We start from the raw sequence: 114599 nt of genomic DNA, 5'->3' as shown, positions 1-114599 counted from the left end.
TCAGCCTTCCGAGTAGCTAGGACTACAGGTGCCCGCTACCAGGCCCGGCTAATTTGTGTGTGTGTGTGTGTGTGTGTGTATTTTTTAGTAGCGACGGGGTTTCACCGTGTTAGCCAAGATGGTCTTGATCTCCTGACCTCATCATCTGCCCACCTCCGCCTCCCAAAGTGATGGGATTACAGGCGTGAGCCACTGCGCCCGGCCTACTTGGCTAATTTTTAAATTTTTTTTTTGTGGATACAGAGTTTTGCTCTGTTGCCTAGGCTAGTCTCAAACTCCTGAGCTCAAGCAATCCTCCCACTTCAGCCTCCCAAAGTGATGGGATTACAGGTATGAGCCACCACATCTGCCTCTGCTCTTTGGTCTCCTCATTTCTCTCCTTCTTTCTAAGGTAACATCCTCCCTGATTCAGAAAAAGGCCACCGGCCGGGCGCAGTGGCTCGTGCCTGTAATCTCAATACCTTGGGAGGCCAAGGTGGGTGGATCACCTAAGGTCAGGAGTTGAAGACCAGCCTGACCAACATGGTGAAACCCCGTCTCTACTAAAAATACAAAATTAGCTGGGTGTGGTAGCATGTGCCTATAATCCCAGCTACTCGGGAGGCTGAGGCAGGAGAATTGCTTGAATCTGGGAAGCAGAGGTTACAGTGAGCAGAGATAGTGCCATTATTGCACTCCAGCTTGGGCAACAGAGCAAGACTCCGTCTCAAAAAAAAGAAAAATGCCACAGACGCTGCCTTAACCAAGTGATCGAATTTAAGAGTGCCAAAAATGGGACAAACCGCTATCATATGCCCCCAATGTGAGGCACTGGGAAGGACACAACATCACCTATGTAGCTTTCTTTTTTTTTTTTTTTTTTTTTTTTTTTTTTTTTTTTTTTTTTTTTTTTGAGACGGAGTCTCGCTCTGTCACCCAGGCTGGAGTGCAGTGGCCAGGTCTCAGCTCACTGCAAGCTCCGCCTCCCGGGTTCACGCCATTCTCCTGCCTCAGCCTCCGGAGTAGCTGGGACTACAGGCGCCCGCCACCTCGCCCGGCTAGTTTTTTGTATTTTTAGTAGAGACGGGGTTTCACCATGTTAGCCAGGATGGTCTCGATCTCCTGACCTTGTGATCCGCCCGTCTCGGCCTCCCAAAGTGCTGGGATTACAGGCTTGAGCCACCGCGCCCGGCCTGTAGCTTTCTTTTTAAGACAGAGTCCTGGCCGGGCGCGGTGGCTCAAGCCTGTAATCCCAGCACTTTGGGAGGCCGAGGCGGGTGGATCACGAGGTCAGGAGATCGAGACTATCCTGGCTAACATGGTGAAACCCCGTCTCTACTAAAAATACAAAAAACTAGCCGGGCGTGGTGGCGGGCGCCTGTAGTCTCAGCTACTTGGGAGGCTGAGGCGGGAGAATGGCGTGAACCCGGGAGGCGGAGTTTGCAGTGAGCCGAGATCAGGCCACTGCACTCCAGCCTGGGAGACACAGCGAGACTCCGTCTCAAAAAAAAAAAAAAAAAAGACAGAGTCCTGCCCTGTCACCCACGCTGGAGTGTGGTGGCGTGACCATAGCTCACTGCAACCTTTGCCTCCCAAGTTCAAGCAATTCTCCTTCCTGGGCCTCGCAAGTAGCTGAGATTATAGGTGCGCACCACTACACCTGGCTAATTTTTTGTATTTTTAGTAGAGACTGGGTTTCACCATGTTGGTCAGGCTGGTCTTGAACTCCTGACCTTGGGTGATCTGCCCACCTCGGTCTTCCAAAGTTCTGAGATTACAGGCATGAGCCACCTCACCCGGCCACCTATGTGGTATTCTTACCAAGAATGTTTAACTTGAGTCTAATCATGAGGAAACCAATTGAGAGATACCTCTAAGACAATTAGCCTGCATTCTTTGAAAATATCAAAGTTATGGAAGAAAAAAATTGGGAAACTTTAATACGACTAGAGAGACATAATTAAATACAATACATGATGCTTTATCAGAGCCCAGATTAAAAAAAAAAAAAAAAAAAACTATAAGGACATTATTGGGACAGTTGGGGAAATGTAGATTAGATAACGGTATATCACTGTTAGATTTCCTGAGTGTGATAATTCTCTTGTGGTTATGTAGAAATGCCCCTGTTCTTGGTAAATACCGAATGCAGTCTTTAGGAAGGAAGTTAATGTCTGCAACTAACTCTCACATAGTTCAGCAAAAACACACACCTACATAGTGATAAAGCAAATGTGGGATAATGTTAACAACCAGTGAATCTAAGTGAAAGGTTTATGTGTTCATTGTATTAGTCTTGCAACCTTTCTGTAGGTTTTAAAATGTTCATGGCTAGGCACCATGTAATCCCAGCACTTTGGGAGGCTGGGGCGGGCAGATGGCTTGAGCTCAGGAGTTCCAAACCAGCCTGGGAAATAAGGCGAGACCCCGTCTCTTTTTTGAAAAAAATTAAAAATTAAAAAAAAATATTCAAGGCCAGGCACAGTGATTCATGCCTTTAATCCCAGCACTTTGGGAGGCCAAGGCAGACAGATTACTTGAGGTCAGGAGTTCGAAACCAGCCTGGCCAACATGGTGAAACACTATCTCTACCAAAAATACAAAAATTAAAAAAAATTAACTGAGTGTAGTGGCACATGCCCATAGTCCCAACTACTCAGGAGGCTGAGGCAGGAGAACCGCTTGAACCCAGGAAGTGGAGGCTGCAGTGAGCCGAGATCAGACCACTGCACTCCAGCCTGGGCAACAGAGTGAGACTCTGTCTCAAAAAAATTTTTTTTAATTAATTAATTAAATGTTTAAAATGTTCAAGATAAAAAGTTAGGGAGATGCCAAGCATTCACAGTTTTTATGCCAGCACAAAAGTACTCCAAATGAGGAAATTAACAGTGTATTGTGATTCCTCTACATTTCATGTTTCCCATGGAGGTGGGTATGGGGTACAAGAGTGAGTGTCTACCTAATAGGCACCCTGAGTGTTAAGTGCCAGCAAAGCAGGGGCACTGAGTAATATTTATTTAGAAATAATGTGATACTTGACATTTTCCCCAAAATGTCAAATTTGTCCTGGAAATTTTCAGAACATTTTTAGCATTCTTAAATTTTTTTTACAGTTGAATTAAATTGTTTTCAACTGCATGGGGATCATCATAGTCTCTTGAGTTCTTAGCGCATCTAAAAGTCTTTAGCCAGGCATGGTGACACACACCTGTAGTCCCAGCTACTCAGGAGGCTGAGGCAGGAAGATCACCTGAGCTCAGGAGCTTGAGGCTGCAGTGAGCTATGATTGCACCACCGTACTCCAGCCAGAGTGACAGAGCGAGACCCTGCCTCAAAATAAATGTTTTTAAAAATAAATAAAAGTCTTAATGTATTCCCATACCCGTCCTGGCAAACAGGCTGGGAGCTGGGAGGCAGGGAAACTAGGAGACTGGAAAATTGTAAAAAGCCCTTTGGAATTGGGCAGCAGTTATCTAGGAGGCAAGACACACAAAGGACCTAAGTCTGAGAGTCCAGGGAGTGAGAATGGAAACTTTACACTTCAGTCAACGCTGAGCTGTTTTAGAGTTCATGTATTTTCATTGTTTATTTTCTTTTTGTGTTTCCTTAGTATTAGGTAAAGTTTTTTGCTCACTTGTTTAAAGTGAGCCTCTCTCGGTATGTTGAGAAGGACCAAGACAAGAGGACTATGCCCACTTTGGGGCAGAATTCCCAGGGGAAAAGAGAGCCTTCTGAGCTGCCCCCTTGGCCAACGGTGTTTTATGGAAAAGCCATTTCCGCCCTCCTCTCCTCCTCTCTGGCTGTCACTCCTCCTGCTGTCTCCCTTCTCTGGGCTCTGTTCTCATCCAACCCCTGACACACACCTTTCTTCCTTCCCAGTGTGGTGTAATGAACAGATCAGTCTAGCTGTCAAGTCAAGGAGACCTGGATTCCAAAAATTGGAATGTGACAAGGACAAACTTCAAAACTTTTTTTTTTTTTTTTTTTAATGGAGTCTTGTTCTGTCACCCAGGCTGGAGTGCAGTGGCATAATCTCTGCTCATTGCAACCTCCGCCTCCCGGTTTCAAGCGATTCTCCTGCCTCAGTCTCCTAAGTAACTGGAATCACAGGCACCTGCCACCATGCCCGGCTAATTTTTGTATTTTTAGTAGAGATGGGGTTTCACCATGTTGGCCAGGCTGGTCTTGAACTCCTGACCTCAGGTGATCCACCCACCTCAGCCCCGCAAAGTGCTGAGATCACAGGCGCGAACCACTGTGCCCAGCCAGAAACATTCTTCCTTTCAACATTCATTAATGCTTACTAGGTGGCAGGCACAATTCTAGGCACTGGAGATACAGTGGTAAGTAAAGAAGACAAAGTTCCTGCCCTCATGCAACTTACAGTCTCATCCAGGGAGGCAGGTAATAAACAAGCAGACAAAGGAATGAGATTATAGAGCCTGAAAAGTGTGTTGCAGAATCTGGTTAACATACTGCATGATGGCCAGGCTTGGTGGCTCACGCCTATAATCCCAGCACTTTGGGAGGCCGAGGCGGGCGGATCATGAGGTCAGGAGATCGAGACCATCCTGGCTAACACGGTGAAAACCCGTCTCTACTAAAAATACAAAAAATTAGCCGGGCACGATGGCAGACGCCTGTAGTCCCAGCAACTCGGAAGGCTGAGGCAGGAGAATGGCGTGAACCCGGGAGGCGGAGCTTGCAGTGAGCTGAGATCGTGCCACTGCACTCCAGCCTGGGCGACAGAGTGAGACTCCATCTAAAAAAAAAAAAAAAAAAACCACCATACTGCATGACTCCAACTATAGGACTTTCTGAAAAACACAAACACTGGAAGCAGTAAAAACATCAATGGTTGCCAAGAGTTAGGCATAGGGAGGGATGAAGAGGAAGAGCACAGAGGATTTTTAGGGCAGTGTGAAACTATTCTGTGTGATACTATAATGGTGGATACATGTCATTTAGACATTTATCCAAACCCACAGAATGTACAACACCAAGAGTGAACCCTAGTATAACTGTAGCACTTGCGGTTCAGTGGTAGAACTCTCCCCTGCCTAGTGTAAACTGTGGACTTGTGACAATGATGTGTCAATGTAGATTCATTTTAACAAATTTACCACTCTGCTGTGGGATGTTAATAGGGGGTAGGCTATGCACGTGTTGGGGCAGGGAGTTTGTGGGAACTCTGGACTTTCTGCTCAATTTTGCTGTGAATTTAAAACTTCTAGGTCAGGCATGGTGGCTCATGCCTGTAATCCCAGCACTTTGGGAGGCCAAGGCAAGCAGATCACGAGGTCAGGAGTTCGAGACCAGCCTGACCAACATAGTAAAATCCCGTCTGTACTAAAAATACAAAAATTAGCCAGGTATGTTGGCGTGCGCCTGCAGTCCCAGCTACTCGGGAGGCTGAGGCAGGAAAATCGCTTGAACTGGGGGGGCGGAGGTTATGGTGAGCTGATATCATACCACTGCACTCCAGCCTGGGTGACAGAGCGAGACTTTGTTTCAAAAAAAAAAAAAGGAACAGGTGTGGTGGCTCATGCCTGTAATCTCAGCACTTTGGGAGGCCGAGGCAGGTGGATCACCTGAGGTCAGGAGTTTGAGACCAGCCTGACCAAAATGGTGAAACCCTGTCTGTACTAAAAATACAAAAAAATTAGCTGGGCATGATGGTGGGCACCTGTAATCCCAGCTACTTGGGAGGCTGAGGCAGGAGAATCCCTTGAACCTGGGAGGCGGATGTTGCAGTGAGCCGAGGTTGCACCATTGCACTCCAGCCTGGGCAACAAGAGCAAACTCCATCTCAAAAACAAAAACAAAACTTCTAGGCTGGTCAGGTGCGGTGGCACACGCCTTTAATCCCAGCATTTTGAGAGGCCAAGGCAGGTGGATCATCTGAGGTCAGGAGTTCAAGACCAGCCTGGCCAACAGGATGAAACTCTATCTCTACTAAAATTACAAAATTAGCTAGGTGTGGTGGCGGGTGCCTATAGTCCCAGCTACTCGGGAGACTGAGGCAGGAGAATCGCTTGAACCCAGGAGGCAGAGGTTGCAGTGAGCCAAGATTGCGCCACTGCACTCCAGCCTGGGCAACAAGAGCAAAACTGTGTCCCAAAAATAAATAAATAAATGAATAAATAAATTTAAATGTAAAAATAAATAAATAAATAAAACTTCTAGGCCAAGAGTGATGGCAGCCGGGCGCGGTGGCTCAAGCCTGTAATCCCAGCACTTTGGGAGGCCGAGGCGGGTGGATCACGAGGTCAGGAGATCGAGACTATCCTGGCTAACATGGTGAAACCCCGTCTCTACTAAAAATACAAAAAACTAGCCGGGCGTGGTGGCGGGCGCCTGTAGTTCCAGCTACTTGGGAGGCTGAGGCGGGAGAATGGCGTGAACCCGGGAGGCGGAGCTTGCAGTGAGCCGAGATCACGCCACTGCACTCCAGCCTGGGAGACACAGCGAGACTACGTCTCAAAAAAAAAAAAAAAAAAAAAAAAAAGAGTGATGGCTATCCCAGCATGTTGGTAGGCTGAGGCAGGATGACTTGAGCCCAGTGACATAGTGAAACCTCTTCTCTACAAAAAATACATATATAAATTAGCCAGATGTGATGGCGTGAGCCTCTAGTCCCAGCTACTCAGGAGGCTGTGGTGGGAGGACTGCATGAGCTCAGGTCAAGGCTGCTGTGAGGTGTGATTGCACTCCTGCACTCCATCCTGGGCAACAAAGTGAGACCCTGTCTCAAAAAAAAAAAAAAAAAGCTAAAAAAAAAGTTTATTTTTGCCAGGCGCAGTGGCTCATACCTTTAATCCCAGCACTTTGGGAGGCCAAGGCGGGCGGATCACGAGGTCAGGAGATCGAGACCATTTAGTAGAGATGGTGAAACCCCGTCTCTACTAAAAATACAAAAAAATTACCCGGGCGTGGTGTCGGGCGTCTGTAGTCCCAGCTACCCGGAAGGCTGAGGCAGGAGAATGGTGTGAACCTGGGAGGCCGAGCTTGCAGTGAGCTGAGATTGTGCCACTGACTCCAGCCTGGGCAACAGAGCGAGACTCCATCTCAAAAAAAAAAAAAATCTATTTTTAAAAAACTGTGTTGGCCGGGCGTGGTGGCTCAAGCCTGTAATCCCAGCACTTTGGGAGGCCGAGACGGGCGGATCACGAGGTCAGGAGATCGAGACCATCCTGGCTAACACGGTGAAACCCCGTCTCTACTAAAAAATACAAAAAACTAGCCGGGTGAGGTGGCGGGCGCCTGTAGTCCCAGCTACTCGGGAGGCTGAGGCAGGAGAATGGTCTAAACCCGGGAGGCGGAGCTTGCAGTGAGCTGAGATCCAGCCACTGCACCCCAGCCTGGGCGACAGAGCAAGACTCTGTCTCAAAAAAAAAAAAAAAAAAAAACTGTGTTGCAGGAAATTAATGTGTGATAAAGGGTAACTGAAGGGGCCTACTTGAGGGAGGGTGAAAAAGGAAGCTCTCTTCAAGGCTGTTTTCTCATTGATAAAATGGAGGTAACAGTATCTGCCTTCACAGAGTTGTTAAAGTTCAAATAACATATATATGAAAGGCCCTTTTAAATTGCTATGTATCTGGCCAGGTACAGTGGCTCATGCCTGTAATCCCAGCACTTTGGAAGGCCAAGGCAGGTGGATCACTTGAAGTCAGGAGTTTGAGACCAGCCTGGCCAACATGGCAAAACCCTGTCTCTACTAAAAATACAAAAATTAGCCAGGCATGGTGGTGCGTGCCTGTAATTCCAACTACTTGGGAGGCCGAGGCAGGAGAATCACTTGAACCCAGGAGGCTGCTGTGAGCCAAGATTGTGCCACTGCACTCCGGCCTAGACAACAGAGCAAGACTCCATCTCAAAAAAAATAATAAAAATAGGCCAGGCTCTGTGGCTAACCTGTGGAGAAACTTTGTCACTACTATAACTACAAAATTAGCTGAGCATGGTGGTGCATGCCTGTAATCCCAGCTACTCAGGAGGCTGAGGCAGGAGAATCGCTTGAACCCAGGAGACGGAGGTTGCAGTGAGCCAAGATCACGCCATTGCACTCCAGCCTGGGCAACAAGAGCAAAACTCCATCTCAAAAATAATAATAATACTAATAATATAAATAAATTGCTATGTATCTTCCCATGTGATAAAATATGGAATATTACCTATAATGTACTGGTAGGCAGCTCTGAAATAGCTTCCGATGATCTCTGACTGCTGATATTCAGGCCCTTGTGTAACTCCCACACTTTGGGCATGGGCTGGGTCTAGTGACTCACTTCTAAGAAATAAAATGCAGCAAAAGTGATCAGATGCCATTTGCAAAATTAGGTTACAAAAAGACTGTGACTTCTATGCTCTTTGTCTATCTTCCTTAAAAGTAGGCTGCCCACCAGGCATGGTGGCTCATGCCTGTAATCCCAGCAGTTTGGGAGGCCGAGGAGGGCAGATCACGAGGTCAAGAGTTCGAGATCAGCCTGACCAACATGGTGAAACCCTGTCTCTACTAAAAATAACAAAAATTAGCCAGGCATGGTGGTGCGCGCCTAATCCCAGCTACTCAGGAGGCTGAGGCAGGAGAATGGCTTGAACCTGGGAGATGGAGGTTGCAGTGAGCTGAGATGGCGCCATTGCACTCCAGCCTGGGCAACAAGAGTGAAACTCTGTCTCAAAAAAAAAAAAAGACATTTTGGGGCCAACCAGGGAGATTTAAATATAGACTAGGATTAGATGAAATGAAAATTGGCCAGGCACTATGGCTCACGAATGTAATCCCAGCATTTTGGGAGGCCGAGGCGGGAGGATTGCTTGAGCCCAGGGGTTTGAGACCAGCCCAGGTAACATGGTAAATCCCCATTTGTTATTTTATTAAATAACAGATTAAAAAAAAAACTAACCAGTTATTGTGGCATGTGCCTATAGTCCCTAGCTACTAAGGAGGCTTAGGTGGGAGGATCTGCCTGTACTATGCGCCTCCCACGCATAATAAAAAGGAATGAAATGCTAATCACTGTGGCATCTGGGTGTGGGGGACTTTCCGGGGAGGTCCCAGTGTGCTGAGCCCATGGAAGGTCAGGGTGGAGTACCCAGCCCACAGACTGTAATGGAAAAAAACCCAGGAGGTAGACTCTGAAGATCTGGGTCTGAATCCAGATCCAAGTGTTGACTAATTGTGGCCTTTGAGAAGTCATTTAATCTCAGAAGTGGAAGGGACCTAAGAAGTCCTTCCGTGGGTTAGTCACAGGGCAGGTTCCAAAACCTAGGCCACTGACCCTGTGCAGGTTCTTTCCACTACGTGCTGCTTCCCTGTTTATGATATTCTTACCTGCAAAACAACTAACTTTGGTACAGCAATTTACATCTCATGAAGCGCAAGTGTTCCTCTTGAATTCTCACAGAACCTCTTGTTAAGCCACCATTGTTCTTTTCCAGTTTTAAAAGTAAGATTGGGAGACCAAGGCGGGCGGATCACAAGGTCAGGAGTTTGAGATCAGCTTGACCAACATGGTGAAACCCCATCTCTACTTAAAATACAAAAAATTACCCAGGCGTGGATACAAAAAATTACCCAGACGTGGTGGCACATGCCTGTAATCCCAGCTACTCAGGAGGCTGAGGCAGAAGAATTGCTTGAACCCAGGAGGTGGAGGTTGCAGTGGCGAGCCAAGCTCGCACTCCAGCCTGGGCAACAGAGACTCCTTCTAAAATAATAATAATAATAATACATAATAATAAAAAAATAATAAAAGTAAGAAACAGGTTGTGGGGGCCGGGCAAGGTGGCTCACGCCTGTAATCCCAACTTTTTGGGAGGCTGAGGCAGGCAGATCACCTGACGTCAGGAGTTTGAGACAAGCCTGGCCAACATAGTGAAACCCCATCTCTACTAAATATATACAAAATGAGGCGGGTGTGGTGGCACGCACCTGTAGTCCTAGCTACTCGGGAAGCTGACCACGAGAATTGCTTGAACCCAAGAGGCAGAGACTGCGGTAAGCCGAAATCACGCCACTGCACTCCAGCCAGCCTGGCAGACAGAGTGAGACCTTGTCTGAAAGAAAAGAAAAGAAAAGAAAGAGGTTGTACAGGGGCCATACAGGGAAGGGTGGTTGGAGGGTGAGGGATAAAAGACTATACATTGGGTGCAGTGTACACTGCTCGGGTGACAGGTGCACGAAAGTCTCAGAAATCACTACTACAGAACTTATCCATGTAACCAAAAACCACCTGTTCCCCAAAAACTATTCAAATAAAATAAAAATAGCCTGGGCATGGTGGTTCACACCTGTAATCCCAGCACTTTGGGAGGCCGAGGCAGGCGGATCACGAGGTCAGGAGCTTGAGACCAGCCTGACCAACAAGTGAAACCCTGACTCTACTAAAAATACAAAAATTAGCTGTGCATGGTGGCAGGAGCCTGTGGTCCCAGCTACTAAGGAGGCTGAGGCAGGAGGATCTCTTGAACCCAGGAGGTGGAGGTTGTAGTGAGCTGACATGACACCACTGCACTCTGGCCTGGGAGACAGAGTGAGACTCCAACTCAAAAAAGAAAAAAAAAGAAAAAAAAGAAACTGAGGCTAGTCCAAAGGTAGTGAGCAGTCCGAATTGATTGTTCAGTCAGTTACAGATCAAACTCCTTGTTCTACCTTTGCCGCCTTCTCACTATTGCAATTAACTAGTCTTAAAAAATTCTTTTTGGCTGGGCGCGGTGGCTCAAGCCTGTAATCCCAGCACTTTGGGAGGCCGAGACGGGTGGATCACGAGGTCAGGAGATCGAGACCATCCTGGCTAACATGGTGAAATCCCGTCTCTACTAAAAAATACAAAAAACTAGCCGGGCGCGGTGGCGGGCGCCTGTAGTCCCAGCTACTCGGGAGGCTGAGGCAGGAGAATGGCATAAACCTGGGAGGCGGAGTTTGCAGTGAGCTGAGATCCGGCCACTGCACTCCAGCCTGGGCGACAGAGCGAGACTCCGTCTCCAAAAAAAAAAAACAAAATTCTTTTTAAGTAAAAAATAAAAGTAAGAAACTGAGTTTCTGAGATAATAAATGGCTTGCCCACAACCAGCAAATGACAGAATTAGGACTTGCCCTCTGGTCTTCAGGCTCTAAATCCTGCATTCTTTCCAAGGTGCCAGATGAGGCCTGTCTAGGACCGTGACACTAACTGCACTCCTCACACCACACATGCAAGACCTTATTTGCAGGGAAAGGACAGAGGCCTCTCTGCACAGAGCATCCCTGAATGACCCTTACCGGTGCTAACTTCAGTTCATTCAAGGAAAAACCCAGACTCCTTCTGGCTCTGTGTTACCCCAGAAGCATATGAGAGTCCAGACCTCCAACCCTGGGAAACCATTCCGGTCAAAAGTCTTCCAGTCTCAGGCCGGGCACGGTAGCTCACACCTGTAATCCCGGCACTTTGGGAGGCTAAGGTAGGCAGATCACGAGGTCAGGAAAGCGAGATCATCCTAGCTAACATGGTGAAAACCCATCTCTACTAAAAATACAAAAAATTAGCCAGGCATGGTGGCGGGTGCCTATAGTCCCAGCTACTCGAGAGGCTGAGGCAGGAGAATGGCGTGAACCCGGGCGGTGGAGCTTGCAGTGAGCTGAGATCGTGCCACTGCACTCCAGCCTGGGAGACAGGGCAAGACTCCGTCTCAAAAAAAAAAAAAAAAAAAAAAAAGTCTTCCCATCTCACTTCCCAACCTGGTTGCAACCAAGTGGTTGCCAGCTCCCTCTGTCCTATGACCACCCTCCTGATCCATGATGAGGGGCCACAAGTCTTTGCCAGCCCACCTCCCTGCACCCCAGGAGGCTTCTCTCCAAGGCCCACTTCCTCAACCTTATTCAGTCCCTGCCTCTCCCCAATACTCTCTTCCCAGGCCCCAGGACTCATACCCCCTTACAGCCGTGAGAAGCACAGTAAGAGGCAATGGTGGGCCCAAGGGGCAGCAGCTGTGAACAGCTAGCACTACGCTGTCTTCAATAATTCATTCCCAGGGAGGTTGCAGGCACCATGCCCTCACCCTGAGCTACAGATGGCTACCACAGCTCAGATCCTTAAACTGAGAAGGGTGGGAGTCAAGGGTGGGGCAGAGGCTAGTGGGAGCAAGTAGAAAGGTACTCAGCCTGCAGGCCAGACACTGGCACCTCTTTGTTAGAGAGGGACTGTGATCTAGGCTCAGAGCAGGGATCCCGTGAGATAAAGGAACACACAAACTGCCGTGAGCTAGAGGGGCAGAGAGGAAGAATCCAAACACATTGCCTCACTCCCACTCCCTCCAGCTGTACGTGCCAGGGTCAGCCTCTTCCCTCACGGCTCTGACCTTCTCAAGGCCACTCTCAGCCTCTTGTCAGCAGCCTCACCCTCCTAAAGGCCCAAGTCCTCTATGCTCCAGCTGGCATGTTTCAGTTGCCCCCACTTGAGGAACTCTTTCTCCAAAGAACTCCCACCACATGTGCCTGTAATCTGAGTCAAACATCGCAGAACCTCTTCCAAGGATCCTTACCCCCACCTCCATCTCTTTTCAGCCCAGCTTCCCTGACTAACCTCTGATGTTTACAAGGCTTATAAATGTGTGGGGGTGGAGGAAGGACTTGAACTGACCCCTTGGGCTGTGCTGTGATTCAGAGTCCTAAAGCTTTAGGAGTTTAGCAAGAGCAGTTCCTTGCTTCTAGTGAGGGAGAGAAGGTGGTAAATTCTAGGCCAGCCCCCCCATATTCCCCTGGCCATCCTAGAGATCCTGCCACCAATGCCCCTTCCTCCATGTGGGGCAGCCCTAGAGTTCCACTCATATTCCAGGCTCATTGCTCACTGCAATCCATTCTGTGAGACTGGAATCACCTGTCACGTGCATCAGCAGACCCAGAGGGGAAACTGGGATCTAAGACTAAAAGAAACACATTATCAAGCACCTACTATGTGCTAGGCTGAGCCGGATTCTGGGCAGCAGACATGAAGCCAATCACCTCAGCCTTCTCACCTTCCCCTCCTTCCCAGGTACCAGGAGGAGCCCTCAAAGGCACACAGAAGTCATACTGTCTGTCCCAGGGTGAGCAAGAGTTAGGTCCTGAACCCATAGCTGACTCCCCAGTTCCTCCAGAGGCCTGATTTGGGAAGGAGGGTGCAATCCTGCTGGGCACTGTCAGCAAGAAACCCTTCAGACATATTTATAGCAAATGCTGCATCAGGGTATGGAATCTGAAAGTGCCTCGAAGCATCAAATAACACCATGAGTCCAGAGGCAGAGTCCAGAAAAAGAAGGCACTGCAGCAGGAGGGATTGAGGTTTGATGTTAGAGGAACTTCCCCCAGATGTTACATCTGGAACTGGCAATGGGGATTCCCTGTGGAAGCTACTTCCACAGGATTTTCTCAGAAGAGAAGGGGTAGGTACCTTTTTCTGGTCTAGGTAGAAAAGATAAAAAGGGATGGACATGGTGATCGCTATCTTTGTAGTATACAGACTTTCAAATACCAAGGCCACTAAGCACAGTTGTGCAGATTATGCCTTGCTGAGGAGGCAAATGGAGACTGAAATCCAGTTCTAGATCAGTTACCTCCTGCTGCAGAGCTGTGTCTGTACAGACTAGCCAGAGTGGCTTGCAGGGGCTCTGCCAGATATCCCAAGTCCTGACAATCTGGGGGTCTGAGGACAAGGTCAGCAGGGAGAAGGGATGAAGGCTGCCTGGGAAGCCCTGGGGGCCTGTTTGCTAGAGCCCAGGGCCTATATGGGCCAAGCTAGAAGGCATAGCTCCCTGGAATGGATCCAGGGTAGAGGCCCCTCTCAGCAGGGTGCCCTGCCCAGACACTATGAGGTCTGAGCCAGAGATGGGGGCCCTGAGGGAGTTTGAGTGGGGAGGAAGAGGATATGTGTCTTGGGCAGGCCCTGGAGAAGGATAATACTGCCAGTCACGTCACAGAGAAGGGCCTGGGAGAGGGCAATTCTGGGGACCTGGAGGCTGGGCTGCTGGCTCCAGCTCTGAAGTTCCTACCTTCCCTGCGGAGCAAGATGGAGAAGGGGCCTGTGGCCAGCAGCTGGGGTGGAAATAAGAAAAGTAAGGGGTGTGGAACTGCCCCTGTGCACCTCAGATTTCCTGTGACAGGTTCATGGAGGAGTAATTTCTTTTTTTTTTTTTTTTTTTTTTTTGACAGAGACTCTGCCCCCAGAGTCTGGAGTGCAGTGGTACGGTCTAGGCCTACCTCCTGAGTTCAAGCAATTCTCTGCCTCAGCCTCCTAAGTAGCTGGGACCACAGGCGTGCACCACCATGCCTGGGGGCTAATTTTTATATTGTTTGTAGAGACAGGATTTCACCACGTAGGCCAGGCTGGTCTCGAACTCCTAGCCTCAAGTGATCTGCCCGCCTCCCAAAGTGCTGGGATTATAGGCATGAGCCTCGGGGCCAGCCTCAGGGAGAAGTAATTGATATTTCTATTTCAAAGTGGAAGGTGGGCCGGGGACCGTGGCTCACGCCTGTAATCCCAGCACTTTGGGAGGCTGAGGCTGGCGGATCACTTGAGGTCAAGAGTTGGAGACCAGGCCGGGCGCGGTGGCTCAAGCCTGTAATCCCAGCACTTTGGGAGGCCGAGACGGGTGGATCACGAGGTCAGGAGATCGAGACCATCCTGGCTAACATGGTGAAATCCCGTCTCTACTAAAAAATACAAAAAACTAGCCGGGCGAGGTGGCGGACGCCTGTAGTCCCAGCTACTCGGGAGGCTGAGGCAGGAGAATGGCGTGAACCCGGGAGGCGGAGCTTGCAGTGAGCTGAGATCCGGCCACTGCACTCCAGCCTGGGCGACAGAGCAAGACTCCGTCTCAAAAAAAAAAAAAAAAAAAAAGAGTTGGAGACCAGCCTGGCCAACATGGTGAAACCTCGTCTCTACCAAAAATACAATAATTAGCCAGGCATGGTGGCGCGCCTGTAGCCCCAGCTACTCGGGGGGAGAATCGCTTGAACCCGGGAGGCAGAGGTTGCTGTGGGCCAAGGATCGTCACTGCACTCCAGCCTAGGCGACAGAGTGAGACTCCATCTCAAAAATAAATAAATAAAAATAAAGTGGAAGGTGGAGAGATGCTTTCTAGGCTATAGGTTCAGGCAGAGAATGTGGAGGGAGGGAAGGAGAGAAGGAGCGGGAAGCCAGGGACAACTGCTTGCCTGGACCAACATCCCCTGTCCCCGCACCTCCCTTCTCCTATGGAAACTTAAGCTGCCGCAGGGCCCAGAGGAGCTAGTCCATTAGCTGTGGTCAGCAGGGGAGTGTAGGTGGGGAGGGCCCTCTCTCCCTCCAGGTCTTCTTGCCAAATGAAAGGCAAAGCGTTTGCTCACTCTACTAGAGTCAAAAAAACAAAACAAAACAAAACAAAACCATAAAAACCTCCACACACATTTTTAACACACACACATAACCTCTTTCTCTCCTCTGAATGGTCGAAGCTGAGCAACTTGGGGATGGGTGGGTGGTAGGGGCTCCGTGATCCACTAGACTAGACTACAGAGGGAATGGGGGAGGAGGTGCCTTCCCAAAGCACTTTCCAGGTTAAATCCAGCCTCGGGAGGAGCCGGGAGTGGAGAGAGAATTTACTCTCCCCCAACTTAGCTCCCTCAGAAATGGGGGCAAGTGGAGGGTCAGCTGAGCAGAGAGGAACAATCTCCCGAGATCCCAGGGATGGGAGCATTGAGGGGAGGGGTCCCGAGAACTCCCAGGGGAAGTGGGTTAAAAGAAGGGCCGGGAAGAAGGGTGGGACGCCCTCCACTGGAAAGGGGAGAGAGTTCTAGTTAATGCTGAGGGGAAGTTGGGGACCTGGGTTAGCGTGTGTCTGTCTCCATGAAGGGGGTCCGTCTCTCCCCGCCCCAGGTGCCGTCTTTGGTCTGGAAAAGGGTCCAGCATGGGGGCGTTGGGGATGTGAAGGGACCAATGAGCGGTCTGTCCGCTCAGAAGGGTCCAGAGAGAGAGCCAACTGGGACTACACCCCCGCTCCCCCTTCCCCCGCCAGAACTTGGGCTTGTCCTGTTTGACGCACCCGCAGAAAGGGGCGGGAGGGGTACTGACCCGAGGAGCGGTCCCGCGACTCTGTACTCCCTGCTGCCCAGTCCCGGCCAGGACGCTGCCCGGCTTAGTTGGGGAGCCCCGCGACACCAGGATGGAGGTAGGGACGGGCTAGGGTCCCGGAGGGGCACGGGTGTCTCGAAGGTGCCCTACGGGGTGGGGATAAGTAGAAGGCAGCCTGGGGTCTCCTACTGGGGGTCTCGAGATGGGACTGCAGTTCCTGTTGAAAGGAGGGGAAGAGGGGTTAGTCCTGGGCTTGGGCGGTGTCTGGATCCGGGGTGCGTCCCCCCTGCTCTGGCCCAAGCAGCGCCGCCTGCTGGCAGGGCCGGACCCCGCGGCCCCGGGACCCGACTCCAGGCGGTGCCGCCACCTGGAGGGCGCGTGCAGCCGCCGGGCCAGCGAGCCCAGGGCGCTGCAGCCGGTCGAGAGGGAGCCGTGTCGCTTCGCCTTGACCTTCCCCTTCGAGGAGCTGAGACCCGCGGCACCAGAACCCGGGAGTGAGACAGAGAGGAGAGGCAGCAGAGACTCCGCGGGCGCGGGGCGATCCCAGCTGGGCTGTCTCCACAGGGATGCCGATCCCGCTGGAGACACAGGGCCGAGCCAGAGAGGGGTAGATGGGCGCCTAGACGCTTGGGCAGGCGAGCCGAGCACCAGCACTCTTGCTTTTCGGTCCTTTTCCCCGCCGAGGTCGGGGTCACAGTCGCCGCCGGGGGATGCGCGCCCAGCGCGCAGAGCAGGGCCGGGAGGGAGCAGAAGCTTCCGCCAAGAGCTCAGGTGCTGGGGCAGCTCTGGAGCTGTTCCTGCCCTTCTGCTTGCGGCGGCGGAAGCTCCAGAGTCCCTACCCTTTCTCGGGAGGACTTTAGGGAAGAAGCAGAGGGGCAGGGGAAGCTGAGGAGCGAGGGTGCGACGTGGGGATGGAAGGACAGTGGGAGGCACACGGAAAAACAGAACGGGGACCTTAGGAGAGACGGAAGTGGCGAGAGAGGCTGGGCTGAAAGTCGGGGAGAGCCAGAGACTGACAGAGGCGGTGAGAAAGGAAGGGAGAGGGAGGGAGGGAGGAGGGAGGAAAAAGAGGGAGGGAACCAGGAGAGAGGGAAAGGAGCAGGCGGCGGAGCCGGGCGGGCGTGGGGCGAGGCCAGGCGTGCAGGCGGGAGCAGCGTGCAGAGCAGCGGCCGGGTTCTGCTCCCGCCTCGGAGCCCCTGGCCCGGGGGAGGAGGAGAGGCCGCTAGCCTGGTCTATGTCTTTTTCTGACTCCAGTGCAACCTTCCTGCTGAACGAGGTAACCGTGGTGGGGGGAGGGGGGAGGGGGGAGGGGGAGGGGGGTTCCCCACTGGATGGGAGGAGAGCTCCGCTCCAAGCTAGGAAGGGGGCACGCGTTTGGGTGAGACTGCACCGATAGGGAGGGAGGGAAACCGGACGAAGTGAAACCAGGGGTGGAAGAGGCACCGGGTTAGAGAGGAGGGAGCGGCCAGAGCTGGCAGCTTCCTAGTACTGGGATTGGATGGGAGGAGAGGACTGACCGGGAAGCCAGAAAAAAGGGGCTAGATGACAAGAAGGGCTCTGCCAAGCTCCCCTAGTGCCTGTCCCCGAGTTCCCTGGCAGCCTAGCAGCCAGAATGGTAGGGGCCTCTATCTAGTCCAGATCTTAAAAACTGCTGGAGAGGCCGGGCGCGGTGGCTCAAGCCTGTAATCCCAGCACTTTGGGAGGCCGAGGCGGGTGGATCACGAGGTCAGGAGATCGAGACTATCCTGGCTAACATGGTGAAACCCCGTCTCTACTAAAAATACAAAAAACTAGCCGGGCGTGGTGGCGGGCGCCTGTAGTCTCAGCTACTTGGGAGGCTGAGGCGGGAGAATGGCGTGAACCCGGGAGGCGGAGCTTGCAGTGAGCCGAGATCACGCCACCGCACTCCAGCCTGGGAGACACAGCGAGACTCCGTCTCAAACAAACAAACAAACAAAACAAACAAAAAAAAAAAACTGCTGGAGAGGAGTCTTTAAGTCTTCCCAGAAGGCCTAGCTTCTGCCTCAGTTTCCCCATTCAGTGCCCAGGGACAGGGATCTGCCCAGCTTCCTGGTGCACTTACAGGAGAAGCTAGAATATATTCTGAAACCTCCCAAGAACTCCAGCTCCCAAACCTGATTATTCAGGGTTTTCCTCTTATGTCTTGCTTCCATGACTTGGGTACCTGCCAGCTGCCAGTCTAACAACTCTCTCCTAGAAAGAATCAGCAGGAGGAGCCTCTCCCCTGATCCTTTATTGCCCTCAGCTCTCTCCCTTTATGCCCAGCCATGAAAAAGAAAAGAGGTTAGGGCTACATGGACACTGACAGGCACATGTCGTGTCACAGGACAAGAAGTCACCAAGTTGGCATTACAACTGGAGTAGGCAGGTGTGGGTGAGATGAGAAAGGAAAGGGGCATTGGGTAGCAACCCAGAGATATGAGGAGAAGGAGGGAAGTTCTGAAGCTCCTGCAGGACCCAGGGGAAGGGCCAGGTATGAGGAACTTGAACCCATCTCCTGGGGATGGTTGGCATGGCAACACATGCCTCAGGAGCAGACTTAGACAACCTTGTCGCAGATTACAAGGAGTGTGAGGAAGGAGTGCTGCCCATGGCAGATCCGCTGTTACCTACAGCCCCAGGACCTTCTGTGGGTGGGAGAGTCCCAAAAGGAGAGGCCAAGAGAGTGGATGCAGGGATGGGAAGAGAAGCAGCTGCCTCCACCACTGCTTTCTTCATTAGAACCATCTCCCAGGAGAAAAGCACCTTGAGGGTCTTACTCTCCGACACCTCTCTCGGCCCCTGAAAGACAGAAGGAATTGAAAAGGATGAAAGAGGGGGATACAAGGAATACTGAGTAACTGGGTGAGGGCACAAAAGTGGGCAGTGTCGGAACTTCCAATACGAATCCAGTATATGACCAAACCCCAATTGGTGCTGGACTCAGGAGAGGCAACAGTGAAAGCTGACTGCCTCCCCCAATAGCGACCTCCCTTCAGCCACAGGGGCTGTAACAAAGTTGTTTGTCAAACCCAGCATGAGGAAGGTGCTGGGCAGGGCTGCTCTGGGCCACCCACAGTAGACAGACTAAAGATGTCAGTCTGAAGATGAAGCCTCTTCTTTTTCTTGCTAAGATAACACCGATAAGTGACCCAGGTGGGAAGCCACTTGGTTTGGGTGGGCTTTCTCTCTCCCATGCACAGTGCCTTCTACCACAGATCTTATTAAGCTATGTCAGAGTTTTGGATGTCTGATTCTCCTCAAGCCTAGGAGGGATGAGCAGATTGCTGAACTCCCGGGTGTGAGAAATTGGGAAAGGAAAAGGACTGAGCTCAGGGCCAAGGGCATGGGCACCAGGAGGCCTCCAAGTGTACCCCTGTCTATGGACGTCCTCCTTGTGGGGCACAAAGGTAGGCAGTCAAAAATCAAAGAAGGAATTTTGCTCAGGAGATGAAAAAAGGAGAGAGCTCAAATGGGTGGATCTTTGGGGAAAGTTTCCTCAATATAAGGGCTGCGGCTCTCTTACCTCAAATCTCAGTGTTCCTGTGAAGGAGACTGAGTGGTGCAGAGTGGTACAAGCCCTTCTGCTGAGGGGAGAATCTGGCCTTACCCTAGTGACTCTGAGGAGACTGGCCCTTTCCTCTCCTAACCCCAGTGTAGCCAGGATCCCACCCACAACTATCCCCTACCACCACCCTCTGGTTTCTCTCCCCTCCCTTTAGGCTCACCTAAAACAGCCCCTTTCTGACCCAGTTCCCACGGATGCCTTGGCACTGTCTGGCACGATCCTTGGCAGGGAAGTGGGGAACGGAACCCCCATCCTGGCCGGACTAAGACGAAATCTATCTGTGCAACAGGTGTGGGGAGGCCTATCCAGCTCACGGAAAGTTCCCCCCTTCTCAAGGGCTAGGCAACACCGCCTTTGCCGCAGCGTTCCCGTACTGAGGGGGCCGGGCACCTGTTGGGGCAGGAGTTGCCGTCCTGGCATTAGCCTGGGGGCACTAAGCCCATTCCTCCCCGGGACTACTGCGGGGTCTGCTTCGGAGCCTCCGGGACGCACGGGCCCAGACCCGCACTGCTGTCGCCTGGGACCCCTCCCCCGTCTGCCGCTTGTTCCCGCGCCTCTTCTGTCTCCCAGGGTCTCCCCATTTTCCTGTCCTCTCCGTCCTCCCTCTGCCTCTCTCTCTCCGGCTTCCTCGACACCTGCGCCCTCTCCAGTCTCCGCCCGGGTGGCGTCTTCCTCGCGGTCTCAGCGCCCCCTCCCTCCCCCGCCGCAGCCCTTTGTTTCCCGGCGGAGTAGTTCCTGGGTTGCCGAGCGTCTCTGTCTCCGCATCTCTCCTCGCCCCGCCTCCTCCCTGCCTGGATCCGCCCCGCCCGCAGCCTCTCCTCCCCTTCCTCCCAGCCGCCAAGGCCCCGTAGGTGGTCGGGGACCCACCTTCCACCCAGCACGGGTCCGTTCCCCTCTCCGGGCCTGGCCCGGGCTCCCCGGTGGCCGCCGCCCCCTCGCCGCCCCCGCCTTCTCCCAGGGAGGGGGTCAGGTGGGCGGGCACTATTGTTGTAGGAGCGGGCGCCAGATTCCTCAGCCGCGCTCGGGGTGGGACCGGCTGGGTTTGGGGGGGTGGGGTGGGGGGAGCGGTGATTTGAGCTCCGAGCAGCTGGTCTTCGCGGCTCGCTCCCTCCTTCGCGCTCTCTCGCTCCCCGCCGCCGCCCGCAGGGCTGCGGGGCTCCGTGGCATCTCCCGGGCGCGGCCCGCAGTCCTCGCCCCTGCCTCCGGGCCGCTCCCGCCCCCGGCGCCGCTCGCTTCCCCCACCCGGACTCCCCCATGTATGACGACTCCTACGTGCCCGGGTTTGAGGACTCGGAGGCGGTGAGTGCCCACGGTGAGGGTGGGGGCGGGGAAGTTGGGGTGACACCTCCTCTCCCTTCAACCCTTCCCCCAGTTCAGGACTTTGAAAAACGCCTCAGTGTCAGGGCAGTGTGTGTAGGGGGGCGCTCTAAAAACGTGGGGAGATGGATTTTCATGCCAAGCGCTCCCCAGCGACCCAGACTCAGACCCTGGGGCATCGGGTGTGTGCAGAGAGGGGGCAGTATAGGGGAAGGGCTCAAGCAGGTGGCTCCACGGCCCAGGAAAGAGGGGTGGGAGGAGGCAGGGCTGGAGGCCGAGGGCACAGAGGCTCTGGAGAGGGAACACGCCATGTCTGGAGTTCCAAATTCTGGATTTCTGGGGTCTGAACACAACAGCTAGGAGACCCGCCGAGGTAGTTGGGGAGGCAGACATTCCGGACCTCTTGTGCCTCAAGCAAACAACACATTAGGGAGCTGAGAGGACACCAGGGAGCCAGGGACCAGCCTCTTTAGACAGAGGGATCCTAAAACTTGAGGAGCTCCATTATTCCCTTCTACCCCCTCCATCTCTGCGCACTGCCTCATCTCCTCACCCTTTCTTTAGCCCAGTTTCTCTCTCAGGCTGAAACCTGGGCACCCAGCACATGGGTAGGCCAGGTGACTGAGCCCCATCCATTCCACAGCCCCCTGCTGAGGCTTCCTCTGAGCAGCGGGCATCCTGAGCTCTTGCCCAGCATGGAGGGCCTGGAGGTGAGGCCAGAGGAGCTGAGGGCCTGGGGATGGAGAGGATGCGCTTTGCTCAGAGAAACAGGCAACCAATAAATATTTAATTCTCCTCTTTGCTTTTATCTCCTGACCCACTGAGACAAATCAGCTCATTAAGCAGTGATTCCCGGAGCTCAGACAGCAGGGAGAGTGCCTGGAAAGATGGGGCAAGAATGCGGAGCAGCTTCTCAGACCCTTGGAGCTGCCAACTTTCCCTCAAATATCCTGTAAGAAGGCCTCCTTAGGAGTGGACCAATAGATGGCTTGGAAGGGGTCCCAATAGGATGGAGCACCCCTGGGTCGGAAAGAGGAGTATGTTCCAGTCTTCTCCCATCACTTGCTGCCAGGCCCAGGATAGATGAGTGCTGATGCTCAGAATAGGCAACTGTCCTTTTCTGGGACTGGGCTCCTTCTGGGCCCAATTTTCCATGGGGCCTCTGGGGTAATTACATTGCTGCTAGAGCAGATCATTTTCAAGGCTCTGGTGGACACCTCTTTCTGACAGTTGAAGGGACAGCTGGTATAGCCCAGGGTGCCAAGGTGAGCTTGAGAACAAACCTCTCTGTGGGGCTGGAGGGCCCTAGGAGGTTCTTCCCATCCCTGGTGAGAAGGCAAGGGCTATTGCAAGGAACAGACTGACATGTGGATGGTGTTGGAGGACAGCCTGCTGACCCATTGCTCCCTCCCATCGCTCTCTGGCTCCTGATCACCCTCCCCCACTTCCCTTTCTCTTGCCTGGCTCCTTGCTCTCCCTGAGGCCCCCTCTGAAGCAGTAGGAGGGAGATCAGGCTCTAAATAAATCCAACGGCTCATCTCCCTCCTCTCCTTCCCCCGTGCCAGGCAAGAGAGGAGCTGCAGCCTGCCCACACACTCACTAGGCAAGGGGGGCACCACCAGGGCACTGTGCCAACTCCTGGCAGCTCCAAAGTACTGACACTCTGGCTCTTTTGGTGTAGCAGGGTACAGGAAAGGTAAGACCCTAGATCATGCCTGGCAGGGCAGCCCTGGCCTCCCGAAGTAATACCGGAGCACGAGAGATAAGTTAGCCTGGAGGACTTGGAAGTAATGGAGAGGGGCTTCCATTCTGAGCACAACTCATTAATTATTTAGGGAGAGATCCTGTGATTCCCATCCCAGGGTGAGAGGTCAGGTAACCCCAGATGCCCCAGGCGTTATTACTACTAAATTAGGCCGCAAGGTGGCTCAGGCCTGTAATCCCAGCGCTTTGGGTGGCCAAGCCGGGCGGATCACTTGAGGTCAGGAGTTGGAAACCAGCCTGGCCAATATGGTGAAAGCCCGTGTCTCCTAAAAATACAGAAATTAGCCTAGCATGGTGGCGCATGCCTGTAGTCCCAACCACTCAGGAGGCTGGGGCAGGAGAAATGCTTGAACCCTGGAGGCAGAGGTTGCAGTGAGCCAACATCACGCCATTACACTCCAGCCTGGGCATCACAGTAAGACTCCGTCTCAAAAAAAAAAATTACTAAATTAAACCAGGCACAGAGACTCATGCCTATAATCTCAGTGCTTTGCGAGGCTAAGGTAGGAAGATGGCTTAAGCCCAGGAGTTTGAGACCAGCCTAGGCAAAATAGCAAGATCCTGTCTCTACAAAAAACTAGTAGGCATGGTAGTGCATGCCTGTAGTCCTAGCTACTCAGGAGTCAGGAGGATCGCTTGAGCCCAGGAGTTCAAGGCTGCAGTGAGCCACGATTGTGCCACTGCACTCCAGCCTGGGCGACAGAGCAAGACCTGTCTCTAAGTAAATAAATAAAATAATAAAAATAAAGATTACTAAATTGGGCTGAGAGTCTGGAGCGCAGGCAGAAAAGGTCAGACTCCTCTTTTAGCATGGTGCTGAGCTTCTGGGAGGTACCCGATGTATCTGTACCAAAGTGAGTGGTCATCTGCCTTGCCTTCTGCCTCCCAGCCTATTGGCCCGTCTGGTCGCTTCAGATACTAACATCCCACAGAGGTTTCTCTTGTGTCTTAAGACCCCTAGGAAGGAGGTCCCTCACCCTGTGCCAAGATTATTTCTGGGGTTCAACCCCCACTTTTCCTGCTGCCATCCAGCCTCATTTTGTTCTCAGGAGAGATGAGGAACAGCGGGCAGACTCTACTCTTCTGTAAAACGAAAGAACCTTCCCCCTTGTGCTATCTTCAGGCCTTTGGTGTACTATAGACACTGTCTTTAGCCTAAGACTCGAGAGCCTGGGCTGACCCCCAGCTGAACAGCCCTCTTGCTCAAGGCAGGGTGGGGGTAGAGGGCACAGTGGACAGCAGGTGTGTGATTTTGCCTTCTCCTCTGAGAGTCTGGCCTCTGCTGCCTTCTGTAGGTGGTCGTGCCCAGTGAGCTTGAGAGAATATTCCTCCACCCAAGGACATTCTAAAGCCCCTTCCCCTATACACACACACACTCCTGCATGAACCCCTTATTTAGGCTTATCCCTTCTCTCTGCCACTGGCATCTCAGAATCGTGGGAAGTATCACTTGAGGCTTCTCCCCACAGAGAGGGAATACTGAGGCAGGAAATGAAAGACTCTTTCCGTAGGCAGAGGAGGAAACCCAGACATCCTAACCTCTGGGCTCTTGTCTCGAAGTCCAGCATCCCTTACTCATTTGTGCCTCTCTCTCATGGCCTTGAAGCTGAGCTCTGTGACCCTCAAATGCACCCTCATTGCCTATGACCTTTCCTATGGGCAGGACTCAGAGACTCTCCTTGCTCATGTTACCCACTCCCCACATCCCCAGGGTCCTGCTCCATAGCTGAGTTGCCTGGCACTAGCATAGCCTTCTTCTAGGGCCAGTGTCCCCTGGGCCTGGGAAAGGACTGGGGAGATGTAGGCCAAGTGGTAGGCATGGCCCAGCCTCACCTGCGTCCAGGGAGACAGCTTTGTGTTCTTCTTGGTCTGTGTCTTGTTTGCTGCCTATATCTGGCCAGTTGCCCCAGCAGGTGTGGGAGGAAGAAAAGTAGGGGGTGGGGAGAGCAAAGGGGAGGTAACTTCTAGGAGTTGGCAGCTTTGTGTCCTCCTCTTCACCCTGGAAGGGTAAGGGCTCACCATTTGAGAGCCTTCAGAGCCTTGTTGGAGTAGGGAAAGTAGGATCTTAGGGGGCAGATGGCTGGATCCCCACATTCAGGACTGGTGCTGTGCCAACCAGCGTCTCTTGACTGTTACTGCTGGCTGGACTCCTGCCAGGCATCTTAAAGGGATGATGTCCAGGCTGCTTTGCAGGCTGCTGTGAACAAGAGGGCTGGGTCTCCTGGATCCAGAATCATCTCTAATACATCATCTTCAGCACTCCTCCCTTCCCTCAGCTCAGAGGACATGTTAGAGGGGAGAAAAGGGAGGAAAGAGAGAAGTGAAGGCTCTATTCAAAGCTGTAGTATTAATAGGCTTGGGGGAGGAGGGGCCCAGATTTTTGCACCTATAGATGGGGCCAGGTTTCCTGTAGCCTCAGAGGCACCGGGGCCCTTCTCAGGGGATAGGAGGGGCCATAGGGACCCAGCCACCCCCTTGGAGATGGAGAAACGGGGCAATAGAGGCAACACTGTAAGGTGAGGAGGGTGCCTCCATAGCGTCCTTCACGCCGGAGCCTGGGAGTCACAGCCTGTTTCCCAACCCAGGGTTCAGCTGACTCCTACACCAGCCGCCCATCTCTGGACTCAGACGTCTCCTTGGAGGAGGACCGGGAAAGTGCCCGGCGTGAAGTAGAGAGCCAGGCTCAGCAGCAGCTCGAAAGGGCCAAGGTATACTTTCTGGGCATGGGGCAAGACAGGAGGCCAAACTAGGTGGAAACCTGCACTTGGTCCTAAGTCCCAAGGTTTCCTTGGGCAGGATGTCCTTGAGTGTGAGAGGGTGCGTGTGAGGGGCAGAGGCCACGGCCTTCTGCTGTTGGGACACTGAAGCTGGAAGGGGTGCTCCGAGGCTTCTCTCACTTGCACTAATGGCCAAATTCTCCAGCACAAACCTGTGGCATTTGCGGTGAGGACCAATGTCAGCTACTGTGGCGTACTGGATGAGGAGTGCCCCGTCCAGGGCTCTGGAGTCAACTTTGAGGCCAAAGATTTTCTGCACATTAAAGAGGTGACCAACCCCTGTGCTCTAACACTTCTAAGCCTCTGACACTTCATTTTCTTGCTCTTGCCCCAGATCCCAATGCTTCTTACTTCAGTCCTCAGTCTAATTCCCCAAGCTAATCAGCTCTTCTCCTTAACACACACCTGTCCACCCCTCATATCTAAGACCTCATCCCCAGGGTCTCCATCCTTCTGAGACCTGGCTTGGGCCTCAGTCTCCATGTCCATCAAGTGAGCAGTTAGATTAGCTGCCTCCGAGGTCCCCTATGACAGCTGCAGTGCCTCACTCAGAAATCCTGGGTGGCCCGAACTTGGCTGCCCTTTCCCCTGGCCCCTTCTGCCCACCGCCCCTTGCATTGCATTCCTTAGACCAGCTCAGTGACTGCCTCGCTGGCTTCTTCACATTGAAGAACCAGGACTTGGGCAGGGCGCTCCTCTCACCACCCTTCCTGCTCCACCCACCCCCAGAAGTACAGCAATGACTGGTGGATCGGGCGGCTAGTGAAAGAGGGCGGGGACATCGCTTTCATCCCCAGCCCCCAGCGCCTGGAGAGCATCCGGCTCAAACAGGAGCAGAAGGCCAGGTGAGAGTTGGGCTGTGACTCAGTAAACACACAACAAACACTTGAACTGTACCCACAGGACACATCGTCATGCATGCCACACACATGCATATCCCCCTGAAATACACATGCACATATGCCCGGCTCTACACACTCACACTAAACAAATCTACAGACACACACACGAATGCACACACATTGCGTGTACACCTTTCTCACTAGATAAAGCACATGGAAATGTGTACAATTATTAAATAATGCATAGAACATATGTACACAAAGACACATTCTTCTCTGCCTCTCTCTCGCCTCCCTTTCTTCTCAGGAGATCCGGGAACCCTTCCAGCCTGAGTGACATTGGCAACCGACGCTCCCCTCCACCATCTCTAGGTAGCCTCCCCTCAACCCACCCATTTTGGGTAGGTGGGTAGCTAAGACACAGGGAAAGGGGGGATTCTGCCCAAGTGAACTGTGTGGGAAGGGGTTTTGTGGAGGGATCAGAAGGGGTGGGGAGAAGCCAGGATCTCCCTGGGGATGGGGATACCGTGCCCCCAGGGACCTTTCCCCCTTCACCAACTTTAATCTTGTATTTCCTTTTCCGAAAAGCCAAGCAGAAGCAAAAGCAGGTAAGTCAAGGAAGGGACCTGGGCTGGGGGGGATCATGGCTTATGGCTCTGGGGACAGTGTTCTAGGCAGTCATTGTTGGAGGGCAGAACAGAGAAGGGAGGGAGCCCAGAACCTCTGGATCTGCCTTGACACCAACCAGGCATGAGACAGGCACTAGGGCCATGGTTTCTACTGACCTCATGTCCATTCTGCAGGCAGAACATGTTCCCCCATATGACGTGGTGCCCTCCATGCGGCCTGTGGTGTTGGTCGGACCCTCTCTGAAAGGTTATGAGGTGAGGGAAGGTCCTTGACCCCAAAGAGTCACCTCTACCAAGCCTGCCACAGGAAGTCCCTAGGGAAAGTGGAAGGGGTCTATCTCCTCCCTCCAGGGTCTGTATGTGGAGGACGTCGACTCTGGGGCCATGCATGGGGAGGCTGCCTCTCTCCAAAAGGGCCCTTCATCAGTGCCATGCCCTCCCACCAGGTCACAGACATGATGCAGAAGGCTCTCTTTGACTTCCTCAAACACAGATTTGATGGCAGGTAAGCTGCCCTGGCCTGAGGTGGCCTGAGAACCAAGGAGAAGCTCATGGCCTACTTCCAGATGCTGTAGCAAGTCTTCTCTAAGGGAAGAGTTAGTGGGAGCTGGGTAAGGAGAGGCTGAGGCACAGATTTAGAAGCTAGTTGGGATTCTCCACTCCCACCCCAGGATCTCCATCACTCGAGTCACAGCCGACCTCTCCCTGGCAAAGCGATCTGTGCTCAACAATCCTGGCAAGAGGACCATCATTGAGCGCTCCTCTGCCCGCTCTAGCATCGGTGAGAAGTCCCCGCTACCTGCTTCTGTGCCCACTCAAGCACCAGTGAGAACCTTCTTCCTCCCTTTTCTTTCTTTCTTTCTTTTTTTTTTTTTTTTTTTTTTGAGATGGAGTCTCACTCTGTCGCTCAGGCTGGAGTGCAGTGGTGAGATCTCGGCTCACTGCAACCTCCACCTTCTGGGTTCAAGCAATCTTCCCACCTCAGCCTCCTGAGTAGCTGGGACTACAGGTGCCCACCACCATGCCTGGCTAATTTTTGCATTTTTAGTAGACACAGGGTTTGGCCAGGCTGATCTCAAACTCCTGACCTCAAGTAATTGGCCCACCTTGGCCTCCCAAAATGCTGAGATTGCAGGCATGAGCCACCATGCCTGGCCCCTCCTCCTTTTCTCTTCCTTGCCTCCTTGTCTTTCTGCCCAACTCCTCTACCTGCCCCCAGGATTGGCAAGAACACACCCCTCCTCCTCAATTCCCATTCCTCTGCCTGCCCAGGCTTCGATGAATGCCCTTTCTCTCCAATTCCTTCCTGTCCACCATTTGGGAGCCCTCAAAGTCTGCTGGAGTGAGCAGTGGGGCAGAGCTCCTGGTGACCACTGCTGCTGCCTCCCTCCATAGCGGAAGTGCAGAGTGAGATCGAGCGCATATTTGAGCTGGCCAAATCCCTGCAGCTAGTAGTGTTGGACGCTGACACCATCAACCACCCAGCACAGCTGGCCAAGACCTCGCTGGCCCCCATCATCGTTTTTGTCAAAGTGTCCTCACCAAAGGTAAGTCAGCTGGGGTCATGGAGGAGGCCCACAGGGCTACCCTACTAGAATGTGGCACGACTCTACTTGGTCCCTGCTTGGCACCTGAGTTCCCTTTTCCTGCTGCCCTTAACACGACTCTGAGTCATCCTCACCTGCTACTGATGCCACAAGTGGAGGAAATGCCTAGCTCTACCCAGAGTCCTGAGAGACTCTAGGCCTAGCTCTGCCCTCCCCGCTTAGGTACTCCAGCGTCTCATTCGCTCCCGGGGGAAGTCACAGATGAAGCACCTGACCGTACAGATGATGGCATACGATAAGCTGGTTCAGTGTCCACCGGTGAGTGCCTGGGTCAGCTGCTTCTGTGCCCACTCCCCCAGGGCCGCGGCAGTGACAGAGATGGGTTGGGGGCTGCTGCTGAGGGGAAACCAATGTTGCACCTTCCTCCCCCTCCTCAGGAGTCATTTGATGTGATTCTGGATGAGAACCAGCTGGAGGATGCCTGTGAGCACCTGGCCGAGTACCTGGAGGTTTACTGGCGGGCTACGCACCACCCAGCCCCTGGCCCTGGACTTCTGGGTCCTCCCAGTGTCATCCCCGGACTTCAGGTAACCATTTCCAGTGGGCAGAGATGCTCAAGCTAAGCCAGCCAAAGCACTGCCTGCCCCTCCCTGCTCAGAGGACTGTCCTTGGCCTCCAGTTCAGCATGCCAAAGGATTGTAGAACTCTCAGCTCTGCTGTGCAGAGCTAGTGCAGACGGGCAAAGGAGCTTCCTGAGGAGAGAGGGAATCAATCAATGAGATGGATACATCAGAGATTAGTTTCCTAGGGGTCAAAAGAAACACAATCTCCGAATCTTCTCCCAGGCTGCCTTGAAGGCCGAGCCTGAATTTTGTGGGAGTCGAAGCTTCAGTTTTCTCTCTTGGAAGAGGAAAAATGCTCCAGCATACTTCTTCCTTGCACTGATTCCTGTACCGGGGAATTGAGAGTTGAGGGGGGAAGAATCTCGCACCTCACCGGAGGACAAGGTGAGGTCTGTACTGCCTCACTCAGAGCTGTTGTGTGGCCCCCAGAACCAGCAGCTGCTCGGGGAGCGTGGCGAGGAGCACTCCCCCCTCGAGCGGGACAGCTTGATGCCCTCCGATGAGGCCAGCGAGAGCTCCCGCCAAGCCTGGACAGGATCTTCACAGCGTAGCTCCCGCCACCTGGAGGAGGACTATGCGGATGCCTACCAGGACCTGTACCAGCCTCACCGCCAACACACCTCGGGGCTGCCTAGTGCTAACGGGCATGACCCCCAAGACCGGCTTCTAGCCCAGGACTCGGAGCACAACCACAATGACCGGAACTGGCAGCGCAACCGGCCTTGGCCCAAGGATAGCTACTGACAGCCTCCTGCTGCCCTACCCTGGCAGGCACAGGCACAGCTGGCTGGGGGGCCCACTCCAGGCAGGGTGGCGTTAGACTGGCATTAGGCTGGCATTAGGCTCAGCCCCCAAAACCCCCTGCTCAGCCCCAGCTTCAGGGCTGCCTGTGGTCCCAAGGTTCTGGGAGAAACAGGGGGCCCCCTCACCTCCTGGGCAGTGACCCCTACTAGGCTCCCATTCCAGGTACTAGCTGTGTGTTCTGTACCCCTGGCACCTTCCTCTTCTCCCACACAGGAAGCTGCCCACTGGGCAGTGCCCTCAAGCCAGGATCCCCTTAGCAGGGGCCTTCCCACCAGACTCAGGGAAGGGATGCCCCATCAAAGTGACAAAAAGGTGGGGTGTGGGCACCATGGCATGAGGAAGAAACAAGGTCCCTGAGCAGGTGCAAGTCCTGACATTCAAGGGACTGCTTTGGCATCCGAGGGCCTCCAGTCACCTCACTGCCACATATTAGAAATGAGACAATCAAAGCCCCCCCGGGGTGGCACACCTATCCGTCTGCTGGGGTGGGGCATCCACATCCAAGACTGGAGCAGCAGGCTGGCCACACTCGGGCCAGAGAGAGCTCACAGCCGAAGCTCTTGGAGGGAAGGGCTCTCCTCGCTCTGCCAGGAAGCTTCTTAACATGTGACGGGACCAGGGGCCAGGAGCATGGTGAAGCCAAGTGGCAGACGGGAGCTAACCTGGATGGGGGTTTGGGGAAGGAGGGTGTGTGTAGCAGAGAACTTATGGGGGCCTCCTTGCCTTTCTCATTCTTTTGCCCTGCATCCTGTCATTTCTGTTCTTGTCCCTCATACATCCTGGGAGAACCGGGCTCCAGACTTTGTTCCCTGACTCATAGCTGCCGCTTGTTAGGTTAGGGTTAGATGGGGAGAGACAGGGCACAGAGGACCTGTCTCCCTGGCTACTCTCACCTTATGGCTCTAGTGTGTGACCTACAGAGCATGCTCCACAAGCCCCTGCCTCACCTCACTGTCATCACTAATAAACATCATACACAGTCCCTCAGGCTTCTGTTCTGTTTGTGATGCGGCCCAAGTCTGATGGAGGGAAAGATGTGTTCGGGCCGCCCTTCTCTCAGAGAATCTGTCCGGCGGGAAGGGGACAAAGGCAGAGCTGGGGAGGCACTCCACTCCCAGGCATCCCCACTCCTCATGCCCAGGTGTCAAGAGGGAGACATCCAGCAGCATGAAAGGAGCTTGTCCTGGGATGTGGGGAAGAAGACACTTGGTCACGGCTTTACACTATCCTTGTGCCAGGCCAAAAAGGCCCTAGAACCAGCTACAACTTGAACTCCGTGTACTAGGCCAACTCTTTCTGTGGGGTAAGAAGAGCATGTGAACAAGAGGGGTACGGGGGGAGGCCCTGCGTTCCTATCACCACAGCCTGATACAGCTGAGTCCACCTGTCCTGCACCATCCCCCCCCAGGAGCAATGGGTCCAACTAGGGAGCCGCAAGCAAAGATGCTGAGACCAGGCCTTGGGCACACAGTGGCAGAGTGGTTCCAACTGCCTCACCTGCCAAAATTTCACAACTGCTTTCCTTTCTCACCTTGGCCTAAAGCTTCCTAGCGGGTGTCCAGGCCAGGGCCACACATTCCGCCAGGCTACAACAGGGGCGGAAGATGCATTACAGTCCTGCACGGCTTCTGCATCTCCCCTCAAGTCCGCCTATGCACTCAAGATCATCAGCAGAGACCCTCTGCTCTGCTCTTAATGTGACTGTCTCTCATTTTCCAAGCCAACCCACCCCGCACCCAGTGGTGTCCCCCCTGCCAGGGAGAAGCTGGGAAATAAGCTAGAACTAGACACGGCCTTAGTATTCACGTATTTATTCTCAGAACATACAAACTTATCTTCTCAGAGAATAGAAAACAGAGATTTCACTCAGTGACAAAGATGGACACAGCCAGTTCACCCTGTCCCCCCATCTACTCAGAAAATCCCCTGGGGGAGGGGATGCCTAGAGCACACAGCACCCCTTGGTGCGGGACTGTGCACAGGTCTAAAGGCGCTCGACTTTCTTTACCATCCAAACAGGAAAACAGCTGTCCAGATGACAGTAAGATTCCACTGTCTGTAATCCTCATGGTGCCAGGTCCCCTGGGGCATCTAGGGCAACGATGCTGCTGCAGTTTATACAGTTACACAGTCAAGTCTGTGCCAAAGGAGGTCCCATCAGGCAGCCAGGTTTCTGTTCAGTCTGGGGAGCAATGCCAACTGGCTGCCCCCATAGCCTGGCATGAGCTGATGGCCCAGTGCAATCCCAAAGCAAAGAAGGGCAGAGCTGAGCCAAAAAGCTGTGGTAATTTCCTCTCCCTGCCTCTGACAGCATCGTCCTCTCCTTTTGCAGCCCCACATGCAGGCCTCCCGACCTGAGGGTCTGGGCTAGGGAGTCTGACTGTTTTCCTAAGCCCCCGTAACCCAGGAGTGAGGACCTGGAAAGAGGGATGTGAGGTTTCTGAAGAACAGGCATCAGGCAGCTTCGGAGATGCCCTCAGACCACAGGAAGAGTGCTGTGTCAGGCAAAGATGGTCTCTTCCCGGCGCTTCTTGGTGAGGATGGTGCCTGGCTTATGCTGGGCATCTGGGTGGTTGGCTAGTTCGGGGGGACAGGAAGACACTGGGCTTTCCAGGATGGCTTGCTTCAGCTCGTAGAACACAGCAGAGTCCTCTTTTGTGAGGAAGGTGATGGCCACCCCACTCTTGCCTGCTCGTCCCGTGCGGCCAATGCGGTGGATGTAATCTGGGGAATGGGAAGAATGTCACTCAGCACAGCCCAGATGCCCAGGGGAGCCGTGTCTGATGCCTCCACTTCTAGAGGCATCCTTCCCACCCCATCTCCAAAGGCGGGAATACAGCATGTCCTGCCTGAACCTGAGGTGCCCACAGTGCCCTCTCCAGGTGCTCATCTCCCCTGTCCTCCTACTGACTGTAGTCCCCACCACACTAAGACCCACAGCTGCCTAGCTTCATTCTTCACACTCTTGAGGACACAAGTGTCATCCCAGCTGCTGGGACAACAAACCCAGGTAAGATAAAAGACAGGAGCGCTTCTCATGGGAGCAAACAATCCCAGACTTGGAGCTGAGGAAGGCAGTAACAGCCCCCCATGGACAGCACCCTGACTTTGAGTGGGACACCATAAGGAATCTGACTTCACCCTGGATTGAAGCTGCTTTCCCTGGAACTTACCTTCAATATTTTTGGCCATATCATAGTTGACAACCATAGACACATCTTGGATATCAATACCACGACCAGCTACATCTGTAGCCACCAAAATATCCTTGGCCCCAGCCTTGAGGTTGGACAATGCAAACTCTCGCTGCTCCTGGCCTTTTCCACCATGCAGTGTGCAAGCATTGTACTGTTGGAAGAATAGTAGAGTGAGCAATGCAATCAAGGAGAGACACAGGAGTTCAGAGGAATGGGACAGACACAGAGGAGGGTTAGAGAGGGCAGCAGGGTAGGAGAAAGGGAAGGAGGCAAGAGAAAGAATGACTGCAGTGAAAGGAAGGAGAGAACAAGTGAGCTGAAGAGATGGACGAGAGAAAAAGGTGTGGTGTGGCAGGGACACACAGAGTAAGGTCAAAGGCAAAGCAGCTGGGAGAGCTGTGGAGCCAGACAGATGATAAGTCCTCAGAGAATTAGGGGCAAGATCAGGGTAGAAAGCAGGGATCAAGAAGTTTAAGGAAGCTGAAGAGCTGAGTGGCAGGGACACACCCTTCCCCTCAAGCACCAGTAACAGGAGTAAAGGACACTGATTATCAGCTCCCTTCTGACCCCATCACCTCCTCTCCTCAACATATCTAAGCACAGTTTTCACCTACTCTTTTCTAGATCCTCAGACTCTGCCAGGATATGGGTCTCAAACCTTTCCCTGGCTCCACCTCACCAGGATGAAGACCTAAGGCAGCTCTGGCTGGCATTACTGCAGCAGACAGGGAGTCCCGGCAATTGACTCCATTCTTTTTATTCCCTCAAACCACCCTTTACCCTGGTCCTGACTTGATTGCTGGACAGGTTAAAGAAAGGGTGAGAATCGAAAGGAAGAGCCTAGGGGGCCTTGCTAGATTCAGAAAGCAGTGCCACAGAGGCCAGATTTTGTTCTCCCCTGCCAGACATACCCCCATCTTCTCCAGGGATTTGGCCAATACGTCACAGCCCTTCTTCTGGTTGACAAAAATAATGATGGGTGGGTCAAAGCCTTGCTCCAAGATTGCCAGCAGTTTTTTCCTGGAGGGAAGAGGAGAAAGACGAGATGCATAATACCTCCCGCTCCAAGTGAAATGCCCAACCCTGATCTGTGAACACTACTTTCAGGGTCTTCAATGCCCATGACATTCTGCCCAAGAAAACAGCAGCTCAACACAGCAAAGCAATTGCCCTGCCCTGCACTTGCACTGAAAAAAGTTCTGCCGGGCGCGGTGGCTCAAGCCTGTAATCCCAGCACTTTGGGAGGCCGAGGCGGGCGGATCACAAGGTCAGGAGATTGAGACCACAGTGAAACCCCGTCTCTACTAAAAATACAAAAAATTAGCCGGGCGCGGTGGCGGGCGCCTGTAGTCCTAGCTACTCAGGAGGCTGAGGCAGGAGAATGGCGTGAACCCAGGAGGCGGAGCTTGCAGTGAGCCGAGATCGCGCCACTGCACTCCAGCCTGGGCAACAGCGTGAGACTCCGTCTCAAAAAAAAAAAAAAAAAAAAAAAAAAAAAAAGTTCTGAGAGCCATTTCATTCTCCACCCTGTTTCCCCTGGCTCAGGTGCCCTCGTACCTCTTTTCTGACTCTGACATGAGGAAGACCTTCTGTTCCACACGCTCATGGGGCTTGCCTGCGGAGCCAATGTACACCACAGCAGGTCGCCGAAGATAGCTCCTGGCCAGACGCTCCACCGCTGGGGGCATGGTGGCCGTGAACATGACTGTCTACGAAAACAAGAGGCTCAGCCCTGCACCCAGGCAGGCATAATTACATATCCCACTGTCACCAACCCAGCCCAGACTAAAGAATCTAAAATGTGCCGCAGTATAGGCTTTGATAGCCACCACCTTAGAAAATAGTGTCCTCTGAATTCCCATCCTTCCCCAGTACCCGTTCATCAAGGCACTTTCCATCTTATGATGACAGGAAGGCCTGAGAGCATTTGCTAGCACCTGTGGTCCCGGTAGCAGCATAAGTCTTTGGAATCGTTTTTCCAGGGCTAAGCTAAACGGCTCCACCCTTAGGACTGTCAGAGGACCGTAACTAGGCACACTTCATTCTAGAAACATGTACTCTGAGCCCACCTAAGGCAAGAAAAGCCCAATAGGAGGTTGGCAAACTTGTACAACTTTTCTTTTTTTTTTTTTTTTTTGAGACAGGGCCTCACTCTGTTGCCCAGGTTGGAGTGGAATAGTGACACGACCTCAGCTCACTGCAACCTCGGCCTCCCAGGCTTAAGAGGTCCTCCCACCTCAGCCTCTGGAGTGGCTGGGACCACAGGTGCGCACCACCATGCCCAGCTAATTTTTGTAATTTTTGTAGAGATGGAGTTTCGCCATGTTGCCCAGGCTGTCTCAAACTCCTGAGCTCAAGTGATCCACCCGCCTTGGCCTGTCCCACTTTTCCCAGCCCAGGGAAGCAGCCTTACTTGGCGGTACTTATGTTTTCCCGACTCAAAGTTGGCCAGCATCTTCTCAGGGTCCTCAGCCTCATCCGTGTCTGGCTTCTGGTTGCTGACAGGCATGTGCTCCAGGATCTTCTGGACATCTGGCTCAAAGCCCATGTCAATCATCCTATCTGCCTCATCCAGAACCACATAGGTACAGCGGCTCAGCACCAGGTAGCGGTTCTCCAGCACATCAATCAAACGCCCAGGGGTAGCGATCACAATCTGAGTAGTACAGTATAATCACTTACAGCCCAGCAGGTGCCCCTTCTTTTCTTTCCTGTGAACTATCCACCCACTTGGGTGACAGACCTCCAATGCTGAGGAACTTGGACCCCAACCTCTGGTTATGTTTAGCAGTAAAGGCTCCTGCAAACCAGCATGAAATCACTTGTTGCCTGGATTTTCTCAGGAACGAATGAGGTCTCTGAGTAAGATGCAGGGATTAGACAGAGGAGGCAAAATCAGTAGAAACTTTTTTTTTTTTGGCAAATCATTTCAGATCCTGAAGAAGCAACTTTCTTAGATGGGAGAGACTAAGGGATACCATGAAGGGGGTTGTATAAAGACTAAATTTAAAAAAAAATGTAAAAACTCTAAATTTCTACAGCAGATTTCTCATAAAAAGCTCTCCTCCACTTTCCTGAGATGAACGCAATGCACAAAGTCAAAGATTTGGTCTGGCAGAGTAAAAAGTAACTAAAAGCACAGGCTATGGATAAGAATCTCAGCTCTGCCCATTGCCAGCTGTTTGTGACTTCAGGCAGTTATTAACCTGAACCTCAGCTTGATCTATAACAAGGAAATATCACTACCTACTCTCACACATTATTGTGAGAATTAATGAGCTAATATATATGATATATACTATTTGTAATATAAACTTTGGTGCATAAGTTCTCAATAAATAGCACATACATATAAACCAGCTCCTTTCTTCATTCTACTGCACATCTATTCCAGAAACTAGAAACAAAGCCCCAAGATAGCCTTCCCAGACAGCAGGCTGGCTGCTAGATAGAAAAACAAACCTCACAACCCATGCGCAGCCTGAAGCCTTGGTCTTCTCTGGAGATGCCACCAATGACAGCCACAGTGCGGATACCTAGCGGCTTCCCAAACTTGATGGTCTCTTCCTCAATCTGTTGAGCCAACTCACGGGTGGGAGCCAGGATGATGGCATAAGGGCCTTGGTCTGACTCTTCGATTCTGTGGTAAATGGGGCATCCCACAGCTTCGTGAGCTTTGGTTCTTATCCAACCACAAGCCAGAGCAAGACAAAGTCACTCTTAGGGGAAGCGATGGGAATGGGGAGGATGATGAGAAAAGAATGCAATGATCTCACTCAAAAATCAGAGGCCAGGGCTGGGCGCTATGGCTCACACCTGTAATCCCAGAACTGTGGGAGGCTGAGGCAGGCGGATCACCTGAGGTCAGGAGTTTGAGACCACCCTGGCCAACATGGTGAAACTCTGCCTCTAATAAAAATACAAAAATTAGCCAGGGGTGGTGGCCGGCGCCTGTAATACCAGCTACTCGGGAGGCTGAGGCAGGAGAATTGCTTGAACCCAGGAGATGGAGGTTGCAGTGAGCTGAGATCGTGCCACTGTACTCCAGCCTGACAGAGACACTCTGTCTCAAAAAAAAAAAAAAAAAAAAAAAAAAAAGTAAGTCCAGAGGCCAGGCAAGATGGTACAAGCCTATAATCCCAGCACTTTGGGAGGCTGAGGTGGGTGAATCACTTGAGCCCAGGAGTTTGAGACCAGCCTAGGCAACATGGTAAAACTCTGTTTCTACAAAAAATACAAAAATTAGCTGGGCATGTTGGAACACACCTGTAATCCCAGCTACTTGGGAGGCTGAGGTGGGAGGATCTGCGCCTGGGAGGCAACGGTTGCAGTAAGCCAAGATCACACCACTGCACTCCAGCCTGGTCAACAAAGCGTGACTCCATCTCAAAAAAACAAAAATAAATAAATAATAAATAAATAAATAAATAAAAATCAGAGATTCGGCCAGGTGCAGTGGTTCACGCCTGTAATCCCAGCACTTTGGGAGGCCAAGGCAGGCAGATCACTTGAAATCAGGAGTTTGAGACCAACCTGGCCAACATGGTGAAACCTCATCTCTACTAAAAATACAAAAATTAAGGACGGGCGCAGTGGCTCATGCCTGTAATCCCAACACTTTGGGAGGCTGAGGCAGGCGGATCACCTGAGGTCAGGAGTTAAGAGACCAGCCTGAACAACATGGAGACCCCATCTCTACTAAAAATACAAAAAAATTAGCCGGGCGTGGTGACGGGTGCCTATAATCCCAGCTACTCAGGAGGCTGAGGGAGGAGAATCACTTGAACCTGGGAGGAGGAGGTTGCAGTGAGCCGAGACTGCGCCACTGCACTCCAGCCTGGGCAACAAGAGCAAAACTCCATCTCAAAAAAACAAAACAAAACAAAAAAACAAAAGTTAGCTGGGTGTGGTGGCACATGCCTGTAATTCCCAGCTACTCAGGAGGATGAGGCAGGAAAATCACCTGAACCTGGGAGGCAGAAGTTGCAGTGAGCTGAGATCGTGCCACTGCACTCCAGCCTGGGTGACAGAGTGAGACTCTGTCTCAAAAAAATAAATATAATAAAATAAAAAAATAAAAATCAGAGACTCCAGGATAGCAAAGTTCTCCAGGTCTTTGCCAGCAACATATAATTCTTTGATATCATGATCCAATTATTCCCTAATATCGAACCAAGAATAAAGAAGCAAGCTTCCGATTATAGACGTGAAACAAAAAACAAACATTCTTTTGCCACTTTCACCTTTCCTATCCAGACAAACCCACTCCAGCTGGTGCCAGCTGACCCCACCTGTCAATTTTGGGAAGTGTGGTGATCCAGACCAGCAGTGGGATGAGGAAGGCTGCTGTCTTGCCGCTGCCAGTCTCAGCCACACCAATGATGTCACGATTCTGTAGCCCAATGGGAATTGCCTGACGCTGGATAGGTGTTGGTTCCTGCAGTGACCCCGAGAAAGAGTAATAGGTACAGGCAGAATTATACAACCTGGGCTACCACTGATAGTAGTAAGCATATCTGCTAGTGCAATGGAAGGATGCCAAGTACAGTGCACAGAAATGGGGACCCCAAGAAGAAACATAATCACTAAAAGCTGACGCTTCTACCAGAAAGTGACAGAAAAGGTCACATTGGTACCCAATAGCAGGGATGGCTCCAAATAGTCAAGGAACAAAGTTCTCTATTCCCAAACTAGTGCAGGAACATTTCAGATCTTTTGGGCCAATCTACCCCTCCTTACCTTATAGCCACACTTATCAATGACCTCCAAGATGTGTGGGGGCAGAGAAGAGTCTTTCCAGGATCGGATGGGATTGGGGATCTTGCCACCTTTGGTGGTGATGCTGTAGTCCTCACGGAAGATCCGCCAGTCCCTGTCCGTCATCTCATCTAACTTTTTCTGAGACCAATGACGATCATCCCAGCGCTGCTTGGCTTCCTTCTTACGAAGTTTACGGAGTCTTGCCCTGGAGCAGGATGTGAGGAGTAAGTAGAATCAGTGCCCTCCAACTCCTTTCTGTAGAGTCTCTGGGCTCTGTCCAGCCACCCTAGCCTTGATCACTCACTCCTCCTGCTCCTTTTCTTCCAGGGTTCGCCTTTTCTCCATTAGGTCTCCATAGAAACGTGACTGCTCTCGTTTCTGCTGCTTGAGGTCAATGCCTGCAATGAAGCCTCGCCCTAACAACTGCACCTGGTGCCGTTCTTTATACCTGGGATTGAGACAGAGGAAAAGAAAAAAGAAGGAGCTGTTATGGCAGTAGGAGGGAAGGGCAGACTACTAATATGAAACAGTTCCTCCTGGACAGGGTCTTTCTTCCACCAGAGGGCTGGCTGACTACCAGTCTACCAATTTTCCATCCCGGCTTGTCTGACTTCCTCCACCTCTGTAGTCATCAGCTCTCTAGGACTGCCTAGTGGAAAAGACCTAGAATTCAGGCCTGAAGCCACTCACAGGGGGTTGTAGTCAATGGATGTGTCCTCAGATGCATCCCACTCAAAAACAAATTTTCGGTCATTGAGATGTCTTGTTCGGCGCCGTTTTTTGATGCCACCCAGGTAACGTTCCTGCTCAGGGAGGGAACACAAAGCACATGAGCCTTGAGGCCCAATTCTCACATGCAGAGATCACAATGGCCAAATAACTAAACCTCATTTTTGTGTGTGGGAGAGAAGTGAAGATGGATCCAAGGCCTGCACCTTAATGGCATGCAGTTCCTTGCTCTTATCCTTCTCTTCCCGGATCTTCTGCCGACCTTCCTCATCCTCATTTCCATTGGTCTCCCGTTCCATCCTCTCCCTGCGTTCCCGACGTTCCCGTTCCTGAGGATCTTCTGCAGATCAAAGAAAGCAAAGCTGCAGAAGAGCTCATGGAAGAAAAGAGGAGAGGGAATGGAGGGAATCCAGATGAGGAACATCAAATGAAGAAAAAAAGGGCTAGACTTATGATATGGGGTAAATGGAGATCTAACAGAAAAATGTTTTCTCATAAACTCCCACCATCCTTCCCTTTTCCAAACTCCAGAGTGAACAGGTTTCTATCTCTCCTAAGAGACACTGTATCTCATCCCACTCTTTCCTCTTCCATCTAGTGGCTACACAGGGTAGAATAACGAACCCAACATCTTCCTGCCCAAGTCTTGGAACTGTTTCCTTTTCTTCCTCTCTTCTTCAAGCATCCTCTGCCGCTCTTCCACCTCCTGCTGCCGTCGCTTTAGAGCTTCAGCCTCTCGTTCTGCTTTGGAGAGGAACTTGGGCTACAAAACAGATTGGAACTGTCAACAAAGGATCTGGGAGCAGGGTACAATCACATCACTAATGGGGAGATGGCATGGAACCCAAAAATATTTGCTCAAGCATTAAGCCTGTTGAGGAAAACATAAATAGGCCTTGGACTCGGTTATGGACTGAACTACGTCCCCTACAGAATTCTGTGTTTTTTCAGGCTGGACGTGGTGGCGCATGCCTGTAATCCCAGTGCTTTGGGAGACCTAGATGGGAGGATTGCTTGAGGCCAGGAGTTCAAGACCAGCCTGGGCAACATAGCAAGACCTTGTTTCTACAAAAATAAAAAAACTCAGCCAGACATGATGGCATGTGCCTATAGTCCCAGCTACTCAGGAGGCTGAGGCAGGAAAATCATAAGAGCTCAGGAGTTTGAGGTTATAGTGAGCTGTGATTGCACCACTGTACTTCAGCCTGGGCAAAAAAGCAAGACCTTATCTCTAAAAAAAAAAAAAAATGCCGGGCGCGGTGGCTCAAGCCTGTAATCCCAGCACTTTGGGAGGCCGAGGCGGGCGGATCACAAGGTCAGGAGATCGAGACCACAGTGAAACCCCGTCTCTACTAAAAATACAAAAAATTGGCCGGGCGCGGTGGCGGGCGCCTGTAGTCCCAGCTACTCAGGAGGCTGAGGCAGGAGAATGGCGGGAACCCGGGAGGCGGAGCTTGCAGTGAGCCGAGATCGCGCCACTGCACTCCAGCCTGGGCAACAGCGTGAGACTCCGTCTCAAAAAAAAAAAAAAAAAAAAAAAAAAAAAAAAAAAAAATGTGACCGGGCCCAGTGGCTTGTGCCTATAAATCCCAGCACTTTGGGAGGCCGAGGCGGACAGATCACGAGGTCAGGAGTTCGAGACAAGCCTGGCCAGCACAGTGAAACCCTATCTCTACTAAAAAATACAAAAAATTAGCCGGGCATGGTGGCGCATGCCTATAGTCCCAGCTACTCTGGAGGCTGGGGCAGGAGAACTGCCTGAACCTGGGAGACGGAGGTTGCAGTGAGCCGAGATCGTGCCACTGCACTCCAGCCTAGGCAACAGAGTGAGACTCCATCTCAAAAGAAACAAACAAACAAAAAATACACATGTTAAGGCCGGGCGCAGTGGCTCACGCCTGTAATCCCAGCACTTTGGGAGGCCGAGGCGGGAGGATCACGAGGTCAGAAGATCGAGACCACCCTGGCTAACACGGTGAAACCCTGTCTCTACTAAAAATACAAAAAATTAGCCGGGTGTGCTGGCGGGCGCCAGTAGTCCCAGCTACTCGGGAGGCTGTGGCAGGAGAATGGCGTGAACCCAGGAGGCGGAGCTTGCAGTGAGCCGAGATTGCGCCTCTGCACTCCAGTCTGGGTAACAGAGCGAGACTCCGTCCCCCCTCCCAAAAAAAAAAAAAAAAAAAAAATACACATGTTATATATATTTTTTGCGACAGACTCTTGCTCTGTTGCCCAAGCTGCAGTACAGTGGTGTCATCATGGCTCACTACAGCTTCAACCTCCTGGGCTCAAGCAATATCCTTGCCTCAGCCTCCTAAGTAGCTGGGACTACACATGCATGCTACCACAGATGGCTAATTTTTTAAATTTGGTAGAGATGGGTTTTTACCACGTTGCTCAGGCTGGTCTAAAAATCCCTGGCTCAAGTGATCCTCCCATCTTGGCCTTCCAAAGTATTGGGATTACAGGTGTGAGCCACTGTACCCAGCTCAAAATTCATATGTGGAAGCCCTAACCCCTAGTATCTTAGAATGTGACTGTATGTGGAGACAGGGCATGTAAAGAGGTGATTAAGTTAAAATGAGCCCATTAGGCTGGGCACAGTGGCTCATGCCTGTAATCCCAGCACTTTGTGAGGCCAAGGAGGGCAGATCACTTGAGCCCAGGGGTTCGAGACCAGCCTGGGCAACATGGTGAAATCCTGACTCTACAAAAAATACAAAAATTAGCTGGGCGTTGTGGCACGCACCTGTAGTCCCAGATATTTGGGGGGCTGAGGTGGGAGGATTGCTTCAGCCTGGGAGGCGGAGGTTGAAGTGAGCCGATATCACGCCACTGTACTCCATCCCGGGTGACAGAGTGAGACTCTGTCTCAAAAAAAAAAAAAAAGGCCTTTTAGGGTGAGCCCTAATCCAACACAAGGGGTACATGTGTACACAGGGAAGACCATGTGAAGAGCCGAGGAAGAAGACAGTCTTATAAGCCAAGGAGAGAGGCCTCAGAAGAAACAACCCTGCTGACACTCCGCTCTCAGACTTCCAGCCTCCAGAACTATGAGAAAATTAATTTCTGTTGTTGAAGTCACCCAGTCTGTGGTATTTTGTTATGGCAGCCTGAGCAGATGAATGGAGACCCCCAAGTACTTACCTTAGCCTCAGCTTCTTCCTCAGCCTTTTTCTTGGCCAGAAGTTCCTCCAGGGATAATGGCTGGGCCTGAAGATAAAACACAGAACTTTAGTCTATAAAGGCTCTCTTCGCTTTAAAGATCAACAGAGCAACGCATGAGTTGAAGATGAAAAATATCCTTCCTCTCCTTCACCTTAGGCTTCTTATCACCATGTTCATCCTCTTCATCCTTCTTAGAGTCTCTGTCCTTCCGAGATTTAAAGTCTTTTCCTCGGCCAGGAGATAAGCTTTGAGGAAAAGGAACAAGAAAGGTCCACATTACTCTTACTTCAGCCCCTGGATGAGGTTCAAGTTAAGCCCCAAAAACAGAATGGAAGTTTCCCCATGACTCAACAAGACTGGCTCACGGTCATCTATCATGTCTTGAAACTCTCTTAGCAGGCATGGTCATTCTGCCAGCTCTGAAACCTAATTATGGCCCTGTCTTGGCCCCTTTCTACCCAAATCTCCTTTTGAGACTAATCTCCTTTGGGAAGTGGGACTTTACTACTGATGTCAAAAATATTTCCTCTAGGTCAGGCGCAGTGTCTCATGCCTGTAATCCCAGCACTTTGGGAGGCCAAGGCAGGTGGGTCACCTGAGGTCAGGAGTTCAAGACCAGCCTGGCCAACATGGCAAAACCCTGTCTCTGCTAAAAACACAAAAATTAGCCAGGTGTGGCTGTTTAAAATTTTTTTTTTTTTTTTTTGGAGACGCAGTGTCACTCTGTTGCCCCAGCTGGAGTGCAATGGTGTGATCTCAGCTCACTGCAACCTCTCCCTCCTGAGTTCAAGCAATTCTGCCTTAGCCTCCTGAGTAGCTGGGACTTCCCGAGTAGCTAGGACTACAGGTTCGTACTGCCACCACTGGCTAATTTTTTTTTTTTTTTTTTGAGACAGAGTCTCACTTTGTCGCCCAGGCTGGAGTGCAGTGGCGTGATCTCTGCTCACTGCAAGCTCTGTCGCCTCCCGGGTTCACGCCATTCTCCTGCCTCAGCCTCCCAAGAAGCTGGGACTACAGGCGCCCGCCACTATGCCCAGCTAATTTTTTTTCATATTTTTAGTAGAGACGGGGTTTTACCATGTTCTCCAGGATGGTGTCACTCTCCTGACCTCGTGATCTGCCCACCTCGGCCTCCCAAAGTGCTGGGATTACAGGCGTGAGCCACCGTGCCCGGCCTAATTTTTAAAATTTTTAGTAGAGATGAGGGTTCACCATGTTGGTCAGGCTGGTCTCGAACTCTTGACCTCAGGTGATATATCCACCTCGGCCACCCAAAGTGCTAGGATTGTAGGTGTGAGCCACGGTGCCCGTCCCTCCTTAACTCTTTCATACACAATGAATTTAGCCTACATGGCCACCCCACCACAAGCCAAGAAGATATTGTTATCTATATTCCCTCATCATTTTTCATTCCCATCAATCCCAACAATCTTTCCCCATACCTGATCTAAGCTTAATCTACAAGAGAATTTAAACAACCCCACTGAGTTTCTGTTAGGAGCATTCTGTCCTCTGCCTTGAATTCTAACCTATACTTTCAGGGCCTGATAAGAACTTTGTATACAGGCCAGGCACAGTGGCTCATGCCTGTAATCCCAGCACTTTGAGAGGCCGAGGTGGCCAGATCACCTAAGGTCAGGAGTTCGAGACCAGCCTGGCCAACAGGCAAAACCCCGTCTCTACTAAAAATACAAAAATTAGCCAGGTGTGGTGGCGTGCGCCTGTAATCCCCACTACTCGGGGAGCTGAAGCAGCAGAATTGCTTGAACTCAGGAGGTGGAGGTTGCAGTGAGATTGTGCCACCGCACTCAGCCTGGGTGACAGAGAAAGATTCCGTCTCAAAAAAAACAAACAAACAAACAAAAGAGGCCAGGCATGGTGGCTCATGCCTGTAATCCCAGCACTTTGCGAGGCCGAGGTGGATGGATCACCTGCGGTCGGGAGTTTGAGACCAGCCTGGCCAACATGGAGAAACCCTGTCTCTACTAAAAATACAAAAATTAGCCAGGCGTGGTGGCGCATGCCTGTATTCCCAGCTACTTGGGAGGCTGAGGCAGGAAAACTGTCTGAACCCAAGAGGCGGAGGTTGCAGTAAGCTGAGATCGTGCCATTGCACTCTAGCCTGGGCAACAGGACAAAAACTCTGTCTCAAAAAAAAAACAAAAACAAACCAAAATCTGGTGGCAGATGTCTGTAGTCCAGCTACTCAGGAGGCTGAGGTAGGTGAATCACCTAAGCCTGGGGAAGTCAAGGCTGCAGTAAGCTGTGATCACACTACTGCACTGCAGGCTGGGCAAGAAAGTGAGACTCTGCTTTAAAAAAATAAAATAAAAATAAATAAGAAAAAGAGCTCTGTAATAACTACCAACAGAATCTGTTAAGAGAAATCTACTTTCATAAGAAGCTGAGTCAACTCAGGTGCAGAGAAGAAATGGGAGCATTCCCCTAAATCCCCCTCATTCCTTCATATACCTGGATCGTTTCCGGTCCTTGTCCCGTCTGTGTCCATCCTTGTCTCGATCTCGGTCCTTCTTATTCCGATCCCGCTCCTTATCTCGTTCTCGTTCTTTGTGCCGTCGTTCTCTGGAAGACCGCAAATTTAAGAATTCACTGGTATTTCCAAAGTATCTTGCTTCACTGCAGCCCTGAGAAAGTTCCTATACTCTTGTGCCAAAGTAATGTTTTACAAATTAGAGAATGTATCTCTCACGGAAATAACGAGGGAATTCTAAGAAGCTTCTATAGATCAGAGATGTACTGTTAAGTATTAATGGCAATGACAGGTCATTGACTATGTGAACAGATGAAACTTCCTTTTTTATTTTTTTGAGATGGAGTCTCGCTCTGTCGCCTAGACTGGAGTGCAGTGGTGCGATCTCGGCTCACTGCAGCCCCCGCCTCCCGGGTTCAAGGAATTGTCATGCCTCAGCCTCCCGAATAGCTGGGAATACAGACATGCACCACCACACCTGGCTAATTTTTATATTTTTAGAAGAGACAGGGTTTTGCCATGTTGGCCAGGCTGGTCTCAAACTCCTCACCTTAAGTAATCCACCCACCTCGGCCTCACAAAGTGCTGGGATTACAGGTATGAGCCACCACACCCAGCCACAAATGAATCTTCCTTGACAACCCGGACCTTCATCTTACAAGTTCCCTCTCAACTTTTAAGAGTTGGGTCACTGAGGAAAACTGAAAACACCTGCAGGTCCAACTGGGCTAGGAGTAGATTAATGTACAAAAAGTAGATGCCTAGCCAGGCACAGTGGCTCACGCCTGTAATCCCAGTACTTTGGGAGGCTGAGGTGGGTGGATCACCTGAGGTCAGGAGATCGAGATCAGCCTGACCAATGTGGAGAAACCCCGTCTCTACTAAAAATACAAAATTAGCTGGGTGTGGTGGGTGCCTATAATCCCAGCTATTCGGGAGGCTGAGGCAGGAGAATTGCTTGAACCCAGGAGGCAGAGGTTGCAGTGAGCCAAGATCGTGCCATTGCACTCCAGCCTAGGCAACAAGAGTGAAACTCCATCTTTTAAAAAAAAAAAAAAAGGCCGGGCGCAGTGGCTCACGTCTATAATCCCAGCACTTTGGGAGGCCAAGGTGGGCAGATCATGAGGTCAGGAGATCGAGACCATCCTGGCTAACACGGTGAAACTCTGTCTCTACTAAAAATACAAAAATTAGCCAGGCATGGTGGCGGGTGCCTGTAGTCCCAGCAACTCGGGAGGCTGAGGCAGGAGAATGGTGTGAACCCAGGAGGTGGAGCTTGCAGTGAGCTGAGATCAAGCCACTGCACTCCAGTCTGGGCGACAGAGCGAGACTCCGTTTCAGGAAAAAAAAAAAAAAAAAATGCCTAATACTGGAGGCATCAGAAGAACCAACAAGGAAAAAATCTGAAATGTACTCTCCCTTTCCATGTAACAATATACAAAGTTACTTTACCTTTCTGCAGATTTGGAACGGGAACGAGAGCGAGAACGGCTGCCTCCTCGACGTCTATCCCTTGAACGATGCCGCTTTCTATCTTTAGATGGGGAAGACTTCCGGTCCCGGTCTCTATCCCGCTCTCTGTCAGGAGTCCGTGATCGCTTCCTTTCCTCCTTGGAAGGTGATGCATCACGGTCCTTTTTGTCAACCAGCTCTCCTGCCATCTGTAATGAGTAGGAAGAGTACTTACAATGTACTAGGCAGTGCTGTAAATTGCTTATACATAATTCACTTACCCTCAAAACAATCCTATGAGGTGGATATATTAGTATGTCTACAGTACAGATGAGAAGACTGAAGCTCAGGTATATAAAGGAACTTGTCTGAGGGCAGACAGGTAGTGGCAGAGTTGCAGGCAGTCTGGCTCCACAGACCATTGTTACTCACTATACTATATTGTCTCCCTGTAATTCCTTTCAGGGTCTCACTCTGTCACCCAGGCTGGAGTGCAGTGGTGCAATCATAGGTCACTGCAGCTTCAACTTCCTGGGCTCAAGCCATCCTCCTGCCTCGCCTGGCTAATTTATTTTTTGTAGAGACAGGGTCTCACTATGTTGCCCAGGCTGGTCTTAAATTCCTGACCTTAAGCAATCCTCCTGCCTCAGCCTCTAAAAGGCTGAGATTACAGGCGTGAGCCACAGTGCCTGGCCGATTCCTTTTTATATATTCATTTCTAGATATGTACAGTGAATATACCATATTTTTGTAATTAGACTGCAAAAGAGTATTAAAAGAAGTGTTAGTGTATGAATAGCGTACCGCTTCTAGAAACATCCTACATTGCTTACTTTGAAGTTTATTAGGTCTGCCAACCCACTAGGATCAGTCAGCACACATACATCTGAGAGAGACATTTCTCCAGCTCATAAAGAGAGTTCAGTGGAGAAAAAAGTTTAACTTTGAGATCTGGATCATATTATAATTAGCACCACAAGGAAAACCTGAATTTAAGTGGAGAAACACACTTTTACTCAGATTAAAAGAAATGGACCTCTAGTTATGCAATGGGAAAAATTTGGTGAAGGGTACACAGGACCTCTACACACATTTTTTAACTTCCTGTGAAACTATAATTATTTCAAAAAATATATATATATATATATATATATATATATATATATATATATTTTTTTTTTTTTTTTTTTTTTTTTTTTGAGACCGAGTCTCGCTCTGTCACCTAGGCTGGAGTGCTGTGGCCGGATCTCAGCTCACTGCAAGCTCCGCCTCCTGGGTTCACGCCATTCTCCTGCCTCAGCCTCCTGAGTAGCTGGGACTACAGGCGCCCGCCACCTCACCCGGCTAGTTTTTTTGTATTTTTTAGTAGAGACAGGGTTTCACCGTGTTAGCCAGGATGGTCTCGATCTCCTGACCTCGTGATCCGCCCGTCTCGGCCTCCCAAAGTGCTGGGATTACAGGCTTGAGCCACCGCGCCCGGCCAAAATATATATTTTTTAAATATCCAAAACTAGAGGTTGCAGAAGTCCTGACTGACATTCCCTATTCAGATTTTCACAACCTTGGTCATCTGCATAACCCAGTTTTGTGAAAGGTTTCAGCAGGAATGTTTTCTGTCTCCCTCCTACCTGGGAGACACCGAACACCACTCCCACACTGTCAACTATTCTTTGGACTATGAAATCTAGTTCAGCCAGGAGCTAAAACTGCAGCAATCCTGAATCTGCAACCACCTCATCATCATCCCAAAGACTTGGGATACATTTCTCGCAACTTATTTTATCCCCAGATGGTTCAGCTCAAATAGTTCCTTAAGCTTTAGCTTACAAGTCCCCTTTCTCATGCCATTCCCCGCCATATATCCTTAAGGAAGATTGTATAAAGATAAGAAAAGAAAAATGAACAAGAAGCACTTTCAAAATGTGAGGACAACCCATTTGATCTCACAATCACCTGAGAAGTGACTGACTGTTCTGTATCAGTACATCATGCATATCACATAGAAATAGCTATGTCTTGGGCTGGGCGTGGTGGCTCACACCTGTAATCCCAGCACTTTGGGAGGCCGAGGCAGGCAGATCACGAGGTCAGGAGATCGAGACCATCCTGGCAAACATGGTGAAACCCCGTCTCTACTAAAAATAAAAAAGTTAGCTGGGCGTGGTGGTGCGTGCCTGTAGTCCCAGCTACTCAGGAGGCTGAGGCAGGAGAATAGCTTGAACCTGGGAGGCGGAGGCTGCAGTGAGCCGAGATCATGCCACTGCACCCCAGCCTGGGCAACAGGGCAAAACCCTGTTTCAAAAAAAAAAAAAAAGAACACTTGTAGCCCTAAGAAAATAATCCCAAAGGAGGGCTATTTTCTCTGTACAGCATCCTGGATATCATTCATTCTTTCAACAAATATTCACTGAGCACCTACAAGGTACCAGAAATTGTTGTAGGTAATGGAGACAAAGCAGTAAAGAAAACAAAGTCTCCTACTTCATAAAGCGTAAATTCTAGTGTAGCAGAAAGGATTTTAAATAGTAATGAATGCTAATGAAGAGAATAAAAGAGTGATATGATTGGTAAGGGTATAAACAACAGATAGATGGCTCAGGGTAGAAGTTTTAGTTGACATTTAAGCTGAGACTTGAATGATGGGAAAGAGGGCCATGAAAAGATCAGGGTAAAAAACCCTTATTAGATAGAAGAGATGTGAGTACTAGGAAACTGGGGCAGGAACTAGCTTAGCATGTTCGTCAGGTTTGTTTTTTGTTGTTGTTGTTGTTGTTGTTGAGACAGGGTCTCACCCTCTCACCCAGGATGGAGGGCAGGGCACAATCATGGCACACTGCAGCCTTGACTTCCCAGGCTCAAGCGATCCTCCTGCCTCAACCTCCCAAGTAGTTGGGACTATAGGCGCATGCCACCACACCCGACCCATTTTTTTTTTGAGACAGAGTCTTGCTCTGTCGCCCAGCCTGGAGCACAATGGCACGATCTCAGCTCACTGCAACCTCCACCTCCCAGGTTCAAGTGATTCTCCTGCCTCAGCCTCCGGAGTAGTTGGGATTACAGGCACGTGACACCACGCCTGGCTAATTTTTGTATTTTTAGTAGAGGCGGAGTTTCACCATGTTGGCCAGGCTAGTCTCAAACTCCTGACCTCAGGTGATCCGCCCTGAGTGCCCAAAGTGCTGAGATTACAAGCATGAGCCACTGTGCCTGCCCCCAACTAATTTTTAAAATTTTTATTAGAGACAAGGCCTCAATTTGTTGTCCAGGCTAGTCTTGAACTCCTGGGCTCAAGGGATCCTTCTGCCTCAGCCTCCCAAAGTGCTGGTATTACAGGTGTGAGCCCAACTGCACGTTTGTCAGTTAAAAACATATTTGTGTGGCCAGGCCTGATGGCTCATGCCTGTAGTACCAGCACCTTGGAAGGCCAAGGCGGGAGGATCACTTGAGCTCAGGAGTTCAAGACCAGCCAGGATAGTATAGTAAGACTACCCGTCTATTTTGAAAAATAAAATTTTACATTTATAAAAATCAGCCAGAGGCTGGGTGCAGTGGCTCACGCCTGTAATCTCAGCACTTTGGGAGGCTGAGGTAGGCGGATCATGAGGTCAGGAGTTTGAGACCAGCCTGGCCAACAGGGTGAAACCCTATCTCTACTAAAAATACAAAAATTAGCCAGGCATGGTGTCGGGCATCCGTAATCCCAGGTACTCGGAAGGCTGAGGCAGAACTGCTTGAACCCAGGAGGTGGGGGTTGTTTTGAGCCAAGATAGCGCCACTGCACTCCAGCCTGGGTGACAGAGCAAGACTCCCTCTGTCTCGAGGAAAAAAAAAGAAAAATCAGCCAGGTGTGGTGGTTCACACTTGTAATCCTAGCACTTTGGGAGGCTGAGGGTGGGTGGAATGCTTCAGTTCAAAAGTGTTCAAGAGCTCATAGGCAGAGGCCTGGGAGGAAAATAAAGGAAAATATCATCCAGGAACACGGCTTTTACCCCTAGGAGCCAATACTACCTATGGGACCCATGCTCCTTTGCTCCTGCCTGGGGAGGATCACCTGAGCCCAGGCTGAGGTGGGAAGACTTCTTGAAGCACTGATGCAGGGGGAATACTGATTCAAGATGAGTTCAGTGAGTTGGGCAGGAGTCAGATAACGAAAATGTGTTACAGGTCAGAGTAAACTGGATTTTAACTGCAATGGGGATCTTAGAAGAGCTTTATACAGGAAGCAATCTAATACTTCGGTGACTTGCAAGAAAATATATAGCAGAGAGGCAGAGTGAAAACAAAACCACTGAGAGTGCTATTATGGTACTCTAGGCAAGAGATGGCAGTGGCTTGTTCTAGGAAGGTGGCAATGGAGATGGAAAGAAGTAGGCAGTGTCAGAGCATATTTTGGAGGCAAAGCTGACAGGACTTACTGAAGGGAGATACAGAAAGAAGAGACACAAAGATAGCTCCTAAATTTATAGTTTCAGCAACCTAATAGTTTGCGGTGCCATAGCAAACAAACTGGAAAAGACTAGGGAAGGAATAGATTTAAGAAGAAATCAAACGTTTCATTTTGGCCAGATTAAATGTGAGATGTCAGTAAGACAACCAAGTGGAGATTCCCAGAAGGCAAGTAGAAATGCAAATCTGGAACTTAGGGAAGAGGGTCAATAGACAAAAACCTGAGTCACCAATACACAGATAGCTTTTAAAGCCATGGGACACTAAATGATATTACCTAAGTAGGCAGCATAGTGAAAGAAAAAAATAGAGAAGCAGCTCCAGGATTGAGCTCTGGAACACTTTAACAGGAGTTAGCCACGGGATGAACCACAGAAAAAGAATGGAAAGAACCAGCAGCCAGTGAGAAAGGACAAAGAAAAGTATGGCAACGAAGAAGCCAAAAACATGTTTCAAGGAGGGAGGGGTCAACGGAATCAAGTACCAGCGAAGTGGAGAGGGAATAAGGGACAGAGAAGCAACCACTGAATTTGGAAAAATGGAGATTACTGGTGACCTTAACAAGAGCTGTTTCAGTAGCATTGAGGGAATGGAAGCCCAAGTGGAATGAGTTTGGAAGAGAATGAAAAATGAGGAGACAGTAAATATAGGCAACTTTTATCACAGGTTCTATTATCACAAGGGCCAAATAACCAGGCTGACTCTGGCCATGCTTCCCAGCAGCCTTCTCTCAAACCTCCAGATCTTCAGGTCCTCAGTTCTTGCAGGGCAGGGGCACATTCTTTTTTTTCATTCAATGACGTATTTACCAAGCATCTACTGTATGCAAGGCACAGTGCTAGGTGCTATGTGAGTCACAAAAACAAATTCTGTTCACAGGAAATTTTTAGAACAACAGGGGTTATCAGGCCGGACGCGGTGGCTCACACCTGTAATCCTAACACTCTACTAAAAATACAAAAAATTAGCAGGGCGTGGCGACGTACGCCTGTAATCCCAGCTACTCGGGAGGCTGAGACAGGAGAATCGCTTGAACTCGGGAGGCGGAGGTTGCAGTGAGCAGAGATCGCGCCATTGCACTCCAGCCTGGGCGACAGAGCGAGACTCCGTCTCAAAAAAAAATAAAGAACAATAGGGGGTATGAGACACATATCAAGAAGAGTATCAAGGCTCAGATGTAGTAATACAGGTGTTCAAAGGCGTTTCCTTTCACTTGTAAAAGGTGACGTGGAAGGCTTGGTAGAGGAAGTGACGCTTGAGCCTTTAAGTATAAGTAGAATTTGAAGATATGTAATTAAGGACGCGGAAAAGAAGTCATTCCCGGCAAAAGAAATAATAGAGGCGGAGCAGAGGCGGGAAAACATGGACTGATTGCGAGAGAAAAGCCTGAGTTCCAGTTTGGCTGCAGCAAAGGCTACTTGAAGCATGAAAGAATAAGGTCAGACTGGGGGTATCAGAGGTGCTGCGCCCATGGGCAGAGTCCTGGGAGGAAAATATCGTGCAGGGACGTGGCCTGTGCTCGGAGGAGCCAACACTACCCCTGGGGCCTGCGCCCCTTCACTCCTGCCCGCCCGAGCTTCCCGGGTTCATGCCCCTTTTCTGAGGCGTTCTTTCCCGCCTCGTCCAGGAGGCAGGGGCCACCGCTGTGCCCCGACTCTCGCCCTCTCTGTAAACTCGTGGGAACCGCCCCCACCGCCCGGGACTCACCACCCTGAGTCTGAACCGCCCAACGCGGCCTCAACGTCGAGGAGCCGTCGCCATCTTTCCCGTTTCCTGGTCGCGGCGATGAACCCCCCGGCCGCAAGGCAAGCTGGGAAGGCGAGTTCCTGGAGCTGGGCGCACAGGCCGACACTGAGGCCCGGGAACTACCAATCCCAGAATGCACGGCTTGAGCGCCGGCCCTAGGCTGCGGGGTCTGCCGGGCAATGTGGTTTGCCAGACTTTAGCGTCCGGGAAGGAAGAGTTTTTCGCGAATAGGCTTCCGGCATTAGGTTCTCCCGCCGAGCATCCTTCTTGGAATTGGCTGGTCTTCCTAGAAACTACAGTCGATGACAGTCGTTGCCCGTGGCTTACAATGGAGGAATTTAAGGGCATCCTGAGATATCTGTAGCATGTAATTATAGCTAACAACTGCAGTAACAACAATAAATACCATTCGTGGAAAAGCGGTTTTTATAACAATTCTGTGAGAATGGGGCTAGTCCCATTTTACAGTTGGACAACCTAAAGATTAGGTTACAGGAGTAGGTTCACAAGGAGGGTGTTGCAATTCTCCATTGTGTGTGGAACTATCCCAGGCTTAGGAGGACCTTTTAGCAACCTTGGCCCCTGCAGCCGGGTGAATGCCGTAACAACCCCCAGTTACTTTTATTTTTTTTTTTTTTTGAGACGGAGTCTGGCTCTGTCACCCAGGCTGGAGTGCAGTGTCGCGATCTCGGCTCACTGCAAGCTCCGCCTCCCGGGTTTACGCCATTCTCCTGCCTCAGCCTCCCGAGTAGCTGGGACTACAGGCGCCCGCCACCTAGCCCGGCTAGTTTTTTGTATTTTTTAGTAGAGACGGGGTTTCACCGTGTTAGCCAGGATGGTCTCGATCTCCTGACCTCGTGATCCGCCCGTCTCGGCCTCCCAAAGTGCTGGGATTACAGGCTTGAGCCACCGCGCCCGGCCCAACCCCCAGTTATTGTTACAGCTCCAAATGAGCCCACACAATGGACTCTAAAGTCATCCCGGAAGGATGGTATCTCCTGGGCTCTAGCACCTGTTTTCTCAACATTCCAGATAGAACCCTGGTTTCCTCAATTTTTTTCCCTTTGGAATGTGACCAATTGTTGAGCTGTCTTGGTATTTTTGCTTCTTTCTTCCCCCGATTCCCCTACTTCAGTCTTCCACTGAGTTTTGTTGTTGTTTTAACCCCAAATCGTAAGTTAACTTTGTGTTTCTCTTTGTTCTTATGGGTTCATAACTCTTTCCCTCAAAACAAAACAAAACACTGCAATTGCGGAAACGGTTTAGATAACCGGAAGTATCTTGGACCTCCCTTCCCATTTTCCCAGCAGCAGGTTTGTTGCTTGAATTCCACATGGCTGTAGGTCTGGCTTTTCTCTCCGAATATGCCTTAAGCTCTCAAGCAGAGCCTCAGGATAGACCCAAGTAATCCTAAAGCCCTGAGCATCATGCACACTGGCCCGAAGTAACCCTTGGAGACATACACTTCTCTTAGAACCTGCAGCCTTTCACCTCCCTGCTTCTACTCCAGAGAGAACAGAAGGGAAAGAAGAGAGCTCTGAGATCTGTTAGGTGTAAGTCACCACGAAAGCACGAGAGGGCGCTCGACTCACAGATTCACAGATTCAACTAAAAATCAGACCAACCATGGTAGGCCAGAATCTTCAAAAACTGCAGCCACTTTTTGTTGAGAATCTTCTAAGTGCTCAACTCTGGGCTGGACACTTAACCTACCTTATTTGTTTTACTTAGTTCTCATAGCAGTATGAGATGAGTGCTATCTCCATTTTACTGCTAAGGAGATTGCGGCCCAGAAAGAGTAATTATGCCTTCAAAGGCCACATAGTTAAAAGAATGGGCCGGGTGAGGTGGCTCACGCTTGTATCTCAGCACTTTGGGAGGCCAAGGCAGGAGGACCGATTGAGCCCAGGAGGTCGAGGTTGCTCGTGAGCAACTGCACTACAGCCTGGGTGACAGAGCAAAACCCTGACTGGAAAAAAAAAAAGAAAGAAAAAAGAAAAGAATGGAGCCAAAATTCAGGTTCATTTAACTTCAGAGTCCATTACCTTTCCCCATTTTCAGACTGCCATCTTAACTCTCTTTAAAGATGAGTAAACTGAGCTCCTGGAGGGTGATAAAGCTTGTCCCAGTTCATAGTGGCAGAGTTCCTCTAGTACTTGTGCACACCTCTCGTGACACATGTAGGGCTTCAAGGATACTTGTTATTTGTCTTGCCCCACTAGTTTTCTCACAAACGTGCATCTTTGTTTTCTTATTTGTTTGTATTTTTATTTTATTTTATTTATTTATTTTTGAGATGGAGTCTCGCTCTGTCACCAGGCTGGAGTGCAGTGGTGCAATCTCGGCTCAATGCAATCTCCAACTCCCTGGTTCAAGCGATTCTCCTGCCTCAACCTCCCAAATAGCTGGGATTACAGGCATGTGCCACCACGCCCAGCTAATTTTTGTATTTTCAGTAGGGAAGGGGTTTCATCATGTTGGCCAGGATGGTCTCGATCTCCTGACCTCGTGATGCACCTGCCTCAGCCTCCCAAAGTGCTGGGATTACAGGCGTGAGCCACCGCGCCCAGCTTATTTACTCATTTATTTTTGAGACAGGATTTCACTTTGTTGCCCAGGTTGAAGTGGAGTGGCACAAATAGCTCACTGCAGCCCTGACTTGGGCTCAAGCGATCCTCCTGCCTCATCCTCCCAAGTAGCTGGGACCACAGGTGCACCCCATCACGCCTGGCTAATCGTTTTATTTTCTGTAGAGACAGGGTCTTGCAATGTTGTCCAGTCTGATCTCAAACTCCTGGCCTCAAGCAATCCGCCCGGCTTATCCTCCCAAAGTGCTGGAACTACAGGCATCAGTCACCGCACCCAAACCATCATCTTTGGAGATGGAGACAGAGGAATGGTGTTCTAGTAAGAACCATAACTGGAGATACCTATTTAGGTACAACATGCCTACCAGTAAGGGGTCCATAGGATTTTGGTTAACAGTGAGATCTGGTTTGAATCTTGGCTCAATTACTTACTAGTACTGTGATCTTGTGCAAATTATATGGCATCTCTGGCTTTTCTCTTTCCTCATTTACAAAACAGAGATAGTACCACTTCCCTCACAGGACAGGACAGCAGAGCAGGTTAGAGTGCATGATGTGCAGCCAGATTGCCTGGATTTGTATCCATGTTCAGCCACTTTCTAGCTGTGTGACCTTGTGCACATTACCTAATCTCTCTGAACCTCGGTCTTCTTTTTCTGTAAAATGAAGTAGATAGTGGCCGGGCACCGTGGCTCACGCCTGTAATCCCAGCACTTTGGGAGGCTGAGGTGGGTGGATCACCTGAGGTCGGGAGTTCGAAACCAGCCTGACCAACATGGAGAAACCTCATCTCTACTAAAAAAAAAAAAAAAAAAGAAAAAGAAAAAAGAAAAAAGAATTAGCCAGGCATGGTGGTACATGCCTGTAGTCCCAGCTACTTGGGAGGCTGAGGCAGGAGAATCACTTGAACCCAGGAGGCAGAGGTTGTGGTGAGCCAAGATCACGCCATTGCACTCCAGCCAGGGTGAAACTCCATCCAAAAAAAAAAAATAGCACCTCATAGGCTCGTAGGGTTATCACAGGAATAAATAACGTAGAAAGAACTCATAAGTGGGGCCGGGCACCGTGGCTTATGCCTGTAATCCCAGCACTTTGGGAGGCCGAGGCAGGAGGATCACTTGAGCCCAGAAGTTTGAGAACAGCCTGGACAACATGGTGAAACCCCATCTCTACAAAAAATAGACTACTGTGGTACTCCTGTAGTCCTAGCTACCCAGGAGGGTGAGATAGGAGGATCAGTTGAACCAGGAGGGTGAGGTTGCAGTGAGCAGTAGTCATGCCACTGTACTCCAGCATGGGCGACAGAGTGAGACCCTGTCTCCAAAAAAAATTAAAATCTCATAAATGCCCCCGACCCATAGTAAACATTGAACAAATGTTAGCTCTTATCATTTATGAGGCTAAACGTGATCATATAAAGCCCTCAACACAGTGCACAGTGCTGAACACTCATTAAGTACATGCTAACTTTATTTATTTATTTAGAGACAGAGTCTCCCTCTTTTGCCCAGGCTGGAGTGCAGTGGTGCCATCTCAGCTCACTGCACTTTGCCTCCTGGGTTTAAGCAATTCTCCTGCCTCAGCTTACAGGCACATGCCACCATGCCCAGCTAATTTTTTGTATTTTAGTAGAGATGGGGTTTCACCGTGTTAGCCAGGATGGTCTCAATCTCCTGACCTTGTGATCCACCGGCCTCACCCTTCCAAAGTGCTGGGATTATGGGCATGAGCCACTGCGCCCGACCTAGTACATGTTAACTTTATTTCTAGCACTAGCACTACACTATGGCACTTGGAAAACAAGAGCTATAAGTCACTGAGAAAGGAAGAGTTAAGGTCCCTGAGCTGCCATCAGTAGGCATCGGAATTGGAAGGTCATGAAGGCAATGTCACCTCTCCTCGAACTCAGAGGAAACCAGAATCCCAGGAGCCTCCCCCAGCTTTGGCTTAGTCTGTCCACCTATGTGGAGTGGGATCTCAGCAGTTTGGATTCTCTACTGATTATTTCATCAAACCTTTTTCTCTCCTCTAGACTCTCCAGGGCAGTGGTTCTCAACCAGAATTTTTCCACAGGGGTCATTTAGCAATGTCTGGAGACATTTTTGGGTGTGATAGCTGGAGAGTGGGGTGCTGTCTTCTAGCGTCCACCAGATGTCAGGGACACTGCTAAACATCTTGGGCTGCATAGGACAGTCCCTCACAACAAAGCATTATCCAGTTCAAAATGTCAATAGTTCCAGGGTTGAGAACCCCTGTACCCCTGCTCTAGGGCTAAGGAACCCTTCCTTGGTTTAGCAGGTCTTGGGCGGGGCTGGGGTAGGGGGATGGGAGAGGAGAGAAGCTCCTTCTTGGAGGAGCTGGGGAATGGTAGAGGCAGCCCTTCTGCAACCCACAGAAAGGGCCCCAGGACAGCTTTTCTCTCATTATCATCAATCAAAGGGCTCAGCACAGTGGCTCATGCCCGTAATCCCAGCTCTTAGGGAGGCAGAGATGTGAGAATAGCTTGAGCCCAGGAGTTCGAGACCTGCCTGAGCGATATAGGGAGACCCCGTGCTCCACGAAAAGGAAAAAAAAAAAAAAAGACACACACAAAAAAATACCGATTGTAACAACTAAAGAAAACAGAAAAAAATGCAGAGCCAAACTCTTTATATGTATTATATTTTTCATTAATAAATAGGTTTTCTTCATTAAACACAGAACATATAACAGATTGAAACACTCCCCCCTCCCCCCAATTCCAAAGACAAGAGTCTATAAAACAAATGCCAGCTGTACTGCCCTAAGGGCAGAAAAAGTCTGGTGACCCCCACCCAGCCCTGCCCCTGCAGCACCACCACCCCCACACTCTGCAAGAGAAGGGGGTCTGGGGCTTCTCCCTTGGACCCTGGGGACTTAGGTGAGAAGCATGTGAATGTATGATGTCACCTCTCCATGAGGCATGGGCTATGCAAAGATGAGGTTTCCTTCTCATTGGCTCTGACCAGCTCCTGCACTTCCGATTGCATTTACGAAGCACCTGGGCTAAACCCCCAAGGGAGCTGCCACTCGGCTTCCCCACTCTGTTCAACTGCTGCCTCCTTAGAGGGGAAGGGAAGGGCTCTGGGACCCCTCCCATCCCCTGGCCTGCATGGAAACGCTGTGTGGAAGAGGCATGATGCTGAAGGTGAGGCTGCTATAGGCCTCCAAGCCCAGGAGGCCAGCATGCCCCCCGTCCCCCACAGCTTTCCTTCCTCTGGAGCCGGGGGGCACTGGAGTAGCCGCCCCCTCCACAACCTAGTGCCTAGCTTGGGGTATGATGGTTCTATCTCAGCATCAGGTCCTCATGCCGGGCCTGGCTCCTTCCTCGCCCCATTCCTGTCTCCTTCCAAGCCCTCACCGTGGCCATCTGAAAAACTCATGTCCAGTGTCCTAAATTGTCTCATCCTCCCTCTCCCCGTGCCTCTGCACCCCAAGGGAGGAAGTAGGGGGTTGTCTCCCCCCTCCAATTTCCACTTCACATAATGGAACAGCTTTTGGCCTTTTCCTTCTTGAAGGTAGAAGAGATGAGTTCAGAGCGACTGGGGAGGTGGAGCAGTCGTTTGGAGAGGCTTCGGACAGGGCTCTTCTGGGGTAGTGGGCTAGGCTTGTTCAGACACACCATGGAAGCCATCCGAAAGATGCTGTGGATGCTCTTTTCTGAGGTGAAAGCCGAACCTTCCAGGTAGATTTCTGCACCCAGCTGCTTGGCTATTGCACAGCCCTGCAGGAGGGGGTGAAGGCATTAATGCAGTGGGCCACAATGGCTCTGAGACGCTGCCTCTTGTGTGTCACTCCCCAGGGCCACTCCAGAGGGGACCCAGCTGCCAATCTCCAAATACCACCCTCTGCCGATTATTCGATTGTCTTGTCTTTTTTTTTTTTTTTTGGCATACACCCTGTCTGATGATGCCTCTTTTTCTTAAGACGATGTGTGACTGCACATTATAAATCACCTGGAATACTCTTGAAACTATATTGATGCCAAACTAAATCAGAATCCCTGGGGATAGCTGGGGCAGTGGCTAGTGCCTCTAATCCCAACTACTCAGGAGGCTGTGGTAGGAGGATCACTTGAGGAGGCCAGGAGCTCAAGACCAGCCTAGGCAGCCAGGCGCGGTGGCTCATACCCGTAATCCCAGCACTTTGGGGTTACAAAAATAAATCTCAAAAATAAAAATAATAAAATAATAAAATAATAAAAACTTTTTAAAAATGTTTAAACATTCGCTGGAAGTGGGCACAAAACTATAGTCTCAAATACTAGGGAGGATCCCTTGAGACCAGGAGTTCTACCCTGCAGTGAGCTCGGATCATACCACTGTACTTCATTCTGGGTGACAGAGTAAGACCCTGTCTCTGGGAGAAAAAAAAAAAAAAAGGAAAAGGAAAAAAAAATTCTGGGTATAGAGCCAAGGCATTAGTATTCTTTTTCTTTTTTCTTTTTGGAGACAGAGTCTTGCTCTGTGCCCAGGCTTAAGTGCAGTGGCACAATCTCAGCTCACTACAAGCTCCACCTCCTGGGTTCACGCCATTCTCACGTCTCAGCCTCCTGAGTAGCCAGGACTACAGGCGCCCGCCAACACGCCCGGCTAATTTTTTGTATTTTTGGTAGAGACAGGGTTTCACCATGTTAAACAGGATGGTCTCGATCTCCTGACCTTGTTATCCACCCGCCTCAGCCTCCCAAAGTGCTGGGATTATAGGCGTGAGCCACCACACCCAGCCAGCATTAGTATTCTTAAGAGCTCCCCAGGTCAGGTGCAGTGGAGGCCAAGGCAGGTGGATCACCTGAGGTCAGGAGTTCGAGACCAGCCTGGCCAACATGGTGAAACCCCATCTCTACTAAAAATAACAAAAATTAGCCGGGTGTGTTGGCAGACACCTGTAATCCCAGCTACTTGGGAGGCTGAGGCAGGAGAATCGCTTGAACCCAGGAGGCAAAGGTTGCAGTGAGCTGAGATCGCACCACTGCACTCCAGCCTGGGTGACAAGAGCGAAACTCCGTCCCCCAACCCTATGCTCTCATGCACATAAGAAATTATCCAGGGGTCTTATCAAAAATGCAGATTCCAGGCCAGGTGTGGTGACTCACACCTGTAATCCCAGCACTTTGGGAGGCCAAGGTGGGAGAATCACTTGATGTCAGGAGTTCAAGAACAACCTGGGAAACATAATGAGACCTTGTCTCTACAAAAAATGTTAAAGATTAGCTAGGTATGGGGCCCGTACCTATAGTCCCAGCTACTAGGGAGACAGGAGGGAGGATCACTTGAGTCCGGGAGGCCAAGGCTGTATAAACAACTATTATGTGACTGCACTCCAGCCTAGGCAGATCACTTCTTTTTTTTCTTGAAACAGAGTCTCACTCTGTTACAAGTGTGCACCACCATCCCTGGCTAATTTTTTGTATTTTTTGTAGAGACGGGGTTTCACCATGTTGACCAGGCTGGTCTTGAACTCCTGACCTCAAGTGATTCACCTGCCTCGGTCTCCCAAAGTGCTGGGATTACAGGCGTGAGCTACCACATCTGGCTCTTTTTTTTTTTTTCCTTGAGACAGAGTCTTTCATTCCGTCACCCAGGCTGGAGTGCAGTGGCACATTCTCAGCTAACTGCAACCTCCATCTCCCACGTTCAAGCAATTCTCCTGCCTCGGCCTCCCCAGTAGCTGGGATTACAGGTGCATGCCACCACAACCTGCTAATTTTGGTATTTTTAGTAGAGACAGGGTTTTGCCATGTTGGCCAGGCTAGTCCTGAATTCCTGAGCTCAAGTGATCCATCGGCCTCGGCCTCCCAAAGTGCTGGGATTACAGGCGTGAGCCACCGTGCACAGTGCCCCTCCTCCTTTTTTTTTTTTTTTTTTTTTTTTTGAGACAGGGTCTCTTTTTGTGTGTGTGTGAAATTCTAATGAACACCTCTAATGATTCTAATGCAGGTGGTCAGAATACAGTCTTAGAAATGTGGGCACACACAGGAATAACTCGCCTGCTAACTGACAGCATACATCTGGGTAAGCAGGTACCCACCACCTCTCTCCAGGTGACTCATTTGCTAATTATTACAGCAGTTGTCTCTTGCCATAGTGGAAGAGTTTGAGCCAGGGCCATATTTCAAGCTGTCTGCCTCTAGCCTTCCTCACTTCAACCTACAACACGCATTTGCACATGCACATACCTGCTCATAGGAGATGGGCGCCTGCTTCTGGTGGGACAGCTCCATCAGAGTACTCAGGTCTGTTCGCAGGTCTGTCTTGCAGCCAATGAGCAAAACGCGGGTACTGGGACAATAATCTAGGATTTCTGTCCTCCACTGAGGGGTCGAGCAGGAAGAAGGGAAGGAGAAGGAGGAAGGGAGGAGAGTTAGTGGTAGACGGATACCAGGAGAAGCTTGGCTGGCAACATTACACACATCACCTCGCTTATCACCAGCCCAGTCCTCCCTATGAGTCACAGCATCACCACTGCACTAATTACATCATCTTCCTGCCCATGAGGCCTTTGGGGCCCCCAGAGTGCTGACCCAGGAGCCTGTTCCCCCAGTCTATGGCCCAGTCACCAGAGAGAGCACAAGGGCAATTCTCCTCCCACTCTCTGCCAAGCATACAGAGCATGGATCTGCCCCCTCACCCCAAAGGGCCTCACAAGTCCAGAATGCCAGGGGGAAGGCAACCAGTCTCTTCCCAAGGGAAGAAGGTGATCCCAGCATCTTCTATACTCTACTAGATACACAAGGTTTCCTAGGACTCCTCAGCATTGGCGGATCTGCCCAGACCCAAGCATTTCATACCAGCAGCTCAGCTCAGACCTGCCTAGCTTGCCCATTCTCAGTGGGACTGGGACCAGGGTCTATAGAAGCTGCCTCTAAAGATCCCACGCCTGACCCTCATACCATATCACTTAAAGGTTCTCTGACTCTCTGTCCTCTGCTTCCTGAGTCTTCAACACCACCCTCCCCTGTGGGGCCTCTGGCAAGGCAGCATGGGATAACAAAAAGGGTGGGAGGCAGCGGGGTAAGCAGACCCAAGTTCCAGTCCCAGAGCTGTAGCTAATGGTGTGGCCTTGGGCAAATCTCTTCCTTCCTGGGCTTCCGTTTCTTGATGTTATACAAGAGGGCATTCCTGACAAGGTCCCTACGATTCCTTCTTGGTCCTCATGCTGAGTTAGAGATTGGAGAGTTGATCTAGTCTTACCTTCTTGAGTGCGCTGTCCACTGTCTCTGGACGGCTGATGTCAAAACATAGTAATACTGCGTCCGAGTCACTGTAGCAGAGTGGACGGACATTATCGTAGTAGGGAGATCCTGGTGTAGGCCAGAAAGAGTTGATGGTGAGCCACGGTGCTTTCCTTCCCCAATAGGCCTAAGCCCTAAAGCCCTGGGAATACCACCCACGATCCCTGAGGATCCACCCATCTCCCAGGGGGAATGTGCTATGGCTGGAAGCTTGGGACCTGACCGTCTGCCAGAAGGTCATGCAAGAATATCATCCCCCTTGGTCCAGAAAAAGGGAAAGAAGGCAAAATAAAGTGGGTGGAGTATAATTTGGCCCTGTCCGGGTCTCCTACAGCAGCCTAATTGGACATCTACTAGTTTTCTGAGTCCCAGAAGATGCTTCCAGCCCTGCAGAGAGACAGTGCTTATTTCAGGGTTCCTCTCTTCTAGAGCCTGCCTGCTGCCCAATTTCACTCCCCTCTGCTCCAGGGTCTCCCCAGTGAAGAGACAAACCTGCCTGTTACGTAACCTGGCTGCTGCTTTGCCATGGGGTCAGAACTTTAGGAGGCTAGCAGGGGAGGGAAAGAATCAAGGGTTCAGTGCCCCACTTCTCCACCCACCCAGATCGGCTTACACTGAAAAGGGCAAAAGGAAAGCTGTACCCCCTGACCCCCCCACATCTCAGAAAGGCAGTCTCAAAGACAGCAGCACCGATGGCTGGGGATTTAGAGGCGAGAGCAAGAGTCCTTCGTTGGAGGGGAAACAGGCAATGCAGACCCAGGTGGTCCCATATGGGAGAATGCTAGGGGCTGAGCCTACCCCCTCCACCCTGGGGAAGGAGCAGTAGCGGATTTGGAACCCAGACAATCCGTGCTCAGAATAGCAAGCAGCCCCTCTCCCTGCACCGCAATCGCCATGGAAACTGGGGGGAATCCAAGCTGGTGGGGGGATGTTGATCATTAAAAAAAAGGAATACTGGGGAGTTGGGATAGCTGCCTGCTCCTTTAGCAAGCCTCCCCCATCCCTTTCTGAGGTGGGGTCTTACCACCGCAGCACTGAGGAGCGGAAGCACTGCAGCATTGGGGAAGGGGGAGGGGAGGAGGCCTCCATTTTGGCTCCAAGCAATCCCCCTCCCTTAAGACCAGCAAGTGAATAATGGGAACAGGGTCAACCCTGACCCCAACATTGGGAAACCCTATCCCACACACCATGGCCACTTCCTCCTTCCTTATGGGAACCTAATCTGAAAGAGTGAGTTTGAGAATAACTGACAGCCTTTATCCTTTCGGAAATTGGGGGTTGGAGGTGTGACACAGGGAATAGAGACTATACTTGCTGATTTTCCATGATCTGGTTTGGGATTTGAGGGCGCATTCTGACTGTGCAAGGAGGGAGGAGGTGGGGGGAGGGGGTTTGGGCGGTGGTAGTGAAAAGAGATGAGCTGCAGTAAGATTCTGGGAAGATTGGAAGGTGGGAGGGTACAGCAGATGAAAAACCAAAAAATTATACATCATGCAGTCAAACTGCATTCTAGTCCGATCTAGACAGCGTAGCACAGCCCAGGAGAACCAGAACCCTGCCTCCCAAGCCCTGAAACTGCAACAGGGGAAAAGCACACCAGGTTGGGGAATTTTTGTTTGGGGAGGAAAGGCTCATTGTCTGTCTAACCATCCCCTAGCCCCAATCTTTTCAGACCTCAGAACTGGAGCATGGGAACAACAACTGTTGGAGGAGCAGGACAGCATATTTATTATGTAGCAGGAAACACCCAGTGATTTATGGTCCCTTTTAAAACTCAGCCTGAATATGCATTTTTGGGGAGGGGCGGATTTTATTTTCTTTCTCCTATTCCCGGCTTTTACTCCTTTATTATGACTCTGAGCCAGTCTTTTGAAAATGATACGGGGTAAAAAGATAATGGGAAGGGGTCAGAATTAAGGCAGAGGATAGCCTAGCACTAAGGGCTTGGGGCTGAGAGGCTGGAAAAACATTGTTTCTACATTCTAGAGAGACAGGGCATCTTCTACCTCACCCCAGTAGAGGGAAAACAGGCAGAGCCAACCTCCCCTCTGCCCTGCCGGCCACTATTCACAACTGACTATGCCCTATATTAAGCCATCTCCCCCACCCTCCAAAACATCGATGATGCATCGCTTCATCCCCGAGCTGCAGCGGTGTGACGAGTGGGGCTGAGCTGCGGCAGGAGGACAGCAGTGGCCCAAGATGGAATGCAGGAGACGAAACTGAGTCTGAGCAATCTTTCCCCAAAGCAGACTTGTCTCCCCGCCCCAACCACACTGCCTCCAGCAGCACTGCCTCTTGCCTCTTATTTGGCTTTGCTCTGGGGAAGTAAAAAGTGTGTGTGTGTGTGTGTGTGTGTGTGTGTGTGTGTGTGTGCGCGCACGCGCCCCCACACGTTGGGTGGCAGGGAAGGAAAAGGAGAAGTCCTGTTTTACTGCCCTCCCACCCCAGGAATATTCATGGATCCCTTCACCTCACCATCCCAGCCCTCTAAAGGGTGGAACTAGACGCAGGGAAGAGAGTAGCTCCTGGGCTTCACCTACTCTGCACCCTTGGACCATGCAACTGAGTCGACCAACTGTCACCCTTCCCCACAACTAAGGAGTCTTCAGATTCTCTTCTTTCACTTCTCCCCACCAAAGGGGAAAACAACTTCTAGAAGACAGCAGCTACACAGCAGACCAGTGGGGGTGGGAAAGGGGCATTTGGAGCCGAATTCTTACCTGAGGTATCCCAGAGACTAAGCTCCACCCTCTGTTCCTCTGTCTCCAAACAGGCTGTGTAATTTTCGAACACGGTGGGCACATAGGTCTGTGAAAAGAGAGGAAACATTCACCCCGGGCCCCCCTACCCTCAGATCCCCTGGTTAGTGCTGGCTACACACGCACTCACCAGAGAGACAGTAAAGTCACAGGAGACAAGAAACCAGAGGAGATGCCTGGGTCAGGAGGGAAGGGAATGTGGGGGACCGGGCACTTTGCTCTGTGGCAGTGAGAAATGTGAATGACACCCCCCACCACCACCACCGCACCAGGGGTAATCCCCTCATATCCTAGACGATTAGGGACACACAAACACACACACAGATTCTTCCCATCCCCAGATTTGTGTTTCCCAATTTGAGAGAGCCACAGGCCAAAGCCATTCCTAGCTCATCTCCTCTCAAACCCCTCCAGCATGGTGAACAGAGGGCTGCAGAAGCCTGCCTGGAGGCACTGGCAGAGAGCCTTTGAGGAGCAGGTGAGCGGATAGGCAGGGATTACGTCAAGAAGAAACCCCAGACTCTCAAATGCCTCCAGTGCCCTCTCCTGAGAGCAGACTCCAGGGACGCAGGAAGGTGGAGGGGATCTGATGGGGCCTTTGGGTGAAGAGGTGAGGAGGAGCCAGCGGGGCGGCAGAAGTGGAACAGGTCTCAGGGGAAGCTAAGGCAGGGCAGTCCTCCAGCCAAAAAGCAGCGGAGGATGGGAAAGCCTCAGAAAGCGGCTGAGGATGGGCTGGGGCTGGGGGAGCCACGTCTCCTGGGCAGGTGGAAATCTACCCCAAGTCGGGCTGGCAGGGAGAAAAGCCGGCCAGCGGGCGGGCGGGCAGCTCACCTCCGGATAGCAATCCTTCGCTAACACTTGTAACATCGCGGTCTTCCCACACTGCACGTCCCCGACCAGAACGAGCTTACATCTGGCCACGACTGGCTGGGGGGCCCGTCTCTCTTTCATGGTTGCAGTGTCCGCGGGACTTGAATTTCGATTCCGAAGGAAGGGTTGCGCCAGGTGCGTCTCAGCACGCCAACCCAGCCGGATTCCCTGCCTCCCTCCAACTGTGGAGGAGGCCGGCACAGCCGCCTTTTATTTCTCTGGTTGAGCCAATCACAAGAGGAGGCGGACTCTGTTACGCCCAATCCCTGAGGTGGGATTCCCTCCAGCAGCCAATGGATCTGAGGATCTGAGTCAGCGCCCCCTTCCTCCCTTCCCTTTCTCTTAAAGCTGCACCTTTGCTTCCCCCAGAAAGGGGATTCCCACGTTGTTCTGCATTTGTATTAGGAAGGGGAAAGGGTACTGGAAGCAAAATGAAATGATCTGGAGTGTCTACCAATAAGTGTCAAAAAAACAAACTAGCTATGGAAGCAGGAAGTGAGGTCAGGCTGGAGTTGCAGGGACTGTCCCGGGTGGGTTAGAAGAGCAGGACCTGCTTAGACTATAGACAGGTGCGTGTGTGTGTTGGAGGAGTGGGGGGTGGGGGAGGTGGCCCAGAGCTTCTCTGACATTTTTTTTTCTTTTTTTTTTTCCTTACATCTTTTGTTTTAAGTAGAGACAGGGGTCTCACCATGTTGCCCAGGCTGGTCTTGAATCTCTGGGCTCAAGCAATCCGCCTGTCTCAGCCTCCCAAAGTGCTGGGACTACAGACATGAGCCACAGCATCTGGCCTGATGTCTGACTTTTTTGTTTTTTCTAACTCCCATCCAAACTAGTTCTTGCTTCCCCTTATTTCCCTTCCCAATATCAGCTCCTGCTGTACCTCTTTTATTTTTATTTTTATTTGTGTGTTTATTTATTCATTCATTTTGAGATGGAGTATCGCTCTTGTTGCCCAGGCTGGAGTGCAATGGCGCGATCTCAGCTCACTGCAACCTCCACCTCCCTGGTTGAAGCAATTCTCCTGCCTCAGCCTCCTGAGGAGCTGGGATTACAGGCACCCACCTCGATGCCCTGCTAATTTTTGTATTTTTGGTAGAGACGGGGTTTCTCCATGTTGGTCAGGCTGGTCTCAAGCTCCCGACCTCAGGTAATCCGCCCGCCTTGGCCTCCCAAAGTGCTGGGATTATAGGTGTGAGTCACCATGCCTGCCTGGCCAGTGCCCGCTTTAAAGCCTTCTCTTCTTCAAGAATCACCTTCGCCACCAAAAAGAGAGACAGAGAGAGAGAGAGAGAGAAAGAAAGAAAGAAAGAAAGAAAGAAAGAAAGAAAGAAAGAAAGAAAGAAAGAAAGAAAGAAAGAAAGAAAGAAAGAAAGAAAGAAAGAAAGAAAGCTTTCTAGAGTCGTCCAGAAAAAAACACACAGCACCTGACCCAGTGATGGGTAGAGAGAAATGAGGGACTCTGGCAAGTGGGGATGGGAGAGAGGAAGAAGACAAAGCAAACACACTCACTGTTTGGCCAGACAGCCTCTCACCCATGCCTAGCAGGAGCTGCTTAGGGGTGTTTGTTCTGTGGCCTAGGCTCAGCTTCCTGGATGAATCAGGCACAGGTCCAGTTCCATGTTAACGCCCACTGAAACTGACGCACTAATTGTGTCACCTGGTTAAAGTTCAGACTGGACCCAGGATTTTGGGATTAGAAGCTGGAGGACAATCTAAGGTTGAGATGAACTACATAACTTTTTTTTTTTTTTTTTTTTGAGATGGAGTCTCACTCTGTTACCCAGGCTGGAGTGCAGTGGCTCAATCTCAGCTCACTGCAACCTCTGCCTCCCGGGTTCAAGCAATTCTCCTGTCTCAGCCTCCTGAGTAGCTGAGACTACAGGCACGCATCACCATGCCTGGCTAATTTTTGTATTTTCAGTAGAGACAGGGTTTCACTATATTGGTCAGGCTGGTCTCGAACTCCTGACCTTAGGTGATCCACCCACCTCAGCCTCCCAAAGTGCTGGGATTACAAGCATGAGCCACCGCGCCCAGCTGAGCTTCATAACTTCTTAACAGCCCTGTCCGGTGGGGCCCCTGAATTTTGGGGAGGCTCTCTACTAGAGGGAACTATGGGCTGTCCACAGCTTAAATAAACCACTGATTGTCCAGGAATCAAGACTGTCCAAATAAGGATTCCAGGGGATTTGTGATTGAAGGAAGACCAACTTTGGGCAAAATTGAGAGTAGTCCCTTTCCCTTGTCAAGCCCAGTGTCTCTGGAGCATGACCTGGGCCTTGTTTCACCTGAGCTTTACTTTTTTTATATATATATACAGAGTCTTGCTCTGTCACCCAGGCTGGAGTGCAGTGGCATGATCTTGGCTCACTGCAACCTCTGCCTCCCAGGTTCAAGCGATTCTCCTACCTCAGCCTTCCGAGTAGCTGGGATTACAGGTGCCTGCCACCATGTCCGGCTAATTTTTGTATTTTTAGTAGAGATGGGGTGTCGCTATGTTGGCCAGGCTTGTCGTAAACTCCTGACCTTAGGTGATCCACCTGCCTCAAATCCCAAAGTGCTGGGATTACAGGCATGAACCACTGTGCCCCAGCCTGAGCTTTACTCTTAATTCATGGTCATTGCTGCCCCACCCAGGGATAGTTTCCCTGTGATAAAGGATGCCTGAAAGCCTTCCACAGACCCAAAGGGACAGATCTGTAAGAGTGAGATTTCCAGTGCCCACTATAGGCAGTAGGAGAGTGGATGTTGTTTTGAGAATACAGCCTAGCCAGTGTTCCTCCAGTCAAACCTCGTGGCTCTGGGGCCAAGGCCTACACCTGCTCTCCACCCCTATCCTAAGCTCCATTCACTTCCTGGGATGGGTAATGGCCTGAGGGAAACTTCAGGGTGGAAAGGGCATTATCCAGGTGTTGCCATTAGCTGGCTGCCTCTTCTCCCAGGCTTTCTGAAGGTTTCTGCCCTTTACCTCCCCTCATCCTCCGCCCTCAGATAATGTTCTGTTGATAGAATTCGTCCTCTTCTTGCCCTTTTCCAGCAGCCTGACAGCCTCTCTGAGCTGTATATAAGTGGGGTTTGGGAGAGTTCCAGGAACAGCTATAAGATCATGAACTGCCTCAATCTGGAATCCTTTCCCACAGCCTGACCTTCTCCTTCTGTATCCTCCTGTCCCCTACCTTCAGTCTCATCTGGACTTAGTTCTGGAAGCATCAGTAGAGTTCCCATACTCTTTTTTTTTTTTTTTTTCTTTTTCAAGACAGAGTCTTGCTCTGTTGCTCAGGCTGGAGTGCAGAGGCATGATCTCTGCTCACTGCAACTTCCACGTCCTGGGTTCAAGCAATTCTCCTGCCTCAGCCTCCCGAGTAGCTGGGATTACAGGCACATGCAACCACGCCCAGCAAATTTTTGTATTCTTAGTAGAGACAGGGTTTCACCATGTTGGCCAGGCTGGTCTCAAACTCTTGACCTTGTGATCCGCCCACCTCGGCCTCCCAAAGTGCTGGGATTACAGGCGTGAGCCACCTTGCCCAGTCCCCCATACATCCTCTTTTTTTTTTTTTTTTTTTTTGAGACGGAGTCTCGCTCTGTAGCCCAGGCTGGAGTGCAGTGGCCGGATCTCAGCTCACTGCAAGCTCCGCCTCCCGGGTTCACGCCATTCTCCAGCCTCAGCCTCCCGAGTAGCTGGGACTATAGGCGCCCGCCACCTCGCCCGGCTATTTTTTGTATTTCTTAGTAGAGACGGGGTTTCACCGTGTTAGCCAGGATGGTCTCGATCTCCTGACCTCGTGATCCGCCCATCTCGGCCTCCCAAAGTGCTGGGATTACAGGCTTGAGCCACCGCCCCCGGCCACATCCTCTTAACTCTTAACTGAGTTCCCTCCAATCACAGCCCCACAGGAGTTAGCCTTCTCTCCATGTTCTCTACCAGCCTCCCCCTACACACACCATTCATCCACTACTCCAAATAAACTTTCAGAATAAGTAAAAACTGTTCCTGCTAAACAAACAGCTTCTTCTGGCTTCTAAGAACATTGCCATTCCTGAGCTCCTCCCAGACAGAAATTCTGAGAGCTGGTGCCAACACTGATTCTTCCCTGGGTGACTGCATTTCAGGGTCAAGTAGCAGAAGGCCCGAACCATTATACAGAGCAGCCTCCACCATGGCCGAGGTCCAAGATGTGTCTCCAAAGATATTTTGTGGGTCATATGTTTATGAGTTTTGGTGGAAAATGTGTTATGTGTGTGAAAGTGTATGTGTTAGATCAAGTGGCAGGGATGTAACAGGAAAAGGATGGAACTAAAGTTTAGCGGGTCTAGGCCTTGGACCTTGCTCTGCCTTTAACAAACCGTGTGCCTTTGAATAAGTTACTTCCCTCTCTGGGTGCCTATTTCCTTAAATGCAGTGTGATGGATTTAACTAGAGAAGGAGTTTTTTGATGTTATTTAATTAATTAATTAATTAATTTTTTTTTTTTTTTTTTTTTTTTTTTTGGAGACGGAGTCTCGCTCTGTCACCCAGGCTGGAGTGCAGTGGCTGGATCTCAGCTCACTGCAAGCTCCGCCTCCCGGGTCTACGCCATTCTCCTGCCTCAGCCTCCCGAGTAGCTGGGACTACAGGCGCCCGCCACCTCGCCCGGCTAGTTTTTTGTATTTTTTAGTAGAGACGGGGTTTCACTGTGTTAGCCAGGATGGTCTCGATCTCCTGACCTCGTGATCCGCCCGTCTCAGCCTCCCAAAGTGCTGGGATTACAGGCTTGAGCCACCGCGCCCGGCCTAATTAATTTTTTTTGAGACAGAGTTTCACTCTTGTTGCCCAGGCTGGAGTGCAATGGCACGATCTTGGCTCACTGCAACCTCCACCTCCCAGGTTCAAGCAATTCTCCTGTCTCAGCCTCCTGAGTAGCTGGGATTACAGGCATGCACCACCACGGCCAGCTAATTTTTATATTTTTAGTAGAGATGGGGTTTCTCCATGTTGGTCAGGCTGGTCTCAAACTCCAGACTTCAGGTGATCCACCAGCCTCGGCCTCCAAAAGTGCTGGGATTACAGGTGTGAACCAGCACGCTTAGTCTAGATGTTATTATTATTATTATTATTATTATTTAGCGGTTAGACTCGCTCCTCCAAATTTGTTTAAACCTCTTTTAAATAACTTTATTTCAAACTCCATAGCCAAGACCAGGTGTGGTGGCTCACACCTATAATCCCAGGATTTGGGGTGGCTGAGGTGGGAGGATCACTTGAGACCAGGAGTTCAAGACCAGCTTGGGCAATGGAGTGAGACCCCATCTCTACAAGAAAAATTTAAAAATCAAATAAAAGTCTGTAGCCAGATTAATACATTAAAGTGTCTCTTCTGGGTCAGGCACAATGGCTCACACCTGTAATCCCAGCACTTTGGGAGGCTGAGGTGGGTGGATCACTTGTGATCAAGAGTTCGAGACCAGCCTGGCCAACATGGTGAAACCCCATCTCTACTAAAAATACAAAAATTAGCCAGGCTGGTGACGGGTGCCTGTAATCCCAGCTACTCGGGAGGGTGAGGCAGGAAAATAGCTTGAACCTCAGGAGGCAGAGGTTGCAGTGAGCTGAAACTGCGCCACTGCACTCCAGCCTGGGCGACCGAGGGAGATGCTGTCTCAAAAAAACAAACAAACAAGCAAACAAACAAAAAAAGCAAAGGTGGCTCTTCCCTATCAAAATCAGAAAAATTTAAAACAAGTTTATAGTTGAAAACATTATGCCAAGGTGAAAGAAGCCAACCACAAAAGACCATATAGACTGTGTCCATTTATATGAAATGTCCAGAATAGGCAAATCTGAAAAAACAGAAAGTAGACTAATAGTTGCCTAGGTCTGTGGAGTTGAGGAGGAAACGGGGAGTGACTGAAAAATCATCAAATTGTATAGTTCAAACTGGTGAATTCAGGATAGGCACAGTGGTTCATGCTTGTAATCCAACACTTTGGGAGGCCGATGCAGGCAGATTGCTTGAGCTCAGGAGTTCAAGACCAGCCTGGGCAACATGGTGAAACTCTGGATCTACAAAAAATACAAAAATTAGCTGGGCGTGGTGGCATGTGCCAGTGGTCTTAGCTACTCCAGAGGCTAAGGAGGGAGGATTGCTTGAGCCTGGGGAGGTTGAGGCTGCAGTGAGCCGTGATCATGCCACCTCACTCCAGCTTGGGCAACCAAGTTTGACCCTGTCTCAAAATAAAATAAAATAAAACTACTGGTCTGGATAATACCCTCTAGCACAAATATGTGTGTGTATACCACATGCTCAAAGTTCAGGGCTGCCCTATCTTTTTTGGTTCTGATTACTCTGATAAGTTCCCTATCTGGGACAGTGGCATAATATACAAAGATGTTCAGGGTTGTAACAAATTAAAATTCATGCTGACTTGTACTAGAGAATACACAAGCCTCATACTTTCTCTGCCCTAGGGATTCTTTGCAAAGGGCCCCCAGGCACGCTGCCACCTGCATCTCCCAGAACAAGGCCCATTATCCCCTTCCCTTCATATGACGCAGGTGCTGCACTCCTCAGTCCTAAGCAATAACTTGTGATCTCAGGGGTCTCTGGTCCCTGGCACCTGGGAACACCTGACCTTTTGACTGCTGATCTTTTAACTGAGCACTCTAAGACACAGTCCTGCCTTGGGGGAGTTTACAGCTAAGCAGGGAGACAAGAAAGAAGCAGGCCAGGAGCAGTGGCTCACGCCTATGATCCTAGCACTTTGGGAGGCAAAGGCGGGTGAATCACTTGAGGTTAGGAGTTCGAGACCAGCCTGGCCAACATGGTAAAACCCCTGTCTCTACTAAAACACAAAAATTAGCCAGGCATGGTGGCAGATGCCTATAGTCTCAGCTATTGGAAGGCTGAAGCAGGAGAATCACTTGAACCCAAGAGGCGGAGGTTGTGGTGAGCCAAGATCACGCCACTGCACTCCAGCCTGGGCAAGAGAGAGAGACTCCCTCTCAAAAAAAAAAAAAAAAAAAAAAAGAAAGAAAGAAAAGAAAAGAAAAGAAAAAAAAAATCTACTGCAATTTTTTTTTTTTTTTTTTTTGAGACGGAGTTTTGCTTTTGTTGTCCAGGCTAGAGTGCAATGGCACGATCTTGGCTCACCACAACCTCCACCTCCCGGGTTCAAGTGATTCTCCTGCCTCAGCCTCCCAAGTAGCTGGGATTACAGGCATGTGCCACCACACCCGGTGATTTTGTAATTTTAGTAGAGACAGGGTTTCTCCATGTTGGTCAGGCTGGTCTCAAACTCCCAACCTCAGATAATCCGCCCGCCTCAGCCTCCCAAAGTTCTGGGATTACAGGCGTGAGCCACTGCGACTGGCTAAAATATCTGTAAAAGCACTTCAGGGCCGGGCGTGGTGGCTCACGCCTGTAATCCCAGCACTTTGGGAGGCCGAGGCGGGCGGATCACAAGGTCAGGAGATCGAGACCACGGTGAAACCCTGTCTCTACTAAAAATACAAAAAATTAGCCGGGCGTGGTGGCGGGCGCCTGTAGTCCCAGCTACTCGGGAGACTGAGGCAGGAGAATGGCGTGAACCCGGGAGGCGGAGCTTGCAGTGAGCCAAGATCGCGCCACTGCACTCCAGCCTGGGTGACAGAGCGAGACTCCGTCTCAAAAAAAAAAAAAAAAAGCACTTCAAAGGCTGGGCGCGGTGGCTCACATCTGTAATCCCAGCACTTTGGGAGGCTGAGGCAGGCGGATCACCTGAGGTCAGGAGTTCGAGACCAGCCTGACCAACATGGTGAAACCCTGTCTCTACTAAAAATACAAAAATTAGCCGGGCCTGGTGACACTTGCCTGCAATCCCAGCTACTCAAGAGGCTGAGGCAAGAGAACCATGTGAACCCGGGAGGCAGAGGTTGCGGTGAGCCAAAATCGTGTCATTGCACTCTAGCCTGGGTGACAGAGCGAGACTCCAACTCAAAAAAAAACAAAAAACTCCATCTCAAAAAACAACAAAAAAAAAACAAAAAACTACAGCCTTGAACTCTGGGGCTCAAGTGATCCTCCTGCCTCAGCCTCCCAAAGTACTGTGATTAGAGGTGGGAGCCATTGTGCCTGGCAGACTAATTTCAATAAGAACATTTGCCATGGTGGAACTGTGGCACATCCAATAAATGAATGTTAGAAAGGACTTAGGATCTGAGCTTACATTTGGTGATTTGGCGAAGCGGTCAAGGAAGTGAGGCTTTTCTCAGGATTGGATGCTGGTCAGAAAGTTAAGTATCCAGGAGGCAGAGGCTGCAGTAAGCTGAGATCGTGCCACTGCACTGTAGCCTGGGCAACAGAGCAAGACTCCAACTCAAGAAAAAAAAAAAAAGAAAGAAAGAAAAAGAAAGTGGAGTATCAATAAATCTTCTGTCCTGTACAAGGTGGGAGGAATGAAGCAAGGCTAAGTGTGGTAAAGAAGCAGCATGGGCTCATGTTAGCTTGGATGCATGGATGGTTGGTTATTCTTGTGGTTTGGACAATGTTCTTGCTTCTGTCTGTGTTCAGATATGATTACTGAGAGATCTTATTTCTGTCTGGATCTCTTGAGGTCGGTCACAGTGTGGCCTTGCCTGATGCTGGTATTCTGTGAAATGCTTACGAGAAAACCAAAGCATTGCTGAGAGTGCCAGGCAAGTTCCTGACTGCCGGGAGCTGCTTTCTCCTTCTCAGCTCCTCTTCTGCTCCTCTTCCTGGGAGCTGGGCATTGTTACATAAGTGGTGAGAGAGCTAAAGGAAAAACAAAAAGAAAGAGAATTTTTCCAGGAAAACTTTCTGGAAAAAGTAGCACTGAGCTATGAGGCAAAGCAAGAATAGAATGCTGAGAGTTGGGCCAGAGTACAGGGAATGTTCTAGGAGAATGGGGCAGCTTGGAAGCAGGAGAAGGAGGCCTGGGGAAGAGGACCAGTGCATGTGTATGTATGCATGTGTGAATAGGAGGAGAAAAAACAAAACAAAACAAGCCACCTGAGCTGGACTAAGAATGGGGAGGGAGGCTGGGCACGGTGACTGCACCTGTATTCCCAGCACTTTGCGAGGCCAAGATGGGCAGATCACCTGAGGTCCAGAGTTTAAAACCTGGCCAACATGGAAAAACCCTGTCTCTACTAAAAATACAAAAATTAGCCGGGTATGGTGTGTGCGCCTGTAATCCCAGCTGCTCCGGAGGATGAGGCAGGACAGTCCCTTGAACCCGGGAGGCAGAGGTTGCGGTGAGCTGAGATCGCACCACGGCACTCCAGACTGGGCAATAGAGTGAGACTGTTTCAGAAGAAGAAGAAGAAGAGGAAGAAGAAGAAGGAGGAGGAGGAGGAGGAGGAGGAGAAGGGGGAGGAGGGAAGACTGGAGGCTTCTCAAACTAAAAAAAAGAGAGAGAGAATCAGGAGGGAGGTACAGAGGTGGCCAAGGATGGGGCCAGAGTGAAAATAGAGGAAGGGGCCAGGTGCAGTGGCTCAAGCCTGTAATCCCAACATTTTGGGAGGCCAAGGCAGGAGGGTCGCTTGAACCCAGGAGTTGGAAACCAGCCTGATCAACCTAGTAAGACCCGTCTCTACAAAATTAAAAAATGAAAACCTAGCCGGCATGGTGGTGCATGCACCTGTAGTCCCAGCTACTCAGGAGGCTGAGGTGGGAGGATCACTTGGGCCCAAGAGATCGAGGCTGCAGTGAGCTGTGACAGAACCACTGCACTCCAACCTGGGTGACAGAGCAAGACCCTGTCTCAAAAAATAAAATAAAATTAAACAACAACAACAAAAAAAAAACAGAAGAAGGCGGTGAAGATAGTGGTGGTGAAGAAGCCTGTGTTCTGTCTGGTTCTGGCTGAGTTGGGGGTAGGGAATGGAAGCACAGAGAGGAGCAGAGGGCAGCTGAAGGGAGCTTAGAGTAGCCACACTTGGAGTCAGAAGACCGGAGACCACACATGCAGGCCTTCCTGCCATCTCTTGCCACTACCCCAGGGCTTGGCCAAGACTAAGGTGAACACTTGCTGGGTGAGTGGGAAACAGTAATTCCAAGGCATGAAAGGACCTCAGGAGCACAGGAGTGAGTTGGGAAATGATGTGGACCCTGAGCCAGGCCTGCTTCCTCTCCAGTTCCCTCCTCCTCATCCTCCCAGGTAGCAGCAATTCCTTCAGCCTGTTTTACCCTCTTTTTTTTTCCTTCAGACGGTCTCGCTCTGTCGCCCAGGCTGGAGTGCAGTGGCACAATCTTGGCTCACTGCAACCTCCACCTCCCGGGTTCAAACGATTCTCCTGTCTCAGCTTCCCCAGTAGCTGGGATAACAGGCAGGCGCCACCACGCCCGGCTAATTTTTGTATTTTTAGTAGAGATGGGGTTTCACCATGTTGGCCAGACTGGTCTTGAACTCCTCGCCTCAGGTGATCCACCTGCCTTGGCCTCCCAAAGTGCTGGGATTACAGGTGTGAGCCACCGCGCTCGGCCTGTTTTACCTTCTTTTTTTTTTTTTTTTTTTTTTTTAAGGCAGAGTTTCGCTCTTTTTGCCCAGGCTGGAGTGCAATGGCGCAGTCTTGGCTCACCGCAACCTCCGCCTCCCGGGTTCAAGCGATTCTCTTGCCTCAGCCTCCTGAGTAGCTGGGATTACAGGCATGCGCCACCACCCTGGCTAATTTTGTATTTTTAGTAGAGACGGGGTTTCTCCATGTTGGTCAGGCTGGTCTTGAACTCCCCACCTCAGGTGATCCACCCGCCTTGGCCTCCCAAAGTGCTGGGATTACAGGCGTGAGCCACCATGCCCAGCTTCTGTTTTACTCTCTTTTGATCCTTCTCCTTCTCACCACCTGTGACAGCCTTCCTGGGGATGTTCTTGCATTTACTCTCCTGGGCCCCTCTGGGAGGTCTTTCTTGATCTGGCAAGGTGGACATAAGTCTAAGCCTCCCCTGCCCATCCCTGGATTTTTCGCCTGCAAAAGTGAGGTAAACTAGTTATGATAGGAAAATGACTATAAGGAGAGGTAATTTCTCTATTTCTAAATGGCTAGGTTAAAAACAAACACAAGAGGCTGGGCGCGGTGGCTCATGCCTGTAATCCCAGCTAAACCCCTACTAAACATAAAAAAATTAGCTGGGCATGGTGGCATGTGCCTGTTATCCCAGCTATTCCGGAGGCTGAGGCAGGAGAATCACTTGTACCTGGGGTGACAGAGCAAGACTCTGTCTCAAACAAACAAACAAACAAACAAACAAGCAAAGCACAAGAAACTACATAGATAATGTTCATCCTCTGCTTAGTCTTCCTGTGGTATCAACTTTTTTTTTCAGACAGTCCCACTCTGTCACCTAGGCTGGAGTGCAGTGACTTGATTACGGCTCACTGCAGCCTCCACCTCCTGAGCTCAAGTGATCCTCCCACCTCAACTTCCCAAGCAGCTGGGACCACAGATGTGCACCAGCAAACTTGGCTAATTTTTGTATTTTTTGTAGGGATGGGGTCTCACTATGTTGCCCAGGCTAGTCTTGAACTCCTGGGCTCAAGGGATCTCCCACCTTGGCCTCCCAAATTGCTGGGATTACAGGCCTAAACCACTTTGCCTGGCTTTTTTTTTTTTTTTTTCAATTGAGACAGGGTCTCACTCTGCCATCCAGGCTTGAGTCCAATGGTGCGATCATGGCTCACGGAAGCCTCAACTTCCTGGGTTCAATCAATCTGCCTACCTCTGCCTCCTGAGTAGCTGGGACTTAAAGGCATGAGCCACTATGACTGGCTCATTTTTTAATGTATTTTTTGTAGAGACAGAGGTCTCCCTATGTTGCCCAGACAGGTCTTGAACTCCTGGTCTCAAGCAATCTGCCCACCTCGGCCACCAAAAATGCTGGGATTACAGGCGTGAGCCACTAAGCCCAGCCATCAAGTCCATTTTGAACAAAATCCAGCTTCTTATCCTGGTTCCTAGAGCCCTACATGACTTATGCTTGCCCCTTGGCTGACCTCATCTCCTGCAGTTCTTCTGTCTCCAACCACATTGAACTTTTTAAAATTCCTCCAATAATGGCTTTAAAACTTTTCTGTTCACAAGCCACAGTCAGAAATTCATGTTATATCACAAACCAAAACATACACTCATATTATATTTACAGATATAGATATACCAATATATATCATGCATCATGCTATATGTATCTCTGCATACATATATATATACACACACAGACATATATATATATCTCCTAAAGTTTCCTCATTTACCTTTACAATGCACACTGATGTTTTCTTTTCTACTTCTTTTTCTTTTCTTTCTTTTTTTTTTTTTAAGACGGAGTCTTGTTCTGTCACCAGGCTGGAGTGCAGTGGCACGATCTTGGCTCACTGCAACGTCCTCCTGCCTCAGCCTCCCAAGTAGCTGGGACTCCAGGAGTGCGCCACCATGCCCAGCTAAATTTTGTATTTTTAGTAGAGACGGGGTTTTACCATTTTGGCTTGGATGGTCTTCATCTCCTGACCTCGTGATCCGCCTGCCTCAGCCTCCCAAAGTGCTGGGATTACACGTGTGAGCCACTGCGCCCAGCTACTTCATTTTTTGAATGCTTGTCAGGACTCACTAAATCGATTTCACTATCCACTGTGCTCACACACCAAGCTTATACTCAGGGCCTTTTCACTGGCTGTTCCCTCTACCAACAATGCCCTTCCCCTTGACTGCCCCCATTGGTACCTTTTCATCCTTTAGATCTCAGGTTAAGCGTCTCCTGCCCAGAGAAGTCACCCAGCCTGAAGTAGCCACCTGATCCTTCTCTTTCATCTGCTCAGTGTGGTCTTTATCACTCTGATATTTTTCTAGTTTATGTTTTTTGTTGACCTATTTTTTTGTTGATTGTCTTTCTCCCTCGCTATGATAAGGTGGACTCTGTAGGTGCAGTGACCTTCTCACTTTGGTGTGATAACTAGAACAGTGCCTGGAAACAGCAGGTACTCAGTATTATTAGTAGACTGTGGGAATGGGCCTAATCAAGACTCTTGCACTCTTTGGGCCTCGGCATTCTCCTCTATACAGTGTGAGGTCGGAGCCACTCCCCAAGAGCCCCTCCAGCTCTATCAATCCAGTTTTCCAAGAAACACCAGAGGATGTGCTCCAGAAACCCAGGGTTGGGCCAGTAGGTGGGACAGAGATGGCCAAGCAGTTAACTGAGGCCAGATACTGAGAGGGGGCCTTGCTTCCAGGCTGCTGAAGGCCAAGGATATAAACCCAGGCACAAAACAAAGAATGGAAAGGCAGAACTGGAGCCAGCCGGACATCATGAAGACAACCGTGTTGATGTACTTCCTGTGTGCTCTGCCTGCATCGTCTCATTCAATGCTTGGTCCTCTGAGGGTGGAAGAGGTGGTACCGGACATCATGATGCATTCTGGCTCCGAAGTCAGCCAGATCAGATTCAAAACCTGACTACAACACTTGCACAGGTGGAGAATGCAGGCTTGGGCCACAATGCCTGGGTTTGAATCCTAGCCCTGCCAGTTACTACTTATATGACTTTGAGTAAATCACTCAACCTCTCACCGTCCTTTTTTTTTTTGAGACTGAGTCTCGCCCTGTTGCCCAGGCTGGAGTGCAATGGTGCGATCTCAGCTCACTGCAACCTCCGTCTCCTGGGTTCAAGCTATTCTCCTGCCTCGGCCTCCCGAGTAGCTGGGATTACAGGCTCATGCCACCACGCTCGGGGCTAATTTTTTGTATCTTTAGTAGAGACGTTGTTTCACCACGTTGACCAGGCTGGTCTCAAATTCCTGACCTTGTGATCCACCCGCTTCGGCCTCCCAAAGTGCTGGGATTACAGGCGTGAGCCACCACGCCAGTCCTCACTATGCTTTCTTATGTCTTTTTTCTTTTTTTCTTTTTTATTTTATTTACTTATTTTTTTTTTGAGATGGAGTCTCACTCACTCTGTCACCCGGGCTGGAGTGCAGTGGTGTGAGCTCAGCTCACTGCAACCTCCACCTTCCAGGTTCAAACAATTCTCATGCCTCAGCCTCCCAAGTAGCTGGGACTATAGGTGAGCGCTACCACGCCCAGCTAATTTTTGTATTTTTAGTAGAGATGGGGTTTCGCCATGTAGGCCAGACTGGCCTCGAACTCCTGACCTCAAGTGATCTGCCCACCTCAGCCACCCAGACTGCTGGGATTACAGGCGTGAGCCACAACACCCAGCCTGAGCTTTCTTATGTCTTAATGGGGGTGCATTCATTGCATTTTGCATTAACTCATGCTCTTTCCGGCACATTTCTGGAAAGCTTTCCTGGGGATTAGTAATGCTAAACAAACTTGGAATCTCCCATTGGCTTCCATCCCGTGGGCTGCTGGCCTCTGAGTACAATTTGCCTATTGGAAGGCTCAAAGCTGAGTTCTGAGTCCAGAGTTCAGCACTTATCTAACTTGTGACCTTAGATAAGCCACAACCTCTGGGAACCTCAGTTTTCTTACAAGGACTTAGGATTTCCTGAGCCAGGGTTTTATCCATAGCTGGAATGTTCTGACAGCCAGCCTCAGTCTCCCCTACCTCAACATTTTCTCTTCCCTGAAGGAGAGGAAACAGAATTGCCACAAAGAGCCCTAACTCTGTTATCACTAAGAATCTTGGCCAGGAGTGGTGGCTTGGCCAAGATTCTTAATTCCAACACTTTGAGAGGCTGACGCGGGTGGATGGCTTGAGCCCAGGAGTTTGTGATCAGCCTGGGCAACACAGGGAGACTTTCTCTCTACAAAAAATAAAATAATTAGCCAGGCATGGTGGTGAGCACCTGTGGTCCCAGTTACTCAGGAGGCTGAGGCAGGGGGATCACTTGAGCCCAGGAGGTTGAGAGTGCAGTGAGCCATGATGGCACCATTGTACTCCAGCCTGGATGACAGAGTGAGACCCTGTTTTAAAAAAAAAAAAAAATCTGCTGGGCTTGGTGGCTCATCCCTGTAATCTCAGGACTTTGGGAGGCCGAGGTGGGTGGATCACCTGAGGGAAGGAGTTCAAAACCAGCTTGGCCAACATGGTGAAACCTGAAACCCCATCTCTACTCTCTACTAAAAATACAAAAATTAGCCAAGCGTGGTGGCAGGCGCCTGTAATCCCAGCTACTTGGGAGACTGAGACAGGAGAATCACTTGAACTGGGGAGGTGGAGGTTGCAGAGAGCCAAGATCGTGCCATTGCACTCCAGCCTGGGAGACAAGACTGAAACTCTGTCTCAAAAAAAAAAAACTTTTTTTCTTCCTCTTCCAACTTTCTCCAGGTTGAATAATGAAAACCCTTTCTTTTTTTTCCTTTTTCTTTCTTTCTTTCTTTTTTTTTTTTTTTTTTGAGACGGAGTCTCGCTCTGTCGCCCAGGCTGGAGTGCAGTGGTGCGATCTCGGCTCACTGCAAGCTCCGCCTCCCGGGTTCACGCCATTCTCCTGCCTCAGCCTCCCGAGTAGCTGGGACTACAGGCGCCCACAACCGCGCCCGGCTAATTTTTTGTATTTTTAGTAGAGACGGGGTTTCACCGTGGTCTCGATCTCCTGACCTTGTGATCCGCCCGCCTCGGCCTCCCAAAGTGCTGGGATTACTGGCGTGAGCCACCGCGCCCGGCTTTTTTTTTTTTTTTTTTTTTTTTTTTTGAGACAGAGTTTCACTCTTGTCGCCCAGGCTGAAGTGCAGTGGTACAATCTCGGCTCAGGTTCAAGCGATTCTCCTGCCTCAGCCTCCCGAGTAGCTGGAATTACAGGTGTTTGCCACCACGCCTGGCTAATTTTTGTATTTTTAGTAGAGATGGGGTTTCACCATGTTGACCAGGTTGGTCTTGAACTCCTGACTTCAGATGATCCTCCTGCCTTGGCCTCCCAAAGTGCTGGGATTACAGGCATGAGCCACTGCGCCCAGCCAAAAAATCCCTCTCTTCCTCTCACAAATCTAATTCTCTCAGTCCTTTCCCACATCTGTCCTTTGCCACCTCTCTGTATCACCTGTGTCTTATGACACTGACAACACCAAGTCCAGCTTCACCCCTTTGGCTGGGGTTTGAACTGAATTGAGCAAGAGGGCTGAGAAATAACCCTGTGTCCCTCAGACCTCTCAGATCCAGGGAATCATCGGCTCCATTCCTGAGGTCATTGCCACCTGGAAGGCATTGTGCTAAGTGCTCTTGGGGCTCAGAAACCAATATCCCAAAATACAGTGTTTTGTCATCCTGAACTGAAGAAACTTCAAGGTGTCTCTAACCCTCTCCCCACCCACTGTCTCCCAAAGTGAACTTCCTTTATCTGCCTAAGATCCAGACCCACCAAAAGGAACCACTGTTTTTTCTTCCCCTTTCTGTAAGAACAAGAACGTAAGTAACCACACCTGAACAGACCCTTTCGCAAGATAATGTACAGGTTAGTTTCTGTTCCCCGGATGCATTCCTTCTCCCTAGAAATCTCCTCAACAGAATTCCTCTTCTGCCTCCCATCCTCTTTTGCCAGGATGGTATACAAGCTCCTGAATCCCATCAGGGAGTGGGCAATCACCATGATTCTCCTCATGTACATGTGTTAAATACATTTGTATGCTTTTCCTCCAATTAATTTGCCTTTTGTGATTTGATTTTTCAGCGAACCCTTAGAGGAAGAAGGGAAAAGTTTCTCGTAGCCCCTACAGTGCCCTCCTTGTATGATCTCATGTAAACCTTTCTGCAACTCTACTAAATATAATACTATTGTATTAATGATGAAACCTAAACATAATTGGTGGGGTACAGGGTTCTGGGTTCATCTGACTCTGTTAGGGAAACAGCATAGGAGAACCAGGGTGACACCATTTTAAAATCAACTCCATATTAAAACTAGCCAGGCATGGACCAGGCGCGGTGGCTCACACCTGTAATCCCAGCACCTTAGGAAGTCAAGGGGGGCAGATCATTTGAGGTCAGAGGTTAGAGACCAACGTGGCCAACATGGTGAAACCTCATCTCCATAAAAATACAAAAATGAGCCGGGCGTGGTGGCAGGCGCCTGTAATCCCAGCTACTTGGGAGGCTGAGGCAGGAGAATCACTTGAACCCAGGAGGCAGAGGCTGCAGTGTGCTAAAATCACGCCATTGCACTCCAGCCTGAATGACAGAAAGGACCCTGTCTCAATAAATAAATAAATAAATAAAAATAAAACTATTAAGGCACATTCCTTGCCAGTCACAACCCATGGTCATAAGATGTTTATGACTAAGGAAGCAGCTTAATAATGCCTGCAAGGACAAACTCCTATCACAACAGAATATCTGGATACCCTGAGACTGCATAACAATTATGCTTGTAAGATAGTCATAGTTGGCCGGGCGCGGTGCCTCACACCTGTAATCCCAGCACTTTGGGAGGCCGAGACGGGCGGATCACGAGGTCAGGAGATCGAGACCATCCTGGCTAACACGGTGAAACCCCGTCTCTACTAAAAAATACAAAAAACTAGCCAGGCGAGGTGGCGGGCGCCTGTAGTCCCAGTTACTCGGGAGGCTGAGGCAGGAGAATGGTCTAAACCCGGGAGGCGGAGCTTGCAGTGAGCTGAGATCTGGCCACTGCACCCCAGCCTGGGCGACAGAGCAAGACTCTGTCTCAAAAAAAAAAAAAAAAAAAAAAAAGATAGTCATAGTTATGCTTTTATGTACTTATGCCCTAAAAAAGTAATAATAATAAGGATAGTTTTCTTTAAATCAACAGAATAACAATTTTGCCATGCTATCAGCCCACCCATATGTAGACATAGCTTAGTTTTTACATAGATAAGATCCCTATATAAGAAGAGTCCACCGGGCGTGGTGCCTCATGCCTGTAATCCCAGCACTTTGGGAGGCTGCGGCAGGCGGATCACTTGAGGTCAGGGATTTAAGACCAGCCTGGCCAACACGGTGAAACCCCATCTCTACAAAAAATACGAAAAGAATTAGCTGGGCGTGGTGATGCACACTTGTAATCCCAGCTACTTGGGAGGCTGAGACAGGAGAATCACTTGAACCCGGGAGGTGGAGGTTGCAGTGAGCCGAGATCAGGCCACTGCACTCCAGCCTGGGTGACAAGAGTGAAACTCAGTCTCAAAAAAAAAAAAAGAAGAAGAAGAAGAAGAGTCGGCACATTCCTCCTCCTCTTTCTTTCTTTTTTTTTTTTTTTAATTTTTTGTTATTTTTTTAATTGAGAGGGAGTCTCGGCTCTGTCACCCAGGCTGGAGTGCAGTGGCGCAATCTCGGCTCACTGCAAGCTCTGCCTCCTGGGTTCACGCCATTCTCCTGCCTCAGCCTCCCAAGTAACTGGGACTACAGGCGCCCGCCACTACGCCCAGCTAATTTTTTTGTATTTTTAGTAGAGACGGGATTTCACCGTGTTAGCCAGGATGGTCTTGATCTCCTGACCTCGTGATCCTCCCGCCTCGGCCTCCCAAAGTGCTGGGATTGCCTCCTCCTCTTGCTTTCTAAGGATGCCCTACTCTGTAACTGAGTAGCTTTCAATCAACTATCTCTTCTCACTGCGCCCTGTGGCTTGCCTGAATTCCTTCCTGGACGAGATCCAAGAATCCTCTCTTGTGGTTTGGATGAGGACCCCTTTTTCCGGCAACAACTTCACAGCTCGTTTGAATCAGGGTGCTACTGCAGTGGGACAAGCCAGAACCGCAGGGATAGAGTTGCCTTTTCTGAAACAGGGGGAAAATGTCACAGTGAAAAAGGAGGAGGAATTTCTAGAAGGGAAACAAGATAAAAAGGATAAGGGGCCGGGCACGGTGGCTCACGCCTATAATCCCAGCGCTTTGGGAGGCTGAGGCGGGGCAGATCACGAGGTCAGGAGATCGAGACCATCCTGGCTAACACGGTGAAACTCCGTGTCTACTAAAATACAAAAAAAATTAGCCGGGCGTGGTGGCGGGCGCCTGTAGTCCCAGCTACTCAGGAGGCTGAGGCAGGAGAATGGTGTGAACCCGGGAGGCAGAGCTTGCAGTGAGCCGAGATTGCGCCACTGCACTCCAGCCTGGGCGACAGAGCAAGACTCCATCTCAAAAAAAAAAAAAAAAAAAAGGATAAGGAACCCAGAGACTCAGAATTGTGTCACAATCTGCATATATCAGTCCAGCCTACGTAGGGATATACTCAGTACTGAGGGGACAGTAGAGACAGAGAGATGGGAGGAGGGTGGGGTAAGTCCTGGAATTCTCAACAGAAGGTAAGGATGTGTGCTGGAGGGTGGAAGTCTGGGAACAGGAGACAGGGTTGAAGAAAGGTCAGGGGAAGAAGTGGCCCCACCCCGCTGCCTGCGGAGAACTGAAACATCAGGAAGGTGCTAGCATGTGAAATGTGTTTGTTTTTTCCAAAGACTAAAAATACAGTGAAAAGGAAACACACACACAAACTAACCTAACCAGAAATGGGGAAAAGGGGTCACAGCGACAGCTGAGAAATCTGAGACAAGAATTTCAGGAACTGGGATAACTCGGTGACCTGAGCTTGGAAATTCCACCGTGTGACGAGTCTCTGGAGAGCAACTGCTTCCCATCAGCGTCTGGAGCTCTTTCCAGCAGCCTGAGGTGGAGCAGAGAGGAAATAAGGGAAGGAGTCAGGAGGAGGTGAATGCACCCGATTGAGAGGGCAGACCTGTCACCTCCAGGGAATGTAGGTATAGGATGGATAAGGTGGGGACCCACTATTTAGCCCACACTCAGAGTAATCATAACTATCTTAACAACAACCCCTTACTAAGATGCCAACAGTCTTGTGAAGTAGTATCATCTCCACTTTATAGATGAGGACACAGAGACACAGAGCGGTTAAGCAATTTGACTGAGGTCTCACAGCCAGCAAATGGCTGGCTGTGCCTTTCTGATATCACAGAGCCCTTTCCCGAGGATCTAATGAAAGCTATGTACCCAGTACCTAGGAAAAAGCCTTATAATGAACTTACACATATTACATTCAATTTCAGGGAGATCAAAGAGCCCCAAAGCCCATTCCATGGCAAAGAAATTGGACTGTAGGCCAGCATTGAATGATCTCCCACCCTTACCCCTGACCCCACAGTCCAGTAAACAAAGCAACAGTGCATATGGGGGGCGCTTACAGCAATTGCACACCATCCCTTCCTTGAAACCTCTATTGGCCTGGGACCTGGGTTTTGCCCTAGCTGATTTGAAAGGCCTCCCCAGCCTGCTCTGGCATGAGGTGGTGATCGGGGTGGCAGCTGGGAGGGGGTGGGCTGGGAAAGCCATAACAGACTTTGTGGGGAAGCCGGAATTGTGCTATACTGGAGGAACACACTTCTTCCTCACCCCCTCAGGGTATCCTTTTTCGGGTTGAGATTTGGAACTGCCCAGCCTGGAAGGGATGAAGGCCTCCTCCCTTAATTAAATGCCCAGGGGTTGCTATGGAAACCAGAGCTTCCAAATCCTGGCCAGACAATGGGGAGAGGAGCTGTCTCCAGCCTAGAGGAGTGAAGCTTCAGGGGCCTTTCTGGGGACAGGAATGGGGCCAGAGGGTGAGAAAAAAGGGGGTGCCAACTGAGGAGCTCAGCCTCCTGTCTCCTGGAGCTGTGGGAAGGGGCCTGTCAGAGCCAAGGGGTCTGAGACAGGAGCAACCCTCCTGGAAAGGGGAGGTGATGGGGGCGGGGAGCTGGAGCCAGGCACTGCCCAGAACTAAACACCTCCTTTGTTTCCAGAGGAGAAAGCCAGCCAAGTTGGTAAACAAAGGGAAGAGGCCAGAGGGCAGACGGCTAAGTGATAAGGCCTGGGACCGCAGAGAGCTGAGTAATGGAGCCCCAGAGACGAGGGGAATCTCCGTGGTCCCACTAACAGGCAGGACGTGCAGCAGACCTGCATACATTGCCACACTGACACACACAGTCACAGTGATCACACAGGACACATAGGTGTTCCTACAGAAACAATGGTCTTTGAAGACACTCAGATCCCCTGCTCCTTTGTTCCCAGCCTCTCCTCTGGAGCCCGTTAGTCTCCCTTCTTTGGAATGTTTATGGAAGGCAGAGGACAGTCCTCTCTTTCATGAGCATGGGCTCCCAGAGCTACATGCAGGGTTCAGGGACGTCAGGTCATAGATCCTGTTACCTCACTTTGAGAGGAGAGACCTTTGTTTGGAAAACATCACAACACAGATCATTCACTTACATGCTGGGCACTGTGCTGAAGGCAATACAGTCTCTAGCTTAATGCCCCCTACAACTCTGTGAGGTAAAAATGACTGTCCTCTTTTACTAGAGAGAGGAATCTGAGGGGAACTTAGGTAAATCAGGCGCGCACTCACAGCCGGTAAGTGGAAGAGCTGGGATTAAACCCAGGTTTGTCTAACTTTTCCCATTTTTCCTACATTTGCTTCAAAAACTTCTTGGAAACTTTTCTGAGAGAGCCCACTCTGTTCTCTCCCTTCCCTCTCCCACTCGGTGTTACCTAAATACTTCTCTAGAAGCAGTTCCCAATTTGCAAGCTGGTTATTTAAAGGGTCTATATATAACTTGGTTGTTTGGAACCCATACACATTTTTCCCAGAGACAAAATGTTAAATGGGCCGGGCACAGTGGCTCACGCCTGTAATCCCAGCACTTTGGGAGGCCAAGGCAGGCGGATCACCTGAGGTCAGAAGTTTGAGATCCACCACCAAGAGGTGGGCGGATCACGAGGTCAGGATTTCGAGACCAGCCTGGTCAACATGACGAAACCCCGTCTGTACTAAAAATATAAAAAAGTAGTCAGGAGTGGTGGCACACACTTGTAATATCAGCTACTCAGGAGGCTGAGGCAAGAGAATCGCTTGAACCTAGGAGGTGGAGGTTGCAGTGAGCAGAGATTGTACCACTGTATTACAGCCTGGGTTATAGAGCAAGAATCCATCTAAAAAAAAAAAAGTTAAATGGGTCCAGAAAGGCCACTTGACCCAGGATGTAGCCAACAATTCTACATCTAGCTCAGGAATAGCCTGGGGACCCAACCGTCAGTACTAATAGTGTTTTCTGGGAAATATATCTGGTTAGACAGTGAGAAAGAAACAGCGTTCTTTTCTCACTTTCTCCTCCCTTATCCTGCCACATCTGTATTGCAGTTGCTGGAGTGCCTGGGGAAATGAGAATAGATGGCAAATCTGGTGCTGACCAAAGGGAGTTTCTTTTTTTTTTTTTTTTTTGAGACTGAGTCTCGCTCTGTCTCCCAGGCTGGAGCGCAGTGGGCAGATCTCAGCTCACTGCAAGCTCCGCCTCCCGGGTCCATGCCATTCTCCTGCCTCAGCCTCCCGAGTAGCTGGGACTACAGGCGCCCGCCACCTCACCCGGCTAGTTTTTTTTTTTGTATTTTTTAGTAGAGACGGGGTTTCACCGTGTTAGCCAGGATGGTCTCGATCTCCTGACCTCGTGATTCACCCGTCTCGGCCTCCCAAAGTGCTGGGATTACAGGCTTGAGCCACCGCACCCGGCCGGGGGTTTCTTGAGAAGGGTAAAGAAGAAGGGTAGAGGCCGGGTGCGGTGGCTCATGCCTGTAATCCCAGCCCTTTGGGAGGCCAAGGCAGGCGGATCACCAGAGGTCAGGAGTTTGAGACAAGACTGACCAACACAGTGAAACCCCATCTCTACTAAAAATACAAAATTTATCCAGGCTTGGTGGCGGGCACCTGTAGTCGCAGCTACTCAGGAGGCTGAGACAGGAGAATTGCTTGAACCCTACAGGTGGAGGTTGCAGTGATCCGAGATCGTGCCACTGCACTCCAGCCTGGGCGACAGAGCGAGATTCCATCTCAAAATAAATAAATAAATAAAAATAAAATAAAAAAGAACGACAAGAAAGGTTGAGAAGGGAGTTTCTTGAGAAGGGGAGGAAAGGGTTGAGAATCCAAGCCTTCCTAAGCTGAAAGAACTATTGAGATGGCACAGTGAAAGCTGAGGGCAGAGGGAGAGGCCAGCAGGACAGCTGTCTGCATCCATTTCAAGGACACAATTCCAGAGGGCCAGTCTAGGACTGAGGGGTGACAGATGATCAGAGTTTTCTTCAATAAGAACTTTCTTTTTTTTTTTTTTTTTTTTTTTTTTTTTTGAGACGGGGTCTTGCTCTGTAGCCCGGGCTGGAGTGCAGTGGCCAGATCTCAGCTCACTGCAAGCTCCGCCTCCCGGGTTTACGCCATTCTCCTGCCTCAGCCTCCGGAGTAGCTGGGACTACAGGCGCCCGCCACCTCGCCCGGCTAGTTTTTTGTATTTTTAGTAGAGACGGGGTTTCACCGTGTTAGCCAGGATGGTCTCGATCTCCTGACCTCGTGATCCGCCCATCTCGGCCTCCCAAAGTGCTGGGATTACAGGCTTGAGCCACCGCGCCCGGCCAAGAAGAACTTTCTAACTATTAAATGTCTCCAAAAGTAAATGGGCCTCTTGGTGAAGTAGTGAGTGCTCTGCTTATGGGAATATTCAAGGAGAAGGTAAATAGCCTATTGAACATATGGTGAAAAGAAAGCAGCATTGGACGAGTAGACTTCTAAGATTTCTCTAAATTTATAAGCCCATTTAGCAAAATGTTATATAGTATCTACATGTGCCCAGCACTATGCCAGAAACAAAGCTTATAGCAGGGATTCTTGCCCTCATAGAGCTTATAGTCTAATGGAAGAGTCAAGCATTGAATAAACACAACTGAATATATATATATATATATATATATATATATATTTTTTTTTTTTTTTTTTTTTTTGAGACGGAGTCTTGCTCTGTCGCCCAGGCTGGAGTGCAGTGGCCGGATCTCAGCTCACTGCAAGCTCTGCCTCCTGGGTTTATGCCATTCTCCTGCCTCAGCCTCCTGAGTAGCTGGGACTACAGGGGCCTGCCACCTCGCCCGGCTAGTTTTTTGTATTTTTTAGTAGAGACGGGGTTTCACCGTGTTAGCCAGGATGGTCTCGATCTTCTGACCTTGTGATCCACCCGTCTCAGCCTCCCAAAGTGCTGGGATTACAGGCTTGAGCCACTGTGCCGGCCTATACATTTTTATATTTACGTATTTATTTTTTAGTGACAGGGGTCTTGGCTATGTTCCCCAGTCTAGTTTCAAACTTCTGGCCTCAAGCAATCCTCTTGTCTTGGCCTCCCAAAGTGCTGGGATTATAGGCATGAGCCACCACACCTAGCCCACAACTAAATGCATAATTTCAAATTGTGATACAGAGTACAGTGGAAAATAATAGGGCACTACTGTGAGAGACTAAGAGAAGGGATCTAATCTAGAGAGACTCTTTGAGGAACTGACAGTGAGGCTGAGATCTGGAGGATGAGGGGGGTCAGCCTGGAAAAGGGCAGGTGTATGTTTATGTTTATAGGGAAGGGTTCAGGGTAGAAGCAATGTCAAGGAAGAAGGCCCCAGGGCAGGAAAGAACAGTGTGACTGGAAAATTGTGAGTGAGGGGAGAGCATCGAGAGATGACACTGACAAGTGAGGCAGGGCTAGATCTCATAGGCGACAGTAGGAGCTTCCATGCTGCCTAATACCCTGACAATTTTTTTCTCTCTTTTTTTTAATATTTGGAAATGTTGGGGGAGGGTCTCACTGTGTTGCCCAGGCTGGAATGCAGTGGCTATTCACAGGTGCAATCACAGCACATTACAGCCTTAAACTCCTGGCTTCAAGCGATCCTCCTGCCTCAGCCCCCGAGTAGCTAGAACTACAGGCATGTGTCACCATGCCCAACTTGACCTTATCTCTTTTTTTCTTTCTTTCTTTTTTTTTTTTTTTTTTTTTTGAGACGGAGTTTCACTCTTGTTGCCCAGGCTGGAGTGCGATGGCCCAATCTTGGCCCACCGCAACCTCCACCTCCCAGGTTCAAGCGATTCTTTTGCCTCAGCCTCCTTCCTGAATAGCTGGGATTACAGGCACTCACCACCACGCCCAGCTAATTTTTTGTATTTAGTAGAGACAGGGTTTCACCATGTTGGCCAGGCTGGCCTCCAACTCCTGACCTCAGGTGATCCACCTGCCTTGGCCTCCCAAAGTGCTGGGATTACAGGTGTGAGTCACCACGCCGGCCTGACCTTGTCTCTTAACTAGCTGCCCCTCTCCAGTCCTAGGCCTCTAGGCCTTGGTCTCCAGCAGCTCCCTGCAGTTGCTAGGCCTCAACCATTCCCCCATGGCTCCTCCCACTTCCCCAGGACCTCTTCATAGTAGCAGGTGCTCCTTGTACCTTATGAGTGTCCCCAGGAGGTGGAGTGGGAGAATTCTCATGTCTTGTGTGGGAAATTCAGGTTCAATTCATTGCCTTTGCAAAGGCCTTCCCTCTCAAGAGGTAGTGCAGTTTGGTAGTGAAAGCACAAACTCTGGAGCCAGACTGCCTGGGTTCAGATAGTGGCTTTGTCACTTACTTGCTGTTTGACCTTGCCAAGTTACTGAACTGCTTCATGCCTCATATGTAAAATGAGGACCATGCTTATCTCCTAGGAGTGTTATAAGGTAATATTTGCTAAGTGTTTAGGACACAGCCTGGCATATAAGTACTAGAATAATCCCCCCTTATCTTCAGGGGATACATTCCAAGACCCCCAGTGGATGCCTGAAACTGCAGATAGTACCGAATTATATATGGACCATTTTTTTTTTCATTCTATACATACATACCTATGATAAAGTTTAATTTTATTTATTTATTTTTTTGAGATGGAGTCTCACTCTGTTGCCCAGGCTGGAGTGCAGTGGCGCAATCTCGGCTCACTGCAACCTCCACCTCCCAGGTTCAAGTGATTCTCTTGCCTCAATCTCCCAAGTAGCTGGGACTACAGGTGTGTGCCACCACGCCTGGCTAATTTTTTGTATTCTTAGTAGAGACGGGGTTTCACCATGTTGGCCAGGATGGTCTTGCTCTGACCTCGTGATCTGCCCATCTTGGCCTCCCAAACTGCTGGGATTACAGGCCTGAGTCACCGTGCCTGGCCAAGTTTAATTTTTTTTTTTTTTTTTTTTTTTGAGATGGAGTCTTGCTCTGTCGCCTAGGCTAGAGTGCAGTGGCGTGATCTTGGCTCACTGCAACCTCTGCCTCCAGGGTTCAAGCGATTCTCCTGCCTCTGACTCCTGAGTAGCTGGGATTACAGGCACGTGCCACCATGCCCGGCTAATTTTTGAATTTTTAGTAGAGACAGGATTTCACTATGTTGGCCAGGCTGGTCTCAAATGCCTGACCTTGTGATCCGCCCATCTTGGCCTCCCAAAGTGCTGGGATTACAGGCATGAGCCACCATGTCCGGCTTAGAGTTTAATTTTTAAATTAGGTACAGTAAGAGATTACCAAAAATAACTAATAATAAACTAGAACAATTATGATGGCATATCAGTATCACTACTCTTGTGCTTTGGAGCCATTATAAAGTAAAATAAGAGTTTTTTGTTTGTTTGTTTGTTTTTTTGAGACAGAGTCTCGCTCTTTCACCCAGGCTGGAGTGCAGTGGTGCGATCTTGGCTCACTGCAACCTCCGCCTCCTGGGTTCAAGTGATTCTCGTGCCTCAGCCTCCGGATTAGCTGGGATTACAGGTGTGTGCCACTACGCCTGGCCAAAATAAAGGTTACTTGAACACAAGCACTGCGATAGCAAGGCAGTGGATCTGATAACTGAGATGGCTACTAAGTGATAATGGGTGGGTAGCATCTAAAGTGTGGCTACGCTGGACAAAGAGATGATTCACATTCTGGGCAGCAGTGGGATGGTGTGAGATTTCATCACACTACTCAGAATGGTGGCAATTTAAAACTTATGAATTGTTTATTTCTGGAATTTTCCATTTAATGCTTTCTTTTTTCTTTTTTGAGATACAGTTTCACTCTTCTTGGCCAGGCTGGAGTGAAATGGCGTGATCTTGGCGCACTGAAATCTCCGCCTCCCGGGTTCAAGCGATTCTCCTGCCTCAGCCTCCCAAATAACTGGGATTACAGGCATGTGCCACCACACCAGCTAATTTTGTATTTTTGGTAGAGACAGGGTTTCTCCATGTTGGTCAGGCTGGTCTTGAATTCCCAACCTCAGGTGATCCACCTGCCTCAGCCTCCTAAAGTGCTGGGATTACAGGCATGTGCTATGGTGCCCAGCCTCATTTAATGTTTTCAAACCGTGATTGACCACAGAAGGTGAGACCACATACATAGACATACAGTAGCCCCTTTTCTTATTTTTTTTTTTTATTTTTTGAGGCAGAGTCTCGCTCTGTCGCCCAGGCTGGAGTGCAGTGGTGCGATCTCAGCTCACTGCAAGCTCTGCCTCCCGGGTTCACACCATTCTCCTGACTCAGCCTCCTGAGTAGCTGGGACTACAGGCGCCCGCCACCACGCCCGGCTAGTTTTTTTGTATTTTTTTAGTAGAGACGGGGTTTCACCGTATTAGCCAGGATAGTCTTGATCTCCTGACCTTGTGATCCACCCGCCTCGGCCTCCCAAAGTGCTGGGATTACAGGTGTGAGGCACCGCGCCCGGCCAGTAGCCCCTTTTCATCCGTGTAACCGAAACTATGGAAGAGAAGACCATGGACAAGAAGGCGCTACTGTTTATGAGTGGGTTTTTTTTCTTTTTTTTTTTTTTTGGAGGCAGGATCTCACTATTTGCCCAGGCTGGTCTCAAACTCCTGGGCTCAAGTGATCCTCCTGCATTGGCCTCCCAAAGTGCTGGGATTACAGGCATGAGCCACTGTGCCCGACTCAGACTGTTTCTTAAACGAAATCACCAGCAATAAATCACTACAACATCTCCTATTTTCCTAGCTCATCCCATGCTCTCCCAGTCCCACCCCTAGGTCTACAGCAGGGAGCAAGAGGCCCAGCTTGCTGTTCTCTCTACTCACCCACTTTTTTGTCCAAGGCTTCCTCTGGTCACAACTCTGGTACTTAAAACAGCCACGTGTGGTGGCATGCACCCGTAGTCCCAGCTACTCAAGAGGCTAAGTGGAGAGGATCATTTGAGCCCAGGAGTTTGAGTTTAGCCTGGGCAACATAAAAGAGGGAATAGGTAGAGCTGAGCTCATCCCCACTCAGCCCTCCTCACCACCAGAATAAAAGATGTTCCTAATGGTTGGTTGCAGTCAAATCAAGGTGTATTGGTGACTCCCCTTCCTTCTCTCTCCCTCCTCCTCTCCCCTCACCTCTTCCCTCCAGCTGTTTTCAGAGGCTGAGAGTATTCTGAATACACTAAATATATCACTAATTCACCTGCATCTAGAGCCCCGCTTTCTGAGCCTTGGTCCTGATCCCCATGGCTGAGTTCGGTGCTCATCCACATACTCCCATACCACCCAATGCTCATTCCCGATGTGGAGCTTAACACTTCTGCATCATAACCACCGGCTTTCTCGTCAGTGTCCTTGAGGAGAGCAGCTGTCTGCCTGTTCTCTGTTGTATCCCAGGGCCTACATATGGCACTTATGGCTCTAGCTTCATTTCTCACCAGTCCTGCTCCTGGCATCTCTGAGCCAGCCACGAGGGCTTGCTGTCAGCTTCTCAGGTCTGCTGTTCCCTCTCAGGGCCTTTCCAGGTGCTTCCCTCCTGCCCAAAGTGCTCCTCCCCAGGTCCTCACCTGGCCAGCTCCTACTCCTTCTTCAGGTCTCTCAGCTTACCTGTCACTCCAGGAAGCCTTCCATGAAGCCCCTGGGTCTAGGTAAGTGGCCCTCCTTTGGGGTCTTCCAGCACAGTCATTGGCGCTATATTTTAAGCATCTCTTTGTGCCTCCCACTTGCCTACAGAACCCAGGCAGGGCAGGGACTATGCTTATCTAATTTGCTGTTGCATCCCTAGTGCCTAGCCCAGAGCCCGGCTCAAAATAGACCAGGGTTTATGCCCTGGGGCCCGTGGATTAGCTGCCAGGGGTTCATGACGCTCCCAAAATCACATGAAAATGTTTGTATGCTTATAGTGCATTCTTTTTGGGAGATAATCTGTATTTTTTATATCATACTCTCAAAGGATATGTGACACCCCTGCCCCCTAAAAAAGGTTAAGAATCAGTGTGTGTAAGCTTTCTGTAAATACTCTTTTTTGACTGGATGCATCCATCATGACAATAATAGGTGATACTCAATAAACATTATTGAACGAATGAATAAGCCTCCTCTTCACAATTAGAGTGTTTTAAATGTTTTCAATGGATCGAGAAAAACCTCAGAAGAAACCTTTGCCAGAAAAAGTTAAAGTGCCCCTTGCTTCAGCCCTTGACTCTGTGGTCCTTAATACGCGGCTCCTCAGTGGGGCCCACAGCTTAAGACCAACGCTTCATAGGCTCACAGCCCCTGCCAGAACCCATCTCCCGCTCTGAAATCCACCTACTGCGCCTTTGCAGCCTGTCAGCTGAAAATAATCCCAGTGAAGGCAGGGGCGAGGTGGAAGCAGAGAAGCAGGCCCACACACGCCTTTAATGCGGGGGGCTCTGCCCCCTGCTGGTTACCCGGCTCCCCTTCAGCGACCGGCCGAGAGCCCAGTGGCTCCGACTGAGGTCAGAGCGGGGAGAGGGAGGGAGCGAGGCGGAGGGGCCTCGGGAGGGGGCCGTCGCCCACTGGGCAGCCTTCCCACCGACGATTAGGCTTTGTCTTCAAAGCAAGTTAGAGGTGGTGGCTTCTGCTTTGGAGCCCCCTCACTTCTCTTCCTGATTCTCCCGTCTTCGACTTCCAAATTAGGAGCTTAGGGAGGGCAGGGGGCGTGGTGGGGGTGGAGGTCATTCTGGAGCTCAAGGGAGGTCCAGTCATCCAGACTTGGCTTTCTTATCGATCCCTTTTCCCAGAGCCTGGTTACTGCCGGCACCTTTGGATCCTCGGCCAATTCTCTGCTTCGCCTACACTTGGCGTGCGGTGTACCAGCCTCCCCGCGTCACCATGGAAACAGGAACCTCTGCATCCATCCCAGAGCTGATCTGTGAAGCTATGAGAAGAATCTGGAGGGGTGTGTGTGTGTGTGTGTGTGTGTGTGTGTGTGTGTGTGTGTTGGGGGGGACAGAGAGATAAACGAAGGGCAAAAGGGAAAAGGTTCAGAGAAAATATGGAGAGAGAGAGAGAAAGAAATCTGGGTGAAGGGGCGGGATTGCTTTATAAGGGTTATTTTATTTTATTTATTTTTTTTTTTGAGACGGAGTGTCGCTTGTTGCCCAGGCTGGAGTGCAGTGGCCGGATCTCAGCTCACTGCAAGCTCCGCCTCCCGGGTTCTCGCCATTCTCCTGCCTCAGCCTCCCGAGTAGCTGGGACTACAGGCGCCGCCACCTCGCCCGGCTAGTATTTTGTATTTTTTAGTAGAGACGGGGTTTCACCGTGTCAGCCAGGATGGTCTCGATCTCCTGACCTCGTGATCCGCCCGTCTCGGCCCCCCAAAGTGCTGGGATTACAGGCTTGAGCCACCGCGCCCGGCCTATAAGGTTATTGAATAACTGGTACCCTGTGGAGAGGGTCAACTTCCCTGACAGACCATAAATGCAGTCCTCTCATAGTCCAAACCTCCTCACCGACTGTCAGTTAGTAGCCATGTAACCTTGAGTGAGTGACATAGCCCCTCTAAGGATCACTTTTCTTATCTGTAAAATAAAAATAATAGCAACACTCCACAGGGTTATTGTAAAAATCAATGAGGGGCGATTCATATACAGCACTTAATACAGTGCTTAGCGGCCGGGCGCGGTGGCTCACGCCTGTAATCCCCCAGCACTTTGGGAGGCCGAGACGGGCGGATCACGAGGTCAGGAGATCGAGACCATCCTGGCTAACACAGTGAAACCCTGTCTCTACTAAAAATACAAAAAAATTAGCCGGGCGTGGTGGCGGGCACCTGTAGTCCCAGCTACTTGGGAGGCTGAGGCAGGAGAATGGCATGAACCCGAGGCAGAGCTTGCAGTGAGCCGAGATTGCACCACTGAGCTCCAGCCTGGGCGACAGAGCAAGACTCCGCCTCAAAAAAAAAAAAAAAAAAAAAATACAGTGCTTAGCACATAGCGAGTGCTCAAAAAATGTAGTTATGGTTGTACATGCTTGTGTATCTTTAGTAATGATTTCTGTTATTTCTATATTTTTCCTCTGCTGAATCAATCGCCAGCTCTTCAATAATAATACCTTAATAATACTTTAGAATTTTTTTTCTCAGCTTACTGCAACCTCTGCCTCCTGAGTTCAAGTGATTCTCCTGCCTCAGCCTCCTGAGTAGCTGGGACAACAGGCGTATGCCACCACACTCAACTAATTGTTTATTTTTAGTAGACACAGGGTTTCACCATGTTGGCCAGGCTGGTCTCAAATTCCTGACCTCAGGTAATCCACCCACCTCGGCCTCCCAAAGTGCTGGGATTACAGGCTTGAGCCACCACGCCTGGCATACTTTAGAATTTTTTAAATCATGTCATCCTTGTGCAGGGACCATGCTAGTCTTCTTTGTATCATTCCAGTTTTAGAATATGTGCTGCCCAAGTGAGCACTACTTTATAATTTCCTTCCTTCCTTCCTTCCTTCCTTCCTTCCTTTCTTCCTTCCTTCCTTCCTTCCTTCCTTTCCTTCCTTCCTTTCTTTCCTTCCTCCCTTCCTTCCTTCCTTTCTCTCTCTCTCTTTCTTTTTCTCTTTCTCTTTTTTTCTCTCTGTCTCCTTCCTTCCTTGTTTTTTTGAGACACTCTTGCTCTGTCACCAGGCTGGAGTGCAGTGGTGTAATCTCAGCTTACTGCAACCACCTCTGCCTCCCAGGTTCAAGCGATTCTCCTGTCACAGCCTGCCAAATAACTGGGATTACCAGCATGTGCCACTACGCCTAGCTAATTTTCACATTTTTAGTAGAAACAGCGTTTCACCATGCTGGCCAGGCTGGTCTTGAACTCCTGACCTCAAGTGATCTACCTGCCTTAGCCTCCCAAAGTGCTAGGATTACAGGCATGAGCCACCACACCTGGCCTCTTTTCTTTTCTTTCTTTCTTTTTTTTTTTTTTTAAGACTGAATATTGCTCTGCCCCCAGGCTGGAGTGCAGTGGCGCAGATCTCGGCTCACTGCAAGCTCTGCCTCCCGGGTTCACACCATTCTCCTGCCTCAGCCTCCAAAGTAGCTGGGACTACAGGCACCCGCCACCACACCCCGCTAATTTTTTGTGTTTTTAGTAGAGACGGGGTTTCACTGTGTTAGCCAGGATAGTCTCTCGATCTCCTGACCTCGTGATCTGCCCGCCTCGGCCTCCCAAAGTGCTGGGATTACAGGTGTGAACCACTGCACCCGGCCCTGGCCTCTGGCCTCTTTTCTTTTCTTTTCTTTTCTTCTCTCTTTTTTTTTTGAGATGACGTCTCACTCCGTTGCCCAAGGTGGAGCAGTGGTGTGATCTCGGCTCACTGCAATCTCCACCTCCAGGGTTCAAGTGATTCTCCTGCCTTAGCCTCCCGAGTAGCTGGGACTACAGACACGTGCCACCATGCCTGGATAATTTTTATATTTTTAGTAGAGATGGGGTTTCACTATGTTGGCCAGGCTGCTCTCGAACTCCTGACCTTGTGATCCTCCTGCCTCGGCCTCCCAAAGTGCTGGAGTTACAGGCAGCAGCCACCGCACCTGGCCCCTTTCTTTGTTTAAAGACAGGGTCTCACTCTATCACCCAGGCTGGAGTGCAGTGGTGCTATCATGGTTCACTGTAGCCTTGACCTCCCAGGCTCAGGTGATTCTCCCACCTCCGCCTCCCAAGGGGCTGGGACTACAGAGGCATGCCCCTATGCCTGGCTAATTTTTTGTGCTTTTTGTAGAGACAGGATTTCCTCCTGTAGCCTAGGCTTACAATTTTCAAGGTGCGGCCGCGTGCAGTGGCTGATGCTTGTAATCCCAGCACTTTGGGAGGCTGAGGCGGGTGGATCTCTGAGGTCAAGAGTTTAAGACCAGCCTAGCCAACATGGTGAAACCCCGTCTCTACTAAAAAATACAAAAATTAGCCGAGCGTGGTGGCATGGGCCTGTAATCCCAGCTACTCAGGAGGCTGAGGCAGGAGAATCGCTTGAATTAGGGAGGCAGAGGTGGCCGTGAGCTGAGATCGTGCCACTGCACTCCAGCCTGGGTGACAGAGACTCTGTCTCAAAAAAACAAAAACAAAAACAACAATTTTCAAGGTGCTTTTACACATATTCTCTCATTTGGCCCACTCCAATCCTGAAAAATACAGAAGAGATTACTCACCCCACTTTGCAGATGAAGATAGAAATTCAGAATTTAACCTTGTTCAAAGGCTTGTCTCTGAACTGGTGCTAAATTTTAGGGTTCTATGGAGCCAGAATTCAGTGCCCCATCAACTTATATCCTTTCTCTGTCTCGTTCCCAGCATGGTGCCACAAACAGTCAGCACCTCATTGTTTGGTGGCATTGATTCTGTGGAGCAGACCTCTCAGGGAAGAGCTAATCCTGAAATGTAGGCACTTGGGTTTGACCATGAAGGAAGGAGAAAATGCTTAATTAAATCTATAATTTTTTTTTTTTTTTTTTGAGACGGAGTCTCGCTCTGTCACCCAGGCTGGAGTGCAGTGGTGCAGTCTTAGCTCACTATAACCTCTGCCTCCCAGGTTCAAGCAATTCTCTTGCCTCAGCCTCCTGAGTAGCTGGGACTATAGGCGCCTGTCACCACCCTCAGCTAATTTTTTGTGTTTTTAGTAAGAGACAGAGTTTCACCATGTTGGCCAGGCTGGTCTCAAACTCCTGACCTCAAGTGATCCGCCCGCCTCAGCCTCTCAAAGTGCTGGGATTACAGGCATGAGCCACTGCACCCAACCAGGAATATTTTTAATATATATATTAATAGTTTAATATTAATATATTTTAATTATAGATTTAATAGCCTTTGTGAAAGAGACTCCGTCTCAAAAAAAAAAAAAAAAAATCCCACAGAAGGGGAATGACTGCTAATGGCTAAGCTTTCTTTATGTCCTAACTTTGAAAATGTTCTAAATGTTGTAAATTTGGTTGTGGTGATGGTTGCACAAGTCTGTGAATAACTAAAAATCATTCAATTGTACATTTTTTTCATGCCTCTGAGACAAGTTCGAGAATCGTACATTTTAAGTGGGTGATTTGCTTGGCATGTGAATTATGTCTCAATACAGCTGTTATTTTTTAAATTCACACAAATCAAATCCCAGGCCCAGATGTGGCACCAGTGAATTCTACCAAACATTTAAGGAAGAAATAATGCCAACTGGACATAAATGCTTGCAAATAATAGAAATAAACAGCTGGACCCAGTGGCTCATGCCTGTAATAGCAGCTCTTTGGGAGGCCAAGGCAGGTGGATCACTTGAGCCCAGGAGTTTGAGACCAGCCTGGGCAACATGGTAAAACCTGATCTCTACAAAAAAATACAAAGAACTAGCCATGCCAGGTGGCATGCCCCTGTAGTCCCAGCTACTTGGGAGGCTTGAGTTGGGAGGAGTGCCTGAGTAGGGGAGGTTGAGGCTGCAGTGAGCCATGATTGTGCCATTGCACTCCAGCTTGGGTGACAGAGTGAGATTGTCTCAAAAAGAAAAATAAAAACAAAAAGAAAGAAGAAGACAGAAAAAAAAAAAAAGGCTACTCTCCCCAATTCATTTTATTAGACCAACATAACCTTGATATTAAATCCAATAAAGACATTATAAGAAAGAGGGGTGGGCACAATGGTTCACACATGTAATCCCAGCACTTTGGGAGGCTTAGGCAGGAGGATCGCTTGAGGTCAAGAGTTCCCAACCTGGGCAACATAGTGAGACCTCATCTCTACAAAAGATTTTTTTTTTCTAATTAGCCAATTTAAAAATATTTTTAGGTCAGGCCCAGTGGCTCACTCCTGTAATCCCTGCACTTTGTGAGGCCGAGACAGATGGATCATGAGGTCAGGAGATCGAGACCATCCTGGCTAACACGGTGAAACCCCGTCTCTACTAAAAATACAAAAAAATTAGTCGGGCGTGGTGGCAGGCACCTGTAGTCCCAGCTACTCGGGAGGCTGAGGCAGGAGAATGGGGTGAACCCGGGAGGCGGAGCTTGCAGTGAGCTGAGATTGCGCTGACTCCATCTGAGCGAGACTCCATCTCAAAAAAATAAAATAAATAAAATAAAAAATATTTTTAGGTTCAAGTCTATAGTCCTAGCTACTTGGGAGGCTAAAGCGGGAGGATCTCTTGAGCCCAGAAGTTAGATGGTACTGAGCTGTGATTATGCCACTGCACTCCAGCCTGGATGATAGCAAGACCTTATCTCAAAACAGTGAAATAAATAAATAAAAATTTCTGCAGAAACACATTCAGATAGGCAGATTCACTCGCTGGCTTCAATTTCATTTCATTTTATATTTATTTTATTTTATTTCATTTTATTTATTTTATTTTTGAGACAGAGTCTCTGTCACCCAGGCTGGACTGCAATGGCACCATCTCGGCTCACTGCAACCTCTGTCTCCGGGATTCAAGTGATTCTCCTGTCTTAGGCTCCCTAGTAGCTGGGATTACAGGCACTCGCCACCACACCTGGCTAATGTTTGTATTTTTAGTAGAGACTGGGTTTCACCATGTTGGTCAGGCTTGTCTCAAACTCAGGTGATTTGCTGACCTCAGGTGATTTGCCTGCCTCAGCCTCCGAAAGTGCTGGGAATACAGGCGTGAGCCACTGCACCTAGCCAATTTTATTCTCATATGTCAGCAACAAACAGAACTTTGTAAAGATACCATTTACATTTGAATAAAAATATCAAGTACCTTAGAATAATTCTAACAAAATATTTTTAAGATATCTAGCAGAAAAACTTTACCGGGCAACACCAGCCTGACCAACATGGAGAAACCTCATCTCTACTAAAAATACAAAATTAGCTGGGCGTGGTGGCACATGCCTATAATCTCAGCTACTCGGGAGGCTGAGGCAGGAGAATTGCTTGAACCCGGAAGGCAGAGGTTGCGGTGAGCTGAGATCATGCCATTGCACTCCAGCCTGGGCAACAAGAGTGAAACTCCGTCTCATAAAAAAGAAAGGAAGAAAAAAAATAAAGAAAAACTTTACCATGCTTGGCAGTGGTTCACGCTTGTAATCCCAGCAGTTTGGGAGGCCAAGGCAGGCAGATTAGCTGAGGTCAGGAGTTCAAGACCAACCTGGCCAACATGGTGAAACCCCGTCTCTACTAGAAATGCAAAAATTACCCTGGGCGTGGTGGCAGACACCTGTAAACTCAGCTACTCGGGAGGCTGAGGCAGGAGAATCGCCTGAACCCAGGAGGCGGAGGTTGCAGTGAACCAAGATTGCACCATTGCACTCCAGTCTGGGCGACAAAAGCAAGACTCCGTCTCAAAAAACAAAAAAAACCCGGCCGGGCGCGGTGGCTCAAGCCTGTAATCCCAGCACTTTGGGAAGCCGAGACGGGCGGATCACGAGGTCAGGAGATCGAGACCATCCTGGCTAACACGGTGAAACCCCGTTTCTATTAAAAAATACAAAAAAACTAGCCGGGCGAGGTGGCGGGCACCTGTAGTCCCAGCTACTCGGGAGGCTGAGGCAGGAGAATGGCGTGAACCTGGGAGGCGAAGCTTGCAGTGAGCTGAGATCCGGCCACTGCACTCCAGCCTGGGTGACAGAGTGAGACTCCGTCTCAAAAAACAAACAAACAAACAAAAAAAAAACACCCAAAAAACAAAAAATTAAAAAGAAAAAGAAAAAGAAAAACTTTCTAACAGGCCGGGCGCAGTGGCTCATGCTTGTAATCACAGCACTTTGGGAGGCCAAGGTGGGTGGATCACATGAGATCCGGGGTTTGAGACCAGCCTGGCCAACATGGTGAAACCCCATCTCTACTAAGAATACAAAAATCAGCTGGGCGTGGTAGTGCACGCCTGTAATCCCAGGTACTTGGGAGCCTGAGGCAGGAGAATCGCTTGAACCCAGGAGGTGGAGGTTGCAGTTACCCAAGATCCTGCCACTGTGCTCCAGCCTGGGCAAGAGTGATACTCTGTCTCCAAAAAAAAAAAAAAAAAAAAAACAAAAGCCAGGCACAGTGACTCATGCCTGTAATCCCAGCACTTTGGAAGGCTCAGGCGGGCAGATCATGAGGTCAGGAGTTCGAGACCTGCCTGACCAACATGGTGAAACCCCATTGCTACTAAAAATACAAAATTACCTGGGCGTGGTGGCGTGTGCCTATAGTCCCAGCTACTCAGGAGGCTGAGGCAGGAGAATCTCTTGAACCCAGGAGGCAAAGGTTGCAGTGAGCCAAGATCACACCATTGCATTCTATCCAGAGCAACAGAGCAAGACTCTGTCTCAAAAAAAAAAAAAAAAGAAAAAAGAAAAAAGAAAAAAAGTAGGTCAATGGGATAGAATAAAAAATCTAAACACAAACCCACACATAGATGTACACTTGATTTATGACAAAAGGGACGACAGTGCAGAGCAGTGAGGAAGTATCTCTAAGGCATATATAAAATCACAATAACAAAGATCAACCCAGGTGAATTGTATATATAAATGTAAAAGGCAGAACAATAAAGCCTCTAGAAATAAGGTAGAAACCTATCTTCATGACCTTAGAATAGAAAAAAGACATCTTTTTTTGGGAAAGATTTCTTAAACAGTATACAAAAACCAAATAGTAAGCCTAAAGAAAAAGACTGATATACTTGACTACATTTAAAAATTATTATTATTTTAAATTTTTGTGGGTACATAGTGGGTGTATATATTTATGGGGTACATGACGTGTTCTAATACAGTCATGTAATTTACTACATTAAAAGTTTTAAATATTCTATTGACCCAAACCAAACAAAACATTATTAAAAAGGTGAAAAAAAGGTTGAATATTATGGTATGTGAATTAAATTTTTGAAAAAGAAAATAAAGTGAAAAGGTAAGCCATAGACTGGGAAAAGAAATTTGAAACACATATACTGATAAAAGACTTACATCCAGAATACTGTATAAAATGAATTCCTATAAATCAGTAAAAGATATACAATCTAATATAAAAATTGGCAAGAACTTGATTAGATACACTACAAAAGAGGATGTTCAAATGGCAAATAAACATGAGAACGAGCAAATCCGGATTTGTCTTCTCTATACACAATGCTTCTGCCAAAACTACCATCCATGGATTTACAGGATGTTTCATTCACCTTCATGGTGTTCCACACAGCATTGCTTCTGATCAAGGAATTCATTTTACAGCAAATGAAGTGTGGCAATGGGCCCATGCTTATAAATTCACTAGTCTTACCATGTTCCCCACCAACTTGAAGCTGGTTTGACAGAATGATGGAATGGCTTTTTTTTTTTTTTTTTTTTGAGACGGAATTTCACTGTTGTTGCCCAGGCTGGAGTGCAATGGCACCATCTCAGCTCACCGCAACCTCTGCATCCCGGGTTCAAATGATTCTCCTGCCTCAGCCTCGAGAGTAGCTGGGATTACGGGCATGCACCACCACACCCAGCTAATTTTGTATTTTTAGTAGCGACGGGTTTTCTCCATGTTGGTCAGGCTGGTGTCGAACTCCTGACCTCAGGTGATCCACCCACCTCGGCCTCCCAAAGTGCTGGGATTACAGATGTGAGCCACCGCGCCCAGCCTGGAATGACCTTTTGAAGACACATTTATGCTATCAGCTAGGTCACAACACCTTGCAAGGCTGGAGCATGGATCTCGTCTTTTTTTTTTTTTTTTTTTTTTTTTTTTTTAGCATGGATCTCTAGAAGACTATCTATGTTCTGAATCAGTGTTCAATACATAGGGCTGTTTCTTCCACAGCCAGGATTCATAGGTCCAGGAATTAAAGGATGGAAATGGGAATGGCACAATGCACAATTACCACTAGAGGCCGACTAGCAACATTTTTGTTTCCTGTTCTTCCAGTCTCATGCTCTGCTGGCCTAGAGGTCTTAGCTCCAAAGGGAAGAATGCTTCCACCAGGAGACACAGTGATCCATTGACTGAAGCCAGGCCACTTTGGGATCCTCATGGCTCTGAGTCAGCAGGCGAAGAAAGAAGTTACTGTACTGGCTGGGGTGATTGATCCTAACTAGCAATGAAAAATTGGAGGCTGGGCGTGGTGGCTCATGCCTATAATCCCAGAACTTTGGAAGGCCGAGGTGGGCAGATCACCTGAGGTCAGAAGTTCACAACCAGCCTGGCCAACATGGTGAAACCCCATCTCTACTAAATACAAAAATTAGCTGGGCGTGGTGGCGCGCACCTGTAATCCCAGCTACTCTGGAGGCTGAGGCAGGAGAATTGCTTGAACTGGGAAGGTGGAGGTTGCAATGAGCCAAGATCACACCACTGCACTCCAGCCTGGGTGACAGAGCAAGACTTCATCTCAAAAAAGAAACAAACAAACAACAAAAATAAATAAATAAATAAATATACAAAAATTAGCCAGGCATGGTAGTGCACGCCTGTATTTCCAGTGACTTGGGAAGCTGAAGCAGAAGACCAAGGTTGCAGTGAGCTGAGATCGCACCATTGCACTTCAGCCTGGGTGATAGAGTGAGACTCTGTCAAAAAAAAAAAAAAAAGAGAAAGAAGAAAGAAAAAGAAAAATTGGCCGGGCGCGGTGGCTCACGCCTGTAATCCCAGCACTTTGGGAGGCCGAGGCGGGCGGATCACAAGGTCAGGAGATCGAGACCACGGTGAAACCCCGTCTCTACTAAAAATACAAAAAATTAGCCGGGCGCGGTGGCGGGCGCCTGTAGTCCCAGCTACTCAGGAGGCTGAGGCAGGAGAATGGCGTAAACCCAGGAGGCGGAGCTTGCAGTGAGCCGAGATCGCGCCACTGCACTCCAGCCTGGGCGACAGAGCGAGACTCTGTCTCAAAAAAAAAAAAAAAAAAAAAAAAGAAAAAGAAAAATTGGAATATTACCTCACAGTGTAGGTAAGTATCAGTATATCAAGACTACAGGCGATTCCTTAGGTCATCTCAGTATTACTGTGACCTGTGATTAAGGTCAAATGGAAAACTAGAACAAACCAATCCAGGACTACTAATGGCCTGGAGCCTTCAGAAATGCAGCTTTGAGTCAGTCCATCAGGTAAAGAAACAGGAAAAGGCCGGGCGCGGTGGCTCAAGCCTGTAATCCCAGCACTTTGGGAGGCCGAGACGAGCGGATCACGAGGTCAGGAGATCGAGACCATTCTGGCTAACACGGTGAAACCCCGTCTCTACTAAAAATACAAAAAAATTAGCTGGGCATAATGGCAGTCGCCTGTAGTCCCAGGTACTCAGGAGGCTGAGGCAGGAGAATGGCGTAAACCCGGGAGGCGGAGCTTGCAGTGAGCTGAGATCCGGCCACTGCACTCCAGCCTGGGCGACAGAGCAAGACTCCATCTCAAAAAAAAAAAAAAGAAAAGAAAAGAAACAGGTAAACACCTGTTAAGGTGCTTGCTGAAGGCAAAGGGAATACAGGATAGTAGTAGAAAAAGGTAGCTATTAATACCAGCTATGACCACGTGACCAGTTACGGAACCCAGGACTATGATTGTCATGAGTATTACAGGCATGCGCCACCACGCCCAGCTAATTTTGTATTTTTAGTAGCGACCTGGTTTCTCCATGTTGGTCAGGCTGGTCTCGAACTCCCGACCTTAGGTGATCTGCCCGCCTCAGCCTCCCAAAGTGCTGGGATTACAGGCGTGAGCCACTGCACCTGGCCAGTTCACTTTTTTAAAGTGTATAATTTGATGACTTTTTTTTTTTTTTTGAGACTAGGTTGTTCTGTCACCCAGGCTGGAGTGCAGTGGCATGATCACAGCTCACGGCAACCTCCACCTCCTGGGTTCAGGCAATCCTCATACCTCAGCCACGCAAGTAGCTGGGACTACAGATGTGTGCCACCACACCTGGGCTAATTGTTGTGTTTTTAGTAGAGACAGGGTTTAACCATGTTGGCCAGGTTGGTTTTGAACTCCTGACCTCAAGTGATCCACCCACCTCAGCCTCCCAAAGTGCTGGGATTACAGGCATGAGCCACCACACCCAACCAGGCTTTTTATTTTTATTTTATTTTATTTTATTTTATTATTATTATTATTTTTTGAGACGGAGTCTCGCTCTACCACCCGCTGGAGTGCAGTGGCCGGATCTCAGCTCACTGCAAGCTCCGCCTCCCGGGTTCACGCCATTCTCCTGCCTCAGCCTCCCGTATTTTTATTTTAAATTTTATTTTATTATTATTATTTTTTCGAGACAGAGTTTTGCTCTTGTTGCCCAGGCTGGAGTGCAATGGCATGATATCAGCTCATTGCAACCTTTGCCTTCCAGGTTCAAGTGATTCTCCTGCCTCAGCCTCCTGAGTAGCTGAGATTACAGGCATGCGACACCACGCCCAGCTAATTTTGTATTTTTAGTAGAGATAAGGTTTCTCCATGTTGGTCAGGCTGGTCTTGAACTCCTGACCTCAGGTGATCCACCCACCTTGGCCTCCCAAAGTGCCAGGATTATAGGGGTGAGCCACCATGCCCACGCCTGGCTACAGGGTTTCACCATGTTGGCCAGGCTGGTGATCCACCCACCTTAACCTCCCAAAGTGCTTAGATTACAGGCGTGAGCCACCATGCCCAGACTATTTTTATTTTTTACAAACAAGTTCTCGCTATGTTTCCCAGGCTGATCTTGAACTTCTGGGCTCAAGTGATCCTCCTTCCTTGGCCTCCCAAAGTGCCAGGATTATAGGGGTGAGCCATGGCATCTGGCTCAATGACTTTTCAAACCAAATTCATCAACTTGTTTAACATAAATACATTTTCGAGCATTTTCAACATCCCAGTATTATCCCTCAAGCACATTTACTATATATATTTATACACATTTACTATTATACTATCTTCCTCTCCCCTCCCACAGATAATAGAAAATTGTCTTAGTTCAGGCTGCCATAACATAATACCATATACTAGGTGGCTTAAACAACAGATGTTTATTTCTCACAGCTCTGGAGCCTGGGTAGTCCAAGATCAAGGTGCTGGCAGATCTGGTGTCTGGTGAGGGCTCTCTTCCTGGTTTGCACATGGCTGTCTTTCCCCAATATCCTCACAAAGCCGAGAGACAATGCTAGTCTCTTTCTCTTCTTCTAAGGACATTAATCCCATAATGGGAGCTCCACTCTCATGACCTGTCTAAACCTAAATACCTCCCAAAGGCCCCACCTAATATCATTCCATTGGGGGTTAGGATTTCCCACTGGGGGTTAGGGGGTTAGAAAGAAGGTAATCTGGCTGGGTGCGGTGGCTCACACCTGTAACCCTAGCACTTTGGGAGGCCAAGGTATATCACTTGAGGCCAGGAGTTCGAGACTAGCCTGGCCAACATGGTGAAACCCCATCTCTACTAAAAATACAAAAATTAGCCGGGTGTAGTAGCGGGTGCCTGTAATCCCAGCTACTTGGGAAGCTGAGGCAGGAGAATCACTTGAACCTGGGAGGTGCAGGTTGCAGTGAGCCAAGACTGTGCCACTGCACTCTAGCCTGGGCAACTGAGCAAGACTCAGTCAAAAAAAGAAAGAGAAAGAGAGACAGAGAGAGAGAGAGAGAAAGGAGAGAAAATAAGAAAAAAAGAAAGAAGGTAATCTACTTTCTGTCTTTATAGCTTGGCCTTTTCCAGATATTTCATATAAACGGAGCCATACAATATGTAATCACTTGTATCTGAGCATAGAGTTTTTGTTTTGTTTTGTTTTGTTTTTTTTTGTTTTTGTTTTTGTTTTTTTGAGATGGAGTCTCTCTCTGTCACCCAGGCTGGAGTGCAGTGGCCAGATCTCAGCTCACTGCAAGCTCTGCCTCCCAGGTTTACACTATTCTTCTGCCTCAGCCTTCCGAGTAGCTGGGAATACAGGCGCCCGCCACCTCGCCCGGCTAGTTTTTTTGTATTTTTTAGTACAGACGGGGTTTCACCGTGTTAGGCAGGATGGTCTTGATCTCCTGACCTTGTGATCCGCCCGCCTCGGCCTCCCAAAGTGCTGGGATTACAGGCTTGAGCCACCGCACCCGGCCGAGCATAGGGTTTTTTTGGCTGGGCATGGTGGCTCACGACTGTAATCCCAGCACTTTGGGAGGCCGAGGTGGGTGGATCATGTGAGGTCAGGAGTTTGAGACCAACCTGGCTAACATGGTAAAACCCTATCTCTACTAAAAATACAAAAATTAGGCAGCCTTGGTGGTGCACACCTGTAGTCCCAGCTACTCGGGAAGCTGAGGCAGGATAATTTATTGAACCCGGGAGGTGGAGGTTGCAGTGAGCTGAGATCAGGCACTGCTCCAGCCTAGGTGACAGAGTGAGACTCCAGTCTAAAAAAGGGTTTGTTTGTTTTGTTTTTGTTGTTTCTTTTTTGAGACAGGGCTGCTCTGTCACCCAGTTGGAGCGCAATGGCTTGATTATGGCTTGACCTCTGGGGCTTAGGTGATCCTCTCACCTCAGCCTCCTGGGGTAGCTGGGACAACAGGTATGCACCACCACGCCCGGCTAACTTCTTTTGTATTTTTTGTAGAGAAGGGATTTCGCCACATTGTTCAAGCTGGTCTCCATCTCCTAGGCTAAAGCAATCCTCCCGCCTTGGCCCCCCAAAGTGCTGGGATTACAGGTGTGAGCCAGAGCGCCCAGCCTGCATATTCTTTTTGAGGTTCACCTACATTGTAGCTGGTATCCATAGTTTGTTCTGAATAATATTCCATTGTATGGACACAGCATATTTTGTCTACTCATTCACATGTTTTTTGTTTTTGTTTTTTTTTTTTTTTGAGACGGAGTCTCGCTCTGTCGCCCAGGCTGGAGTGCAGTGGCGCTATCTCGGCTCACTGCAAGCTCCGCCTCCCGGGTTTACACCATTCTCCTGCCTCAGCCTCCCGAGTAGCTGGGACTACAGGCGCCCGCCACCTCGCCCGGCTAATTTTTTTGTATTTTTAGTAGAGACGGGGTTTCATTGTGTTAGCCAGGATGGTCTCGATCTCCTGACCTCGTGATCCGCCCGTCTAGGCTTCCCAAAGTGCTGGGATTACAGGCTTGAGCCACCGCGCCCGGCCTCATTCACATGTTAATGGACATTTAGGTTGTCTCTAATTTTTCCAATTGGGCTATTATGAGTGAGACAGAGAAGAAAATTCTTGTGCAAGTTTTTGTGTGTATGTATGCTTTCATTTCTCTTAGGCAGATCCCTAAGAGTGAAATTATTGGGTCACATGGTAAATTTATGTTTAACATTTAAAAAAAATTGCCAAACTGTTTTCCAAAGTGGCTACACCATTTTACATTTCCACCACCAATATATGAGGGTTCCCGTTTCTCCACATTCTCTCCAACACTTACCTTTTTTAAAAAGGTTTTTGTTGTTGTTGTTGTTGTTTGCAGTTTTTACAGTTTTATTTAAACACAAAACATGCACATGAGCTGTCTACTCATTTTCTTTGCCGCGCAGCCTGGGATTAGGGTTGGTGACTCTGATGGCCAGCTGGGCAGCTCTTTTCCACGATAGCTTTGCGGTTCTTGGAGGAAACATTGTGAGCTATCTCAGCACAGTAAGATTCGTTGCACAACAGCAGCACTTCCAGTTCCTTGACGTTGTGGACCAGGAACTTCCGGAAGCCACTGGGCAGCATGTGCTTTGTTTTTTTTTTTACTCCCATAACCAATGTTGGGCATCAAGATCTAGCCCTTGAACCTTCTACGAACTCTGTTGTCAACACCTCTGGGTTTCCGCCAGTTACACTTAATTTTGACATATCGGTCAGACTTCTTGGTTCTGTTTTTGACGATCTTGGGCTTCCCACGGGGTCTGAGGAAGGTTTATAAAAGTGCACTGAGGGGAGGTTGAGACAGGAGAATTGCTTGAACAGGGGAGGCGAAGGTTGAGTGAGCCGAGATCATGCCCAGCCTAGGCGACAGAGCGAGACTCGGTCTCAAAAAAAAAAAAAAAAAAAAGCACTGAGGAGACAGGTTTTTGAGAGGTAAAAGGACCCTCTCAAAAATCGACCTCGGTCCTCCACTGGGTAGGGGGCGCTCCAAGACATGGACTCTTCTAGCCGTTGCCTCTCTATATTAGCGAGATCCTCGTTGCTAGGAGACTAGACGCGTCTTACCGTGGGAGAGCTCAGCCTCACTGATAGTCCGGGGTCTCTCTTGTGCGAGAGCTGAGATCTCAGGTCCCACAACCGCCCACAACCAGGGGCAGTTCTGGAAGGCCCCTTTCTAGGGACATTTTTCTTCTACGCTCTGTAACGCGGGTCGAGACAGGCCGAAGCTTCTTTCCCGGATCCAATCCCCTGCCCCGCCATGCCTAAGAAAGAAAAAAAGGCCAAGACGCCCCTGTCCGATGAGGAGCAGCTGCTTCTGTTTCAACAGAAGTTGCTGGCAGAGGAGGAGATGGCCAAAAAGAAAGAGAGGCTCCTCAGCCAGTTCTTGAAGGTGATGGCCTTTTGCATTATGTCCTGCTCAACCCCATCCACCCGCTGCGCTGGCCTGTCACTGAGGAAACCTCATTTTCATCCTGACCTCCCCTCCTCCGGAAATCCTGAGACCCAGATATACTTAGATTTCAGGCAACATTGTTTGGGAGGCGGGGGTGTTATCCGCGAAGCATAGAGGGGGTGCGTGGTATACAGCCTGGCGGTCTCTATTGAATCACAGAACTGGGACCTTAGGTCCTGTCCGCTATCCCAGCTGTCTGGAATGCTGATATTCTCCCTGGAGATGGGTCATTACAAACAACATCCAACTCTGATGCTCCCACCCTGAAGGAAATTCACCCTTGCCCTCCCTAAATGCCATCAGGCCGTTCCCATCGGAAAGGGGTAAGGTGTCAGCTGATAAATTAAGAGTGATCTTGTTTGTTGTACTGAAAGGCCCTGACTTCCTGGAGGTATATTTATTCCTTCACACAGGACAAGCTGGCCAAGGAGGAACACAACAGTGCTTTGAACCTTAATAAGATTAACACACAGTGGAGAACTGTCCTTAGGGAAGTCAAGACCAGAGAGCTTCATAAGGACATTGAGATCCTCAGCCAAACATTTGAACGAGTGGTGGACTGTAAGGACAATGTCATCAAGGTAGGCACTCTTTCCAAGGAAACCTTGAGTATGGCTTCCTGACCTCTTAATAGAATGATCCTAGTGAATTAGTCCATCTTTAAGCCCTCACAAGACACAGGCTGTGAGAAAGCCAGGCTATTGGTAACAACGGTTTTCACAGAAATAAAAAATAGAATATGGGGCTATCTTTCACCCCTCTCTCCCTTAGAGGAGCCACTCTCCTTGTAATCTGCTGCCCCAAACCAGCACTATCCAATAGTAGAGTTGTAAGGCACAGTAGACATCACCCAGTGACTTGAAATGAGTCCCACACCTTCATTTCAATGTCAGAAGGCTCAGTTCCAGAGGGGAACTGACTTGCCCAAGGTCACATACCTAGTCAGTGAGAGAGCCAGGACTCCAGCCTGTGTTTATTGATTCCCACTGCAGTGCTCCATTCAACCAAATTGTTTGGCCTCTTGATTCAACTTCAGTGGCCCTGGATAAGGTTGAGAAGATCTCCATGGGTAAGAGCAGTTCTGGATTTCTAAGCAATTCAATCAGCCATCCTTATGCTCTTGGGAGGTTCTTGAGTTCTTGATTCCATCCTATCTTTTCTTTTTTTTTTTTTTTTTTTCTTTTTTTTTTTTTTTTGAGACGGAGTCTAGCTCTGTTGCCCAGGCTGGAGTGCAGTGGCCGGATCTCAGCTCACTGCAAGCCCCGCCTCCCGGGTTCACGCCATTCTCCTGCCTCAGCCTCCCGAGTAGCTGGGAGTACAGGCGCCCGCCACCTCGCCCGGCTAATTTTTTTTTTTGTATTTTAGTAGAGACGGGGTTTCACCGTGTTAGCCAGGATGGTCTCGATCTCCTGAACTCGTGATCCGCCCGTCTCGGCCTCCCAAAGTGCTGGGATTACAGGCTTGAGCCACCGCGCCCGGCCTCCATCCTATCTTTTCTTCTAAGGGATTTTCTGTACCCCTTCTTTTTTCTTACTTTTAATAGTCTACCTCCATTTACTGCCTTCTCCTTAGTCTTTTTATTTATTTATTTATTTATTTATTTATTTATTTATTGAGACGGAGTCTTGCTCTGTCACCAGGCTGGAGTGCAGTGCTGTGAACTCAGCTCAGTGCAGCCTCCACCTCCCGGGTTCAAGTGATTCTCCTGCCTCAGCCTCCCGAGTAGCTACAACTATAGGCGTGTGCCACCATGCTTGGCTAATTTTTGTATTTTTAGTAGAGATGGGGTTTCACCGTGTTGGCCAGGATGGTCTTGATATCCTGACCTCGTGATCCACCTGCCTTGGCCTCCCAAAGTGCTGGGATTACAGGTGTGAGCCACTGCGCCCAGCCAGAGTCTTTTCAATTGTAAACAAAACAAAGCCCACAGTAACAGCAAAATATACATTGCCAACATGGTATTCCCCCTCTAGAAAACATACATTTCTCTTTCATAGCCTAACCCCTGGGGAAAAAGCTCAGCAGACCTTGGGCAGCTTCCAGAGATATATATTAAGAGTCCTCAAATTTGCAATAACCATTATTCATTAGAAGTTCACACCCCACCAGTTATACCTTACGGATTTTTTTCTTTTTTCGAGATGGAGTTTCACTCTTGTTGCCCAGGCTGCAGTGCAAAGGCCCGGTCTCAGCTCACTGCAACCTCTGCCTCCTGGGTTCAAGCGATTCTCCTGACTCAACCTCCTGAATAGCTGGGATTACAGGCGCCCGCCACCAAGCCCAGCTAATTTTTATATTTTTAGTAGACACAGGGTTTCACCATGTTGGCCAGGCTGGTCTGGAACTCCTGACCTTAGGTGATCCACCCACCTCAGCTTCCCAAAGTGCGGGGATTACAGACGTTAGCCACTGCGCCCAGCCCATAACTTATGGATTTTTAAGAGGCTTTTTCAGACACTTATTGGAAGTTATCAAACACTTGATAAGAACAGCAGTGTTCATTGCCTAGTGTTCCATTATTGGAATGCTAAGTTTTGGGGAGTTATGTATCTTGTACTGCTCAAGGTCATCACCAAGGTCTGATTTTTCACAAAAAGTATTTGCAACCTTAGGCATGAATGGGTTAAGGGAAGCTGAGTAGTTGACCAGGTTCACCCCGACACAATTAACTTCTTCCTACACAGCAGCCTCTCAGCTTATGATAACAGTTCTTGCTTAGGTAAATCACATACTGTTAATATTAACCACCTTCAGGGTCATTCCTGAGTAAGACTACACATATTAAATGTGGAAATGTTAGTGATCCTCACTATCTCTACTTCTTCACTTCCCTTT

The 114599-nt window shown here is 49.7% G+C and overlaps 4 protein-coding genes, 1 non-coding gene and 1 pseudogene across 9 annotated transcripts in view; 2 read left to right on the top strand and 4 right to left on the bottom strand.

Moving 5' to 3' along the window:
- The first annotated feature begins 16068 nt into the window (after positions 1-16068).
- On the top strand, positions 16069-30899 carry LOC105492898 (calcium voltage-gated channel auxiliary subunit beta 3). 4 transcript variants are annotated; one of them, XM_011760263.2, is made up of 13 exons: positions 16069-16143; positions 25281-25403; positions 25618-25740; positions 26202-26317; positions 26622-26686; positions 26903-26922; positions 27118-27198; positions 27390-27448; positions 27615-27724; positions 28339-28490; positions 28713-28808; positions 28928-29077; positions 29543-30899. In XM_011760263.2, the coding sequence occupies exons 1-13, from the start codon at positions 16138-16140 to the stop codon at positions 29855-29857; spliced, it is 1416 nt and encodes a 471-aa protein (XP_011758565.1). In that variant the 5' UTR covers positions 16069-16137; the 3' UTR covers positions 29858-30899. The 4 variants fall into 4 exon arrangements, with proteins under 4 accessions (XP_011758565.1, XP_011758567.1, XP_011758566.1 ...); XM_011760265.3 differs by lacking the exon at positions 16069-16143 and adding an exon at positions 17167-17322; XM_011760264.3 differs by lacking the exon at positions 16069-16143 and adding an exon at positions 17997-20913.
- An 813-nt stretch (positions 30900-31712) lies between these two features.
- LOC105492897 (DEAD-box helicase 23) lies at positions 31713-52974 on the bottom strand. Its single transcript, XM_011760262.2, has 17 exons — positions 52868-52974; positions 46715-46923; positions 45244-45354; positions 42923-43016; positions 42751-42816; positions 40228-40366; positions 39810-39943; positions 39565-39677; positions 39179-39322; positions 38854-39079; positions 38406-38551; positions 36577-36754; positions 35528-35770; positions 34672-34823; positions 34026-34134; positions 33091-33265; positions 31713-32641 (listed from the first exon to the last, which is right to left on the bottom strand). The coding sequence occupies exons 2-17, from the start codon at positions 46921-46923 to the stop codon at positions 32418-32420; spliced, it is 2463 nt and encodes an 820-aa protein (XP_011758564.2). The 5' UTR covers positions 52868-52974; the 3' UTR covers positions 31713-32417.
- Positions 52975-58139: 5165 nt separating this feature from the next.
- Positions 58140-66575, bottom strand: LOC105492896 (Rho family GTPase 1). Its single transcript, XM_011760261.3, has 5 exons — positions 66340-66575; positions 65470-65557; positions 62706-62815; positions 61691-61825; positions 58140-59236 (listed from the first exon to the last, which is right to left on the bottom strand). The coding sequence occupies exons 1-5, from the start codon at positions 66457-66459 to the stop codon at positions 58991-58993; spliced, it is 699 nt and encodes a 232-aa protein (XP_011758563.1). The 5' UTR covers positions 66460-66575; the 3' UTR covers positions 58140-58990.
- A 31088-nt stretch (positions 66576-97663) lies between these two features.
- LOC112428676 (U6 spliceosomal RNA) lies at positions 97664-97765 on the bottom strand. The gene has a single exon (XR_003020733.1). It is a non-coding gene; the product is annotated as a U6 spliceosomal RNA (small nuclear RNA).
- A 12292-nt stretch (positions 97766-110057) lies between these two features.
- On the bottom strand, positions 110058-111307 carry LOC105478973 (large ribosomal subunit protein eL32-like; annotated as a pseudogene).
- A 56-nt stretch (positions 111308-111363) lies between these two features.
- The window catches only part of LOC105492894 (coiled-coil domain containing 65), a 15936-nt gene continuing 12700 nt past the window's right edge, over positions 111364-114599 (top strand). The window contains exons 1-2 of one of the 2 annotated variants that reach the window (XM_011760257.2): positions 111364-111701; positions 112178-112345. In XM_011760257.2, coding sequence (XP_011758559.1) covers positions 111570-111701; positions 112178-112345 — 300 coding nt within the window. In that variant the 5' untranslated portion in view covers positions 111364-111569. Of the gene's footprint in view, positions 111702-111885; positions 112088-112177; positions 112346-114599 lie in introns of those variants that run through there. The other variant, XM_011760258.3, reaches the window with a different exon arrangement.

The sequence above is a fragment of the Macaca nemestrina genome, chromosome 10 (genome assembly GCF_043159975.1).
Source record: "Macaca nemestrina isolate mMacNem1 chromosome 10, mMacNem.hap1, whole genome shotgun sequence".
Classification (NCBI taxonomy): domain Eukaryota; kingdom Metazoa; phylum Chordata; class Mammalia; order Primates; family Cercopithecidae; genus Macaca; species Macaca nemestrina.
Note: the sequence above shows the minus strand (reverse complement) of the source record. Positions and strands in the feature narration are given on the sequence as shown.

Coding starts and splice junctions, on each gene's coding strand:
- LOC105492898 (XM_024796349.2), top strand. CDS start 21,830: ATGCGGAGCAGCTTCTCAGACCCTTGGAGCTGCCAACTTTCCCTCAAA. Junction 21,884..25,280: donor AACTTTCCCTCAAATATCCT/GTAAGAAGGCCT, acceptor TTCCCAACCCAG/GGTTCAGCTGACTCCTACAC. Junction 28,491..28,712: donor TCAAAGTGTCCTCACCAAAG/GTAAGTCAGCTG, acceptor CTCCCCGCTTAG/GTACTCCAGCGTCTCATTCG.
- LOC105492897 (XM_011760262.2), bottom strand. CDS start 46,923: ATGGCAGGAGAGCTGGTTGACAAAAAGGACCGTGATGCATCACCTTCC. Junction 45,355..46,714: donor CGTTCCAAATCTGCAGAAAG/GTAAAGTAACTT, acceptor GCGGTCTTCCAG/AGAACGACGGCACAAAGAAC. Junction 36,755..38,405: donor ACACTTCCCAAAATTGACAG/GTGGGGTCAGCT, acceptor CATTTACCACAG/AATCGAAGAGTCAGACCAAG.
- LOC105492896 (XM_011760261.3), bottom strand. CDS start 66,459: ATGAAAGAGAGACGGGCCCCCCAGCCAGTCGTGGCCAGATGTAAGCTC. Junction 61,826..62,705: donor TGGACAGCGCACTCAAGAAG/GTAAGACTAGAT, acceptor TCGACCCCTCAG/TGGAGGACAGAAATCCTAGA. Junction 59,237..61,690: donor CGCCCATCTCCTATGAGCAG/GTATGTGCATGT, acceptor CCCCTCCTGCAG/GGCTGTGCAATAGCCAAGCA.